The sequence below is a fragment of the Agelaius phoeniceus genome, chromosome Z, assembly GCF_051311805.1.
Source record: "Agelaius phoeniceus isolate bAgePho1 chromosome Z, bAgePho1.hap1, whole genome shotgun sequence".
NCBI lineage: Eukaryota > Metazoa > Chordata > Aves > Passeriformes > Icteridae > Agelaius > Agelaius phoeniceus.
The window spans coordinates 74664042-74782816 of NC_135303.1; the positions used below are offsets into that span (position 1 = coordinate 74664042).

The window sequence follows — 118775 nt, forward strand, 5'->3', positions numbered from 1 at the left end:
AGTTTGGCTTGATGATCCTGCAAGCTTCCTTCCATCTGGGAAACTCTGTGTTTCTCTGATTCTATGATTTAGCTGCCAAAGGCTCAAGATCACCTCTGGCTTCATGCAGCTCTGTGAGCTTGAGTCAGAGGTATGCCTAGAAAGGGTGGTTTGGGAAAAAGCTGTAGGTGGTGGGGTTCTGTCCACTTTTGCTGTACAGCAGCTTCTAAGCTCAGGCTCTTGCCCTCAGTCTCCATTTGTGCTTGGTCTTCCACCTTCCAGCCTCTTGGTTCTGATCCTGACCTGATCACTTCATATTCTGTCTTGGTCTTGGACTGTCTCGTTCCTACAGGCTTGCCTGGTGGTCTGGTCTGTGAGCAGAGCCTTGGTGCCATCATCAGCCTGCTCTGCTCTTCGTGCTCAGGCGCAGTGGGGCTGCACCCTTGGCAGTGCCTGCCCGCCTCACCCCGGCTCGCCTGCTCTCAGAGTGGCCTGTCCTCACTGCTTCCTGCTCACCGGGCCTGGCATCCTTTGCAGGGTACAGAATCAGTCCCAGAGCTCTTGAAAACCACGAGTCCAGCAAGGAACACCTCTACCTTTAAAAGCATAGCTGACCTCTTACACAGAATTTCTGTTACCAAGAGAGTCAGATGAGCATTTGAATCTGCTTCTCTTCTATACTTTAGAATGGAGAAACAATTGAGGGAAAAGCACCTGATTTTGTTCAGTTCTGTTCAGTTTTGTTTCAGTGAAACATCCTGACAGCAGCTTTTAGCTGTCTGAGCTTTGTAAACTACTCTGTTGAGCTAGTTCTAAACAAATCAGATATAAGCTACTGTATTTGGCAACAATCTAAGTTGTACAAATTTAGTTGGTTGTTTTTTCTTAGTGATGTTATTTTAAAAGTATACTCTATATGTTTGAAACTTAGGAGTGGACCTGGCATTGACAAGGACAGATAAGCTGACACCTATTCAAAATGATAAGTGTGTCATGAACAATTCAATTTCAAGAACATACATTTTTACATATGCAAAACTGACCACCGTTACGATGAAGGTAAATTTACATCCATGAGATTTCTCAGCTGTGAAGGCTCTTGTAAGAATGTTATTCCCTATAATCTGAGGAAGAAATAAATGAGTACAAATTCCATAGTGGAATTATGTAGTAAGTATTATATGTAGTGGAATTACTTTTCTGCTTTTCTTTTGAGCATGCAGTACAATTTAAACATGTGGTCCTGAGGTTGAGGTACTTGAGACAGCAAAATCAGCATGAAGACTGGCTGATGTTTAGATATTCTAATTGTGGTGATGCTTCTTCAGGTTTAATAATTCTTGTTTGCTAAGAATGAGCTGAAAAGCTTTTAGCTTTAGATATTTTAATTCTAGCATGAAAGCTAAGTAAAGGAACATACTAGAATTTTCGTTTTGTTTTGCTAAAGACTCCTTTGCTAACAAGCAGAAGGCAAGAGGGATGTACACATAATGCTACAGACTGTTAGAGCATTCCATTTCATAGAGCCAAGAATTCACACAAGGTACAGACTCCCAGTGCCACTGACAACAGCTTCTTGCCATCTAAGATAGAGCAGGAAGCAGCCAGCAATGCTGGCTGCCTTTCAGATCTGTGATTCATGCATACACTACTCTTCCAAAGTAAATTAATTTTGAAATGGGCCCTCATTATCAATACTGAAGATTTATACAGTGTCTTTCAGCAGCAGAGAGATCACAATACTTTATAAAAATTCAAACTTTATAAACACACATAAGCAAAAAAAAAAAAAAAAAAAAAAGATTCTGCCATGTTCAGATGGAAAATGACAGCTGTAAAACATACAGGAAAAAAAAATTACCATAAGGTCTATTTGCCCAAAAAGGAATAAGGAATTAGAATTAGCGTGCCTTACTATTACAGAAGTCCTGACTAATTTAAAGTATGTCCTATGATAGAGTCTCCAAATTCACTTTTACACTGGAATACCTGGTGCCCTGAAAAAAGGAAATCAAAACCACTGGAGGTGTGAAAAGGAATTTTGTTGAGGAAAATGTATTATTTGAAGTTGAATTTAACAAAGCCACAAGAAGAGCTGTGAGATGTACTCTATGTAATGAACACTTCAAATACTGAAACAATAAACAGTACAATTATTATTATTCCTGAAGTATCAGGAACTCATTTTTACGAAATACACAGATCATGATGATTCAAGAAAAGAGGTTGTTGCAGACACTACCCTGGGACATTTTTTCAACCCTAGTAAGGGACAGTGTGACCTGCAGAAAGCAGCTGTAACACTCAGTGAATCAATATTGTTACTTCTTACTGCTCTTGGAAAGAAACGATGAAAAGAGTAACTGTGTCCGGCTTTCCCATGATGAAATGTGGTGGTTACACGGAAGTGTGGCCTCTTGTTCTCAGTTCTCAGAACCTCCTTCTCTAGTTCTCAGAACATACAAAGGACTTATGTACACTCCAGGTGTTTTACCTTAGAGTGTACATCAGTCAAGTTAAAACAGGATGTCATTTAAGACTTAAATGTCAATTTCTCTTCTCAATTTTGTCTTGTCTGCTGAAGAAGCCACAAAAATTAACTCAGTTGTACACAGTTTTGAGATGTCTAGCTGCACACTAGAAATACCAACATCTATAAACAGGAATAGGGTAAAAACACAAATATAAGAAGTTTTAGAAGTGAAACCCTACTCCCTGAACTTGAAAAAATTGTATTTAAAACCCTTACTTGCACATAGCTTTGTAACAGACATAAGTTGCTTGTTAAACTCACGCTTCTACAAAATCAAGGAAAACCTGAATCCTAGAAGTTCAACTAATAGTCATGCTAACACTGCTTCTTTTATTCTAGAGCCTCAAAGTATTTTAAGAAGGTGAATAAATATTAGTACCTACTATACGTGGAGTTGATTCACTGGAAGATACACTGTTTGGTTTGTGTTTCTTGCACTTCAGTTTGGCATTTCACTGAGGTGTTTAATCCTTAGTCCTTAGGGCCCTCCATTGTCTGTGAGCATAAGCAGGCAGCTTCAGAGAATGACTTGCATTGTGGAGGGCCTGAATTACTGTTCAGACCTACCAATCTTTCTCCAGCGCTTTTCAACTTTGCTGAAATGGAGATGAGACTTTTGTGGAAGTGGCTAAAATTTTCCAAATCAGCCCAGGCCTAATGTCACAGCTGCTGTATTTTCCTGTATTCCCATTTCTTATCCTCCCTGCTACACTAAACTACCTCTGGGAAAAGATCCGAGGATTTATAAAGCTGTATCGATAATGATTTTTTTCCCTCTTCTTCCCTTTAATATAAACCACAATTCAAGAAATCAGTTAATACCTGCATCAGTCATGACCATAACAGAACACAGAAATGATCCAGGAGATGAAAAGATCCCTACCATTTGAACAGCTCCTTTTTCTATCTTGGATAATTCTTTTTCCTTTTTGAACTACAGTAACACCTACAACAGGAACAAATGAAGGCTAAAGTAAGGCATGATACGCTTGAGTTCTTCAGTTATATTTTTCATTACAACAGTAGTAAAAACAATGCCATTACATAAATAAGCCCACCTAGAGCACAGAAGCATTTGATCATTCTTTAATCAAATATTAGAGAAATGTACTTCTATGTTCTGTTACCCTCTTAAGATAAAAAAGCATGCAACGTATTAATCTTTGGGTCGTGCATTGTCCCAACATGTCCTGTCCTTGAATATATATAGAACAATTTATAAGGGTTGTTTGAAGTTAATTTAGTACAGCAGCAGTATTAATCATGATTTTCACCATTTTCATCTTGGACACTCAGACCTAACTGTTGGGAATGATAGCCAAACTACAAATATTTGGGGTTGATCATGCAATTTACAGAATAAAGATAGACTGCAAATCCACTTCAATGTGAAACACCAAAGTTCTTAAAGATTTATAGCAGAAAAAGAAACCTTAATCCCCAGTGCTGCAAAGGAGTTTTGTTGGCTTAAGTACAATTGTAAAAAACAGAATGTTTATTGGCTGGCACATACTGTGAATATCATACATGGTCAAAAAACTGCCAATAAAGCTTTCACAGCTTCACTGTTCAACAGGCTGGAGGAAAAAATAAACAGTCTTTTTACTTTACAAAACTCCTAAAAAACCCTACCATTGTGCAGTGGTACAAGAATTCCAATTAGCTCTTCTAGAAACAGATATCAGCAAGTGGACTAAGCCATGCCCAGCACATTAGTAAGTACACATAAGGATTACTGGAGAATTCATGCTCTATGTAGGAAAAAAACTAGCTTTAAGGAACTAGTTTATCCTCAGACTGTACAAGTGAAAGAAGAGTACAAATGAGAGAAGGGTAGCTAGAGGTTACATTGAGGGAAATTTTTAGCAGCTTCCTTATACAGAAAGATTCTGGACTACTGATACATGTCAACACATCTGAGTGAAATGAATACATTTACTCAAAGCTTGTACTTGAAGCTTGTACATGAAGTGTATGGGTACTTCACCACATATAACTAAATACTTCACAGACCCTTCACTCGCTGCTGGTGTGAGAAAGGCTTTGCTTTCATGTAAGTAACTCTCCCATTTTCTATGCCTGTATTGCATTCCCAGCATTGTGTCTTAATTTACTATTTCTGGATTTTTGGAGCGCTGTTTCCGTTTCCCTGCCCATTCCCTCATTGTGATCTTTGATCAGTGGATCCTTCCCCGAGAGATACAAAATTAATGACTGTCTTAAAATACACACAGGCACATACATACCTATAAATAACAGAACAGGGTCCTGTAAAGGAATTCTAGATTAGATGTAAAAGAAAGTGCAGATTTGCAAAGTAGCAGTTCAGTGGCAAAACTATGGTTAACATGAAACATGCTTAATGTGGTCTTCAAAAGTTCCCTAATGGTGTACTAAGGGTTGTGAAGTTTTGTGCCAGTTGTACTTAATTCTGAAATTTCTGTTCTCTCTTTGACTACCTAAGGTACAACAGCTGATGAATTCAGAAAAGCAAAAGAAGTATCCTGATCTACCACGGCCTCATGGTTGAATTATTCTGAATTTGGTAAAGTGCAAGGCACAAATGAAGACTCCTCATCTGATAGTATTCCCATAGTACCTCCTCATTCCTATTAAAGATGCACTGCAGCTTTCAGTCAAGGTGGTAGTCTGGGCTGGTTTTCACAGATCTTAAAAGAAGAAGAATTATTGTGTACAAGAAGCAAAATTATTATGTACAAGACTTCTACTGCTTTGCCAAAATAACCAGTGAATAGCTTCACAAACTGTTAGGAGGAGAAGGACAGCAGGAAAAGTAATTAAGTAAGATCTGTTTTCTAGGAAAAGTGAGTTAAGAATACCTGCCTTTTTTTTCTTCCCTGACACAATAAATCAGGTACTTCTCCTTTTTAAAGCAATAAGGCACAGAAAATATTGAAAGGCAGACAGATCAGGCAATTTTTATTATGCAAAAGACTGGAACGAGAAATTAATTTTGCAGCGGTTATATTAAAAAGCTTGTATATAGCTGCTGACTAAGTCAGTGCTTATTTTGGAAGATGTATCTAAATTTGACATTCAGACATCAGAAATGTAACTGTGTCCCCTCTAGGCAAATACGCAGTTTTACCAGAAATAGGATATACTTATGTAATACCCACCTACTTTTAACTTAGCTATACAGCCTGCAAAACCTTCTTCTCATGATAACATTAGATACAACATCTCAGAAACAGAACCGAAGATCCAATAAATTTATATTGTTATATTCTGCCAAGATTTACAAACTACAGACCAAACAGGGACCCATAACTTCTCTAGGAGTTTTAATGCTCACATAAATGGCTGAGTAACCCAAGTACAGAGATACATGCACAGATAGCTCCCAAAGATCTTGGTGTCCTTGGGGGTCCTGGACTGAAAGTTAGCAAATATTATTTCAATTTACAAAAAGGGCATGAGAGAAGATCCAGGAAGACCTGTTGGTACAATCTCATTACCTGGGAAAAATATGGAGAAGATCACACTGGCTGCAGTTGAAAGGCACTTGAAGAATAATGCAATCATCAGGCAGAGTCAACAAAGTTTCACAGAAGGAAAGTCCTGTTTGACAAGGTTACTGGCCTAGTGGTTGAAGGGAAGGACATGGATGCAGTTTTCCTAGATTTAGGAAGGAATAAGAATTCTTAAGTTTGGATTAAGCCCTTCTGATGCTGTCCCTGACAGCATCCTCCTGAACATGCTATCCAGCACTGGGTTCATGATGTGCTGGCTGAAGTGCAGAGCTCAGCAGGGTGCAGTCACTGGGGCTGTATCTGGCAGGTAACCAGCCACCAGCAGTGTTCCTCAGGGTGCAGTTCTTAACAGCGTGCTGCTGCTTTTGGTCAGCCCTGAAGCTGCCAGGCAGTTGTACCAGATAATAGTTGTACCTTTCAAAAGAACTATCCTATCCTATCCTATCCTATCCTATCCTATCCTATCCTATCCTATCCTATCCTATCCTATCCTATCCTATCCTATCCTATCCTATCCTATCCTACCCTGTCCTGTCCTGTCCTGCCCTGTCCCGTCCCGTCCTGTCCCGTCCCATCCTCAAAAGATACTACAAGAGGCTGAACACAACAGACATGTTTTTAATAAAAACACACAAATAATGCAATTTTCCTCATAGCAAAAAATTGCATTTGACATACTGAAACTGAAGCAATCTAGATTATTAGTCAGGTGTCTTGTCAATAACTCTTTAGCAAAACATGGTTTTATTTCGCTGTTTTCTTCCCTTGAAATAATATAAATATTCACGTAAAGAAAAGATATATGGAAGCAGATTGCTGTGGTAGCATTTGCTGGTATAGTACAGATAACTGATCCTGAATTGCTCGATATAATTAGAGATGTTGCAAGATCCTTTCATGTATTAACCTAATATCCTAACCTACACTTTTCCTTGCATTGGAAATATAACGAAGCTGTTATTCACATGTGCGTGTCTGTGCAAGGGGAGAAGGCTTGGTGCAACATACAAAGGCAAAACATGATTATTTTTTTAAATTTATTTTTCAGTATGAGCATATGGAAGGCTCAGAATACACGGCGATCAGCTGATTATTCTGGCTGAGGTCAGTCCAGTGGGGAGCAGCGCAATAGCCAGCGGCTCCTGCACGGCCATGTGTCCCCGAGCAGGGCCACGCTGCGCCCCCCCCGAGCGGCTCAGCAGTTCCAAAAGGCCCGGGACACACAGCTGGCATCGTGCCGAGGCACCGGCCAGGCACCCGCGGGCTGCTCCCGACCGCTCCCCGCGCCGAGCGGCCCCAGCACGGGCGAGCGCACGGAGACACCCCGGGGCTCCCGGCTCCGGTGCGAGCCGCGTTCCCGCTTCCAGAGGCCATCCCACCGCGCGAACGGCCCATCCGGGTACCTCGGGAACTCCTTGTCCGGCTCACAGCTTTCGCTGCCATTCCCGGCGCGGTCCCCGGCGGGCGGGGCCGCTCCAGCCCCGCGGCGGGCGGGCTCTGCTGGGGCGGGGCGGGCGCCTCCTTCCTGTTTCCGCTCGGGATCCCGGAGCGCGGCAGGGCCGCGGTACCGCGGGGCAGCGGCGGGCGGCCCCGGCAGCGCGGCTTGGGCGGGCGGCGGGACATCGCCGTCCCCTCACGGCGCCGTGTGTTCTCTCCGCAGGGAGCTCGGCTCGCCCTTCGCCGCTCGGCAGGCCCGGAGGTGCCCGGGGCCGCAGGTGAGGCGGTGCCGGCCGCGGCGGGGCGGGAGGCTCACAGAAGCGGTCGGGGCCGGGGCCGGCAGCGCTGCGGGGGTTTTGAGTGCCCTACGGCCGCCAGTTCAGTACCCAAAGCACTGCCGGGGCTCCCCCGCCTCCCTGGTGAAACCTGCAGAGAGAAACCAGCCGGGCTGGCTTTCCTTCACTTCCAGGAAGGAAGGTTCACAAACCGCACTCTTTCTCTATTTAGCAATACATTCTTGGTAGCGTTTGCAGCTCTGTTGGATTAAATACTAATTATTCTATAAACGCTGAACTTTAATATAGGGTCAGTGCTTTGTATTACACTTTCACATAGTATGCACTGCTTTAACTTCTAGCAAAAATGATCTTGCCCTTTAATAGTGAACAAGGACAACTTATGGTACTTAGTATCGTAGAATCGGTAGGGTTGGAGGGGACCTCTGGGATCATCCAGTCCAACCCCACTGTGAAGGCAGGGTCGCCTAGAGCAGGTGACACAGGAACCTGTCGACCTCAGCTTTGCGTATCTCCAGAAGGAGACCCCATGACTTCCCTGGGTTGCCTATTTCCGTGGTCAGCCACCCTCAATGTAAAGTTGTTCTTTCCCATGTGCAGGTGGAACTTCTTGTGTTTTGTTCTTTTGTATGTGTGCTTTTATTTTGCTGAGTACTAAGATTTTTTTTTTATATTCTACAGGGTTTCCTCAGTAGGAGAACAGAAAAGATGTTCGATATTAAGGCTTGGGCCGAGTACATTGTGGAGTGGGCTGCCAAGGACCCCTACGGCTTTCTCACCACCGTGATCTTGGCTCTGACGCCGCTGTTTGTCATCAGCGCGGCGCTGTCATGGAAGCTTGCAAAAATGATTGAGGCCCGAGAACGAGAGGTGAAGAAGAAACAGAAACGCCAGGAGAACATTGCAAAGGCCAAACGAACAAAGAAGGATTAAATGGGCAAAAATGGCCTTCCTTGTGCAAATAATCCACTTTTAAAATGAAATACTTGTACATTTTGTGTTGCAACTGTCCTTTGATACTTGATCCTGTTATTTCTTGAAGTATGAAATTTAATACTTCCAGTGTAATTTTTTCCTGCTGATTTGTGTTAAAATTTGCCCAAGTGACACTTGTTAGAGTAATTAAATTTACTACTTGTATTCTAGTGCAGGTTGCTTTTCTAAATTTGCATGTTAAATTAAAAAAATAACTTCTTGGATGGCTTTGGAGGTAGATTTTTTTTCCTCTTAGCTGAGCTATGACTTAACAAGTGTCTTAAAATTATCAAGTTTAGGGGAAAATTGAATAATAAACTGGATTACAGAAATGCAATTTTTGGCATACCTTGAGCAGGGCTGTAGAGACAAGCTATCTGTAGCATTAGACAGCAGACATGACTGATTTCATTTAAGGTCACTGCATATGGCTGCGTGTGCCCATAGTGGCTGCTGCAGTGTCTTTGATGGTGCTGCTTGTCTGCAGAAATAATCTACCTTAGCTTTTCCTTTTTCCTGAACTACAAGCCATCAACAGACTTTAACTTCAGCCCAAGTTCTAGGAAACTGATTGCTTGTTCTTAGTAGCTTCATTTCTCTTAAGGCACTCATGTTCTATAAAATACAGTACTGTTGTTTGATCTTCCCTAACAATCACCTGAATGCTCCACCTGTAACTAATTTGGTTTTGCCTTCATGAATTCTTTTTGCCTCAAAGAATAGCCATAAGTTGGGTGAGACCAAAGACCCAGGTGGCCTAGTGTTCTGCTATAGCAGATGGCTGTGCAAGGGTGTTGCATGAGCTGGTGACAGTAACCACCTACCTGGCTACCTTTCATCTAAGACTTGAGTTTAGGTAGGATTTTTGTTCTCACGGCCCTTGAAAAACTGCTGCCTTACAGGTTGCAAGATGCTGACATAGTCAAAAAAGTCAGATTTGTGTTGTAAATACATCAAAATGATTTAACCTTATTTCCAATTAATCTCTTCTTAATAGACTTGATTAATTTTTCAAAGCCTAATTTTTTAATAATAGTCTGTGGTGGCCTCTACATAGTCTAGTTCAGAAGAGCTTGTAGCAGTCATTAAGATTTTGCATTTTGCATCAGCACAGAGTTGTGCATTCTAGCAGCTACTCTTTGATCAGTTTTAAAAAAAAAACCTTAAAATAATACCATTGTTCAAATGAAGAGACCTATAGAGCTGGCTGACACCAAGGGGGATCAGAAGTGGGGAGTCTAACTGAAATTACTTCTAAGTAAATTTGAAGTTGATCCCCTTTCAATTTTGTTGGTGAAAGCAAGCATTATTAAAATATGACATTTGGGCATTTTTTAAGTATGTGAGATTAAGTCTCCATGTTTTGTATGAAGTGTTGTCAAATATGTATGTGTTCTGCCTTTGATACCTACATAGCTTGAAACACAGGGAGGAAAACTGATGAGGGATACACTCCATAAATAAATTTGATACTTTTTGAAAAAAAAATTGTGTGGTCTTCATTTTTATTTTAAGTTCTCAAACATCATCTCTAAGCAAATAATCTGCACATTTTATGTATCTAAACTATGGCCAAAATGATCTCATCATCTAGGGAAGTCCATGGATAGACAAGGAATAAAAACTAATTTTTTTTTTTTAATATTTATGACAGCCCCTTGTCTCAGACCTAGTGTTATTTTCCAGCAGCTTTATCAAGTACTTCTAGCTTCTATTATAGCAGTTATATTTAACTGGTTTTACCCTGCACAAATTTCTGTCTGCAAATCAAACACTCAAATATGTTGACTGTTTTAAAATCAAACATTCAAATATGCTGATTGTTTTAAGTTACAAGAAAGTCTCTACGATGAGTACAGTGCATAATCAGTGTAGTGTCATAGTGATTCCTATTAATGAAATCAACTTTTCTGTCTGCTTGCCAGCCGAAAGCATGCTGGCACTGCCAAGGGATTTATTCTGAAGAGATGTCTTGGCCAAGGCTTGGGAAAATGTAAGTGTACAGACAACAATTCTTACATCAAGAACAGTTTTAAAACTAAATTAGTCTTCAAAGAAAAAAGCAATTTAGACTTAAAGAAAATTTAGATAGTCTTTTAAGAATGAATTCAAGAGTAACTGATGAGCAGCAACTCTCAAAACCAAACTTAGTAACACACCGTTTTTCACAAAACCTAAACACCTCAACAATACTTTGTCATGATCAAGCCTATTTGAATAGTTCTGCAAAAGTAACTCAAACTGTTTTAATACTACTTTATTGTACTCTTGTATATAACAGCTGTGTATGTCGTCTCTTAAAATATTAATCTATTAACAGTACCTGTCCATTAAAGCTTATTTATTTTGACTGCTACCACTGCCTGGTGGCATCCAGGCACCTGGCTGGAAGGTATTTGCAGTGCTCGTGGGGTCTTGTGAGGGCTCCTTCTTTCCATAGTAAGGGGCAGATGCGTGGCCTTTAACCTGAGTATGACTTGGTTCAGCAACAAGTCCTTCCTCATACTCCTTGGCCTGAAGCAGCTTATCCTTTTCAGATACATCCTTGACTTTCTGCTTCATTTCTTCTCTATAACTTTCATTCCTAAGAATCTCCTGAAAACACAGTAGAAAGGCAATTAGGTCAAAAGCAAATGCAATATACAGTGTTTCAATAAAGCATTTTAAACAGTCGTTTATTTTCTTAATTTTATAACCCACATTTGCAAGTATTAAAGTAAAATAAAATGTGTCAAAATTGTTGGTTTTCCACAACTGCAAATTCAACCCTAACTGTATTGTGTCCACTTTACCGTTCTGTTGAAGCAAAAAGAAGAAATTAAGAAATTAAATACATCAACAAATGTGAAAGCACATTAAAACTAATTGCATTTTTTTCTATGTAGGAGTTGATACTTACAGATATTTGTCATTTGCATCTGTTCCTGTAATTTACTATGCCTGTGGTGTTAGGTTCCTGTGCCTCGGCATAGTTTTGGGAGAAACAGATGTGCAACCATTGGGGTCTTGCTTCTGCAAGACTACAAAAGAAATAACTAAAATCACAAAATCACGGATTGGTCAGGTTGGAAGATAGCACAGTGGGTCATTTGGTCCAAGTTCATTCAACCTCCATGCTCCAGCAGGGTCATCCCAGAGCATATGGCACAGGATTGTGTCCAGGTGCTGCTTGATTATTTCCCGTGAGGGAGACTCCTCAACCCCTCTAGTTAATCTGTTCCAGTGCTCAGTCAACCCCACAGTAACATTCATATAAAGGTGGAACTTCCTGGGCATAGGTGTCTGCCCATTGTCTCTTGTTCTATTGCTTGGCACCACTGAGCAGAGCCTGAATCCATCCTCCTGGCACCCTCCCATCGGACACTGATAGACATTGATCATGTCCTCTCTCAGTTCTCTCTCCTCAGCTTTTCCAGGTGGGAGGTGTGCTCCAGTCCCCCAATCAAGTTCATTGCCCTCTGCTAGATCTGCTCCAGCAGTTCCATGTCTCTGTTGTCCTGAGGAGCCCAGAACTGGACACAGCACTCCAGGTGAGGCCTCACCAGGGCTGAGTACAGGGGCAGGATCACCTCCCTCCACCTGCTGGCAATGCTCTTCCCAATGTCCCCAGGATACCATTGGCCTTCTCGGCCACCAGGACACGCTGCTGGCTCATGGAAGCTTCTTGTCCACCAGGACCCCCAGGTCCTTCTCCACAGAGCTGCTCCCCAGCAGAGCAGCCCCAGCCTATGCTGGTGCCTGGGGTTGTTCCCATGTGCAGGACCCTGCACTTGCCCTTACTGAATTTCACAAGGTTCCTCTCTGCCCATCTCTCCAAGCTGTCAAGGTCCTCTGAAGGGCTGCACGGCCCTCTGGGGCATCAGCCATTGCTCCCAGCTCAGCAAACTTGCTCAGGAGGCATCTGTCCCTTCACCTGAGTCACTGGTGAGTAACTTAAACAGTCCTGGGGCTGTACTGAACCCTGGGGAACAGCAGCAGTGACTGCATCCAGCCAGAGCCTGGGCCAGTGACTGCATCCAGCCAGAGCCTGGGCCAGTGACTGCATCCAGCCAGGCCAGAGCCTGGGCCAGTGACTGCATCCAGCCAGAGCCTGGGCCAGTGATTACAACCCTCTGGGTTTGGCCATTCAGCCGGTTCTCAATCCACCTCACTGTCCACTCATCCAGTCCACAACTCTTGAGTTTTCCTACAGGATGCTGTGAGAGACAGTATCAAGAGGTTCCACTGCTCTCCCTTCCACCATCCAGGTAGTTGTTTCATCATAAAAGTCAATCAGGTTGGTCAAGCATGATTTATCTGCAGTGAATCCATGGTGACTGACTATTCCTGATCACCTTCCAGCCATCCATGTGGATAGAGATGGCCTCCAGAATTAAGAAAAGGGCTGAATTCTTTTCTCTATACCAGTACACTCCTCTGTGAACAAGAGACCATTATATTATTTTAAGAATTTAGGTGCTAAAATACATGGGGTACTGCCAAGAGTGTAAATAGCAACTATGAACACCTAAGAATGCTTAAAAGAAAGTAATGAAAGAAAACTTTATGTAGGGGGTTGACCATGGCTGAATGCCAGATGCCCACCAGAGCTTGTCACTTCCCTCCACAGCTGGATGCGGGGAGAAAATATAGTGAAGAGTTCACAAGTTAAGGACTATAAGATATCATGCACCGAATGCCATCACAAGCATAACAGACTCAATCCTCTTGCAGGATGATGATAAATAAAATTAAATCTTAAAATCACCTCCCCCCTACCCCTCCCTCCTTTCCAGCTTTGTCTCCTCCCCGTAGCAAGTGCAGGGAGACAGGGAATGGGAGTATGGTCAGCTGGGACCTCCATGGCTGCAGGGCCACAGCTGCCTCACCATGGTCTGCACCAGGGGCTGCAGGGGGACCTCAGCTCTGGTGCCTGGAGCACCTCCTGTCCCTCCTTCTCCCCTGACCTGGGTGTCTGCAGGGCTGTTCCTCTCACATATTCTCAGCCTGCACAAAAACTCTACAAAAATGTTTTAAGTCTCTTAAATATGTAATCAGAGAGGCATTACCACCATTTCTGACGGGCCCAGCCTTGACCAGAGGCATGTCCATCCTGCAGCTGGCTGGGACTGTCTCTTCCAGACATGGAGGAAACTTCTGGCAGCTTCTCACAGAAGCCATCCCTGTAGCTGCCCTGCTACCAAAACCTGGCCTATACACCTTATCTTAGAGGTACCATGGAAAGCAACCCCTTTTCTTAGTTCTTAGTTGCTTCTGTATTTAAATTCATAGATACAGAGAGCAGAGGCAGAACCCTTTGCATACAAATAGAAATTGAATGGAAATACACAAGTAATACACAAATGACACAAACTGAGGATGGATGAAAAATCTGACATGCTCAAATAGAAATATTGTCAAACATTACAAGATCAAATTTTTAACAGTCAGTATAGCAAAACTTCTTTGTGGCATCTCTCAATTCTATTCTTGTTTACCACATGCCTATGTAAATCCACCACAACCTTACTGATTTCCACGGGATTACTCCTATGGTGCTTGTGATATACCCCTACTAAGAAACAAGTAAAGCAAACACCTTTATGATAACTGAAGGCTCCATCATTGTCTCTGGTAAAACCATAGGAAATGATTTATTAAAATACAAACACAACCTACTTATTATGAACAGCTATTAATTTAAAATCTCTTCAAATGATTACTTCAACATAAAGTTATCTTAATCAGGTAAGAGCAGCTGTAACTAAACACCAAATGCTCCAAGTCCATTTTAAATGTTGATATATAATTTTTCTCTGGTTTTCAGACTCAAATAAGGCTCTTTTAATCAGCTTTCTGTGGACAAAGTATAATTGTGATAGAGTAAAATGAAAAACTGGATCTCAAAAAAACCCATGAGAAATGATTCTTATTACCAATTGCAAAAAAATCCCTAAACTGAAGTGACTTATTCAGAATTTTCTATACAATTTACCAGGATAAATTTTTTCTACTACAAAATGTACATATCCAGTTTTGGCATTAAACTCATGCCACTAACACATACACTGAAATCACTGGGTTCCTGTGCTCAAGGTAAAGAAAATATGAATTAAAAATATTGGGTCAATTGGCAGGTTAGAAAAACTGGGTCAAATACATTCTCACTTTGAGATTCACTGCTAACCAATCCTTTACTGTCTGATTTGCTATAAAAAGTAACTGAGAGCTAAAAGTTAGTTTATTTGTGGGTTTTTCTTTTTTTGTTTAAGTTACATTGTCAAGTTCAGAACACTTATATTCTGTCCTTCAAGATAAATCACAGTATTTTATAAGATGGCTATCTTTACTAAAAACTGCCCCCCAGTAAGTTTTCTGCTAAAATATAAGTACACAAACACATAATGTGCTCTGACCATTAAGCAAAGTACAAAGTCTTTCTATCCAACTCAGAGAACACATAATCTATCAGATAGCTGCAGTTTTTAAAGGATTAGCTTGTTCTTCCAACACGGTCTTTTTGTACAAATAAATTATATAAGCTCTTTGAACCAGCAATTCTCAGGAAATACATGGCATCTCAAGACTACCAGAAATGTCCTTCACCAGTTTTACTAAAAGAAAATTCTAAGAGCTGGGACTATGCTGCAAAACAAAAAACAAAAAATGCCTTAAGATATCAAGCCACATTTTAAAGCAGTTGAAATCCCTACGTGCAGATGTTCACTTTGAAATGTATCAGCTCCCAGCATACAGAACAGGATACACATGATATGCCAAGAGCTACGTTCAACTACATGTTCTGCAGCTTATTTTTAGGTGGAAAGTAAAACAAGACATTTTATCACTGCAGGTTGTCCAGCTTTGGTGATTATTTTAAGTTGTATGAAGTTTTTAACACTTCTAACGTTTGGAGCTGCACTTTCTCCTTAGGTGGACAGAGTTTTTCTCCTTAGGTGGACAGAGTTTAAGAAAGTGCTGTCTAAGGTTTCCTTGAAGAACATTATTATTAAGGAAATACCAAAGTGGCCCTTTGTGGAGTTTGAGGCAGCTGTTTTTCATCCACAAAACTGCTGACTTCTGCATAATCTGACATCTTAGTATTGGTAACAGCTGCATGATCAAAGAATGAAAGATAGCATGCTCCTAGGAGCAACACAAGCTCAAGACATGTTGCTGTCTTCCAAGGGTGTTTCTGCAAAATGGATTGGGCTGTATTTCCTGCCACCAGCATGAAATTTTCACTTCTGTTGCAAACTATATTTTTTGAAGCTCTGACATAACTCCAGCAACTGAGTTGTATCACAAAGTATCCTCTGTGGTGTGGAAACTGTATTCACCTCCACTCCATACAAGGAGAAAAATCTAGACAAAGAATTTTGGATGCATACCTTACTGTACTGGAAGAGCTGCTTTGTAGGGTAAATATTTGCAATGCAGTGGTTTTTTGCTCTTAAAGACTCCCATATTGTCACTTCTTTCCCCTTCCTGAATAAACAAGTAGCTTTACAGAATGAATAAAATGAGTTGCTCTTGGAAGGAAGATGTCATGAATACAAAAGAAGGTTCTCTAGACACACTCACTCTTTCCAGTGGAGTCTGGCTCAGTAGTGACCAGTCTTTGCTGAACACTTCTTGCTATTCTTCTCCACAGGCAGATGGTGGTACTGAACCCTTTCTGTCCTGCAGCACCTGCTGAACCCCAAACCCTGAGGAACCAGTTCTCCCCCCTCTCTGTGTGTCCCTCAGCCCTTAAGCTAGTCATAGTCACATCAGCACCTGCCTCCCACAAAACATATTCCAACTCCTGGGCACAAAGTCTGAACAGAGCTCTAAGGATGCAGGTAAATGCAGATAGGCAGTACCAATGTACAGTCTCTAAGGGCCAGGGTTTAAGGGGTATTTTAACAGCTTGTCACTTTCCAGAAGTTTTTTTAAACACCTAACCCTTTAATTACAAGGGTTTTATTTATTATTAATTTTGAGAAAAATGTTACTTCTTTATTCAGATGCGTTTGTATTTTAATTATATTAGAAATAAATAGTTTCTTTATGTTGTCTTAGAAACTATTTCTACTTCCCAAGTTACCATAAGTTGAAATACTCCTGATTTCTCTTGATTTGCATCTTGTTGGCTAGTTACTATTTGATGCCAGAACTGAGAAACAGCTGGACAGATTTTCTAAACTGTAGACAGTATTCATAGAATACTCACATTTTGTGCCTAGTTTGAATATTTTATGTTTAATCATGAATTAACTTGAACTCAGAACTCTGCCTGTTAAAAATTCATACCTGTAGGTTGACAAAAATTTAAAAAATAACAAATGGGATGAAAAAATTGTTTTGGCAGAGTATGAAAGAAATTGATGTAAGACAATTTAACATGTCAGAATTTTTCTTCTTTATCAAATTAACTGAAACTCAGGCAAAATCCTAGAAGTTAAGCTGAATCACTATTTTTTAGAATATCACCAAACAATTAAACTAAACTACATTTTCCAGTTTGACAAGTTAAGTGGCAAGATGAGATAACTGGCTATTACATCATATTTCAAGAGTACGAGGCAGAGAGACGACCTCATCTTTGGGAAGCACTGAATGTTCTGATCCAGGGCAGGTCTTGATATCTCAGCAACTGAACATGAGCCCAGCTGTACCAGCTTGGGAATGAGAAATAATGTGGTAAATGAAAAGCTGTCACTACATGGCAAAAACAGAGGAGCAGTTTGAAATAGAAAAGCTTATCTGGATTAGCCAAAATAGTTATTTAAATCAAACAGTGACTCAACTGACTGCTAATTTTGTAAAGAACATATACTAAATATCCTTGATCCATCAACAAACAACATTATTCAAATCAATTTAAGATTTGTTTTATGCAGGTTCAGTTTTTGAGCAAATCTCTGATCAGTTACAATATTTAGTTTTACATGCAGAGCTAATACCACATTTACTACCATGCTAAGTCAGTTAAATATTAATCATAACTAGAGAATCTCTGGCATGAACTGACAGTTTGTAGGGCACCACAGTATAACACACTTGTGTTTGGCAAGAACATGTGGCAAGAGGCAAAAGGAAGAGACACCGGACTGTAAAGCATATCACCAACACATGGAGACAGTAGGGGTTTGTGCCTGAATTATTTTTACAGTTCTGCAAAAGTATTTGTCCAGAACTACACATATATTCAAGGTTACAGATGAGAGTTTGTAGAAGCAGCAAAAAACACAAATTAGCCTGGCACCACTGCATTCTGCCCTGAATAAAAGACAACACATAGCTCTGATCTCCACAGAGCAAACAAGGAACTGTAGCTGTGACTCAGTCACAGTTTGGTCCTTGCTTTCCCTAGTCTACAAATGATGTAATTTGTACCAGCCCTTTTCCTGGTACGCTTCCCTTTGCCCTGCACCCCCACTCAGCTGTGCTGTCACTGAATCAGGACACAGAGCCAGTGCTCCATGCACTCCTTCCCACATGGACAGGAGCAGAAAAGCAGCAGCAGCTCTTTCCTCTGCCGCATTGGAATCCGCAGCATGGGCAATCTAGAAGCAATGGGACAAACTGGTGCCCCAATACTCCTCTGTGGAGGTTGGGCAAGCAGTTATATTTCAAACTTGAAGAGAAAGTAAAAATGAACAAGAGGTAAAAATCCAAAAGATGATGGCTTCTGCAAATGCTCAATTTTTTTTAATTGACTTCTAAGACTACTCCCTTCTATTTAAGGTCTTCGTAGCTCATTCTTTATATTGTCAAATTTTATTGCCTGTGGGAACTCAGAACATCACTCCGGGTGTCCAGAGTTACTGAGAGAACCCTTGGGGGTCTTGGAAATCCTGGAATGTTGCCAGGAGCGTCTGGTGGCTTGACTTCAATCCCTCTAGGGATGTGCCACTGTTTGAGGTCATGAGAGTCACTTGGGAGTGAATGGTGCAGGAATGATGTATTTACAGGGTGAAATATAGATTTTAGGGTTTTGGTACAGGGGGGTTATGGAGACAAGATGGAGGGATCAGGGTGTGTCTTGTCCTTCTTCTTTCTTCTTCTTGTCATCCATTTTCTGTGGTGATGTTGGCACTTGGGGATTGGTCCATGGTGAAGGTGCACTTGCTAATAAGGGTGAAAGGTATTGGGAAATAAAGGTAAATCTGTACGTAGTTTTTAGTATAAAATGTAAAATGTAATATAAGATGTATGTAGTTTTTAGTATAAAAAGACACGACCGCCCCGTGGGTGGTGAGAGTGCCCTTGGCTGCCTTGCAGGTCAGACCTCTGCTGGGCAGAAAGAAAATTCTGTAGATAAGAAATAATAAACAATCTGAAGACTGAAAAACTGAAGAGTCCAGACTCGTCCTTTGAAGCGCGGGCAGCCCCAGAACCACCTTACCCGTGTCTGGGCAGAGACAGACAGCCGACCGGACAATTGCCCTTTTACACCAAATAATAATCCTCTCTGGAATCATGCATAATTTACTATGCAAAACACTATTTAGTGCAACCTAAGTTACTGAATATGGCCCAAATCCTGGTTGTGATTCTGGACAACAATGGTGGGAAATATTTTGCTCAGAGACATGTTTATCCCTGTGCTTTTAAAATATTTTTTCCTTGAACCTGTTAATCATACTACAGCTTTTGGTGGCTTCAGAAGTAAATTACTCATGTGCTAAGCCATAATCTCTATGTAAGAATGTACAATCTCCATATCAGTGTTCTCATTTTACAACTTCTCAACTGAAGCATCTGAAAGCAGAGAGGTAAAACTATAACATGCAATGCCAACAGTGTCAAACAAAGCATTTTTCTAAACTGCATTCCATTCTCCTTAAAGAAATGTAAATTCTGTGTGAACTACTCTACATGAATGAACCTGCTTTTGATCTTACCATCTCTCAAATAAGTAATACTTAATATCAAACAAATGGGAAGAGCGGATATATTGTGGGAACTAAATAGAATTTAATTTCAATATAATTATTTGGGTGTTGAGAGGAAGAAACCTTATGCTTATTACAACTCACTGGAGTATGTTTTTTCTGCACTTGACAAGGAGTTTGCCAAAATGGATAATTATGGATACCCTAGAAATAGTTTGAAAGAATACAGTCATCGTCACATTAGGTTTTTGTAGCATTTCACCTTCTATCCAACTGTGCAATTCAGAACTCACTGCATTTTATTACTGTGTAATGAGTACATACTGCATGAGAAAAGCTGCCGTTCATTGTGGTTTTCAATTTCAACCTATTTTCAGGATCTTGATACTAACTGAAGGAACATGCAATTCTACTTTACTTCCCATTAAAAACTAATGTAACACACACATACAGAGCAACAGAGAGGTCTCAGTTCAAACTGAGATTTGTGGCTGTGCAGCCCTGTGTGTGCTACAGAGGAAGCAGCTTCTATATCAACAGGGAAGTGTTATCTAGTACAAAGACCTGTGTACACAAAGATGTGTTACTATGGGTTCACACCTACCACTTTCAGGATACCATGCTGATGGGTTCAGAGATAAACCACATTTCCCTCCAGACCACTTTCTCTTGGCATTGCCATAATTGCAAGTTTCCTCATTAGTTTTCTTACACTGCAATGAAGTCTGTAACTTTATTTCTGTCTCCATTCTAGAGATATGGCCTTAAATAATGCCAGATTTCTCAGATATCCTTGAACTTCAGGACATTGTCAGAAGTAGTGTGTAACTAGAAGATCTGTTATGGGAAAAAATAAAGGTTAGATTTCTAAATATATATCTATATATATATCTAAATATATCTTGTGTAATAGATGGCAGAATTCTTCAAAAGCCTCTGATGCCCTCTGAAATAAGAAAAAAAAAATCAAATAGAAGTTAGGCACAGAAAGGTCTGAAGAGACGTTTTCTCCTTGTCTTCATGAGCATCTTTTCATGCCTTTCCAAACAAGATGTGAAAAATCCAAAATATAAAGATGCCAGGTTTAAATTTTTTTCTGTAGCTGGAAGGAAAAGTGGGGGGTAGGGGAATATGCAAGACAGCACATTTACATTTAATTTGGAAATTTTTGGATGAGCTATACAGAAGGTGGACTATGGCTCAAAGAGTGGAAGGGAATAGCCTCTTAAAGAAATAATTTCTATGGATGGAACATCCTTTCTATAAAACAACTGCTATATTTCAAAATGACTTTTGTTAATAAATTCTAACAACATTAAAGCTGAGCAGGTGAACTAATACACATGTAAAGTGATAAATTATTAAATCTGCTTCCACAAAATAGCCTTTGATTAAAATTATTTTAATATTAGTAGCCTTTAAAACATTCTCATTAATTTAAAACTTTAAGGTCCTTAGACAGTGACATATTTCCTATTTGCCAAAACACTACATACATCTAGTTTCCTATAAACACAATAAAGAAATGTATTAGTCAACTTAGTTATTAATAAATATTAATTATTTAATGATAAATAATTATAATTAAATTATATTTTAACCAGTTTAACTTAGTTAAACTAGTTAAAATACAATATAGAGCTGCACAGGAATCAAGGTAATAATTTTCCTCAGCCAACCATATATGATCATACTCAATACACATATAACAGGACAGATGACAGGATGCTACAGTACTGCAAAAATATTTGTATTCAAGCTCAAATTCTCACTGTTATTAAGAAGTATATATACACATACTGTACACATGCTCAAACAGGACAAAGGTGTGATCCAGAATTCTATATCAAGACAGATGCCCTGATTACCATAGGAACAGAGTATGTTTAAGCAGAACATCACAAACAATATGATCTGCCATAATTCATCAAGTTATCACCCTTATCATAACTAAGCTGAGACTTGGCATATTTCAAGCTGTAAAAAAATCAAAAGGCAACCAACTGTTAACCAGTATCCCAGAAAATTATTTTAAAACCCAAGGCTTCCAGCATTAACGCTCCTTATGTAAGTGGCCAGGTTAGAAATAATGAAGGTGATGAGCAGCATTCATGAATTATGTCTAGCCAGACACAGAAGGCCAAGTAATTTCCTTCAAAAATGGGGAAAAAGGGCTGGGCACAAAGGAGGAAAGAAACCATTAGGGATGTGATATATTTAACACTGCACAAGATGACTTGGAGTATTCGTCCATAAAAAAAAAAAAAACCACAAACCAGGAGAGAGAAACTAAAGAGAGAGGTAAAGCAACTTCTGAGCAAAAATGAAAACTTTATAATGGAAACAAGCAAACAAACAAACAAAAAAAATCAGGTGTTTGTGGAAAAAAGAACGTCTTGATTACAAAACATTATCAAGTCTCAAGAAAATCACCAGCAGACTTAGCTTGATGTCATGACCCAATTATTCTGACCACTGTCGGGGAGGAACAACTCACATATGTTCTCACTTAAATGACTGGCATGTCCTGATGATTATGAATGACATTTTGTTAGCCTACAGTATTTACCAAACCACTGGTTCCCAACATGGGGTCATCAGTGTGATCAGTAAGATCCAACTACTTTGTGAAGCTGTAACTCTGCAATATTTTCAATTAAAAATTCATCATGAAACCCGGTAACCTGAGTAGTTGAGCACCCTCTATCATCAATAGCCAAGAGCTAATAAAAGATAAGACAAATAAAAGAACCCCCATATATATGATTCAAAAGGGGGATGATAGGCTAACAGAAGTGCAACAGAAATTGTAATAAGTTTAACATATGTCATTTGATATTAGAAAGAAAAAAAATGAAGGGCAAAGGACAGGAAAGAGAGGAAAACCATTCAAAAAAGTATTTTTACAGACTGCAAAGGTAGGAACATAGGCACAGCTCCAGAAACTTACGCTTTAGGATCTTTAGGGCTGTTACAATAAGATGATGACAGCAAAATGTCAATAAAGCAAAAACATAAAATTTGTGGGCTTTACATCCTTTTTCAGAAATAGTCTGGCCTCATGAGAAATACACAAAAGAACAAAGATTTGTTATACAGGATTTCAACATGGAATATGCCACAAATATTCCCTTGCTTCATAGCTGTCAAACAGCAGTTTATCATATCACCTTTACTGTCAAAAGGGGAATATAATGTGGAATAGCAGCCAGTAAGGTTTATGTAGCTAAAACACTAAATCAAATCAGCCCTACAAATAGGGACCAAACAACATGCTATGTGTACGTCTTTCACTATTATAGTTATATTAAGATGTAAGGATTTGTGCCACTTTCAAATTAGGAGAAAAGTAGATCATATATAGCACCCCAAACTATACTCCATAATAGAGAAAAATTAGGCTTTACTATCACATATTAAAAGTATGACTGGACCACTCTTTTCAAAATATTAGGAAGAATTTTTAACATATGTATATTTGAACTACTTTTTCTTATACAGGAAAAAATACGTTTAGAGATTACTTGAAAAGTTAACTATTTTCAAATTCCTAGTTTATAATTTCTGCTCTGTGATACGGTCAATGCACAGCCCTGCAGGTGAAGTACCTAGCTGCTAAATTATTTCTCAGATCTATTACCCCATGAAACTAAAAATATAAGAAGTCCTGTAACTCTGAACGCACCATTAGTCACAGCAATCTTTCATTCTCCATAAATTGCTTTTTCTGGAAGGTAAAATATTTAGAACACTATTGTTCCACAATTCTCTCACCTGTGGAGACTTCTTGCTCCCTATTTCAAAAATGAACCAACATCTCTAGCACCAGGAGTTTTATTGCACCAAGTCCAGACCCAAGGCTGCCTGTCTTGGAGAAGATTTACCTCAGAGCAACTATCAGAGCAGCCTGGCTCACAGAAATGATAGAACAAAAGACACATAACACTTCCCATCTTCAAACATCACATTAAGTGGTAATTTCAACAATAAAAGTTGTTTGCATACAGTTGGTATAAGCCAGAAGTAATTAAAATTAGGTCTGTCCAAACTTAGATGGAGCAACTGTTGTAGTATCAGTTCCATGGCTCTACATAAATAACTAGATTGGGGAGGAAAGGGAAAAAAAAATTAAAATTGAAAAAAAAAAACAAAACACATTTACTACTTCCCTGAATAGGTTTAAGGAGAAATTTAACTTAAACTTCTTTCATTCATGGATGTATTATAGTCCTTACTGTCTCTATAGCCTCAGCAGCAAGTGTGAAAGAGGGGCAGAGCGAATTAGTTGAAAAGCTGTATGTTGTGTAGGAGCTTGTTTCAATGACAAGCTTCCCCAGGTCATCTTAACTCACAGGCAGTCAGGACAACTTTTCATAGGCCAGGATGTTCCAGAAGATCTCAGTGACCAAATGGCTGGATATGCCAACATATCTTCAGGGATCTGAACTTGACACAGTTACTCCTGATGCAAGTCAAGTATCTGCCTCCTTGGGTGTAATTTTGAATCTTCTGCAGCAAACTGTGTCTCCTCTCTCATTATTAGCTGGTGCTTAACAACTAATAACAGAAATGCTGGGCAAGTCATGTACCTGTGAGCATGCATCTGCATACACAGATCAGCAGTCAAACTTGTTTCTGAACTCCTTACAAACTCATCAGCATAAAAACACTAGGGGACATTTCTCTGCTTTCTGTTATGGAAAAAGACACAGCCCCCTGTAGCATTAACACTGTAAAATGCTAGTGGAATTGGTTTTCCTGTTTTGATGACTCCACTGCCAGCTGGGATTGAAACTCACATTTTAGTATCAACTACCATGAAAAACACCTTACATTAATTAAAAAGCCATAGCAGTAATTTAAGAATTTTTTTAATTGAAGAGACTCTTTAATGGTTATGATCATCTTAAAGAGCCTATGTATATCATCTTAAAAGAATTCATACAGAGAATGACTAAAGAATAATGGAGTTTATTTTACTTTTTGCTAAGTGTTAGATATCTAGTCAGTGTGCATTTTCATCAATTAGGCAAGGAACATACTAAATTCTCCCCTGTAAGTGGCAGATTACTGCACAGATGAGTCCACTATAAATTAATTCTGGTAGTTTCATTTCACCAATTGAAAATTGAAAGACATTTCATCTCACCTCAATTGTGGGTGGATCTTCTCTCTTTTTTCTTATCCATGCTGAAAAAAACAATAAAAATCAAATGGATTGCTTTGAAGATCATAAACAGTATTAAAACTCAAAATTATTATTAATTTGTAACAGAAAGCAAGTATTTATGAAAAATTACAATAGAATTCACCACAACCTGGCAAACCTGTAATTTCCCAAAATGTAGGCACAAGATGTTATTTCCTGTTTCAATACTTGGTCTTCAGAGAAGGGAGAGGTGGGGGATGGTGTCACCGTTACGTGGAGACATTGGGCACAGTTTACATACCACCTTGGCTGTCAAAACAGGGCTTAAAAAGCAGGGCTTAGGGCACAGGCTTATTGTTGAGCTTGCAATACAGAGTTGAGGTACACCCTAAGAAAATGACAATCTGATTGATGGAAAGAACAGCCTTAGACCACTTTGGTGAAAAAGGATTCCTGTACATGCTTCAGATATTCTTTAAGCTGAAAAATTTTTATGTTACTACCAGGTAGAATTCCTTTACAGGAGTGAAAGGTATAGCCCCAGACCTGACTGAGGGACTGCAGAGCCTGGACTGAACACAACATGTGGCTCTGTGGGATTGCTCACTGCCAGGAGGGGCGGGTACTGTGACTGGGGGAAAAATCCACTGGAAAAGACAGCAGAGGAATTGAGGAATGAAAGCAGTGGTGATGAAAGCTGTCCTGTGGCTCAGGTTTTCTGAATGAGATCCATGGATATTTGCCTACACCCATCACTATCACTGCTGTTAGCTGGGACTGTCAGGCAGCAACAATCCAGACACCAAATCACAGACGCTGACAGGTCTCACTTTGTCAATGAATTAAGAGAGAGAGCTCCAACTATTACAGACATTATTTAGAGGAATGACCTGACACCACTTTTTAGAAATACCACTACTGTAGCATTTTTTCATGGCTTTTTAATCTACACATTTGTCTTTTCTGCACATATTTTTCAAATTAATTAGTAGCAGAATGCAAGTAGCCAGTAATGAACAGAATTACAAACATAAGGAAAGCCACTTCCAAGTGCTAAGATGCAGAAAAATGTTATTTCATATGTTTGTTTAGGTAATTAAGATTTTTGTTACTATGCTTAAAAATAGAGCAAAAATAACATTTTGCTATAACACACTCAAGTTCCTGGCCTCACCTGTTACCATCTATAAAATACAGAAATGCTTTAAGAAGTAAATATTCCATATTTTAATTTTCTAATACCATCTGCGCTGTATTTTGAAGGGAACCAGGGAATGATTTAGACAAGCCTAAAACACTAAAACCTGCACAGTCATAACATCATCTCATTTCTGAAAATGCAATTACATAGAAGGTGAAACACTAACACCAGCAGCAGTATGCAACTGGTTTTAGGGAGAATAGGTTCCAATTAACATAAGAACAAAGGGAGATGAAATGGTAGAACAGCTTGGAATTTACCCAGGATGGCAAGGCCAACAGCCTTGGTTAATGGTAAAGTTTAATGGTAAAACACCTGCAATACTTTTGTTCTTGTCTATCAGATGCCACTTCCTGAAGATATGTACTTTTAAATGTCTTTCTCAGACTACTTTTCTTAAAAGCAGTCCCTGTCATCTCTTCTCAGCATTCCTAACAAAAAATAGATCCAAATCTATTGTCATTGTGGAGAAGTGACAGAGCTATGAAGAGTTAGCATCACACTTCCTGCAAGTTTTATGTCAGTGGAAAGAAAAACAGCCCAATAATGTAATTCAAAATACAACTAAGTGACTGTCTATTAAAACTATAGAACTATAGAACTTTTTGCATGTACCTGTAGTAGCACTTACAAACATTTAAATTCTACTAGGATTTCAAACTGCAAAATCTGGTAAGATGAAAGACTAAACTGAGACTGTCACTTCTCAGCTGGCAGCCTTGCATACACTCTGTAACAAAACCAACTATGCTATAGAAGAAAATCTTATCACATAAGCGTTTCCTCCTGAAGGAAGTTACCTTTGTCCATACTCAGCAACAGTTTCAGATTACTGAAATACTTGGCAACATCATTCAGAAAAAAGTAAAAAGCAGTAGAGATTTCAGATACAGCAAAGTGTGTATACTAGACACTAATCAATAAAAGATACAGCTGGAGAAAGGCAAAAATACTAGTTCAAAATGTCTCATAAAAAGTAAAGCATAAACCATCAAAACTTAACAGATTACTTTCAGTGAAATATCATCTTCTACCTTGCCATGCCTTGCTTCTGACCTGTGGAAGGATAGTACCACTGTTTTCAATCCCACAGCTCTCAATATGTAACAATTGCTTTACTTTATTTGAAATTGCCAGTATTTTCTTAAAACACCAGCTGCATTTTAATTTCAGATCATTATGATAACTGATCACTAAAGAAAAAATTTGAAATAAAAATTAAGCTGCAGCCAAAAAGTACTGCTGAAATATAAACAGTACAATAGATTTTCTTTCAAGACCACTTGTGACTTTTAGCAGTTTTTTGACTAATGATTTTCAGATGAATGGAATACTTCTAGCAAATGATTTTATAATTTAATTGTCTACCTCATTTTAAAAGCTGCAAACAAAACAGTGAAGGGTAACACAACCACATATGTCCTGTGAACAAAGTCCGTGAAATAAGGACCACTCTACAATACATTATCATTCATTAACTGAACTCAGTACCAACACTCAAAAGCAAAGAAGCAAACGTTAATTTAGGAAGAGTTTTTGTATCAGACATTCCATAATACAACTGCATCTATTTAAATACATAAATAATGCACACAGTTTTAACACTGTGCTCTTTTTCTTTCCAGATATAACAACACTTGAATACTTGGCTTTATTTGAGCTATTAACCTTTCTGTTTTCTAATAAATGTCAGGGGTACTAATCTTTTTCAGCTTAATGGTACAAAAAACTTGTTGGCACAAATATTGATACTATTTTCTGAATTACTACAAGTAAATTAATTTTAATATCTCTCGTGAACTGCACAAGAAAGTCATTATCAAATGAAAGATTTCTTCACTGCCATGTAGCTGAGGGAGGAATATAGTATGAAAACTTACTAAAATATTTGTAAATCCATAAGATGAAGTTAGTTAGACTTAACATTATCATACTCCTCTGTGCAAATCCACTTCTCAAATATTCTTCATAAAGCTCAAGAAGAAATATGAGCTTAAAAGCAAAGAAAACATTTCAGTATATTTTAGCACAATGCAGTTTAGCATACACTAGTTTTATCAGTCTTTCAAAAGAAACACATTTTACTAATATTTCACCTGACCACTTAATCTTTGGGGATAAGAATGGGAGGACACTTAATTCTCACCAGTTTTTATGTAGTTGTCTTTGAGACAGGAGAATTTTTAAAAGCCTTTCAAATCCTTGACTTTTAAGTTATCAATAAAATTTTGAGCACCCAACACACGGTTCAAAAAAAGCACCAACACCTCATAACTCAGGTGTAAGAGAAATTCATGGTAGCAAAGGGAGAATGAAGGTGTACAAAAATATAACCAATTTCCTACTGAGTTAGCACTATGTTTAACAAAATTCAAGTAAATAATATGTTGAAGTTTATATATTTTGCATTCTCTTTATATATCTGCATATATCCAGATACAAAATACATATATCTGTGTATACAGTTGAGTAAAGAAAAAGTTCTTGTACTTTTCTTTATGATCTGCATTAAACCTCACTGAATGCACTTTTAAATTACTCAACAGCTTTATACTATAGTCAAATATTTGTTCATGGAAACAAGGTAGGTAGGTAGGTGCTATATTACATTATATTTGAACAACATATGCACACATATATATACTTAATTAAAAGTTGAGAGTTATAGCTGGGAAAAAGTTTTTCATTACATTCCCATTCCCCAAGCTAACAAAACAAAATGCCTTTGCCATTGTCAGCCAAGATATTTTAAACCTGGCAGAGAAGATAACATGTATGTACTGAGTGCAACCAAAACATCCCCCCTGCATACCAAAGCTTTGGCAAAATGAATCATTGCCCCCATTTAAAACTGCTGCTTCTAATTTTATTTGGATGTACTCATGTTAACTCCACCTTTGTCTAAAAGGAATTTTGCAAGTAAGCTGGACATTTCCTACCTTGAGACATTCGCATTCTTTCATCAGCACTCATTTGCATTCTTATTAGTATGCATGAAATTTTCATTGAACTTTAAGTCTCCTACTGGCAGATAACACACTGCAATGGCCATAAAAGTGAACATGCAAATTAAGACTCCCATTAATCACTAAATGTTACCAAGAAAAAGAAAAGAGAGATTAGGAGTAGATGGCAATAAAATGCTGTATGAAGCACACCTTCTCCTGAATCTCTGTGGTATGTAAAATTTCAGATGTCCCCTCATGAGCACTACTGACATGTCTTGAGGAGGTAAATTACACATACTTAAGTAGGTGAAAATTCAGAACTAAAATACAGAAATGTTATCTGTTGTGTGCATCCATACTGCCTAAGGAAAAGTAGGCACTCACACTCTGAAGTAAAATATAAGAGGCTTCACTGAAACAAAACCAGGCAATATTTGTATTATTATTGTATACAAATATTCGTATATGGATTGCATTCTAAATTTAAAACTACAGCACAAGAGGAAATACACTTTTGGATTTTTAAAATTAAAATTCAAGATGTACAAAGAGCTATCACTGAGGATAACACAAGGGATTCTGTTTTAGCTTTACAGAAGCCTTAATGGACACTTCAGAACTTTTAATATTCAGAGGTCTGAGAATGTAGATAATTCAATCCTCCAGAGCACTGAAAACTAACATCTTTCGGATAAAATTTCCAGATGAGTCCTTCAGGAGTAAACCCTTGGCCTTGTATTCACTAAACTCCCAGGATCAGTACACAAACAACCTCTCCAGAGTCAAAGAAACAGCTTGCACAGGTTGAGTCTGTGATCTAGATGATGCTTTATAGCTTTTTACTTGGTCTCCTTTACTTTATTACACATTTAAAACTTGATAAACACAGTACCAGAATCAGTTCCTTATGTTACCAGTCCAAGTTGAATGTCTTAGGTACAGAATGAAATTTAACTTGTCCCCTCTTCCAATTTCTCTACAGCCTGTTCCCACTCCTTACACTAGCCTTTGTCCCTGGTTTCATGTAAGTTCTCCTCAGACAAGTGATGCCTGTAAGTATTTCCAGGGATGGTACTTTCATTAATTTTGGTCATAAGAGGTTTCTTTTTCTAGTCATACAGTCAGCCATACAGTTGTGCAGGGTAACAAAGAAAGGGAAAGGGTGCTGGGATGACTGCTTTTAAATGAGGTGGCCATTTAGAACTGTCTACAAATAAAAAACCCTGAGTCCTGGCAGAACAAAGACAGTACAGGTAAAAGCAGCTCTCTACAGGTCCTAAGAAAAGGAGATAAGGCAACAGACTCTTCAGCACAGTCCTAAAAGTGAAAAGCCTGAGAGGAATAGGAAGAAGAGCCAGCCAAAACTTAAGCAGAGGCCAGGGATGTCAAAGTACATACACAGGGTTTGGAGAGGAGGCACCTGGAGATGTAAGCATGTGCCCAGCAAAGTCCAAGAGCAAAGAGAAAACAAAATAGGAAATATTAAATAAGATTCTAACCTTATATTTATCTTTTACTGTTCAGAGGAAACAGCAAGTATTTTAGAACTCCTTCAGCAAAGTCTCAGGCTATTTGCTGGAATGATCAGCATCCATAATAGCACGAATTATAATGTGAACACCCACAGAAAGAATGTACTGGGATATTTCAAGCATCTGGACAGAAGAACACACAGTGAAAGTTCAGCACAGGTCCTGTGGGCCTGGGAAACTTCTTGACCAATGTTAAAGAAGAAAAAATTGGGACAGAAATGTAATGAGCATTTCAGCAAAGTGTCTAAAAATCTTGAATTAAACTTTTCTTACTAGATAACTGGCTTCTATAGTTGTATTTGAACTACTACTACACTTTCCATTCCTTCTCATTTTCAACTAATTCATAATTTCTTTTTTAGAGCAGGCAAAAAAGAAATAGTGATAAATGGAAATTCAGAGCATCCTAAATCCCTTACACCCCACAATATGTAGCTAAGACATAATAGGTCTTTCAACAGCTTCTCTACCCACAGCAGAAGTACCAGTTTTGGCTTGTTAAATTTCTACATCCATAAAACCGTTTGCAAAAGTTAGACTAGCATTGGACAAAAAAGTACAGGCTAGCCTTTTTTCCAGGATTCCCATCTTTATCTCTCAGAAGCATACACTACACACCCTTATGGTTAATAAACGCACTGGGGAAAAAAGCATGCATGTATCTCTTCTTTCTAGAGAAATTCAGTAGTGTTGTGGTTGAGGAATGGGACTCCCCAGTTTACTCCTCCCACAAAAGTTCCCCAAACCACACTGCCAACTGCTTGCTCCCTCTCCCCTCCTCTTCCACCCTTCCCCACTGAGGGTGGCCCGGGAGGAGGATGGGAGGCACAAAAGGGAAAGATCATGGGGTGAGATAACAATTTACTGGAAGCAGCAGTGAGATAAGAAAACAAACATAAATTAATACTCATAATAAAAGCATACAAAAGAGAGGGTAATTTACATGCAAAATGCTCACCAAGGATGATCTCAGATGACCACAGCCATGTTTTTTCCCAATCAGAAGCCACACCTTTTTTCTCAGAAGCCAGAGTCCCCTTCCCCTACTCCCAGCAATGACCTAAAGTAGTATTGTATAACATCTGGATTCTGGCCACAACCTGTTAGCCACACCCTCTCCTGGTGATTGCAAAAATTAACTCCATCCTTGGCCAAAATCAGGACAAGTACTTAAGAGGAAAAAACTATTACTCTATCTGCAAACTGCAAATTTTCTTTTCCTCTGTGAATTCCTTGCTGACAGTGTATTTGTATTTTCTGACAGTATCACAAAGAGAAAACCCCACAGTTACGAAGATGAGGAAGTTAAGCAATAAAATTGTAAACATAGCTCACAACAACAGGACTGGCCAGGTAATAGCTTCTTCTCTAAAACAAATCTGAACAGGATGCCTTGATTTGAAAAGTGTGTCTCAGGTCTGCCAGCTGCAGCTTTTTAGACAAGGCCCATATACCCTTGAGGGCACATGGTAATTGACTTTAAGGTCTTGTCACACACAACATCCCAAAAATCTGCAATTTTCAAGACACCACACTGTCAAATCCCATGGATTTGTGCTAAATTTCTGAAGAGAGATATAGCAGAGGCTTTTTAGTGCTACACTGATCCCAATAGCATGAAGCAATGGGTTTGTATAGCAATTTGTTTGAACACTGTAGTCTAACCCCATTTGGGAAAGGATGATTAGCCCACACCCGTCTGAGACAGTCTGACTGTCCGCGTTGTGTTCTTGAATTCCAGACAAGTGCAGACAGAGACTACCAAATTGTCCTGGATGAGAATTCCTTCACAAGAGAGCAGAGTTACCTGAAGCTTCATATATGCTTCTTGGTGTCTGTGGGGCAGTGTTTGCATGACAGTCACAGAGAACTAAGATGAGCTCTAACTGATAGCTAGAGAACTTCTGGATGAGGAAAACGACCTTCAGAAAGCTGGATGAATAGCATTCATCCATTCAAGCACCAGATGATTTAGTTAGGACCAGCCTATCAGGTTGCTGCTCTCCTTCAGCAGATGGCTCTCTTGGACTGACAAAGAAGCAGAAACAGCCAGAGCAAGACTTGCCAACCCCCTGTGGGTACTGCAGCAGTAGAAGACAGAAACTGTTGATACCATGGTTTCACCATAGCTGGCAAACACTGCCAATAGTGTTGAAACACTTTCAGAAGCTTTCTGCTCTTAATACTAGCCTCAGTTGATCACAACAAAAATCCTAGGAATTAGTGCAGTGACAATGATAAAAAACAAGGTAAGAATGTTTTCTATTTCTCTCCTGACTCCATTAAGGAATATAATGGGCCTGAAGTTTTCTTTTTGTTCAGTATCATCTCCCTCAGAGAAGAGCATCAAGCACAAAAGAAAGAGAATGAGGTAAAGCAAGTATAATAAGACATTTCCCAAATGTTGTAGACTCAATTCATTTGCAGCTCATTGACAAATTAAACCACAGTAATATCTGTGTATAAGAACAGTTTTTCTTCCACCAATACTTTTAACCTCTTACTAACTCGTGCAAACTTCCAGCAAGTAGAATAGTCCATGACAAGGAATTCCAGAGCTAAATTACATACTGCTTAAAATCTGTTTGCTTTAAACCTAATAATTTCAGGGAGATGTCAAGGTATTTTACTCTCCCAAAAGCATGTTGAGTAATGGGTAGCCTCTACATAGTATTTCAGGGATTCCTTGCTTATACTATTTCAGGGATTCCTTGCTTATATTGCAGAGTCCTAGATTTCAAGTCACGTTTAACCCCACACTTGGCTCAAGCACCTAACAACTTCAAAGACCAACATATACTCCTCTTGTTTTTCTCTAAGAGCTGATCAGCTAATCCTAAGGAAATGTGCTAACTTCCTTGAAATGTTCATTACATCCCAAATTTTCAGACAAGAATTTAATCAGTAGCACTTGGACAAGATGGTTACTTACTTACAGGTTCTCCAACTCTCTACTAGACTGCTCAAGAGAGAGTATAGGAAACCAAATACACCATAAAAAAAGCAGCCCCATCACTGGTGACACCAATATGTACATCAACTGACTTACATATTAACACTGCAGTGAAGGAATAATAAGGAAGTTTTGTTTAATGCACTTCATGCTGGTTATTCAATCAGATCCTCCACAGGCATAAATATTTTCACATTTAATAGGAGTAAGTCATCTCACATAGGCTTTACTTTCATTAAGTACTGACTTCTCAAACAAAATTTATCCTATTTTTAAAGAGGCTACTTTAAGAATTTATATTGTTATGCAGTTAAATAAAAGCCTGCCTTTCCAAAAATTAAAAAAACAAATGACTTGTTCACATATCAGGCTTTCCATTAAAAATACAGAGCCTACATTCAATGGCAAAATTTTCTTGAAATAAAACCAAAATATTTACCTTCCCATTCTGCTGGAAAGTCACCAATTTGATACTGATATGCTTCACGATTTACTGCTTCTACAAATCTTCTTTCCGGTATAATCTGCCCTAAAGCAGAAAAAAAAGAATGAAAAATACATACATTTCTATTAAATATTTTCTATATAATCTTATATAGTTATATATAAATATATTATATAAAATATTTAAATATACTTACATATTTTTATACAATAGGTATTTTGTATTATATATTTCTACATAAATTTATAATTGCTGATCACCTTATCATCTTGAAAGAATGTATTTATTCATGTGAGTGCAATGACATACAGGATGAAAATGAAAGATTAAAATACTGAGAAAATTATTACCATCTAGACGTCAATTTGAAATATTATATTTCAGTAACTTCAAGAAAAGCTTCCATGTTCTATTTTGAAGTTACTTGTATTATTGATTATGAAAAACAGGACTCAAAGATCACTGGTTAGGTTTGCAAAGCTATCAGGCCACATCATCTCCAACTACTGGCATCTGCCTTGTGCTTGTGAGACTTTTCACAACTGCCTATAAACTAAATATTTTCTTTGTTAAAAACCAAAAACCAGAAGGTGGGAATCCGACAGGGAACACTCAGTATATTGAAAGGGGAGACAGTGTGGGGAACCTGAGTCTACATCCCACATTCTGATTCTATTACTGCCAAAGAAGAATTAAAAACTTTGAACTGTAGGGTGATTGAACAGTCAGCAGATTGACTGTCAGATATTATGCTACTTTATGGAGAAAGAGTATTTTAAATTGCTTTTTAAATTAGCAGGTACTGGAAATATATGCAAGGTTCCCATCCCTCATAGGGGAAAAACCCAACAGTATTCCCTAGGCTCTTTCTACCAGCTTCTTCTCCTCCTGGGGTGCTGATATGCCGAAATTTGACATTTTGAGGAAATATTAAGTATATCTGCATGAAGTATTTTATTTCATAATGAAGTGATTAATGCAGTTCATTCCAGTATGCTTTCAACAAGTATTTCAACTGAAGTTATTTTAAAACTGATACCAGTTGGGACTTGGAACCATTAGTAGCTAAACTTCACACTATTATTCATAATTAAGTATTTAATAGAATAAAATAAGAACTTTTATATAATGTGAAATTCCTTTTTCAAGATTTTTCTTTAGCTTTATATTTTTTTTAAGCAATGCAACATTTTTATTTTTTCAAGATATGCAATCAGGCAAAGAATATTGTGTAGAATGCCTTCGTCTTCAAAATTAGATATTTTTAATCAATTTTGGAAGTTATAAAATTGATACTTATTTGTTTTATAAGTATACAATTCCTATAAGTTTATGAAATTATAGTTCATACCTAGCTGTAACACAATTTTTTTTCAACAACGCCATGGATAATTTAATTTCTTACACTGTTCATCTACAACAGTGATAAACTGTTGTTCATCAACAAAAAAACAAAAACAAAAACTACAGAATTACTTTCTTCCCATGCAGAAGATTTCCAGAAAAGCTGAAGAGGTATCTAATTAGGGCTGATCCTATACAAGTTTCAGAAAAAAACACTCTTCTCCAATCTTGTAAAGTTACTAGACTTTACTGTAAGAACAGCACCTTTAAAAAAACTGTTCTTAATTTGAGTATTACACTATCTGAATAAAGCACCATTAGAAAGAGTAGTGAAGAACTGTTTTTTTCTAACTGCCACCACAACTTGTGACTGATATTCTTAAACAAAATACTCCAGTTCTTATTCTGCTGCAAGCTTTCATAAAACTCACATAAAAACTCATCCTCCAGATCCCACAGTCAAATCACGCTGTAGAGCCAAACTCAGAAATTATTTCCCAAATGTGTTATTTTGAGTACTGCTGGTGGCTTTTAAGCCTCTCTGCATTTGTGATGCACACACATGACACTAATTAACTTCAACAGTCTGATTTGCCTTATCCCCTAGGATTTTTTTGGCAGACCACCACTGACAAATAATTTACATAGGCTTTTGTAGGCAAGATCACACTGAGGCCTCTTTAGATGTAATTAAAACATTTTACAGTTTACGAAAGTGTTTTTCATACTAAAGATTGACTTTATTGAATGTTCTGCTTCCTATTAATTCATCCCTGTATTGTCAAACAAATACTTGGGTCTTTGCTACAGCAATGCAAGAAACTTCACTTGTAAGAGCATACATATGAAACAATTAAAAATAGCACTATCAGAACAGTTTTAACTTTAAAATTAACCTCATTTTCATGTGACCACCGGATGTTAGAAGCACTGAAGAACCATAAATGCATCAAGTTGGGATTATATACATAACACAATATATCCAATTGCATCTTAAAAAAATAGCAGGTCACTTCAGAAAGAATTTAGCAGATATACAGAACAGTAACAGAATATCAGATACAACATCATTTTACACTGAACGCCAAAGTAGCCAAGATTTGCAGAAATTTTCAAGCCTGCAAAAGGCCAAGAAGACTATGTAATTGACAGATGTTTCAGCAAGTGATACAGTATTTACATATGTTACATTTATATATTTTCTCACTTCTCATATTTTCTCAAAACCTTTCAGTCCCAATCTATTGAAAAACCAATGCTTCATGACTGAAGTGAATTTGTATAAAAGTCCCAAAACAAAAGTGTTTAGCAGAAGTTTGTGGCCTGCTGGCATAAGAAGGGGATAGTCAAATCCAGCAAAGGAAATACTCAGTGAAACACAAAGGGGTAGCCAATGTATAATGAAGCAGTTTCTAAATTTCTACAGCCTTCTCTATACATTAAGGAGACCAGAAACCAGGTTATATTTTCACAAAAAATCCCATGGTTAACAGCAGATAAGCACAGATGTTTTAAAATTAATATTTTAATTTTTCAGTAACTTCTAAGGAAGAGTCTTTCTATGGCAAAATATCCCAGTTAATCCACGACAGTCATTAAATATTATATATGTGTATTTACATTTAGAAAAAGCCTTGAAGAAAATTGAAGAACCTTTCAAATGAAAATAATGAATCCCAAAATTGTAGTGTTCTATGAACAAATTATTACTATTCTGACATCAATTTTGGGGGAAAAAATGCATACACACTAAAGATCTTCAGGAGTCCTAGCTTGATTTTCGCTGTTTACAAAAGCATTATTTGAAAAAGATTTCCTGTTAACCCTCAAGTCTGTACAATGTGTACAGCTAAACAAACTATGGCACACATAATGAGTGAGAGCAGAAATGGGACCAGGAACAGGGAACTGGATGTTTCTGGTACCTGAACTGAGCTACCTGAACAAGAGCCCCTGCCAGATATAAAATATTGGCATGTTTTGCAGTCTGCAAATTGAAATAGGATCTCCCTCTCACACACTACTATGTGATAGTAACAATTCACATTCAAAATGAATGAACATCAGATGTTCATGAGAACTCAGAACCAGGACTCTTTTGGCTTGCTGATTTCAACAACTGCATGCTAAGAGTCCATGGAAGAAACACTCCACTAAGATGTTGGGGTTTTTTTAATGCACGGACTGAACTTGCAGCATTTGTGAGTTTAAGGCAAATGATTTTGCACAGCATCACTCTAAACTTCATGAAACATGCATTTCATGTTTATTACAATTTAATTTCATTACATTACAATTTAATCTCTTCAAATTACAGAGCACTTCAGTAAAAAGCATACCTTTTTACTGAAGTGCTCTGCAATTTGAAGAGATTAAATTGTACTTCATTCACTAACAGCCTATTATTGTCAGCAGCCCAACATAAACTTCACTTACTCAAAACAAAGGTTTCTAAATTTTTTTCAGCAGTATCTTACAACACTCAAGTAACAGGTCACCCATTTATTTTCTGTTTGGTGACCACCAAATAAACTGTAGTTTTTGCTAAATGTGACGTAGTACTTAAATTACCAAAGCACCTGAACTATGAGCAGTTCTTAATACCAAGCAAAGGAAGAACTACTTCTCTGAAAGTAACAAATGCATCTATAGGCTGCAGGCGCAGCCCATCAGTATGAGAACAGGATCAAGAGTTTTCATCTCCACTGAAGAACGGAAAAAAGCTTGTCATAAAAGACAACCCTTTTAAAGGTGAGTATTAGTTTGTGAAAGCCACTATCTTTTCTTTGCATAGATTTTTATCTGAGAGAGTCTGTTCACTGATGACTGTGTTTGTGTTACCTCATAATCATATTTCCAGTGTTTCTGCAATAATTATCTTTACTTTAGGAGAGATATAAATATTTTAAAATAATACCTTTTTCCCAAAGAATTATGGGGTTTTCCAAATTTAGACTGCTGTGAGGTTAATTAACTTTTGCTTAGTGACAAATTAATAACTTCCCAACAGTTCATTATATTCATTCATACAATAAATACAGTATCCTGAAATACAAAAAAATGAAGTATTTGAATTTAACATCTATCACTTACAGATGTAGTTACATTTTCCCCAATAAATAACACACTTGAAATCATATAAAATGCTTTATGCTTTATAAAATCATAACAGAAATACATTTGAACTTTTAAAAGCCAGCAAGGCCACAGATGTTCAATGGTTCCGATTTCCATTAACCTGAAATTAACCAGATCAGCGAATTCCAGTTTTACAGCAATGCAGGATCAAGCAACTCAGCAAGTCCACAAGAGCTGTAAACACCAGGCACTCACAGTCAAGAATTGTGTTTCAATTTTTGCTACTTATATTTACATTTTAACAGCAATATATTTGGCTTTCCAGAGTTGCCTGCAAGTACTAATTTCTTCCCAAAATAAGACACATTTCCTCAGACTTCTGAAAATTTGAAGCCAGGGAAATTTGGGAGCATGTACTGTCAAAGAAAAAGGCTGACATACACTACAAAAATCACACTCCCTTTTCACTTCCCAAGAGGATTGCCAGCTGACAAAGTCAGTAACTTCCTCTGGGATCAGTGCCCATGGAGTTCATGTATGTTCACACAAATCTTGTGTTTTGAAAACCTGCTGTATCTTAGACTGTGGCATTTAAAATAAGTAATATTTGTTCGAGAAACAATTTCCTTCAAGGGACAGAATATTCCTTCTGCTAAATATCCACTGCCATTGTAGCCCCTGGGCTCTCTTAATCTGGGTGCAGGATGCAGCACCACCAGAGCTGCTCCCTGCTCACTGGAAGGCCTTGTCTTCCTCATCTGTGAAGCCCATGTCTTTAAAAAGAAGCACTGTGTTGTAAATGAGACTACAATAAGCCTACTAGAATTACACAACATTACATTCTTTTGGGAACACAAGTGCAAATGATACTAATACAAATGACAGTTCCTTGGAAAGCTGATGGGAAGCTCAGTGCTCTGTCACAGAGAAGCATTCTTCCAACCGTTCTTTTGGTTTCTTTTGGTCCATCAGATTCAAGAAATGCTTTTCTACCAATTACTGTCAAAATGTGAATAAATCCAAGAATGAGGTGGTTAATTTATTCTATAAATGCATGGAAAATGGCTTAAAATGGGAACTTAGCATGTATAAAGGGAATTTAGCGGGTAGATAGAAAGTGCACAATAACTTGTACTTGTATAAATAAAAACATAAGGCAGGGAGATAAAAAGGCAGTGATACAGGGGAGAGAAACGGGTAAATGACAGGAAGAGTATGAATTGTAAATAAAATTAAAAGGAACTCACAGCTGTGAAGAACATCCATTCTGCAATATGACCCAACACAGCAGTGTTACGGACTGGTTTGGATGATTCATTACATTTCCATTAGAAATGAATTTTCAATGAATCTTTTGCAAAAACTCATTTACCATCTCCAGAATACTTTTTTACTTTTTCCAGAATAAATAGAACTATTACAACTAGCTGCACATACATTCTCAGGGTACTAATGCTACTTTTGGGGGTCAATATATTTTAATGAATTTTACAAAAGGATTACAAGTGTGAGATATGCAAAGAAAATTCAGTCTTATACAAGGTCTGAACACAATTACAGCTAATATTGTACTGCACTTGAAGGATTAAAGAATATTGGTACTTCTGTTTTACTGTGTTTGCTTTTCATTGTGGAGGTTAGGGAAGAATACACCTGTTTCAGCCACAGATGTTCAATGGTTCCAATTTCCATTCCGATTTCCATTCTGATTTCCATTCTGATTTCCAGTCAACCCAATAGTGAAACTTCTGAAGAAAAGTTAGCTAATGTCCTTGAGATGTATTACCCACTTCATGTATATGCATATCCTACAAACATTTAAAGAGCCTTAAACGTTATTCTTTTTTCTACAAAATGGCATTTTTAATTTACATAGAAATAAAAAATGTTTAGTTTATTTGGTTAGGGTTCTAAATTAAACAAGTATTTCAAAGGTTTTAAAACTTTTTAAAACAATGTTAAACAGCACATACTAGTAAGCAATATTTTAGTTGATTAATAGCAATATAAAATCATTTACCATTCAACAGGTTGTTGTTTTGGGGTTTTTTTATTACCCTCTAGCTTTACATTGTTAGGTTACTTTAAAAGCTCTCTTCAAAAGTTTGTTTCTTTAAGCTGGCCTTTGTGCACGCACCCATTAGTTAAGGTACTTTCCTGCAACACTGATCTGGAGGAAAAAAACCACATAGTTTAGCTGATTTTGGTGAGCTCAGAGTGGTGTAGGTGGTGAAGAAATAAAAAAAGCCTTCACATACTCAGGAATTGCAGCAATACTTGATCTGCTTTCAAACCTAATCTGAGCAGAAAAAAAAACTTAAAGTGCAACAGCTGACAACAAGGACTAACCACAAGTTGAAGCTTTTTACAACTGAGTCAACCCATTATTTTATTTTATTCTTCTACTCAACTCTCAGACTTTGTGTGGTCTCTTCTCAAGTTAGAATGAGCAAGTGCATACACAAAAAGCAACACAGAGTTGAGAGTTCTAATTCCACAGTCCCAGCTTAACTAAATTGTAGACTAAACAGAAAAAACTGTGGTTTATGTGCTTTTACAGAGTGTAAGTAGGTACCTAATCATCAAGTACTTCAATACCTATTTGAACACTCATTGATTTAAGAGTATTCCACCAGGGGCAACTATTGTAATAGCTGTCTATAAGTTGTGAAAGCCTGATGCCAGAGAAAGAAAAAAATGACCACTTTTGGATGGTGACCTTTAGAATTGTATAGCTTGTAATAACTGTAATACAAATGTTTGATTCGCAGAGTTTACAGCCACCAAAACCACAAACTGTGATACTTATAAACTCTATAACCAAATTTCATTTCTTTATACATTAAAGACTAGAAGATACCTAGTAGTACTACCTACTACTGGAAGTAAAGTTAAAAACAGTCACTCTATTATGCTTCATCAATTTAATCTCTAAAATGCAAACTCTTAGAAAAAAAGATACTTACAGAGATTTTCATTATTGCAAAGTTGCCAAATTAACCTAATTAGCATTCTAACTCATTTTTTGGTGTGAGCAGCTAAGGTATGTGATCCCTATGTATTTGTATTAAGATGTCACACAAGCACTTTAATTCTTAAGTATCAAAACCACATGACTTGCATCTCACCCTGCTAAACTCTGCATTGTCCAGCTGTGGAGAATTCCCTTTTTATATTCTGCAACAATTGAGTGCCTCCTTTGCAGTTAAGGAAGACCTTGTTGATCTTCCTTAACTGCAAAGGATGGCACCAATGCAGACTACAAACTATGAGGAAAAGGCTTCTGGACACAGCTTGGTGTGTGTAGCTGCATTGACAGCTACAGGCAGAAATCTCTAACATCAAGATTTTAGTAATCAACTCAACACTGAACTTCTCCACAGTCTCAAGATGCACAGATATTCAGAAACAAAGTTGTCAATGGATTGACAACAATGATCGTTTTACTGCTTTACTGCTTCTATTAAAAAAGAAGATACTTTAGAAATATTTGACCTTTTCCTTCTCCTGCCCTCTTTATTCCATAAAAAACAGAAAGGGATAGAAATATACAAAATACTGTAACCAAAGAAGCTAACATTTGTTATATTCTATCATAGTATTTGTCTCAATAGCATTTCTTACTAATTGTTTTGATAACATGAATTTGGTTTTTGTAACTGGATTTTTTTTTTGTAAATGATGAACATAATGAGACTTGTTACACAGACAAATAAACCCAAATCTTACACATTCTCTCCTATCTGTGTATGTGTATGAATGAGAGGGAACATGCCACAGATAAAATGAGATTTTTCACCCCTAAAAAGATAATCTATTTTAGTATATTTCAATACTGTTCATTTTCTATCCTGGGAATTTATTATACAATCAAATCACATGTGTGATAAGTCTTCTGCAATTATCAGTAAGAGTCTTTCAGTTTAAGGACACTTCTGATTTATATGCATTTTACATACTGTACAGATGACTGCATGTATATTTAAAGATCAAAATTCAAATATCTTTAGTTCAAACCAGTTAAACTGAAAAATCTTTCCTGGCTCCCTGTATTTCTCTTTAATGGTGGTCAGTATAGGACCTTATTACAAGCAATTTGTTACTATAGGACTGAGGAAAAAATGCTAGCCTCACAAGTTTTGTCATTTTCCCCCCACTTCCCCTGCAGGCTGCTATTGTTGATGGCCTTTATGGAAATATAAATTCAATCAGCAGCTGCAAATTTCATGAGACGTCCATCTTCATGCTGAATTTCTAACTGAGTGTCAAAACAATCTGTGGATTTCTCCCTGATGAAACACACTTTGAATTGTAAATTTCCGCAATTTTCCCATGTTAGAATTTGAGCTGCACTAAAATAGAGCCAGCCCAGATATAGTGCCTGCCAGATTGAGACAAGTAATTTTCCCCTTCATTATCTCAACTCTGACATTGAAAGGGTTAAAAATAACCTATAAAAATTTATCTGTTTTTTATTTTACATAAAAAATTAATTCCATTTTTCTTTTTAGAAGAAAAATAGAAAGGCGTTCAAAACACTCCAAATATTCTCAAATCAGTTCTTTGAACCTGCTATGCATTTTACAGTATTTTGAAGAGATAAACTGCCAGCAAGTAGCTGCAATAGAACCTAAAGAATTTCCTGTGGTGCCAAAATAGTTCATAGAGATAGTTTGTTTCTTCTAAGTCCCAGTTTACATTAAATGTTGATGGAAAACAGAAAATAGATGCATAAATTACAAAAATCAAAACTTTAGCGGAGTTTTGTACTGTTTACTGTATTCTGAACACAATAAAACAAAATAGTTTCTCATTCAATTACTGTTTCTTGTAGTAGCTTAGGAGGCACATGTAGCTTCCCAAGTACATTATAGCAGTTCAACTATTTTGCTTTAGATAAAGATTTGTTTCTCTCTTCTGTAGGCATTGACATGAAATCTATAAAACAGTACCACTTAACCAATTTGCAAGCAAACTAATTAGTCTGTTTATTATATAGAAAGGAAATAAGAAATATTCACAGAGAGAAATTCACTATTAATGATGATTCATCTATTCATGTAGTTGAGAACTAACTGACTTTCTGTTTATTTTCTTCTCTCTGGGATAAATATTGTGGTGGGATGGGTGAAAGGTTTACTGAACTGCACTTCACCATCACTGAAAAGAATGACACTGTATTGGATGTTTCTGTACTAATACACATTCTAAAACACAAGACTGTCTTTCAGTATAGAGAAAATTCAAATGGGTATCTTCTTCTGTATATACCAAACTTTCAGTTCACTATCAGAATGAGGAAAAAAACTAAAAGTGAGCTACAGAGTAATTCCATTGCAAAAGACTTTCAATGTACTACAGTTTTATCACTTTATCATTTCTACTTCTTTTATCACAACATCATTTCTTCAGCTGAGTCATTCCTCATTCCCTGCCCCCTCCTTCAGTTACCTGCCCTGCATTCTGGTTTATGTGAACTGGAATGACAAGAGAGTTGATCACAATTCTAAACCCTCAAAACTGATCTACACACTTTCCCTGACTGGTTTCTTAAACTTGAGTATAATTCACTGATTGTTAAAAACCAGTAAGTATGCAAGAGCCCTAGACCAAGTCAAAAGTAAGGTTAGTCTCCAAAAAATACCCAAGGAAAGAATGCTGGTATGCAGCTGGAGAAGGACTTGCACTAGTTAGGTGGAATCTTATGCTCTGGCAAACAGGTAGGTCAGAGGGACATGCTGCTCAGAGGAAAATTACTGGGCTTCCTACGCTTACTAAACTGACCCTTATAAACCTGCTATTCTTAGAATGTTTCCTACTCAGCATGACAAAAACACCCCTCAACTTTGCTGAAAATGTTATTTTGACAGAACTCTGATTTGGTTTCATTGAGTTAAAACATCCAGATCAAATAATCTTGATACTTTCACATTTAGCTGTCATACACTTACTAGCTTTAACAGCAAAACAAGGACACACACCAATCTCTCCTCTAATACAAGTAATTTTATATAGTGATGCAGGTGTTCTGTCCCACATGGTTTCCAGTCACAAGTTTTAGCTATAAATTCTGCTTGGGTAGGTAGCAAGAGTGGCAATTACCGAACGCACTATAATAGCTTTCATTAAAACAGATTCTTGAATATTATTTGGTTATTTTTATCTGTGGAGCCTACCAGAATCGAAGGTAGGCATAACAAGACAATCTAGTTCTATTTCTCAAAATATTGAGAGTACTACTTATAAGAGTTTGTAATAATGTCAAAGCACAGGAACAAAGAATCCTTCCTAACTGTATTAATCATTGCATAATAGCTGGCCTCCTTACGATTTAATTTTATTTTGTATTATTTCAAAACCTCACAATTTCTCAAAAACAATTACTTCTATTTTATCTGTATCTTTCAAGTTCTAGGCCATGATGCCTTATAAAGTGCAGGGTGTTGAAGTGCTTCCAAAGGAAGCTGATTAAACTTCCACTGAATCCATGAAAGTGCAGAATTTTCCAATTTATGTGTGCAGTCAGGTTTGCTAACCTCTAGGCATCCTACCAAAACTGAAAACACCAAAGTAATTCAAAACTTAGGGAAGTAAATGAGAACTGAAAACAGTTTTAATAAGCCACACAAAGCTACATAAAAGAAAACATGCATTAGTACAAACCCAACTGTGATCCTTTAAAAACCAGTATGTATTTCCCTAATGCCATCTTCTGCACTGCAAAGCCACTGAGGAACTGTGATTCCCTTTTTCCTTTCAATATAACCTAGGATGACACTAAACTTGTACTTTGGCAAGGTATCAGAAGTACCACAAATAAATAAAAATTGTAACTTTTATGGTATTAAGGTACATCACCTGCAGATTGCATTACTTTCCTTCCACATTAAAAGCTTTGCTCTTAATTTAATACCACCTCCTGCACACACATGCATAGAAGTTCACGAAGATTTCCTTTTTCTCACCTTCTTCCTAAGACTACTAGAAAAGTTTGTAAATGGCAAGACTGCTTAAAAAGATTGGGAGCACTACTACCTTATGAAGCTGATTTTTAAAATACAGCATAATCATTGCTAATACTGGAAGGAAGCAAAAGTGAAGGGAGTAATAATAAAAAAAACATTCCTTTACTTTCTCCATTACTTTCTCATCCAAAGTATTCTGTTGCAAGGCAACCCCTATGTAATCTAATCATTCCATTCAAAAAACCTTCAAAAATATCTTGTTGGAAATTGCTGTGAAGTTTAACCAAGTCTTATAAACCAAACAATAAATAGTTTCCAAAGCAGGCACATGCAGTGGTTAAAACTGAATTATTTGGAGGACAGCCAGTTGATTCACCATAGGCATAAAATACACACCCTTTCTGAAAACATGAACTCTCATATGTTCTACGTGGCCTTCACAGTTTATGGCACTTTGACAAGGAAGCAGGGATGTGACACACAGAGAATACTGCAACAGTGGCCAGCTGTTCAGTGCCATGACCTTGTACCTAAATTCTCTCAGAAAAAGCCTGTGGAAAAGCATTTGGACATCATCAAGAAGAGAAAAAAGAAATATTACAGTTGTTACCATTGAGAGAGAAGGAAACACAATCACAGTACTTCCATCAGCTGATGAATTCCTAGGGAAAAATTGTGATATTAACCCAGTAAAGTCCCAGAGAAATTAAAAAGTGAATGGAAATGTCATCTTATCCCTCAGCAAAACCTGATTCATTTCTAGAATTCTATAAGCATTGCTTAGATAATGGCATCTATAATAACACTGCATCATCCCTAATATACACAATGTTTATCTTTTAAAAGAAAAAATGGCTAATATCCAGCCTCCTCCCAAAAAATTCTCAGTATAATAGAAATCTGTATGCAGGTTTCCAGAAATGCTTGTGTTCCTGACCTTTGAACCATTAGCAAAACTGTAAGAATAATCATGTTGCTCAGTGATCTCCAGTATCACTATTTATGATAGCCTCAAAAGCCTCATCTGGAGTGATGCCATGCTAATTAATGCGTAATCAAGCAAACATTATCCTTTTTCTGTTATTCTATACATTAAGTGTAATTTTCAAATGTTTTCCATCAATGAGATGATCAACAAAAAGAATTTTGAATCATCAGAAGATCCTAAAGAGGTTGTGCACACAGTAAGACTTCTCTAAAGCTTGATGTAAAAGAAAAAATATAATCACTAAACAATTTCTAGGTATCTGCCATCAAATCCTAGCCTTCTATGTTCATTAATATTTACAACTGCATTCCTAGTCCCCACTAAAATTAGCACAAGTTTTTATATTTTTCTTTCACTTATACAAAGATTTGCTCAAACTGCTTTGTTATTTGCCTATTTTCTCTTGACAAAGGGAAAAAACCCAACTAACCAACTACCACAAAAAACTGTTTCACAGTTGTTTCCTATGACATTGCATCTCCTCTATGAAAACTTCCCTCCCACAAAGGCATGAGTCTTACAGAACTTAGCAGTCAACAATGCAGACAGAGACTCTAAAGTCTCTCTAAGTTTAATTCCTCTTGTAATGTGCATCACAAATAGCAGGTTCATAGTACTGTCCTACAGAGAAAGTATCAAAAGGAGAGCACTGAAAAGAAAAACAGAAGTGTGGACTTCTTTGTATGGATTCTCCCATCCAGGGCTTTCTACACCTTTGGAATAAAAAGGAGGCAAGCATAGGAGATCACCTTTTTTTCTGAAGGCAAACAGTGGAAGTCCTGTCTATGATACAGGGTATTATCCACCAGACTAATCCAACATCATATCCTATACATCCATCAGGCAAGTTGTCTTCTAACAATTTTTTTCACCATTTTATTTTCTTTAGCACCTATGAAGAATCTATTAGTTACACTATCTAAACACTTATTATACAAAAAAACTACCAATCAATTTCCTTTTAGTCCACTATTTTGTTGTTTTTCAGATGCAGACATGTTAGGTCTTTATTATACTTTAAAAAATATTTTAATGAATAATAGTTCTGTTGTCCATGTTAAACATATTTTGCATTCTGTCGTCCATTGGACGACAAGCTGCAGGTTCTTTTTCTCTACATAGAATTAAGTACTGTGTTCCAGTCCTCATTCATCTTCAGCAATTTTTTACTCATCACATTTACACAGATCTTCAGATGCATCCAATAGCATATTTTCTTTTGAGCCAGTTCTGTCACTTTTTATACCTTTTGGCCAACTTCCTTATGCTGTATGTTTTCCTAATTAGGAATTTCATAATTTTTTTAGTCAGCTCAATCTTCCTTCTAGTCTTCTCTTTTCTCTCAAGTTTAGATGATCTAATTGAAATAATTTCATTTAGTCCACCTAGATAAAATGGGTAGACATATATACTTACAGATCCAAATCCAGAGTCAATGCATTCTTGAACTTCATTGCACAGAAATAGCTCAGTAGTTTACAGAAACACCTTAGAACCTCTGCATCTGTGCCTGTTCACTTAAAAATGCATCAGAACCCCATTATCCCAATGTCAGTCCAAGAGTTTGCCATCTTATTCATGCAGACTATCCACTCTTGCCTAGAAATTACCTCCTATAAACTGTTTCAATTTCACAACCAGTTATGAGGTCTTCTATTACATATGATTTCATATGTAATAAAATGATGAAAACATCATTATTTTAAAACACTAAATAGATGATGAAAACATCATTATTTTAAAACACTAACACTTTAAAGTATTAAATAGTGATGACGTTACCTCCTGTGTGAACATCACAGTAACATAAAAGTTTCAATCTGCCAATAACTCTTAAAAAATAAATCTGAATGCCTTTTGAAAAGACTCAAAATAAAGCAATACTGAGTAAATTACAAACTGCCATCTGAGAACACAAAAATTTCCAAATTCACAGAAATATTACCTTCATCATCTGCAAGGTCTTTCAGTATGACAGAACTACAGAACTACAGAACTACAGAACACGCCTTGGGAAACAACCCTGAGAAAAAGAGGCATGTGCAGATATGCCAGAGATATGCCAGCTACAGACGAGCTAGGTAGTCAAAAGGGGTAAAATGTTATTGCTACTTGTGAATTGTAACTAAAATTATGCACAGTGGTTGCTATACTTTTCACAGCTTGAGGGTGTGAGGGGGTGTGGAGAGCTTTGTGGACAGTTGGCTAGCTGAGAAAGGTCACATCGACATAATACCATTGGTTAAGTTAGAAGGAGACAAGTCTAGGATTCAGCAGTGTCCAACCACTGACAAGGACATTGCACCCTTGGTGCAACAACTGGATAGAGGAGAGGATCTTTTGCCAAAAATATGAGAATAGTTTCAGCAGAATAACCACAAGAATGTAGAAGTAGTAACAAAATAACCATAAGAATATAGAAGTAGGCGTGGTTGGCCGAAAAGTAATTAACCAATAATGAGCTCAGCTTTGCAATATGTATAAGCTTCATTAACACCAATATAAATATGTGTGAACTATCAATAAAGTTTGAGACTTGCTGATCACTCATATTGAGTGCCACATTTCTTCCGCCAATTTCCCACAAGGGGGAGGTAGGTGAAAAAGAGAGAATGAATATTAGTGAATACTGCATACATATCATAATTTATGTGACCCCTGTAGGGCCATAGAACTGACAGGAAAAAAACCCTCACAATTTGAGATAGGTCAGTTTTAAATACAAAATCACTTCTTTCTGAATCAAAACTGTACCAAGAGTTACCTTAGTATAAATAAAACTTTAAAAGCCCAAAAAATGGATTATGCTGTCAGTTTTAGAAATTATAATGTGCTTCAGAGATTAAACGTTCTCCACAATTGAACAGACAGAATGTCTTATTGTTTGTTAACTGGACCAGTACTTAAAATATAGTTCAAATTAAACTGAAAGACACTGCCTTCTAAGAAGAGGTGCATAATCCCAAAAATAATGAGTGCTGCAGAGATTGAGCTGACATCATATCACATTATACGTTTATGCAATACTTAAACTAAATCTTAAAAACTAATAAACAGTGGTTTAATTTGAGGGAAAACACCCATATGTCATATTGGCAGTTGTCATCAATAAACGGTATTTTGTGTCTCTGTTTAGGAGGAGTCTGTAAGATTTAGCAATTTTGTATCTGGTAGTTATTTGATGTTATTTCTTGACTGTTGCTGCTCTGCTTGTTAGTAACTTTTTCATTTGTATGTATTCATATTCTTTCCTTATTGGTGGAATTGGTTGAACCAATTGGATTGGAAAGGGAGGGATTGGTTGAACCTATAAATGGAGGCAACATATTCTGGAGGGTTCACCTTTAGTGTCAAACCAAGACAGCAGAGGAAAAAAAAGAACAAAACACTGCAGCATGATACTCCTCTAACTCTCAAATGCTGATACATTTCTGCTCACTTTCCCCCTCTGAACTGTTTTACTTCCAAAATCAGTTATAAATGGACCGAATCACAAATATCAATCGCCATCCAACATTAATAAAGCTCCCACCAACGAGTGCTTTTAAAACTTTTCAGTCCTTTTAATTCCATTTGTTTTTTAACTATATTCATTATTAAGAAAATTTCTGATTTGATCCAATCCTTTTCCGCCTCTCACTTTATTGCCAATGCTTACTTACTTGGCCTTTCACGACATTTCCTCTATGAAGTCTGTCAACAATACTGCTTTCAAAAAAAAAAAAAAAAAACAAAACCAAAAAAACCAGCACCACACCCTTTCTCACTATAGCTGCATTTTCTCTCTATGCTACTTCATTGGCTTCCTGCTTTTTCTGTTTCATCGCCAAGATGAGCTAGAAAAGCTCCACTGTACTACTGCATTTACAGCAATTGTTCTAACAGTTACTCTCAGAAATACATAACTAATAATTATCCTGCAGTACTTACAGGGCAAGTGAAATGCCTCATGGCACTGCCTTCCTTCATCCCTGCTTGCCTTCCTGTGTTTCACCTCTGGAGACACTGCAATCTTTGCAACACAAACACCCTTCAGACAAGTATTTGTTGTACAGATACCACAACATAAATCAAATCACTTTTACTATTTCTTTCTGATTCAAATTACTGTTAAGCACCCTCCACAGTTCTGCAGAAATTCCTATCAATGTTCACCCATCTTATAAACAGAAACAAATTCTTCTCTACTAAGAGTTTAGTCCTGCCTTCTTCTGTCTCCTCTCTCTCACTGGCTTCTCCAAATACATGTGTAACTTTCCTGTAAAAAATTGCATTTCTAAACCAGGTCTTATTATCCTCCCTTTCCACATATTCATGATGAATGCCATCATTCTCCTTCCTTTCTGGTACTCAGGATTTCTCTCTAATGTATAGGTTCTTTCTGCATAGGGTATTTTCTGTGTGATCTTCCTGATTTTCCATGCTGCTAAATCTGCCATTCAGACAACAACTACAACAAGATAACTTTCCCATGTCAAGGCATATGCATCCCACTCTACTCACGAATTTGTAACACTGCAGCAAAGATTGGTTATCTAGTCAGGAACTGTGGGAACTCAGTTGTGTCTTTAGACCCTCTACAAGGTTTCTATTTTTCACTTCGACTACAGAGTACTTTGTTTTCAAACTCCTTTGCAAGGAGGAGTCTCCTTTGTACCTTTCTCCTCTTTCTATTGCCTGAGACATGCAGACTTCAATCACACATGGGTCTGTATCAATCAAGCAAAATTTATTTTCTGTTTCTATCCACTAAATGGAAGAACTCCATGAATATCCATGAAGTAATTTCAAAGTTTTCTTTTACCTTCTATTTGACGTGAAGTATAAAATTTCTGCCATGAGTGGGTTATAGTTTTACTAAAAAGGATAGCTATTACTATCCATATTTACCTACAGTATCTCTTAGGCATCAACTTTAAATACCTTGAATAAAGGCTATCCTTCCATCTCAATGACCAAGCAGGTACTAGAGATGCAAGACATTGCTGTGACTCACATGCAAAATAAAATTCTGAAAATAAACTTAAACAACACAGATGGGAAAAACAGTGCTGCAATATACAGGAAGATAAAAGCAGATATGGCTCTTGTTCTTTTCTCAGCAGCACAGAAAATTTTGAAGTAGTTCTACAGCAGATCTTTTCCTACTATAAGATCAAAAACTTGAAATAACTGTATATAAACAAATACATTTCACCAGCAGCAACTGAACTTCATTATTCTTCCAATTTATTTCTTTTTATTCTAGTTCCAGAAGAAGGTGCTTCTTTTCAAGGCTTTTGGATTTTTTTTTCTGTTTGGTAGAATATGGAAGATAGAAAACAGGCACCTACAGGTAATGAATTTGCAGTAAGGAGGAAGTTAAATATTTGAAATTTTCTAACTTACTTTTTTTGTTTGATTTTTTTTTAAAACACCTGAAGGGAGAAACAGATAGTAAGGGAGGCTGACAGAAAAATGACAATGAATCATCACTGCTATTGCATTACATTGAGCAATGTCAGTGTATGAGTCAAGATGCCTTTAATCCACTTAGTAGCCTTGTGCTGGTTTTGGCTGGAGTAAAGGCAATTTTCTTCACAGTGACTGGCATGGGGCTGTGTTTCAGATCTGTGCTGAATACAGGGTTGATAATACAGAGATGTTTTTGTTATTGCTGAGCAGAGCTCACACAGAGCCAAGGCCTTTTCTGCTTCTTGTACTGCCGTTGTGGTGAGGGGACTGGGGATGCATGGGAGGTTGGGAGGAGACACAGCCAGAAGAGGTGACCCCAGCTGAGCAAAGGGATATTCCAGACAAGGTGACATCACACTCATTATAGAAAGCAGGGGCAAAAAGGAGTAAGGGGGGGGGGCATTTGGAGTGACAGCACTTATCTTCCTCAGTACCCATTACACTGCTATCCTGAGATGGCTGATTTTCTTCTATATATGGCTTTCGCTTTCCCTATTGAACAGTCTTTATCTCACCCCTCAAGTTTTCCAGCTTTTACCCTTTCAACTCTTACCACGATCCTGCTGGTGAGGGAGGAAGCAAGCGCTGCATGGGACTTGGTGCCTAGCTGGGGTTAAACCACAAGCATCTATAAATTTACACTCGATAACATGCAGAACACATGATCTAGCATCAGTGATTTTATCATTAAGTAGTGCCTATTTTATCTAATATATCTATTACACCTGAAGAGCCAAAAAAGCTAGATGCTGAAGTCAGACCTGATCTCAGGACATGTTTGCCAACAGAAGAAAAAGAACCAAAACCAATTTTACAGAACAGCAGGTAAAATTTATTTCCTTCCCTCACCCATCTATAAAGAAGTCCCACATTTGCACTTTCCACATTTGAACAGGACACAGCACCACACCGAGTCTGTCTTTGGTTTCCACTGTGCTACTATAACAGATTATCAATTTCTTCTCTTCTAGCTCATGCAGTTTATTTCCACTTAATTGCCCATTTACATTTAGGTAGTTGTAGTCCTCCCTCATGTTATGCCACACCTTGGTACTAGAGAATGATTTCCTTCACGTGCTCTACATGAGGATAATACAGCTATAGGGACTCAAGAACACTTAGAAGGAACACAGTCCCTTCCAGCTAAAAAGAGGGACAGAGTCTGCAAGATAATGTATTTTAATCCCCAGTTCCTTTGTTTTGATTAACAGAAGTAATGTAACTTTGTACTGGCATGTCCATTACAACCCATTTTAAAGAGTACCAGCCATTCTGTAAACAGGCACCACAAACCAGATTACTGTATGCATTCAGTTTGCATGCTAAGTATATGGATGTTGGTAAACAGTCTGAAACTAAGTTTATATCTAAACTTCTTGCTGTTTTAGACCTTTGAGGACAATTCAAATGAAGTTTTTCAAGATGCAGAAGTCTTTGGAAACATTTCAAAGCACAAAAAGCATTCAACAAAACAGTTTTTCCAGCACAACAGATTCATAAATTTTAGCAAGGAATGGCTATTACACAAATGCTTGAAAGCCAGTTTCCATCTTCACCCATCACCTCATTCCTTCTTCTTATCCAAAAGAATGGCAAGGTGGGAACTACAGAAAGTGCACCTCTACTTTCCTACAGTTCTTCACGGTAAAGTCCAGGAACAATAGCAGTAAGATTTTCATAGCAGTAGCACCTCCCCCTCCATCCCCCATGAAAACTTATACCATCTTTTAGATTGGACAGCCAGCAGAACAGAATCTGAGATATCTCCATTTTCCCTTGGGTAGAACAAGATGAGTGTTTGCCCCTACTTTGTCACTCCCCCAGAACCACACTGGTTGTGATAAGGTGACTGACTCCCTCTCATGGCCAACTAAACAATACTTATACCCTAATCAATCCAGTGGTAAAATTCAACACAGTCTTTTTTGGGTCGTGAGATAGTAAATCATACTAAAAGATCTGATGTCTTATGTACTTCAATAACTTACAAATGTATTTCTACAAGATAGTTTGATGACTACCCTTCATTCTAAAGGTACAAGTTCAGAGATACAGTCATAATTTGTAAAAAACAGATAGTAAGAGACAGTGCCAAGCTGTCACTCAGGAGACAGGTTAGGATGTGTAACTAGCTGAAGCCCTCTTTCCTTTTTAGACGCAACTGTAAATGGCTGCAAGGTGCTTGGGTGCCACAAACCTATTTCTTTACTTCAATAGTCTGCTCACCAGCTGCTTCAATATTATTAAAGCAAATCTACTAACTTGTGACTTATAGAACAAGCATATTTTTTGCTGGTTTTCTGGTACATTGAAACTGTTTTGGTAGGCAGGTATACTTAAGCATTGAAGGCCTCTAACTCTTGATTTGGATCAGCCAACTTTCTTTTACTGAGGGGAAGATGTGAACAGCCAAAGGATATGGAAGAATCAGGCTTATGGACTGTACTGAACTGTCTTGTTGCACAGAAGCAAGAGCACAGCAGAAATCAGTTAACTGATTAATTACTCCAGAAACCAATTAATTACACCTCTTTGAGAATACCTATAGTCTGTTTCAGAGGATAGAGTTAGTCACATTTGGAAATATCATGCCTGTTGAAATAGTCTAAAATCTAACATGCCCTGCAGGAGACTGTGCCTTCCTAACTCCTCCCTGCTCTCAGAGGAAAGTCCTGGTGTGGAATGGACAAGGATCTCCTCAGAAGCATTACCTTACTATTGTACAGGATCTGCTCAGACCACACAAACCTTTTAGTAGACATTCCATTGGCAAAAAGTTTCTATAAAGCTTGTTAAAATACTCAATTTTATTTCTTCTCTTACAACAGGGTAAAATGGCTTCTTCCAAAACTGAAAAACAGTTTAGTATACCTGCCAAAACCTTCTGATCATAGCAACAAATCACAGTAACCTTCCTATTTCAGCAAAAGTTACCTTCTTTCTCATACAAGAGATTTGTTTTAATCTAAGACAAAACAAAAATCAAAATCTCATTAGTAATCCAATAGAAACACTATGGAGCAAGCCACATAAGGAGGCATGTGTTCCCCTGGCAGTCCTCTAGGTTCCTCCACCCAGAGTCACCAGTCTCCCACCCCACTTTAGCTCAAAGGTTACACCCTCTTTCTTTGTCCCATCTTCTTTACTCAGGGAACCACAAGCTCAACTTTTTCAACTGAATTAAACTAGCTCAGCAACAGTTCTCATGAATGCTACTTTCAGCTTGAAGAAAAGAAGATAAAGGATGAATGAGATCGCTCCCTTTCATCAATGACAAACTCATGTTAATCAACAGAGTCAACCTCATTTCACCTTCAGGTTCACAACAGACTCTGGCTCCAGTTCTTTGGACTTTTTCCCACGCTATTACATATCTGGGTCAGACACAAATCCAGAGCAGCCCATTTTCCAGCTCTGGCTCAGAAACTGCTTACACAGCATGTTTTTTCAATCCGAGATGATGAAAATGTCACAAAACCAGATGATTTCATAAACTACCTGTCATCTCCCACTTAATCATTTCAAGAACAACCTGGGAAGTTTTGGTACATTATGCTGAACCAATGTCATTGCTTATGGATACTGATTCTTGGTTCTTAAATCAGGGATAGACTAAGCAAAATTTCTCCCTGAAATTAGAAAATATCCAGATAGAAATATCAAGTGCATTTTAATAGCATAGAAAAATGTCTCCTTTTTGATCTGAAGAAACTCTTACAGAGGTACAGTTATTACACTGAGTAGTAAAAGAAAAATCCCAAACAGATAATAATCACAATTTATTTCTAAAACTACACTTTTGATTATTTTATAACCATTACATAGGTTTAATTTAGATTTTTGTATTGTATAAGACAACAGTGGCAAAGTTCTATTGCTATTACGAATGGGAACTAAGGAAAACAATACCAGTATTTGCAAATCTCCACAGACAGGTAAAAATGTAGCCTTTGACTCCTTAGAATTACTAGAATCACCTGGATTAGTAGTTCAACTAGCATTTCAAACTAGAGGAACCACAGAAAGTAGCCAACTGGGATTGATCTCATTTCTGGATTTGTTTTAGCTCTTTACACAGCTTGTGCCATGAACCAGACAAAGTAACTCCTCTTGCTGAAAAAAAAATCAGCACACTAGGTTAGACAGTCAACAGACTTAGCACAAGGCTGCACAAACACTTGCAATGAATATTACAAAGCAGACATGAGCAGCCAGAGGGAGGAACAGGACCACTGTTTTTTGTCAAAAATACTAGACTCTACTACCTCTCAGATAGAGATTTACTTTATCAAACAAATAAATACAGATAGTAATTTTACTATAGCCAAGTAGTTTTGCAGAAAATTGAAGTTTAATTAGTAAATTAGATGTTTAATTTTTTGGGTAATTTTAGAGTTCGGTGTTTCTATCATTTTGCCTAGACCAAGTATTTACAGTTTAAACACCAGAACACACCATGCATTAAATGAGCCATTTAAATACAGAACTGTCTCAATACATATTTTGCAAAAACGGCAAAAAGTGGCATTCTGGAAGATAAAAGACATTCTGTCATTGACTTCCAAAGAATAAGTTTTGTCTCATTTCTTATGGAAAACCATTCAAAGTCTGCATTTTAAAAACCTTATGTAGTAAAAGATAAAACATAAAGATGATTCTGACCATAATCAAGCCATCATATATTAACAAACATTTCCTAACTGACTAAAAATAGGAAAAGATACATGATAACTGCTTATGAAAGTTGTGTCACTATATCTGAAACATTCATAATTCCACAATTAGAGGTTGTTGGCACCATACCAAACTTTTTTTTACATTTCTGGAGGACCAGTCCATCTCAAGCTTTAGTTGTTTCAATACTGTGATGACTACACTAACCAGCACTGTAGCTAACATAAAGGGAAAAGCCACCACCTCTTAAAGTACAAGTATATAAGGTTAAGGTCTGATGGCTAATCATCAACTCTCGCAGTTTTCAGGCATATTTAAACAGGTTTTTCTTTTCCTTTGCAGTCTCCTGGTACTCTTGCTCTGCCTGAACCTTTCACAATTTTCACACAGCAATGAAGCTCTAGTGCATGAAGGAGGCTTATCTGTTTTTTAGTTTCTTTTAACACAAAATGAAGGCTTGTTGAAAGGAGAACAAGGAAAGCTGCTAGATACAAAAAAGTCAAGTTAACACGGAACTTGCTGTGCCTGGTTGGCCTTGGGCTTGTCTGAAAAAGTAGCAGCCAGCACCACTTGGAGTAAGAGTGCAGGACTAATGGCTAATCATCAACACTCGCAGTTTTCAGGCTTATTTAAACAGGTTTTTCTTTTCCTTTGCAGTCTCCTGGTACTCTTGCTCTGCCTGAACCTTTCACAATTTTCACACAGCAATGAAGCTCTAGTGCATGAAGGAGGCTTATCTGTTTTTTAGTTTCTTTTAACACAAAATGAAGGCTTGTTGAAAGGAGAACAAGGAAAGCTGCTAGATACAAAAAAGTCAAGTTAACACTGAACTTGCTGTGCCTGGTTGGCCTTGGGCTTGTCTGAAAAAGTAGCAGCCAGCACCACTTGGAGTGAGAGTGCAGGACCACCAAGTAGACAACACCTACCATCTTTAATTGCAAGGTCTTTTAGAATTGCCTAAGGTTTTGGAGGTGTTATGTCCTCCCCATCCCACATAACTGCTACTGTTAGTAACTGTTCTTCTTTAGAAATTAAATCATTCCTGATGTCTGGTCATGGGAGCAATTGTTCTTTTAGTACCCTGTTATCTGGATGCATCTGCTCCAGATAACAGCCACCAGTCTGGAAAACACAGATCTTGACATTCTGAGTGCCTGGGAACTTTATTTGCACCTTCCTCAATTCCTAATCAGTAGGTCTGCTTTACAGGAGAAAGAGCAGAAGCAGCCAGCAGTCTCCTTCGAGTATCAATTTATTGTACTGAAGATGCTGAATTAAAAGACACAACTTCTAATTCCTCTCTTATGCACTGTACATTATGAGAAACAGTATCAATATTCAGCTGATTTAAGTTTAAATATGCAGCAATAAATTTACTTACCAAACTCCATGACCAACCTTTATACAAATCAGATATGAACTATACTCCAGGATTAATTCTCCCCTGATTCAGGCAGAACCTTCACCTTGACTGCTATCAGTCCTTGGGGAGCACATTATAATCCAGAGAGCAAAACATGATATCAAAGACCTCAATTTGTTTATCTGAATTTCTTCATTACATTGTGTATCTTTCTATTACAACTGCTAAGTTGGGGTACTCTTGGCCATAATGAGTCATTGGTAAATAAATAAATAAATAAATAGGATTTGTGCGGCCAGGTTCTGTTAGTGGAGGGGATGCTTCTTCCCTGAGAAGCTGTGAGAAGCTCCCCCATGTCTGACAGAGGCAAGGCCAGACAGCTCCAGCACAGACCCGCCACTGGACAAGGGCAAGCCCGTCAGCAGCCCTAGTGGCACCTCTGGTATAACACACTTCACAGAATTCACAGAATGACTAGGTTGGAAGAGACCTTCAAGATCATCAAGTCCAACCCGTGCTCTGACACCTCAGCTAAACCACAGCACTAAATGCCACATCCAATCTTTTTTTAAACAGATCCAGGGATGGTGGATCCACCACCTCCCCAGGCAAACCATTCCAGTATTTTATCACCCTTTCCATGAAAAACTTTTTCCTTACATCCAACCTATATTTCCCTTGGTGCAGCTTGAGACTGTGTCCTCTGGTTCTGTCAGTTGCTGCCTGGTGAAAGAGACCAACCCCCACCTGACTGCAGCCACCTTTCAGGGAGTTGCAGAGAGCGATAAGGTCACCCCTGAGTCTCCTTTTCTCCAGGCTAAACACCCCCAGCTCCCTCAGTTGTTCCTCACAGGGTTTGTGTTCCAAGCCCCTCACCAGCCTCGTTGCCTCCTCTGGATCTGCTCAGGTGTCTCAAGGTCCTTCCCAAACTGAGGGGCCAGAACTGGACACAGCACTCAGGGTGCTGCCTCACCAGTGCCGAGTACAGGGAAGGGTGACCTCCCTGCTCCTGCTGGCCACACTGTTCCTGACACAGGCCAGGATGCCACTGGCCTGTATGGCCACCAGGGCACACTGCTGGCTCACGTTCAGCCGGCTGTTGAGCAGTACCCCCAGGTCCCTTTCTGCCTGGGCACTGTCCAGCCACACCATCCCCAGCCTGTAACCTTACTGGGGGTTATTGTGGCCAAAATGCAGGACTCAGCATTTGGACTTGTTAAACCTCATCCTGTTGGACTCTGCCCATCCATTCAATCATTCCAGGTCTCTCTGCAGAGCCCTCCCACCTTCCAACAGATCGACACACGATCCCACCTCAGTGTCATCTGCAAATTCACTACTGAAAGCCTCAATCCCCTCATCCATGTCATCAATAAAGATATTGAAGAGGACTGGCCCCAGCACAGACCCCTGAGGGACACCCCAGTGAGCAGCCCCCAGCTGGATGCAGCACCATTCACCATCACCCTCTGGGCCCGGCCATCCAGCCAGTTCCTAACCCAGCACAGAGTGCTCCTGTCCAAGCCATGGGCTGCAGCTTTTCCAGGAGTGTGCTGTGGGAGACAGTGCCAAGGCCTTGCTGAAGTCCAGGTACACAACATCCACAGCCTTTCCTGCATCCACCAGGCAGATCACCTGGTCATAAAAGGAGTCCAGGTTGGTCAAACACGACCTGCCCCCCTAAACCTGTGCTGGCAGGGTCTGACACCCTGGCCATCCTGTGAGTGCTGTGTGCTGACACTCATATAAACTGCTCCATAACCTTACCTGGTACAATCCGGCTAACTGGCCTATAATTGCCAGGATCCTCCTTCCCACCCTTTTTTTGAATGGCAGTCACACTGGCCAGCTTCCAGTCCCCTGGAACCTCACCAGTGAGCCAGGACTGCTGGTAAATGATGGAGAGTGGCTTTGCAAGCTCATCTGCCAGCCCCCTCATCTCCTGGAATGGATTCCATCTGGGCCCATGGATTTATGAACATCCAAGGGGCTCAGCAGTTCTCTGACTGCCTCTCCTGGATAACAGGGGGACCATTCTGCTCCCTGATACCATCAATAAAATAGTTACTGCACAGATGAAATTGCAACCAGAGAAGAATGAGAATGTGTGAGAGGTAAAACTCTGCAGACAACAAAGTAAAGCGAAGAACAAGGATAAGAAGATGTTCTAGATGTGAAAACAGAGATTTCCCTGTAGCCCAAACTTATTCAGATATGAGTCTTTTGAGGGTCTTCTTGTGGTCAGTTGGGAACATCCCATTCCTCAAAATTCACTTTTATGATCCCAGATCATCTGATGAATCTTCTTTCCTTGAGAGTATCTCAAATATGTGGTCAGGTCATGATGCACTTCTCTTATCATTCTTTACTCCAGCACTCTATGTGTTCTCAAAACTAAGACATCAACTAGTACATATTAATCACTAGTATAAATTAACATTGAAGCATTAGGTGTCACAAGACTTATTAGTCACAACAGGGAGTTAGCACAAGGCCACACTGACCTCTGGTATTTGTACTAAGCACTGTGTGGTACAAAACTAAGCACTAATGACAGGTCATTCACTACTGTGTGAGAGTTAAAAGAACTTTACAGCATCTTTCCCCACTGCTGCACAGACTTCTACTTGAAGAAATATCACCTGTTCAGTAACATCTGTAGTGGATGTTCTGTTCAGTGGACCTCCTGCTACATATTGCTATGTATCTTTCCATTCCATCTTTCTGTTTGTAGCTGGCTGCACTAACTTTTCTTCATCCTGGAGTTTGATATCCCTCTAACAGACAGAAAATATCAATCAGTACATGTGCTTAATCATTCCAAAGCCAGTGACATTTTCAATTCCTACTGCACTGACCAATGCCTGCAGAAGTCTGCCAGAATTCACCGTTTCTTTGACCTCTTCTAAAAATTTCATACTGACTGCAATTCCTGCTGATGGTGTCTCCAGTTCATCCAGTGTAAAGAGGCTAGTCAAATCACTCCTTCACTTCAAGACGGATGAAATAACATCGTTTTTTGTACACAGATTGCTATAAACAAGAGACATTTAGAATTTAAGATCTCGCCTCCTTATCTCATCACTTTCACTCCCTCAATCTGTCACATTCATTTCTCAACGTTCTTCCCTTCTGAACAACCCCTGTGCCCAGAGCCCGAGTAGGAAACTGACTCTACCTTTTCCTCAAAGCAAAGCAGTTCTTGTATCGGCAAACCTGATATTAAAGCCACTGGTGACAGAAACTTTGTTGTTTTAAAGATTTATAAAGAGCACAATAAACTTATTGCACAAAGCAGAAACCAGACCTAATTCTTTACCACCTTTTCTATTCTTCAGGAGAACCTTAAAAGGTTACAGTGGCCCATAGGGTAGCATGCCAACATTACTCAGCTATTTTTAATCTCATGTTTTCTCAATTGCAATATTTCATTAAGCTCTTTGTCATTTTATCTTTTTTAAAATTACACCACTGGTGGGTAGCCGCAGCACTTTCATTTAAATGCTTAATTTTGTTTGCACTCTTATTTAACAGTAACAAACAATTCCTAAAAAAAGATACACCAAATTAGGTACCAGCAAAAATGGACACTACAAATTTTCACATCCAAATCACAAGTAACAAAGCATGTATACAGTATTTAAAACCTTGTTTACCCAAATTCATGTAAATAATGTGCTGAAATTAATTATACACACACATAATAGGAAAAAAGTTCCCTGTACCTGCTACTGACTACTTGCACTCTCTTCTGTAAAATCTGTTCTTTCATTTCTCAATGTGATTTCAAACCCTAAAACTTTAAACATAGGTGATTTGTTCTTTTTATGCATATTAATGATGGATTGTTTTCCTCCTTTAGAACCAGAAAAGTAACTTGAATTCTCCTTGTATTTCAGAATAATGAAACTAAAAGGCATGGAAGTTAGTCAGAAAGCAGGCATGATGATTTACCAACCGTCCCGATTGATCTAATGATCCTGTTTGCAACACACTCAGCCCTATTACTCTCAGCTCTACAGGTGTTGGTTGTTCAATCACCATGATTAATATACTGTTAAGATTTTTCTACCTATTGAAAACATCTATATTTCTCGCACTACACCATCTTTTTCTCTCTATACACCATAGAAGAGAGTTACTAATACGTGAAAATTTAAATTTTTTTTTAACTATCTGATTTTTTGGCAACTGAAGAAACCTAAAAAAAAGATACCCTCTCAAGTACCTCTTCATACACCTCTACTGAAAGAATCAAAACAGCTTTTCAAGCTAAATACACAATAATTAACGTACAAGTGTACAGCATATGAATCTTAATAGCAGCATGCAGAATTCAAAAAAATCAGCATCTCAGTTTAATACCAATATACATGCTGAAGATCAAACCTGGCTGTAGCAATAGCCAGATAATATGCAAGTTATTACCTGTCCACATGACTACTTATTGCTATTCCTGGTTTTTCAAGTCAGAGAGATTAATACCATGCCCCTTGCCAGTTTGCTTCTGGCAACTAAAAGAAAAACATACGGAACAGATTATCATGAGTGCTCTCATGTGGCACATCCAGGAAAATGAGGAGATCAGGTCCAGCTAGCATGAGTTTAGGAAAGGCAGGTCTTGCTTGACAAGCCTGATCTCCTTTTATGACCAGGTGAGCTGCTTAGTGGATGAGAGAAAGGCTGTGGATGTCACCTACTCAGACTTCAGTAAAGCCTTCAACATGGTGTCTCATGGCAATCTTCTGAAAATGCTGGCACTGTTGCTTGAGCAGATGCACTTATCTCCCTAAAAACTGTCTGGATAGCTGAGCCCAGGGAGTGGTGGTGAATGGAGTTCAGCCCAGGGAACGGTGGTGAATCCAGCTGGTGGCTGGTCACCAGCAGAGTTCCCCAGGGCTCTGTATTGGGGCCAGCCCTGTTCAATTTCCTTACTGATGATCTCAATTGAGGGGATTCAATATGCTGTCAGTGAGTTAGCAGATGACACCAAGTTGGTGGGAGCATTTTCTCTTTGAGGGATCTGGGCAGGCTGGATCACGGGCTGAGGCCAATGGTGTGAGGTTCAACAAGGCCCAGTGCTGGATCCTGCCCTTGGGTCACAACAACCCCAGGCAGCTCCACAGGCTGGGGCAGAGTGGCTGGAAAGGACCTGGGGGTGCTGGTGACAGCAGCTGAACATGAGCCAGGCTGTGCCCAGGTGGCCAAGAAGGCCAATGGCATCCTGGCCTGGATCAGCAATGCTGTGGCCAGCAGGGCCAGGGCAGGGATTGTCCCCCTGTGCTGGGCACTGCTGAGGCCACACCTCCAGTGCTGGGTCCAGCTCTGGGCCCTCACTGCAGGAAAGGCACTGAGGGGCTGGAGAGAGTCCAGAGAAGGGCAATGGAGCTGGGGCAGGGGCTGGGGCACAAGTGCTGTGAGGAGCAGCTGAGGGAGCTGGGGGTGTCTATCCTGGAGAAGAGGAGGCTCAGGGGTGACCTTATCCCTCCACAACTGCCTGGCAGAAGGGTGTAGCCAGTGTAATGACACCACTAAAGGAAACAGCCCCAAGTTGCACCAGGGGAGGTTGAGGATGGACGACAGGAAGAATTTCTCCATAGAAAGCGCTGTTAAACATTGGAATGGCCTGTCCAGGGAAAGAGGTCATGTCACCATCCCTGAAACTTTACACAAAACCACTGGACACGGCAGTTACTGCCATGGTTTAGTTGACATGGTGGTGTTTGGTCATAGGTTATAAAAGTCTTTTACTGTACCTCTTTAAAAGTTTTAAAAGTCTTTTTCATACCTTTATGATTCTATATCCACAAAGAAAGATGGGTTTTTCAAATATTAATGCTTTCATAATCTGCAATGAGCTCTCCAAAGTGTAATTGCTTTGCTACATAATGAATCACCCAGATTGAAAAACTCTTTTGTCATTCCAGAATTACTGCCCTAGAAATTAGCAGTCAGCAGTGCAAGTTTTACTTCTTTACAAACATACATACACGCAATTATTTGAGAACTCTGTTTCTGCATTCTAAAATCTCTCCATAAAGGAATACTCAAGACAGCTGTCAGTACTTGCTGCTCTGTTTTTGAAACAATGTTGCCACCACCTGGACAAACCTCTAACTGACAGGCATTGCTGTGGTGAGTCTGTACATGGAAAGAAAAAACAAACAAACTCTCACTTTCTCCATAGAATTATTTCCATAACCAAGATAATTAAATAGTCTAAAATTTGTTTTTCTACTCATTAATGAATATTCAAATTCTGTGTTTCATTAGTATTTTAACATTAGACATGTAAAACTAAAATTTATTAGGTTTCCACCAACATTTGAAAAGCTAACTTGAGAAACTACTTTTTATGTTCAGTAATATGATGTAGAATTATCTGCAGTTCTCAATAATCAGCTTACAAATGCTTCATACAATCACAACAGTTTCTGTCTCTTCCTCAGACTTCATTCCTGTTAGCAAGGAAACTAACATTCAGACTCAGAAGAAAACCATAGCTTTTATCTCTGAAGATATGCTTTGGAGATTTGTTGCTTCTTCCAGTCTCTGCCATTCATCATAAAGCATTACAGGAAAGTTTCAGTCTAGCCTTCAATAAAAACCTGTATTTTAAAAGATTCTGAAAGAAAGTAGAAATTCTACTCTAAACTCCTGATGCAAAGGAAGGTGACAGGCCACTACCTAAAACAGAAAACAAGGAGCAACTAAAACTATCATGGAGGATTCCTTTAGTCTCAACAGAACCTTAAGTCTTTCTAACTTTCATTAAAAATGTACATACCTCTACTGAAGACTGGATTCAATCAGATATAGGACAATTTATACATATATATAATGCAACTGAATACTTAGTGCTTTTCCTTATATAGGTTCTTAATTATTTACACATTTTTGGTTTGTTGAGAATTTACTGCACAAGATACAGGCTTATGCAAATGTGAGTGGGCACTTCACATGAAGAAAATGTTTCCCACAGAAGTCAGCGCTTGTATTCAATTATTAGCAACAAAATTTACCACTGAAACTTGGTAATGCCACATGTATTTCTCAATGGTACTTGATAAGACTACTGAGAAACTTTAGCTCATAGCATCAGAAGCTTAGGCCACATATGGCCCCTAATTCAGAGCTTATGCAACATATAAAAACCTATGGAAAACAGAATGCTTCCTGCTTTTTCCAGCAATTCTGGTATGCTGATAGTCCAAATCAAAACAAACTTGAGTCTGCTGCTCCCACGAAGAGAACTTTTAACACTCCTACATCATCTATGAAATAAGCTGACTTCTTGACGATAACCCACTGTTCTTATAAAAATTTGCATATGGTGGTACTTTACAGTGCTCATTTTAACTCTTAATAATTACAATACATGAGTGCAAATGAAGATATTTAAAATGTGCAAATATAACCTGCTCAGCCTTTTGATGAAAAAATCATATACCAGATCTTGATGAAAAAATCATACCAGCCCCTTATCTTCCTGCATTTTTAAACTAAAATGGTTATTAAGAGTCTTTATAAATTATTTTCAATGGAAAATAGAATCAGCTATTTCCAGCAAGACATATTTGGTTGTAATAAATGCATAAATTGTATGAGGAATTTGTTTTTCAATTAAAAATATATGAACACTCTACGTCCCACTCCATGTTCTACTGCAAGAACAATTAATCATGTACCAAAGCTATGGCAATGGCCTGGCAGTATGTTATAAAAGAAAAACAAATTACTTACACTGATAAGTCTAGTCTGTTTAGTGAAGTACTTGTCCAAGATACTGAAATGAGTCATTGATCACTACTACTCAGTCATCTATTCCCATCTTTTATTATAACCAACTGAAGAGTCATCTCAGAGTTAATGAGTTATGCTGGATGTTCCTCTCATGACAAGCTTGGTAGAGTTGGATTTTATCACTGTCATCACTTTAGGATCATCCTGTAAAAACCCACCACTTACAGAACGTCATTAAATACAGAACCATCTTTACATTCACATAAGCCCATCTTACTATGTTGTTGAAGGTGTGACCTGGCTTTCAAGATGATAGGCTCTTCCCCATTTGAAAAAAAAAAGTTCTTGATAAACAGTAAACAGTGTACCTTGTCTCAAGTTTCATGCTTTCAGGAAATTAACTACTCTAATTTTGAATTCTCCCATATTCCTGTTGGCAGTAAGGTTACTTTTTTAGGATCTTTCCCCTCTATATTGGCACTCAAATTTTTCTTAACTCTTTTTCTATTTCTAACCATTATTTTCTTTACTGAATCTAATGACTTCTTACTCTTACAGTCTAGGGACTTTGAACATCCACTTTCTCTCTTTCAAGAGAAATAAGACAACCAGACTGAAACAGCATTACTTTACATCATTCTTCCCCTCTACTTCTGAAGGCCAATCCTTTCTATATTCACCCCAGAGAAATACAATACTCTTGCAAACTCATGTATTTTTGCTATTACTCATTAAAACATTTTTAACGAAGGCAAAACACATGTTAAATCAGTACTTGCACATCATTGACACTTCTTTAATCTCCACAATTATTCCCTTCATCCCAACAAAACCTATTCAAGTTGCTGGCTCATCTAAGAACCTAACTACTCACAGACAGGCAAAATCAGGAACTTGAGGTAACTTTCCAATGATGACAGAGGTAAAGGTGGTCTCAGGGTAAAGTTGCTACACCTTGAGTTTGACCTGGACATCCAAGACCTTAGGATATTGGTGAGACTACATCTACTGTAGGAACTTGAACCAAAGCAAGAGTAGTTTTGTTAATCCTGTGCTGCCTTTATTTACCACATGCTGACTTGGATTTCAAAGTAGTTTTTTGAGTGCATAACTTGCTTTTTTTTAAAGAAGACCCTCATTCATAAAACATTTCAAAAAATAACAGCGTTTTAGGTGCTGTGGCAATGTGAAAGCCATACTTGCAGCATATACCTAAAAATTTTGTACCCCTTTGACATCTCCGAAGTCTATATTGCAGATATTCAGTCCTGGAAAACAGACTAAATTTCAGAAGCAAACTCTCTTAATCACAGATGATGGAGGTATAAGGAAACACAACATCAACCACTTAGGAAACTCAACATCAACTACTTGTATACATTGACCTGCTCCTACTGTCCCCTACTACAGACAAGGACTCAGGTTCCAAAAGTGTTTTGGACCCTGAACTCAATGTAGAAGAGCACAATTCACAACAGACAGAAAGAAAACATTAATTCTTTGCATCACACTGTCTACTATTTCTGTTCCAAAACCCTGCCAAAGACCAGGGCAGGCCAAAAGAAAGATGTCAGATGGCTTTTGATCAAAGCAGGAGGTGGCACAAACACTACCTACTCTATTTACTCTCACCTCCAGCTTAAGGTGGGATGTTGGTCTGAAACAAAGCCCAGCCTGTCCTGATAGACCTACCCAGTCTAAGTGAAGAGAGAGAAAGCAAGACCTGCCTGTTTTGCACACTCTGCAATATATTGGATCAAAATCCAGTACAGTACAAAGTGATCAAGCACATCAGGCCTGGCACTGTGATAGACCTGCTCAGTCCTCCCTAAATCCATAGGGCAGAGAGCAAAGCACACTGCAGACACACTGCAGTGACCTTGCAGTGAAACCTGCACATAACAGCTCCCTGGTCTCATCTACAACTCGTTTTCTTTCTACTGTTGTTCCTATCCTGCACTGGTCTCTATATGGTTAGGACACTGGGTGAGCTATGAATTATATAAGCATTCATATATATGAATTATATAATGTACTACAAATAATGCTGCCCAACACTTGAAAAGAGAGCATTGCTTTCTCAGCACTTTTTAATTCCTAGTTTCTTTTAAAAAGAAACCGTCAGAAATTTTTGGTGTATATTTTAATTCTACTTTCTATAGACCTTCCTCAATCTCTATTACCTTTGCAATCCATATCCTTAAACTCCTTCACAAAGTTATTAAAGCCCACAAATACCAGGTGTGACGCTGTTTGTAGAGCACAGGATGCTGCTCAAAAATGTTGTGAGAGGCAGTTGGTTACCATCACCCACGGCAGTGGTTGCAACCATCTGTAATCACTTCACTAGTGTCAGAATGATTTTTCTCCTCAGCCACAAGCCTGAGGGAGAACTGGCATACTCTCCTGATCTGGAATAGATGAAACCTCTTATCTTTTCTATACTGGCACCACAAGGATGGCCATTCACAGAAGTAAAGGCATAAATTACAGTGGAAATGAGTCACCAGTGTGAGGGGAAATACAATCTCCTACACCCAAGTAACCCCAAACAACAAAGGTCAGGGAGCACTATATCTTAAAACAATAATGAACATTCACAAGGCAGTCCATTTTGTAGGGAAAGTGGATGACAGCCTGTCATTTCAACTGGAAATGGAGGAAGAAAATGGGTATCCAAAATAAGAGGTCACAGAAATGAAATTTGTAGCAGCACAATACTTTGTTACATGCTGTGCTACAGAAAAAGCAACATTTGAACACTTTCATTAAAAACAAAAATCACAGCAATTTCTTCTTTGTTAGCAGAAGGCATGCTTATTTCTTTCAGAATTCTGTCATTCTACTGATGCTGAATGCTTAAGATTTTTTAGAACAAGCTAAAGCAAGTGACAAATATACAGAACGAGTGACAAATATACAGAAAAAAAATCAGAATTTTCTGTAGTAAAAAGTAGTATTTTCACAAAATCACAGCAGTATTACTTCCCATACAAACTCTCCTATTCTCTATTTACATACAGAATAAGGGCATCCAAACTCCTGGAACACGGGCAGAAACCTAGAAAAGTATTTTCTACAGGAGTGGGATAAATGTACATGTAAGAATTAATTTCACAGAATTACATAACCAGTAAGGTTGGAAAAGATATCTGAGATCACCATGCACAACTTAAGACCAAACACCACCATGTCAACTAAACCATAGTACTAAGTGCCATGTCCAGTGGTTTTGTGAAGAATTTCAGGGATGGTGACACCACCTCTTCCCTGGACAGGACGTCTCAATATTTAACAGCCCTTTCCATGGAGGAATTCTTCCTGTTGGCCATCATGAACCTGCCCTGGTGCAATTTGAGGGAATTTCTTCTGGTTATGTCACGGGTTGCCTAAGACAGGCCAACTCCTGGCTACACCCTTCTGTCAGGCAGTGGTAGAGAGCGATAAGGTCTCCCCTGAGCCTTCTTTTCTCCAGGATAAACACCCCCAGCTCCCTCAGCTGCTCCTCACAGAAGGAGGTTGTGCTCCAGACCCCGCCCCTGCTCTACTGCCCACCTCTGGACTCTAGCTTTTAAAAGCTTATGCAGAAACGCTCCGAATTACCAAGAAGAGCAAATAATTGCTGCCTACCTACCTAGTACAGGCTGCGCTCTGAAACCCTCCAGTGAGTGGCTTTACAGTTTTTCTGGCATTAGAGCACCAGAAACCCGCACGTGTTTCCCGAAGCGCGGCACTTTCCTTCCCGCTACAGTTCAGCCGCTATAATTTTTTATCTGCCGCCGTCCAGCCGCCCCGCCGGCTGCGGACAGCGGCGGGTGGGTGAGGGGCCGCTCAGGGGCGCAGCGCACGGCTCCCCGCGGACCCGCCAGCCGCCGCCGCCCCGGTGCGTACCTGCGCGGCTCTCGTACTTGGGCACCCGGTAGTATTTGTTGCCAAACTGGTCGGTGCCCACCAGCTCCTTGGCAGGCCCCACGAGCCGCAACCGCAGAGCGCGGAGAGCCTGCCAGGCGCGGCTCATGCCGGGATCCCGACGGGAAGGCCGCGGCACCGCCGCCCACGGACACCGGGACACGGGAACACGGAGGGCGCGCTGCGCCCCGCCCCCGCCGCCTCGCGCCCGCCGCTGCGCAGCGCCGCCCCGCCCCGCGCGGCCGATCCCGCCTATGGGCGCCGGGCGCGCCAGCAACGCCGCTGGCCATTGGCGCGGGCCAGCCCGCCCCGAGCCAATCCCGGCTGCGCCCGCCACAAGATGGCGGCGCGGCGCAGAGCGGGTCGGGCGCTCCCGCCATGTTGGGGCTCATGGCTGCTCGCCAGGCCGGGCTGGACGACCCCGCGCGGCTGCGCCGGGCCGAGCGCACCCGGAGGTAGCGGGGCCGGGGCGGGTGTCCCTGCGTGGGGAGGCCCCGGAGCGGCAGCTCCTGGCTCCGCCCTGCCGCGGAGCCTCGCTTGGCCCGGCCCGCAGTGGGGCGGCCCGGGGCGGGGTGAGGGGCTGCGCTGCAGCAGCCCCCGTGTGCGCGGCGGCCGGGGCGGGGGAGCTGCCGCCGTGGGTCGGCAGGCCTGGTGTTTGTGTAGGGTGTGCTCAGCCCTGGGCGGAGTGTGCACAGCGCAGTAAGCTGTGCCTCGCTCCCCGCACCGCGGAGTTACCGCCCGTGCGGTCGGCGCGGCTCCTCCAGGGGCTCGAACTGCGTGCGGCTGTGCTCCGCTTGGAACAAACACATATTTGTGCCCTCCTCTGCTCGTCCTTCCTTTTCCCAAACCCGGCCTTTTGGCAGGTTGAAGAAGAATCAGGTGCAGGGGGTTTCTTAGCAGTTTTTGGGGGAAGTGGTGGCAGCATACACGGATTTGTTAATATTCGTGCTAGAGATTATAATGTAAGATTTTTTCAATACCGGAGAATCTACTTTGCAGATGTATTTCAAGATAAATCAAATAAAGCCTATCTTAGTTCAGTTCCACAACTTCTGCGTTTATGGTGGCGATTTATGGATTTATGACGCTGTATCATTGTAAAAAAGTATTTAAAATTGAAATTAATTTTGGTAGCTCAGGAAGCTTGTTTCTGGGTGCATTTTGACAACATAGTCATGTTCCTCTGTGCCCTCAGCCCTCATGTAGCATTCAGTGTTAAGAACAGTAACCCACCGGACGAACTTAACCTTTCTTGGACAATTGTCTGCGTAGCATTTCCCTTCCTGAACTTTTTTATTTTGACTTTAAAAAAAAAAAAAGGTAGTCTTAAATGGATTTTATTTATAGCTGCATTTTGAAGTCATATATTTCAACACATTTCCACAGGGGGATTTCTAGCTTCCTGAAATTCCATCTGGAACTCAAAAACTCAAAGGTTTTAAATTGGGTGTCTTGTATATGTCAGAATTCTTATTCTAGGTGAATTCTTGCATAACTATGTTTCACATAGTTTAAGAGAGCTTAAATGATTTGCTGCTTTTATAGCATGTCTACAGACATGATGATGGGGGCCTGCCTGTAGCAGCCTAAGGTTCTCACATCAGGATTTTTTGCCCCTTGAGCTGAAGCTGAGCAGGGGCACTCTGCCTTACAGCTTTTCACTTACTTACCTAGTTATATTTTTGTTGTGGTGGTGTTGAGCTTTGCTAAATGGTGCTGTAGAAGGCTCTGATTGTGTTGCAAGGTTAAATTTTCTATCAGGTAGTATGACTTAATGAAGCAGAATATCTCTTTTTTGACTATGCAATATTAACATATTCAAAAATACAAGCTAAGAATTGCAGGTCAGAAAATATTGTCATGGAAGCTTCATCACTGGGGGTTGCCTAGTTTTTATTTAGTATTTCAGAAAATGTTGCGTACAAACTTCATTTCATTAAAGGAAATACTCTAAACTTGGTAAACTAAATTACTTTGTCCACTAGGTGTCCGTAGTTTCAAGCAGGATGAAGCCTGAAAGGATGCTACATGATGAAGCTTGAAAGTAGCCAGTATGCGTGGTGATTACAAGCTTCTTAATGTTTCTTTGTGTTAGTGTTTTCAAATTACATTCCAGGTTTTGTTTAATATGTTGACCCAAAATGCAGTTTTGCCTTTTTTTTGAGCCCGTTTTATGTACTTATTTCTCTCTTACCTTCCAAACAACAAAGTATTTTTTTCTGCCAACTTCACAAGACTTATTTCTATCTCTGTATTGTGTAGTTTTGCAAAAATTGGCAAGAATAAATTAAATGCATTGAAGGAGCATGAAATTAGGTTCAGCTGTTCAGAGCTACATGATAACATTTTTTTTCCTAATAACATGTTTTTCATCTCTTTTTCTTCCTTTTTGTTGTGGGTAGGGTTTTAAGTTTGGAATTAAATAAAGATAGAGATGTGGAAAGAATACACGGAAGCGGTATCAACACCCTTGATATTGAGCCTGTTGAGGGAAGATAGTAAGTATATACTTTGGTTGGTAGAAATGTCCATAAGTAATTCATTGTGTTTGGGTACTATGGATTTGTTGTCTTGTTGAACACGTTCATTATATTGAGCATATTGCAATTATAAGTGTTTTAACTTCTGTGCTTCATTAACACTTTCAGCATGTTATCTGGTGGATCAGATGGCGTTATTGTACTTTATGACCTTGAAAACTTGAGCAGGAAGCCAAGTTACACATGTAAGGCACTTTTTTCAGTTGGAAGGTAAGTACTCTGAAAGTCTTTTAAAAGTACTAGTAGTTCTTGTGTGGCTAGAATTAAACTTGCAAATTAATGGCTGTTTTTATTTTTAGGATAAAAAGACTGTAGAAAATACTGCTAGAAATCTTTGAAGGCTAGTAGCAGGAGCTAATTGTTTTATTCTTGATTTGTCTACTCTAGTAGTTCCAATATAGATACAGTGACTCTGGTATTGTTTGAGCAAATCTCTAGCAATTTCAGAAGTTAAAATGAAGGATATCAGTTGTACTCACATGGAAACTAAAGTTAGACAGTCTTACATTGCTGTAGAGACCACAAAAAGAAGGCAGACCTGGGTATTCTAACCCCATATTTTAACTCTAGAAAAAGAAGACAGGGAAAAAAAAAAAGAAACCCAGACCTTCCTCTAACTCATAATTTCTGACCTGTGAGTTTTCTTAATGTTTTGAAATTTGATGCCTCTAAGCCAGCAACTGAGAAAGAACTTTTGGTACTGCTGTAGAAATACTCCCTGTATTCCTCAAATATATATAATACATATATTTGAGTAAATGCACTTTTAAGCAGGATTATTATGCAATTATTTGCATAATCCTTTTCATCTGTTTGGAGAAAAATCTAACACCTATTTGCAGTTCTTTGTTTTATTCCCCCTCTCTCTCTTTCCTGCTTTACTAGTTCATCAGGTGTTCAGCAGGTACAGAAGTGATTTGTACAAAACTTCTTAAGAACATGTTCGAATGGAGACAGGTGTGCTACTGAAAAAATGGGATGTATTTTTCCAAAGAACAGGGTACTACCATGCTGTGTGCAATCTTTATACAGAGCCTAAGCCTTTATTGATTTGTCAGGCTGTCCCTGCAGGCAGTACAAATTTTTCCATTACAGACATTAAGTCTTCTAGCAAAAGCTGTTTTTTCCTTTATTTGGATAAAGGCTTGTCTAGTAGGTTAGAACTTCACCTAAGACTCACAGTAAGAGATATTTTATTTCATAATAGATTGGTAGCTGCATTTTCCCCTTATTTTTTCCCAGTCTACAAATTATTTGAGGTCTAAGAGTCAGAGGCTTCATGAGTCAGCTATACAAGAACAGAACAGATTTGTAACAATAAAAGGCCTGAACAATATCTTGAATCATAGGAAAGAAAAAGGCTAACAGAACATAGCTAACAGAACAAGTCCTGATCGCTGGGCTTCTTGCACAAAATTATTTTAAATTGTGGTTAAGGACATATAATGACTATATATCTCTAAATTTCAAAACTGAGATGAAGTCTGAAACAGATGCAGCAAATTGAAGAAATTCATGCTAAGAAGGCACAATGTAAAAGCTATCAAATCTGTGTTAAAATCAGGCTATCATTAACTTCAGTTAGGTCAGTAGAAATAATCCATCCTTGAAGATTTTGTTTAGGAGTATGGTTAGTTGGTTATCTGTTTCTTGAGTAGGTGTTAATTTGCATAGCTGGGTCTTTTATTTCTTACCACTCAAGGCATGAATTTTGTTAGTAGATTTCAATTTTGTGTGGCACTGCTCTAAATAACAGGCTTATGATTATTATTCTTAAATAATCTTAGTAGATTTCTTTCCTCAATTATTTATTTGTGGTATTCATTAAGCTTCCTAGTATGTTTTAAATACTTGCTAACTAATTAGCTACTGTTTATATATATCTTCAGATATTTTGAATATTTTTCAGAGTTCTGATTTAATATATGAATTTATACTGCAGAAGCACCTTCCTCTGACTGTCTAGCTCCTATCTTTGAGGGATATAGTGCTGATGTCGTGTGAAAAGTTTCCCTGTTGTCTCCAAGATTGCAGGGCAGAACATAGGTCTGGTCTCAAAGTTGCTTAAAGAATATCCTGCTAAAGGCCCTTTAAAGCTGTTTCTTAATACCTGAACTGGGCTTCCTGAAGATCCAGTAGTATAGAACAACAAAAGAGGTAATTCCTGGTGGTAGGCTGTGATTTACCCTGTGTTTCAAGTCTGGAATATAAGGCTACTATTGCAAATACAAAAATAAAACTTTTCCTGGGAGTCAGCACAAAGAGCTTTACCTGGTTTCATATGATTCATGCTGACCGGGGACAAAAACTGGCGTTTGAGTGTAAACAAACAATACCATTTCTAGATAATATGCAGATAATGCTTATCTTAAAGGCAGTCTCTACTACTCAAAACTATGTCTAGGAAGAATGAATGACAGTGACCTATTATCCATAGAATTATTTGTATTTGTCTTTGGCAGAAAAGGCTGGGATATTTTGAGTAATGGATGAAATTACTTCATATGGAATGAACTGGGAATGATGTACATCCTGAAACATGAAACTAGGCTGAATGGCATGTAGCCACTACTAAGCTTAGCTAGTTCAAAGGTGGTTCCTGCAGAGCTACTCAAGAGTTTGTTAGTTCATTCCTCAGCCTTGTGGATTATGGGAGAATTGATTGTTCTTGTGCAGAGTTGATTACAGTCCAATGTTGTACACTTCTAGTTACTGTACCCAGATAATTAGTTCCATAGGTTTAAATTTTCCTGCACAGTGCATGGAAATGCTTCTCCAGAAGTAAGCTCACTCTGAGTCATGCTTGATTTCCTGGCTCTGCAGGTACTGAAGATTTTTTGCTTGCCATGGTTTAACTCCAGCCAGCAACCAAGTTCTGCATAGGTGCTTGCTCATTCCCCTACCAGTGGGATCCAAGGAGAGAATCGGAAGGGTAAAATCTAGAAAACTCCTGTGTTGAGATAGTTTTATAGAGCAAGCAAAAGCTGAAACACAAGCAGACCAAAGAATTAATTCACTTCTTCAGCCATCTCCAGGAAAGCAGAGCCCCATCAGGCATAATGGTTACTCGGGAAGACAAACGCCATCATTTCAAATGTGTCTCCTCCTCTTTCCTTGTTGCCCCCAGCTTTATATACTGAGCTTGATGTCACATGGTCTGGAATATCCCTTTGGTCAGCTGGGGTCACCTGTCCTGGCTCCTCCCAGGCACTCCCAGTTGCCTCACCAGCATGTCAGTATGAAAAGCAGAAAAGGCCTTGGCTCTCTGTAAGCCCTGCTCAGCAATAACAAAAGCATCCCTATGTACTAACTCTGTTCAGCACAAATCCAAAATGTATCCCATGCTAGGCACTGTGAAAAAAATTGATTCTACTCCAGCCAAAACCAGCACACCTCCCTGAAGAATAGAGGCAAAAAATTTGTTGACTTTTAGCACTGTGCCAGAGTGACAGGCCATTCTAGGATATGCGTCAGAGGTGGAGGAGCAATGCAGAAGTCATTAAACTAAGCTCAAAAGTTGCTCAATATCTCTTGCTTAGTATTGTCAGTGCTGGCTTCAGGCTAACTCTCCTTAAAGGTGTCTTTTTTGCTTTGTAGCAACCCAAGTGAGCAGGAAGTTTTATTAGCTCAGATGAAATCAGAACTATAAGATGTTGTGTGAAAAGGGAAGATTTCCTCAACCCCTAGTGTTAGATTAGTCTGTCACTGCCCTGGAAAAGCTGAGACCTTTGTGTCCAACCAGCCCCTCAGCACCCTCTTATAGGGACCCTTCACTGAATAGTCCTGCAGGATCAGAGGGTGGTTCAACTGACTTGTTCAGGGACACACACCAACAGCATAAGAGAGACCCCCTCAGCGGGGTTTCCCACTTTGTCCAAGTACATTACCCACTGCCAGTGTGTGCAGTGTCCATGAAGGACTCACTCTAACTATGGAATAACGTTATTTATTAATGAGAGAAAATTGTGACAGGTTAAGGTTTGAGGCCAGTGATAGTTTCTGACTGTGAACACACGTTCAGACCAATATACAGACAAGATTTAATCCCTAATAAAATGCATATAGAGTAGGGTTCTTACTAACAGGCATTCCTCTGGGGACGAAGACAGATTGCCTTGTTGGCTGATCCCAAAAGTTACAATGGAATCTTCCCTAACTTTGCAATTTTTGACTTACTTTTGTACTATTTCATTATGTTTATTTGGAGCTTGATGTATTGTACCTTTGTGACTAAATGGTGTAAAATTCTCTCCCTTTGCTCTTAAAGCTACAGTCAATAAAATGCAGAGCACATGCTCAGTGAAGGGTGATCTTACCCTGGAGGTGGGTAATTTGAGGTTAGCTCAGTTGATTAGATCATGGTGCTAGTAATGCCAGGGTTGTGGTTTTGGTTCCTGTATGGGCCATTCACTTAAGAGTTGGACTTGATCATCCTTGTGTCTGCCTTCCAACTGAGAATATTCCATGATTCTGAACTTTGGGTTGGGGGGTCTGTATTAGAATTACAGTTAGATTATAATGAACCAATTTCATCCAAGGAGAGCTATTTCACCACAGTTGCTGGTTCAAAGGAAAGACATCTACTACTCTCTCCCTTGGGGAACAGGTGATATGTGATTTATCAGATACAAAGTACCCCTCCCTGCAGGGATTTCAATGGTGCCTGGCCATGGTGTCTTGGCTCCACTCCCATTTCATCCCCCTTAGCAGGTGGTTGAGGTTGCAGGCTGTTTTGTATGGGGAATCATTGTGGAATAGCTTTCAGTCATGCTCACCACATTCCATCCAGAAGAAGCAACTGCACTTTACCCTATAATTCCTGTATCATTATAACTTCTGTTAGGATGTGAATATAGCTTCTCAGTTTCCTCCCATTTTACCCCCAGCCATCTTTCCACATAATCCACCCATGACTAGTCACTCAAACTTCACAATATCCAAATAGAATTTGAGGATGTTTCACACTTTTATACAGTGCAGATCATCTAATATATTTCTAGTGTGTGGTTATCTGGTATTACTGAGGGTAGCCAACAGGCTAATTGTTTCATAAATATCCAAATCTTAACATACAGTATGATTATAACAACAAAAAGCAAAAGAGTTGCTATCAACAACATGACAACAGGGTGAAGCACTGGTGAGAATTCTGGTAGCTTTTAGTGACCATCCTAAAAGGGTGTCCCACCACTTAATTCACATACTCCATCATGTGATTTGTTTCTTCCACATCATGATGGACAGTAAACAAAGTCTGTTGTCCATTTTTTTGCATTTGTTTTCAACAAGCAGCTCAGGTCTTCATGCTATAATTTCTTTAGCAGCCTGAGGTTCATACCAATGGGAGTAGGCTGCAATCTTGAATCAGAGTATAATTAGATTCTAATATTTTAACAGGATACAATAGGAGCTGAATAACTTTAATTACATACTTAAATTACATGTTGGCAAAGTTATAGCACAAATATGAGAGTGATTACTTGTATCTACAGTAATGTTGTCCAGAAATACAAAATCACAAGAGGGTGTCATAGAAAGCCCATCCTTTACCAATATAGACGGTTTCCAAGTTTTCATTAGGATGAATCTCAAAATGAGAAATATTTTGCTCAGTGTCACGACAAATGACTTAGGTTTTGATATTGTTACGTTCACAAATGTATCCTTGTTGCCCTCATTCAATGTTGGCATCAGTAGTCTTCCATTTATTTCTGTCTTTTCAGGCCCATGCTCTATATTCCAGAGGATGAGTATAGTTCTGTTGTGGTTTAATCCTAATGCAATGACTGGGTATATATCATATAGTGAAGCATTGTCTATTGTTAACACAAAAGGTGTGGCTGTACTGCCGATGGAATCATACGTAAAATTGACTAAGTACCAGCAGAGCTGGAATTCCTTTGAAATTCAGTTGTATTATCCCAAATTACCTCTCAAATTTCAATGAGTAATGGTTTCTTTGTCTTCCCTTGTGATTGTAGCTGTCATCAGTGCATCCATAGTTGAGCTTGCATAGAAGTAAGTGCTAAAGAAACGTTGGTTTGGACTATGCTAAGTGCATCTGTGATCATTGATGGTCTTTTTCATTAACATCCTCCCACTGAAGTAATATATCCATTTGAAACCATTGATTAGTTCTGAAAGCCAAAAGGGAAGATCATAGAGGATGCTTCAGCTTATTTAAGTCACTATTTATTGTGACTAGTTTTGTTTCTTAATAAGTCAGAGTCTTGCTGTTTAGAGCTCCCCATCCTGTTCCCAGGATACCAGTCACATCCTTCCTGGTTTGCCTAGAGGAAGTGAGGTTTGTTTATGCAGCCATTCTGTCCATCATGTGTAAGAGGCTTTCAGGAGCAGTGAGTGAGCTGATTGGATTGTGGAAACTTTATTCTGCATCAACAGTTCAACTTATTTGAGAGACTGTGTTGAGTTAAATAACATTTACTGTTGACCTGTATTCTTGACTGAGAAGGAACCAATGTTATAAGTGTGAGGAGGCAGTTTGATAAACAGCTGAGGCTGAGTTGTTAAAAATGGCACTTCAGCACTTTTGAGTTGAAGGCCCTCTTTCAGTCAAGAGTTTGGGTCTGTTCAAAGACAAATCACAAGTTGGATGGGATATTTTAAAGGTATGCCAACACTCATGTTTAGAAGAGCAAGTATGTATGGTTTTCTCCCTTCAGCATAATCCACTTTGACATACAGCTTACAACAGTGTGTAAGACTGTTGTCATGCATTTAGTTATTTTGAATTCAGCATATTGAGATGTCAGCAGCCTATTGAGAAGTTTAGTCCCCTTCTGAGGTGAAAGGTGATGATTTTCCTTTGTGATGATCCACTCCTGCCTTTAAAAGGTAGTGTTATGCAGTGCTGCTGTAGACAAATTTAGGCCAGGCATAGGTACACTGAGAAGTGCATACTCTTCTTTATGTGGCAGTATTGAAGATCTGCATCTCTGTTTGCATAATGATACCCCTGCAATACTTACTGCTTGTGGAGGCTATGACATTTGATAGAACAATGCAAAGATAAGAGCTGACATAATGAAATATCATGGAGCCTTTTCTAGCTGCAGTTTTGCCAGAAGTACTGCATTTAGCTGGGATGGATTTAATTTCCTTTGTCATAGTTTGTATAGTAGTATGCTTCAGACTTGTAACCAGTCTTGATAGCACACTGATGTTTTAGGGAGTGCTGACCAGTGCTTGGTAGTGTCAAGGCTATCACCATTCCTCACTGCCCCCATAGGGGGTGGACGGTAGGCTATGAGGAAACAGCTGGAAGACTTGACCTACATTGACCAGAGACATCCTGATATTCCGTACCGTAAAATGCCATGTGCAGCCATCTAAGCCTATGGTAAGGGGTTACTTTTGCATCACTTCACTGGTTGGGTGTTATAGTAGCTTCTTCAAGCCAGCTCTCATAAGCTCTTGGAGGTCTATAACACACCCAAGATAGCTTAGCTACCCTTGGAGGCCTAGAAATCAGCAGGATGGCTTCTGTTGCAGTGTTGGAAACAAAAAGGTTTAATAAAAGGCAAAATAACAAATAGAGAAAAACCGAGGCAGGTGCAAGAGGTTCTTGCTCTTGGTAAAACACCTCACAATAGTGATTAGCTTCTTTGTTCACTTCTTTTTTTAGTAAATTGCCCAGGTGGGACTTTTTGGCTTCTGTCCAATTAGCTATCCTTAAGTTTGAGATGATGTCCCCTAGGCCTATTAAGTAGCTTTTTCATCTAATCCAGGAGAGAAATTTCTAGGCGTCTTTCCTTTTGAGGGAACAAAAGACAGTTTTGTCACTCCATCAACAGGGGGCACATTCCTTCAGTGGGGGGTTTGTTTTGTTTGTTTGTTTTTTCCCTGGGTTCACAGAGTTTGTTTTGATTTGTTCCCTTTCACTTACTAAAATGTATTTTTCTCAATCCACAACTTTTCACACCTTCACCATTTGTATGCCCTCCCTCATCCCACTGCAGAGGGTAGAGTAAGCAAACAGCTAGTTTTGGGTCCCTGAAGCTGGATCCATGTGTACCCAGCTCAGATATGAGTCATCTACCAGGTATTTGAATGACATACATTATTCAGAGCCTGGTCAGTTGAGTCTGTATCTTGGAGCTGTCAAGATTGGCTCTGCTGTCCGTTCTTTCTGCCACAGTTAATTATTAATTGTATTGCAGTCTCTAAATATCCATAGTTTATTTGAAAGTTTCCTATTGTTCTTCCTCTTTGATTTCTGAATGCAAATATAAATGACTCAGTAATTTAGCTGACTGCTCTCTGGTGACTTTGTCAGACAGGAATTGCCAATAACTTTGTAGCTGTAATTATTCGTTAATACTAATGAATTTTTTGAATTGTATGTGTGATTGTATTTTTCAGTGGCTCCATTTCTAAGAAGCATAAATGGTTGGTAGTGTTAAGCCATCACATTTAACATAAGATTTGTAAACATTGCAACTTAAATACTTCAAAAGACAGTTTTTGTGCTTTATGAGTATCTTGAGATATGCTACAGTTACCATATTTTGAAAAGGTAATGATCTGTAGTTTCTTGAAATGAAGACTCTTCAAAGTAATGAATATTAGTTGAATGAAAATCAAGCCAACAAAAATACAGTTCTTCTTGAAAACCCCAGGACAAATTAAGAAAAATGTTTATGTTTTCAACTTGTCATCAAATGCCAAGACAACCACAAGATGATTATCAAAGCTCTTAACCATTTGGAATATTTTCCTTGATTTTAGGAGTCATCCTGATGTACATAAATTCAGTGTGGAGACAGTCCAGTGGTATCCTCATGACACTGGCATGTTTACATCGAGCTCATTTGATAAAACCTTGAAAATATGGGATACAAACACTTTACAAGTAAGAGAGTTTCTACAGATTGCAACCTTCTTTGTGTACATTATTTATTGTGTATCTGAAGTTCTCACAGAGGTGAACAGGACTATGCATCCTGAAGATGAAAAGCAGCTACCTGTTAGAACTGTGGGTGCAGCAGCAGGGTGGTGTGGTCCTGGCATTTGTGTACACCTTGATGTGTACCTGCCCATTTCTGAAGACCTGAATGTCTAAACTGTAGGAGAGCCTGGAACCCTTGGAACAGTTCCTTTCTGCTTTTGCAGTGAACAGGAATACAGCTAGTTGAATTTTTGCTGGGTAAACCTGTCCAGCAACGTCTAGTCTCCTGTTCATTCTTGGGGATTGTTGAGTCTAATGGCAGTGGCTACTTATTTTTAATAACCAGCATCTAATAACCAGTACTTTTGAAGGACTCGTGGTCTTGGCTTACAGGATGCAGGTCCAGAATTCTGCTGTTGTAAGCACTATTAACACCATTTCTAAAAATCAGTAGATAATGAGAGAAACCATTAAAACCATGCTAACCAATGTAACTGACATTAATAAGGTAAATGGATTATTTAGAAATTTATGTTGCTTTGATTCAGTAGTCCTGGCATCTTGTGTTGAACTATGAATTCATGGCTGTGGTTTGTCGTGTTCCCTATGAACATTTACATTGATTCATAGGATTTGAAATTGACATTGATACAATTTGACTGCATTTTCACGCATGGCAAAATATTTTTTTGAAAAGAGGTCTGTCATTCTAGGGACATAATAGGGAAAAATTAGCTTGTTTGGTTTGGTTTTCTTTCTTTTTCTTTTTTTTTTTAAGATATAAAGTTATGTTTGCAGTTGCTAAAGGTAAGAAATTAAGTTTCCAGATAGTTACATAGTTTTGTGACCATCTCTTGAAAGACACAGTGTACATATAAAAGTTATTGAATGACCTGTTCTGCCACTAAATGGTGTTTTTGAAAGTACAGACAACTCAGTTTTAAGAGATTTTTCATACACAGTTTTTTAGAATGAGACACAAAAAGCAGTTTACCTGGAAGAAATTGTACTTATTAAAGTAAATATTAAAGTTTATTAAAGTAAATATGTTCCATTGGTTTTAAAGAGTCATGAGGCAGATAATAGTTTTATATGGAACTATTTTATTTTTTTGGGAGTTGAAGATAGTGTGTGGTATTTGTGAATGAAAAGGGTCTTTAAACTTAGTCTGAAGTGCCTTCTTCCTGTTGACTCTATTTCCATATTATAACCTTTTTGTTTACTTACTAGCTTTATTAATTTTTGGTAACTGTAATAATTTCTATTCATGCTTCTCATTTGTCAGTTTTCCTGGTCTGTCTTTTGGGTCATCTCTGAGCTCTGGTGCTGTCCTGCTGTTGGAAACAGGCTTACTCTGTGATGTTTGTGTTATCTGGCTTCTAACCAGGAGAGTTATCATTACTATGTAAATAGTAATATTTGTATTAGTCTTACTTTTAGCTGTTACTTGAAAAATAATGGTGAGCATCTACATTCTGCTAATATATTTGCTTTGTAATTAATTTAATATTTTTATTATCAGCCTGCAGATATATTTCATTTTGAGGGAACAGTCTATAGCCATCATATGTCTCCAATTGCTACAAAGCACTGTTTAATAGCAGGTATGTATCTGTTTTTAAGAAACAGATATATATATAGAGATAGATAAGGTTTATAATAATAAGCAAGTAATATTTCAGTTGGGTTTTTTCCCCTATTCTGTCTTATTTTTACATAAATCAAGTCTTGATAAGATGTAAATTTACTAGTACAATAAAATACTGTCCATTAGTTGGATGATGTCAATGAGAGTATCATATTTGTTCTTCTGAAATAATGCATCAATCAGTTCTCCTTACTGATAAAATTCATAGCTGTAATTAGATTCTTTCATTAGATAAGTTATCTTTTAAAGGTTATTAGATCCAAATATAGTAAATTTTGAAAATAGATCTGTTTATTGCTTACATGTATACAATTTAACTATGTTTAGCAAAAAAATATTTGAGGAGATATTTTTAAGTTTCCGAAGTATGATCCTGTTTACTTCCAGTTTCTAAATTTTGTTTGTTACATGGTAAATTTGTTTGGACTAAAATTGTAAATCTATTATTAGAAGCATTAAGCATAAAGCATCTTATTAATAGAAGCATTGCTCTGACTGAATGAGCAGTTATGCAGCTCGCATTTTTCTTCTTTTTTTTTTTTTTTTGTCATTGCTAAGATTTTTTTGTTGTTGTTGTTTCAGATGCTGGGAGGTTTTTTAGCTGTCTTTGTTTCTCTTGTTACAGTTGGTACCAAAAGCCCCAAAGTACAGCTCTGTGACTTGAAGTCTGGATCCAGTTCTCACATTCTGCAGGGTACTTTTTAGTCTGAAACATAAATGTTAAACAATAACTACTTTGAGTAAAAACAAGTCCTGTAAAGAAACACTGTATACAATGTATTCTTTGTCAGTAACATGACTAATTTATTTGTAGCCGGTTGCGAAAGTTACACAGTGGCAAGAGGTTCTTCTGGGTGTTTTTCTAGAGCTACTGAATTGCAGAATACAAACATTAATCAATGAGCAGTTACTACCGATGTTAGGGCATTTTCATGGTCTAATCAATACTGATTACTATTTATGGTTAAATGTAGTCATTGATTTGGGGGGTTATGGGGTCAACAAGTTGTGTTTTACATGGTCTTTAAAAAAGAAAACCAAGTAAAACAAGAGAAGCTCCACACCACCCCCCAGAAAAGAAACAAAAAGAAAATTTCATTGCTTTTAAGAAAGTGTCCCATGGAGATGTTTGAATGGGTTTGTTTAGAAGTTTCTCATTTCTGTAGAACAACCTTTCTGTAGAAGGATATTACCAAATCATTTCTATTTTCCTAGTTCAGTTAAATGTAAGGTTTTATTGTTCCATAATTCATTACTTTTGTCACTCAGTGAGAATTTGCCTTTGGTGGCCCTTTTCTAATGTGTACTTTCTGGAGTGTCAGTATATATGCACATGCTCAAGAGAAGGCAATCATGAAGCAAATCTTCATGCTGCAACTGTAGAGAAACATTAACTCAGACACAGCAATGTGCAAATGCAGCTTTATTTCTTCACTGGTCAGCTAAGTCTCAAAGGAGCCTAGGTGATTTTTTTTGTGATGCAGAGCTTAAGCTGTTAAACTTCTATGAACAAGCATCTCATGTTCTGTTCCTAGAACCAAGAGCTCCAGACAGGGCAGTGACCAAAACAGTTCTCTAAAGATTCTGTTTGGTTTCGTTAGGGCTTCTTAATTTTTACACAAGAGTTAATGCTTTCCACGAACAAGCTCCGTTGTGTCTTTGTACACAGCCTGTAATAGCCTGTTACCTCAAGTGCAATATTGGAGGAATAAGTGAAAGGAGAATATGTTATTAATTAGAGATAATCTTCCTTACAGAACTGAAGCAATCTTGACCATACATACAGATATTTTCACATAGGCTAACTCTAGCAGCTGAAATGGAGGTATATGCATGGCTGTAATTTAATTAATGGATCCCAATAAATCTGTCTGCTCTGAGCCTTCTAAGTGTATCCTGTAATGCCTGTATCTTGGAGGTTTTTCTTATTATCCTGGTTATTACAGTGATTTGATTAATTCAGGTAATGGGAAAGCACCTACTAGAAGATGCACCAGGAACAAGGTGGTTCACACCACCTCTAAACTGCGTTAGCAAAAATGTATTTTATGATTTAGTTTATTTTTCAGTAATATGTTTCTGTTATGGTGTGAAGCATGATTGCAGTCTTTCCATTTAGGACATCTTATCCTTCCCATTTTCTGTACTTATTTAACATAACTTGCCAAGTTTTAAAGTGTGGGTGTGTGCATGTGTGTGTATAAAAAAACAAAACCAAAAAACATGTACATTCATATATATATACAAAAAGACCTTTCAGATCGTTGAGTCCAGCATTGCCAAATCCACCACTGAATTACATGTCTAAGTGGCACATCTATACATCTTTTGCATATCTCCACGGGTAGCGACTCAACCACTGCCCTGGGCAACCTGTTCCTGCCAGAATTTTATTTGTAAAGTATGGGAATTTTTCCTAACAGCCAGTCAAAACCTCCATTGTGCAACTTGAGGCCACTTCCTCTCCTGTTGTATGTTACTTGGGAGACTTACCCCCCACCTGGCTACAGCTTTTTTCAGGTGGTTTTTGAGAGCAGTAAGGTCCCCTCAAACCTCCTTTTCTCCAGACTGAAAACCCTCAGCTCCCTCAGCTTTCCTTGCAGGACCTGTGTTCAACACCCTTCACTAGCTTCATTGATACTTTAATAGTTAAGGGAAAAAAATACCACAAATTCAGGACAAAATTCTTAGAGGATAAAACGAGTAAAGTTTTAATTGTAAGTATGTATGGTAGGTATAGTTTAAATTTAACATTATTAAAGGATTTGAAGAAAAATAAATGGAAAGTTCCTTCCATGTATGAAAATACCAGTGCTGTACAAAAAGCTGTGACTGAGTTGTAATGTGTTTTGCATAGGTAAAACCATCTTTATTATCAAAAATTATACTCATGTAATACTATGTGTATCCCTTTCTACTCACTACAATCCCATTCAGGGAAGAAGAAGAGACAGAAATAACTTCTGTCCCAAAATAATATAGTTTCACAAAATTTAAATTGAATAATTCAATAATAATTGAATTATTATTCTGCCTTGGTGAATCCTATACAACTAAATATTTGCTTTTACTTTCAGTTATTTACACAAAATGGTGTGTATAATAAACTTTTTCATGTAATTCTTAGGTCACAGACAAGAAGTATTGGCAGTAGCTTGGTCCCCACGTCATGAATATGTTTTGGCAACAGGAAGGTAAGGATGTTGCTGAACTGTTACATGCACTGGAATATTGGTCAGTAAAAATTTTATACATTCTTTAGGCATACTTACTTCAATTCAAATGCACTTCTGGAGTTAATTTTCTTCATTTACTTTTACCTGTTCACAATTTTATAGCTTTTCCCTAGAAAAACAAAACCTGAAGAGCTGTCAACAAGTCATGCTTATTTTATAGCAAGTTTTGAAATACTACCTGTAACTACTGGTATAGGAAAATAGTAGAATATTAAGGATATACTCACTTCTTACTGTTTATTAGTGTGTACATTGCTAATCCATGTTGTAATAAAGTAAAACATGATTAGCTCAAATTACCATTCTGGTAATGACACTTAACTTATGTCAAAAAGAATAACTTGGGTAGCTTAGCTGATGTAACTTTCCAAGTGACTGTAATTCAGTGAATATGGATTGTATGTTGATATTCCTGGGCTTTTTTTTGTTTTCTGTCCAGATGTTTTTAATGTAAAAAATCCTCTTGGCTATTCTATAACTTTCACATGTTAGCTTTTGATTATTGTGTGACATTTTTCTTCTCACTTTTTAGATGCCATGGTTTTATTTTCTTTTGCAGAGAAGAACAGCTATTTCATAAGTTTAGTGGAATGGCAGTTTTATCAGTTCAGTGAAGTTACCAGATTCGCAAACTTTCGGTTTCTGAACTCAGGCTTCTGAAAGGCTTATCAAAGTTGGAAAATGTTTTAACAGTGTGTTGTTTAGGGATTGCTTTGTTTGTGTTTGTTTGTTTGTGGGGTTTTTGTTGTTTTTGTCTTGTTGTAGCAGATGAAAAATTGTTTGCTTGTAGACAGCTTTTGTACCAGTCATACAATAGATCTGTGATAACAAAACCCCAAATTCTCAGACCACTATTACAGACCGTGCTGGAGTCTGAAGTTACAGTTTAGGCAACAGAATATTTAGCAAGTTTATTCTCAGGCTATGTGTGTATGCAAGGGTGTTACATTGTAATCAAAGAGGTAAGTGTATTGTGTTACAGATCATGATTCACTCTTAGGTCCTGATAGTATACCAGCTGGAGTTATTAACACATGAAAATGAAAGTCTGAAGTCTGCCTTAAAATATTTCTAATGGAATTCTGTTGACTTGAGTGTGCCCACATGGTGAGTGGTTCAGAACAGTTGCTGGACCAAGGTGAATGCCAGGTGTGTTGACCAAAGACAGCTCCTGAACCGTAGTGCATTGTTTCCCTAATTTTAGCAAATCTGTTTTTCTTAGTGCTGATGGTAGAGTAAAATTATGGGATGTGAGGAGAGCTTCTGGATGTCTGAGTACACTTGATCAGTACAATGGAGAAAAGTCCAAAGCATCTTCTGAAGCAGGTAATACAAAATATAACTGGTGGTAATTCATATGTAACTAAAGTAATTCTTATATTTCATTAATGTTTTGAATACTAAGACCAGCAATGGGAGTAGTGATAATCCAGTTGTTACTTAGTACACAACAGAGGCCATTCAGCTTTGTTCAGTTACTTCTGTTATAGAGTCAGTTTTTGTTGTTTGGGACCTTGTTTAGAGAGATTGCCTAAATGATAGCAGTGTATCTATTCTTAATGGCTTTCCTCTAAAATGGAAAATTCTGTTATCTTTTTTGTGAGTGGAAGAATTCATTTATGCTGTGGATTAGCCTTTATGTAAATACAAAATTGATTGAAGTTGAAAAATTGAGAGGAAAACTTTCTAAAGAAAGCTAGTACTTGGTCAAAAAAGAAGAAATGCTGTTTAATGAAAACCAAAATTTGATGTATCTCCAAAGATAACTAGTGCCATTTCATACATTCCTTTGAAAAACATGTTGACTTTTTCGATCACAACATCTTTCTTTTCAACTTTATATTTGTCAGACAGGTTCAAGATGATTTTTTGGTTTTCAAATATCAATTGTATAGGCTAGGGTATTTAATTTATTGAAATGTATATGAACTAAACCAATAGCAGGTAATAATTATTTTCTAATAAAATCTTTAAAAAGCAGTCGTATTTCTACCTAGAAGGTATGTCTAAATTAAGTACTGCAGTATAGTACAGAGAGACCTTATCCTGACTGCTTCAGAGCTGGCCAAAAGCTACAGCATGTTGTTGAGGGTGTTGTCCAAATGCCTCTGGAACACTGACGGGTTGGGGGCATCAACAACTGGATGATAGATTGAACAGAACTGGCCCTTGCACTGCACCCCGAGGAGCACTGCTGGTGGCTGTAAGCAGGCCAGATGCTTTTATAAACAAAAAATTAAATTATTTTTAACTTAATGTTACCATTCAAACAGCACTGCCACTGCTCCACATTGAAGTAAAAATATATGCAAAGTAGTAACTTTTGTCTAGAGACCTGAGACAGCTCTTTTTCCCCGGCAGCAAACACTGCTCACAATGGGAGAGTTAATGGTTTATGCTATACAAATGATGGACTTCACCTGCTAACTGTTGGTACAGATGATCGGATGCGACTCTGGAATAGCTCCACTGGAGAAAACACCTTAGTAAGTTTTCAAGGCACTTCAGATGCATTTTTACTTTCATTTAATTTTAAGAGATTTATAATTTTTGCATTTGGCAGTAGAACTTGGATTTCACTTTCATAAAGGATGTAGCTGCTTAATTTCATCACTAGATCATTTGGTGAACATTGTTTTCTTTCAGACTTCTTCTCTTCTACTTATTGCAAAGAAAAAGAGTATGAAGAACCCTAATCTACTTAAAGATTTAATATGGTAACTCCAAGTTCATGAATTTGAGAGTATAGCTATAAATATTTCATACAGTAATAAAAACTTGAATAAGCCGTGACTGTTGGTAGAAAGTTTCGGGGTTTTTTAAACTATTAGTTGCCAATGTACTATCCATAGAGCAGTTGGCCATACCTGAGAGTTTCACTGGCTGCCTAGCTTTCTTGCAAATCTCTTTCTGTTTTTGTGGAATCTCTCCTGTGAAGTTGCATGACAGTATTAAAAATATCTATTCATCCATTCTTCCAGATTTGTGTTGGAATCACACAGCAGCAGGAATGAGGGGTGGGAAATGTGCTAAACCTCTACTGATATTGCAGTCTTTTCAATGGCTTTTGGATTTTTTTGTGGTGAAGGTTCTTGTTTTATTTTTCTGTTCAGTAAAGAAAATAGTTTTCTTTGTCAATTTTGAAAGACGAACAAACTAGGTAAGTCAGTGTCCATGGAATTTTAGTCAGCTGTAATTATGGTCTGTCATTGCTATCAGGAAAGAAATAAATTTTGCTATACCTCAGAAATCTTTTAATTGTGCTGCTTAGTTTCTGAAAAGAGCAAAAATAATTCTGTATAGATATTTAAATAAAAAGATTTCTCTCCATCCTACCCATATTCACCAGCTTGTTCTCAGCACCTCATACACAAACATCTTCCCGTCTTCAAATCACCACCACCAAAGTAGATAATGCAGTTTGTTCACTCTCCTCTTACCAGCTGGATCACTGGATTTTGGTTTTTCTGTGCCTGTTAGTTCATTTACTTGTTTCATAGGCTATTTTACAGTTTTCTAATCTGGTGTGGAATAGCTTGACCCTGCTTTGCATTTTAAAGTTCAGAGTTGTATTGTCCAGAGTACTGTATTTTCACACACTGCCCAGAGGTATTGTTTAAAATAATTTTAAGACATCAGCAAAGAAATGAATGCACGTACAAGTATTACAAGTTTACACCATAGTCCTTTTATTTCCCTGACTAGCCCACCCTTTTGACCTAAATCTTTCTTTTCTATATCTTTCAAAAAGCATAGAAACAAAGCCATACCTATGATTTTCTTTTAGCAATGTCACTGTTGTGTAAAATATTAGCAAAGCTCTCTGTGTTAATCTTAAATCTCCCCACCTAAAACTGAAGGCCTAGAGTTAAGAAGGAAAACAATTCCAATTGTGAAATCTTTTGACTATAAGCTAAGAAATTTGTGAAGTTCATAGTGTAAATATTCTAACACAATGCATTTTCGTCATGAAAAATTAGTTCAAATTGTAATGCTTTGTTTTAATTAACTTGTTTCGAGGAAGGCTATACTGTTTCCATGAATATATTTCTCTGTCACTTCATAAATATACTTCTGATGTTTGATAGAACCTAATTAAACTGATATAGCCAACTGGAATATTTCCAAACATGTTTGGAAACCTCACTTTCAATCTTTTATGAGATTTTTATCTGTACAAAACTTGTCAACAGCTTGAAACTATGAAACTGTAGTTTGAGACATTAGTACAGGTGTTAATAAGGTGCTTTTATACTATTTTAATTTGCAAGGCTTCCCTTACACTTCACCATTAAGCTCTTAGAAATTTTTCCTATCAAAGCTACCCTGGGAGAAAACAGTCCAGTACTTTTTTGTTGAACTTGTAAATAATTTCATTGTCTCATACCTTTTGTTACTAATACCTTTTGTTACTAATTGTTGCTCTTACTGTTTGGTTTTGTAATGCTATTTCTAGTAAATTGTTCTTATCTCAATCCATGATCTCTGCCTATTGTGTTTTGAACCCAAGGCAGGAGAGCGAGTGTACTGAATTGAAAATACCATTCCTAAACCACAACAGGTGGTAATTCCTAAACCATGTCTAATTTCAGTGAGGGTTTAGGCGCTTGATGCAGATCTGGCATGCAACAGCCTGTTGAAATCCTATTCCTTAGTGTGGAATTGCTAGTTTTTAGGCCTTTCTTTTCGTTCCTTCTTTTCGTTCCTTCTTTTCGTTCCTTCTTTTCGTTCCTTCTTTTCGTTCCTTCTTTTCGTTCCAAATTGATATTAAGAAGAGTAAACTTTATTGAACATAAAAATAATTATCTTGATAGACATCTGTACTTTGAAATATCACGAGATTTATTAACATAACCCAAAATTAATTTTATTGAGTATTAAACATGAAGTAAAATTGACCTTTTAATATAATTTCCTGGGGTTTTACTTAATAGCTGACTGTGTAATCTATGTGATCTTTCATTTTGCAGGTAAACTATGGGAAAGTCTGTAATGAAAGTAGGAAAGGACTCAAATTTACCATCTCTTGTGGCTGTAATCCAGAGTTTGCCTTTGTTCCATATGGAAGTACCATTGCTGTTTATACAGTTTTCACAGGAGAAATGATAACTATGCTTAGAGGGCACTATAGTACTGTCAACTGCTGTGTATTTCAACCTCATTTTCAGGTAAGTAAAATACAAGCAGTATTCCAGACAGGCAGGAATATTTATGCAGATTGACATACCATTTGCACTATAAAAGCATTCACTTTTCAGGGATATGCTTTAATCAAGGATCATAAGAGGGAGTGGCTTACGTGTCATCCAGGAAAAGTTTAGTCAAGCTTTTGGGATGACATTTTCTGGATTAGGTTCCTTCCACTGCTTGTTTCGTCTCACATATGTAACTTCTCAATATACCTTTAGTATTTTTTTGCCTGTGTAATCATTAATAAAGCACATGTGTGAAGACTTTTGTTTTCTGTAAGATGGAAGAGGTGTTATCTTTCTCAGAGATTAATCACATTAATCACATTAAGAAAGACTGTGAAGTGCATTAGTGCATTCTCAGTGAGTATTGAGAAGGCTCTCAAGTACTTTGCTAAGGGGATCTTGCTCAAGTGCCTGTAGTTACACTTTGGATAAAGTGCTGACAACATTGTGAGATTCTTAAATTTATCAGAGAATATTTCAGCTGAGAAATACCATAGCATTACAGGGACTCATGGTACTGACAGATTTTTTTTTTCTTCTCTGCCTTTTTTTCCTTTTCCTATCCCACTCTGGTGTATTTTTCTCTTGTAATAAAAGACTTAAGGATAACAAAAGTTAATTTGTTATGAGATACTTTAGAACAGATTGTTCATATGGCATGTATTGTGCCAAGAGCAGAATGTATGATAGTATGGATTTTCAGGCCATTACATAGTTGACCCCTGTATTAAGGATCATACTTCATGTCCCAGCTCTGCCTTCTTTTCCTGCTCTTTCTGAGTATCAGCAGAAATACTTGAGGCAGAATGGGGGTGTAGATACCATTTTATGACCTCTCATCATAGAAGTGACTCTGGTAGCTTCTGCTTTGTGTCCAGTAGCTTTGATTGAATCACTGAGACTGTATTACTGAGACAGACTTCACTGAAAATTACGGACACGTTATGGACATGAGTAGACCTCAAGCTAATAAACCTTGCTAGATCTGGAAGGCAGTCCTGGTATTAATAGTCAGTGAGATACATTGACTGCAATATTCACATTGTGGCTAAAGCACATCTTTTCCAGAATGTTCTTGAAAAGCTTTTTGTCTTTTCAAGAACAGTTTCCCAACAAAACTTCTAGTGTGTTTATATAAAGCTATCTTTGCTGCTCTTTTTGATAAACTGAAGAGGTGAGGCTAATTAGGTCTCTCTCTGTAAAACATGTTTTACTTGTTTTACTTGTGGTGTCTCTACCTTAGCATTTGAGATCCATGGTAAAGGATCACTTATGTGTGCATATGCACACAAGAACTACATCAGCCACTGTATCTAGAAGTTTGTGATGTCATCAACTTCATTTGCTTATCTGATGTGACTGATTCTCTTTCAGAAGCACCCTTTTCCAGAGTTCAGTTCTGTACTGTAGAAGTATGACTGGGTTTTCTTTTTTTGTAAATGCTGTACTTTCAGTTGTATTAAGTAGTTAGTCTGAGAAACAACATTGCTATATGTCATGATTTGGCACTGGTTTAATACCAGGCATCCACAAGAGTTGTTTGCTTACCCTCTCCTGCTACAGTTAGGCAGAGGAGAGAGAAAAAAAGAATTAACTAAGAGCTCATGAATTGAGGTAAGGATTGGGAGAAAAACATTCTAAGGGCAAAACAGGTTCAAATTTAAAGGTATAAAGTAAATTTATTATTATCAGAGTCATAGGAGGATAATGAGAAGTAAAATAAGCCTTTAAAACACCTTTTTTCCCCCCTCACCCCCTCCTTTCTTCCCAGCGACAGTGCAGGGAGGCAGGGCATGGGGATTTGGTCAGTTCATCACTGGAGATCACCTTCTGTTCACTCAGGAAGAGGAGGCTTTCCTCTGCCATGCTGTGGGATCCCTCCCATGGGCAAACAGTCTTCCCAAAAACTGGTGTGGTGTGGGTCACTCACCCACAGGGTGCAGTCCTCTAAGGATAGACTGCTTTGGAAGCAAGGGCTCTCTGTCTCTGGAAGCAGGGGCCCTTTTTTTCTGGACAGGTCTCCCACTAGATCACAGCTTTCTCTGCATCCACCCACTCCAGCATGAGCATTTTTCCCATGGTGGATCTCTGCATCCCCTGTGGACTTCAAGCATTACAGGGGAACAGCCTGTTTCACCATGGTCCTCACCATGGCTTGCAGAGGAATCTTGGCTGCAGTGCCTGGAGCACCTCCGCCCCCTCCTTCTCCACTGACCTTGGTGTCACCATGTTCTTTTCCCTCACATGTTCTCACCTCCTCCTCTTCTCTATCTAGAAGAAAAACTGCTGCTCATAGGTACCATTGCCAACAAGTTCCACAAATTCAGATTCCTGCAGGATCCCACAGGGCTGAGAAGTTGATCTCGTCTAGGTTCCATGCTGGGGAGTCGTTCACCATGTTTGTGCCATCAGCCACGTGGCCGGGCCGGCACCACGTGAGCAGTGGTGGCTGCCGCGGGCGGTGCCGGCGCTGTTTGACGCCTCACCTCCTGCGGGGTGCTGGAAGGGGAAGCTGCTGCTGCCCCTGCCCTCTCTGCCCGCAGCACGGCTGGCCAGGGGCAGGGGCCAGGCCAGGGGAAGCCATGGGCTGCGCCAAGATGGTGGCATCCATGGTGCCTCACTACCCCAGGGAAAAAAAGGTGCGCTGTTTTGATTTTCTTCTTAAATGTCATCACAGAGGCATTACCAACCTCTCTAATTGGGCCCACAGCATATCCATCTTCAGAGCCATCAGAGACTGGCTCTGTTGGACATGGTTGAAGCTCCTAGCTGCTTCTCACAGAAGCTACTCCTGTGGCCCTCCCCTGCTACCAATAAACCAGGCCATGCCTAATCCACACATCCTAATCAGGATGTGAACACCAAAGGTAGTGCTACTGTTATTTTCAGTGTTCACACATGTACTTCCAAGTATCTTATCCTATCTTGACACAACTAAGTGCATTCATCAGTCTTCATGTAATTCCGATAGAAATTACAATTTTGCCAGTAAAATTTCTTTCCTGAGAATGTAATACTGTTTGTAAAATTTATAGTCACCTCTTCTATTTTACTCTCTCAAGTATTATTAAATCAACATGCTGCAAAGTTATTCCCAACTGTACATTTGTATTTTGTTACTAGTTTTAAGTAAAATCACTTTTGCTTAACAAAACATGCTCTATTGCAAATTCTCTTGAGTGATATTTATATATCTATATTTTAACTCTACAATAACTTAATCATTCAATAATCTTTTCCATTGTCATGTTTAGGATTAAAAAATGTCAGTTCATTCTTGTCTATATTATTCTGCCTTTTTTTCTTTCTGCATGGCATATCAGCTCACTTTCAGCTTTGGAATTTTTAAATACATATCAAAACATAATTAAGCAAGCTGCAAGTTTTCCTTGATGGTTTTTCTGTATACATAGCTTACATCTGTGATGTATACAGTGGTGAAATGTGTAGCAGTGGCTTTGTAACCTTCTTGTTACTTGTTAGCACTTAATTGGACTTTATTATTCTGTGTTCATGAGAAACAAGATCTACATCTTTTCTGTAGTTCTGGCCATTTCCATGTAGTATTCTCTGTTGTTGTTAAGTGTTCTTCATATTAACAGTCTTATAAACCTTTCCTGCTGTCTTTAACCCTGGTGACTGATTTGTGTCCAACCCATCCTTAAATCTGGTCCTTAGGTTTTTCTCACTATTTTTTACTGTGTTCAGAATTCCTATTAGTATTGATTGCTGTCAGTCCCTCATGTCCTTCTTGTTCATTAACTCTATTTTAATTGCTGTCTTTGTTTCACCTCATAACTAGAATAGGCTCTAAGAAGAAACTTAAACTTTGCACCAATTATGTATTTGAATTTATATATGAATATGTATTTGAGATGAGAAGTGTCTCATGTTTGCTTGGAACCATATAATCAAACGTGATCACTGATAACCAAGCAGCTAGCTATTTGAAATTCAATTATACTACTCTTTATCTGTTCTTATCCAAATTAATTAGCATGTTTGTGTGAAATACCTTTTATGTTTGAGGTGCAGTACAGAGCTGTCTCCAGAGAGTGGTATGAGCTTTAGTTAATGTGTGTATATATGCCTTTTCTGATCCTAGGAACAGAGCCATAAAATCCACTATATTATTGTTTGCCTGTACTGTTCTTACGTAAATATCTCTATAAAGTTAATAAGATGTTAGACTGCTTGAGTAATAAGAACTGCAGAATTTAGCCCTTTAATAAGAAGCATTAATTTAATAGGAGGTCAGTAATTTCAAGGGTGGTGTGGAAGAGAAAATCTTCATTGTGCAATATCTTAGATGATGTTTACAGTTGGATCTAACATACTAGATACCAGTGTGCCTGCTTAGAATGATTTAAATAAACAAACAAGACCTATGTTTCCCTTTCAGAAAAAGAAATCGCATAAATCATCACGTATGAATAACATGTCATAAAATAGTAGGTGTGCAACAGGAAGCAATTTTTATTTAAATCATACTGCTGCTCATACTGCTCAAGAATGCTAGTGACATCTGCAAAGGTATTTGGCAAATCCAGTAGTAGGCTATTACATAAAGTTAACTGGAAGTTAAATTAGGTTTCATTTGCAGTCTTTCCATATATTGTACTATAAACATGCATAGAGCATGTTTGTAGTGCAATATATGTGTCTATCTTGTATTATGACATAATTCTACATAGAGGTCACTAGCTCTTCTTTTGACTGACTTATGGTGTGAGTCACCAGTTCAGGTAGTAATAATTAATTTTAAGTATTGCTAAATGCAGTGGATATTAGCTGAAGATCTTGCCATACCAGGATCAGAAAGTGAGACAAGTGGTAAGAAGGATTAAAATGGAAGAATGCAGATGTCACCGTGACGTTGCTCATAAGGAGATATTTTGGCATAGAAAGATCTTTTGAAGTTCTTAGTGATATTCTAGATTCTATCAAAGACAGAAGGCTCAAGTAGAGTACTGCTGACAGAATAAAGTAGAGTTTGACCTATACTTTGGTGTACCATATCTTCTTTTAAGCAAGGTAAGTAGGATGGTTATGTCTCTTAAAATTGCAGACTCTTATCTTGAATGTTCTTTATGCATGAACAACTTCATGCATAGTACCAGCTTTTGAAAAGTATGGCAACATAATTCATGCAGTTCTAATTATATATAAATTATATAGGAGACTTCCTGCAAAGACAGACCTGTGATAATATATTGAGCTTACATTGAATCAACATACTCATAAAGTGCACATATGCAGAGAGTTGCTAGTTTAAGTGTAAAAACCAGCATACGTAAAGTAAGGCTTTCGTTCTTCATACTGTGAGCGTGAATACTACAAAAAAACCCATATGTCTCACTCAGGAAGTTTAAATACATGACAATACTCAAGTGTTGTCAGACATAACATAAAATAAGCAGGAATATAATTCAGTATTGTAGCCATATGAGAATATCTTCATACCTGTTAATTTAAGCATGTCGGAAAATGCAAGTGTTATAGGTGCAAAACTTACTGCAAAGATGGTGTTAGTATTTCTCACCAGCAAAATTTTCTCATCTTAGAGTGACAGAGGAGTCTGTATTTCCTTTAGCACAGAACTACAGAACTGTTCTTTAGTAAGAACAGTAAGAAAATTAAGATATATTTGACCTAGGGCTATTTGATATAAGGACTGTTTGTTGCCATGTGTTGCAGGGCGCCTTGTGCAATGGGATCTCAGTCCTTAGTCATTACTATAACAACTTACAAAAGTTATTTATATTAAAATTAATAAATTAGTCTTTCTGATCCATGCCTTCCCAACAGGGTACAAGCCTCATACTCTACTTTTTTCTTTTCCTTCCCTAGGCATACTGAAACTTTATTTGCTTAATACTTGTTTGTTCCATACATATTCTCTTTTCTGATGTGTCTTACTAGATTCTTGATTCTTCTCAGTTTATTCCTGGGTTTTAATTATAAGAGAATATTTATCTTTTGTGTGGTTTTTTCAGGTTTTTTACTTGTCCATAAACAATCTCTTAAGGTGCCTAACTGTTAAAATAGGTATCTTTTCGGAAGATTAGAGAGAGGGAAGAAGAAAAATGTATTTAAGCAACACAGTTCATTTTAATGTGGTTTTGCTGTTTTGGTGAGCAGTCTGGGAAAAAATATAAAAACATATTAATTTTGTTTTGGCATATTATTTAAAATACTACTTATCCAGATTTATAATATAAATTAGAAATTTACTATTTGCCTTTATTTTTAAATAATATTCACTACCTTTTTTTCTGCCCAGTATGGTTATCTATGTCACTATTCACTAAATTTGTGTGAAAGTAACTTTCACTTGTTTTTTTACAGGAACTTTATAGTGGTAGCAAAGACTGCAATATCCTTGCATGGGTACCAGCTCCACGAGAGCCAGTTCCTGATGATACTTCTGAAAAGGTAGTGAATTTTTGAGTTTGAACTGTACTTTTTTGTGGCTGTTATACTTGGGCAGGTTGTGTGGAAAGTCAATATGAAGTATGTGATTCACTACCAATATTTTTAACAATTTCTAACTAAGAGGAGAATCACCTATTATTTCTCTACAATCTTTTGATTCTTGTAGGGTTTTGAAAAAGCATTTTCTCTTGTAGTCTAGCCAAATCTTTTGGAGGCTGCTACCTTCCTACTTAGTTAAAAGTAGTTCATGTCATTTGACTATGGGTCTTTCAAATTCTTCTTCTTTCATTTCCAAACTGCTTTCTGCAGTTTGTCCTGTTTTGGAATTGTAGAGGTTCTAGATTGTATTTTAAATTGTTAAGAATATACTGTGTATTAATTAGTAAGATTAGGGATACCACACTTCATACACAAATATTTCTGATGTGAATATCAAAGGCCCGGGACAAGACATTCAGGGTGATTGCAGGGAAGATCATATGTAAGACTATTTTCCAGTAGAGTACTTTCTCAGACAAGAAATATTTCAGTGAACAGCCTGAGTGCCAAAAAGTCTATATTTTAAGGAACTGAAACCATTCACACGATCAGAGTCTGGCAAACTGTACTGATGTTGAAAAATGAGGGTGTATTAATGTTTTGGCCCATAGCATGTGAAAATTCCAGTTTTTAAAATTTCAGCATCATTCCATTTTAGATGGAGAAATTATAAGAAACATAAAATTGTTGTAACATTTGCTTTTTGTAAGCTTTTGTATTTCAAAACTATCCTTCACTTAAGCAGAGAAGAAAAATACAGTTCCAAAGGTCTGATACCCTAAACCCAAATTGTGTGGACCTGAAACTAACATTTTTGCTGTGATAATTTTGATGTGAAGAAATTGGATTTTTCTTAGTCTGAAAAACAAACACCCACAGCAACAACATTATTTACTTAGCTCTGATTAGAATTGCTCCTTTAAATTTGACACAGTGGCAGTATGTAATATATGCCATTGTTTTGAAATCTGTTAAGCTACAGCTGCTGTTTGCAAATGCTGTAGATGAGATTTCTCTGTATGAAGCTGTTTTGCTGCCCACAGGCCATTAATTCATGTTTTGTCTCAGGTGCTAGAATAGGCATTTGAGTGCTTTTATGACCAGAATCTGAACCCAGAATAGAAGTAAACAAGAAAAATAATTTACCCTAAGTCACTGTGATTCACTGCACTGCATAGCTACAAACCCTTTAGTTGGACCCTAGTGGGGTTGAGGTGAGAAGTATTTCTTGGATGTGGATAGTGGCCAGGGCTGCCTCTATCTATGAAACTGAATGTTAAGTTATGATGGGCTGAGGATATTGTGATCTAAATTAAAGCAGTGGCACACAATAAACACCCTTACAACATTTGTTACATTTTGTACCAAATATTTGTAATACTTCCAGTCAGTCCTCCAGATATTTTATGCTGAAATTGAAATTAAATACAGTACTATTTCTTTTCATAATTTATTATGTCTCAAATCAGCAGAATTTCTAAAAAGGTAGTTTAAAATAATCCAGTACTGATGAAAGAATAGTTTGTCTACATGTAGTCATTTAAAAAGTGCATTTAGCTTTGCCCTTATTTGATTGTAGTATTTTTAATTAAGCAAAACACTGAGAATTTTTATTTTCCCTAGTTTCTGCCTCAACAACATGTAAATCCAGCATATGAAGATGCATGGAGCAGCAGCGATGATGAAGGCTGAATTTAAATTATGAGCTGATATAAAATTGACATTCAGGCACTGCATTCACAGGCTTTTACAGAATTGGACATTGTTGGATTTCTCACAACTGGATTTTAGGTACAGTTCTGTTAGAGCAAGGTCTTTCAGAAATAAGTTTCCACTGTTCTCTGTGTTTCTTTGTCACTGTAAAGTTAAATCCAAAGGATTACTTTTTCATACTTCCTGACTTTTGTACTTGTACATTGGCATTCTTTATTCAGTGTTGAACAGCTGATAAAGAAAAAATAAAAGCCCTTGGGACCAGTCAAAATTACATTGCTTCTGTTATCTTTAGTACATGAGGAGAAAATACATTCATTTCCAAGACACATGATACAGAGGATTTTCCATGAAAGAGGGGTAGCTCAGAAATACTTCCAACTTACTTTTATCAGTGTCTTGAAGGAGCAGATTGTATCCATTTTCAAGTGCTTATGTGCTGTGGGAGTCAACAGATGTTTGTGCCTGTTGTTCTTGCATTTTCAGTTTTGCATATTTTTCCATAAATGCGGTACTCTCTTCAGAAAGAGGTATAGCAGGAATCCTCTATTCAAGTATTTATATGGTGACCCTATTATCTAATATCTGACTCTGCCCCAGAAAGCTTAGAATAGAAGAATAGAAACTAGTTTAGAGTTTTTGTTGCTCCTGTTAGTAGTTTTTAAGATCGGCCTTCTGTGTATGAATCACACATCTTTAGCAAACATGAAGGATTCCTGGACAGAAGCAGGGTTGAGGTACAGTACAAGGCAGTGAATAGGTCACATTTCAAGTTAAAAATATTGAATGTAATCCTTCCAAACTGTTTTTATCTAAAACATTTTGTGGTCCTAATGCCTGCTCTGTTTTGAGAGGGAGGAGTTTTGTGGGGTTATTGTCTCATCTCAGTCGCTAGTTTGTGCTTCAGACATAGTGGAGTGTCTGTCACTACAGAGACTAAAGAACATTTTCAGACTATTTTTTGCTGGTGATGCTTTAAGCATCAGTAAAAACAGGTCCAGTATAAAAGCAACAGCAGGACAAGGTTTGTTGGCAAGGTTCAGTCTTAAGGGTACACTGAGGAAAAGCAAATGAAAACCTGGACTCAATCAGTCCAGTCTGAAATAAACCAAAAACTATACCACATAACTTATAACTGAAGTTAAATGATTTAGCAAAGGATTCATATAGGATTTACTATACCACAACAGTAACTTACTTACAGACCTAACTTACAAATCTAAAGTACTTAGAGAATCTAGGGGAGCAGCATTTCTTGTGCACTTGGTACAGAATATTCACACTTGCATGCACACAGGCACACAGAGCCTGTACAAGGTGACAAATTCCCCTCAAAGTAGTGAAATACCCACTTCAGATGCCTTTGTGAAGGGTGGAGCCTCAAGGAGTCGGGATCTTCCAAATACAGGAAACTTGGGAGTTCTCTGGCTCTGAGAGGCCCCACTCACAGGGGCTTTGCTGGTCACAGCTGCTGCTCCAGAGAGCTCAAAGGGTCCCACTTTGGAGCACTGTTTGTAGGGCTGCAAGAGAGGGGCTTTGGTCATAGCAATGTTCCATCCTGGCCACACTTTGGGTTGGAAACTTTCTTTGAAAGTGAGAGAAGAAAATATATTATTGCACTTGGGTTCTTATTCAGGCAAAAAAGTGTCCAAGGCTGATCCTTAAAACACAGGAGCTCGTTGGACATCACAAATTCCTGGGGACAGTGTTTTTACTGGTAAGTCAAGAGAGGCTCAGTCTGGTTGCTGTTCCTAAGGAGCATTTCTCAGATTACATTGGGAGAGAGATTTGATGCACTATTGTGGAATATACTTTTAGACATCCATTTTTGCCTAAGCTGCACCATGAAGGATTCAGCTCAAGAAGAGGTGGGCTGTGAATTATTTGTCCAAGTATCTTCTTAGCCAGATGCCTTTGGGTTTAGTGTCTCAAACAGTTGAAAATAGAAATTAGTTGCCTTGGGGGCATCTTGCACCTACTGGCAACTAATATCTTCTTCATAGGAGTCCTTCCAAATCCTCTTCTGATATCAGTTGTTGCTGGTATTATTCTTCTTCTTGACTATTGTCTTCTGCTGGAGGAGAGGTGTTTCTGACAAGGGAAATGAGAAACACTTGACTCTCCTGTGGCCAAGAATCCAGACACATTCTACAACCCAGCACCTGCAAGCCTTCTATATAATGGCAGTTGCTGACATGCGGTGTTTAGTTTCCAAGTTTTACAACCTCTTGGTACTAGCCAGCATCTCAAACACCAATTTCTGTGAAAATTCTGCTTTGAGGAATGACATTTTTGCTATTATTTTCTTTACTAGTTCTTTCTGTAGTTGTGTTTTTTATTTAAGCTTTTTTTTAGAAAAAAATTGTATTTTATATCTTCTGCATTCCTATGGCAGCTGTACTTAATTACTGAGTGTTGGTGTCTTCAGAATGAAAAATTTTAAAGAGCAGTAAAGGTATACTGTGTATGATTTTTCACTGCCAAGAACTAGGTATTAAGCCAACAGTATCAGTTGCAACTGCCATATCTTTCTTGTGTGTAAGTTAAATGTTAAAATTAAATCTGAGTTTTCCCCTTTGTTTATGCCTTTCTGCTTATATGCTTATGTCATGTATTTTAATAGTATCAAAATTCTTTCAGAACCCAAAGTGGAACAAGTAGAGTGGTATAGACTTAATCACACTTTCCATCCTTACCCATTGGTCAGGTAAAAATGAGACATCTAAAAATCCAGTCAGGTGTCAAAATGGGTGCTCTGTTCATACTGAAATAAAATTATTCACTTGAGAGTCAACTAGCTCATAGCTAGATTCTTGCTGTTAAGAACAGTAAAAGTTAAGAGTTTAAGGAGAGAGCTTAGGCTGCAATGAACTGCATCTTATCTCACTAGTGGTACTGGGATTTAGTCATACATATCAGAGAACATAGCGAATCTAATCTTAGATTCTAGAGAATTTAATCTCTTCAGGCTGTTCTGGGAATTGAATATTGCTTAGAAGACTTTCTTTGTCTGCCAAGGCAGAGATTTTTATTTGAACTTGATACAGTAAGTGTCAAAAGATAGAGAAGAATTTATTTGCTCTTACAAGAGATCAAAGAGTTTTCTTTTCCTTCTAGCCGAAGGAAACAATGAAGCTGGAGTCAGACTGAGCTAGTCCAACTGAAGAAATACAAAGAGCCTAAGACAAGTCTCCTTCAGCTTAAGTGGAAGTGAGTTCTGTGGAGGCAGTAAGATAGAACTCTGATAATTTATGCCTTGGTTATGATGCTCAAGTACCTGATATTAAGACCGCCAAGAAAAACCCTGTTCTTTTTTTGTTCCTGTACACAGATCTGGAAGAAAGCATTAGCACATGAGAATTTCTATATAACTATCTCTCCAGTAGAGGGAATAACAAGTTAACACCATATTCTTACCTCCCTTTGCCCTTTTTTCTGTGCCTGGTGTACTAGCTCTTGCACACAGACTGACAAATCTTGAAACTTAGGGATTTGTTTGCCACTTTTTTTGCATTCATTGGGTTTCTTGTCAGGCCAGACTTCTCACAAGACACCTGTTTTTTTGGTTTTTTTTAATTAAGAATGATTTCCTCTGTCAGCTTAGGATCCAAAATTTAAGAACCCCATCATAGTAAACCTGAAAAAAAATCTCAGACTTGCCAACATCAATAAGATTGATTGTTATGTTTTTCTTCCCTTTTTTTTAATACTTGTATTATAGTTCTTATCCTACCTTGAATGTATGCATGCACATATATCTATGCACAGAAGATATAAAAGTACTTGAAATACCACTGCTTTGGCACCACTGGAAGATAGTTCTTGGTTTTGGTCCTACCTCATTTTTACATGGAGGCAAGGGTCTGTTTCACATAGTTGAGAATTGTAGGCCCTTTAGTGCACATGGGCCTGGCATCTGCCATAGTGAATGGGTAAACTTACTGCTGGCTTAGTACACACCAAGTTTGCAATACCTAGTCACATTATGGGCGTATCAGTTAAACAACAACATCTGTACAAATAGAGGTTTTTTTAGCATGGTTAAAGTAGTCCTTAAAGAAAGAGTTTGAGTATTGGCTTTTAAGTGCTATGGTTATGCAGCTATTCTCACACTTAGCCACCAAGATGTGTGCTGAGGTTTTATGTCTTGAAAGCAGTATATTAGTTTCAGTGGTCAGCAGTTAGTGGTTATAATACCCAACTAAACAAAAGTATGTAAAACATATCAATAAAGTCCTTTTGTGTGGTTAAGACTGAGTTATGAAATGGACATGTCTTCTTCCATCCTCCACCATTTTTGGTTTGTTTTAGTCTATTTTATAATAATAATGGAAATGGAGGATAAAAAGGGATGACTGAGTGGCCAGGAATTCAGGCAGGTGCATAACTACCCCCACATCTTCATCCCTTCTAATCATGTCTGTGTGTGTAGTCAGCCTTACCCACCAGCCCACAGGCTCTGCCCAGATGACAGCTAACCAATGTCATCCGACATGCCGGCAACCCTTAACCACGCCCAGTCCTGCCAAATTCCACTGAGCCCAAAAGACTGGAAAAAAAAATATTTGGGGCTATTAAGGAGCATTTTATTTACACATGAAAGAATATTTTAATTGCATAGGCATACAGCATTGTTCCTAATTTTCATTTTATCACCATTTGCCTTCCAACTAAGTTAGAAAAAAAAGCAATGTATTTTTAGTGACATGTTTTAGCTTTGTGCTAAAGAGTCTTTCAGACACTCACTAAGATCTGTACACTGGGAACATTGCAAATCCACCCTTTTCTTACAGCTGTGAGGCAGAGATACATCTGCAGTCCTAAACAAGTTTTGTAATAAATTTCCTCATGTCAAAATTGAGATTATAATCAGCAGTTTAAATTGGTCCAACCAGTTATTTTTACAGCCATATGTAATCTAAAGTAACATGTTTAAGCAAGAACTGGGTAATGTATTCAGCAACAAAAATGATATGTGTATGCCTTTGTTTAATACAAAATGGGTTAATGTGGGAGGGAGAGAAGAGGGGATTATTAAAAGATTTTTTTGCTGTTCTCTTCACATTTGGAAAATACTGAGTGTTGTCCCTTTCTATTGTTTCTAATTGCAAGGCATTTATTGAATAGACTACTTTACATTAACTAAAGGTCTTAGCTCCCAACATAATTATTAAAACTTTCTAAGAAAATTTTGAATCATATTTTTAGAAAAGTTATCTCAAAATACATATCATTATAAATTAAGAAATATTATTTTGCTGGATATCAGTGACAAGAATTAACTTAAATTGGGTAGACAGCCAGTTCCATTTGTATATAGAATTTAAAGCTGATTCTTAATCTTCTGTGTTAGTAGTCCAGGATGGCCTCTAAAAGAAATATAGTTATTAATGCCTGCCTGCAGTATTTTAATTTTATCCACACAAATATATCTTGGTCTGTGTGATGGATCTTTAACACGTCATTGTCATTTTAAGAAAGGGGGCAACTCCTGTGAAGAAAACAGAGCAACAAGAGAAAAAAAGATAATCCTTTTGTTGGGCTTAGGGCACATCTGTTCTCCAGGCAGCCGCGTGACACAGAGCTGTGGAGTTCAGCAGATGTGAGCAGCCCCACCGTGCGCTGATCCACCTGCCTGGGGGCGCTGCATTGGTTCACCTCGACGGATGGGGCTTTGTTGATAGGCTTCTTTCCTATTTTCTGTAGGTACACTGTGTCAAAGGACACAATGAACGTGGCTGTTTGGGGAGCCCGTGTTTGCTGTGATAAAAGATATACCAGAGAGTAGGTGTTTGTTAAGAATATCAAGTTCTCATGTTTTGTGGCAGTTAGAAGGGAGTGTCTTGTGTTGCTCAACAGTTAATTACTGTTGCTATCACCTCCCACACTGTTCTGTAACACCACAGGAAATCAGCTGAGGATTATTCTCATGCTAGCAAAGATTAAAAAAAAGTGTTTGGGGACTTTATAAAATAATAGATTTTCCCCATCAGTAGTTCTTCCAGGTGGAATATATGGCCCAGAGAATATGTTTTTGTACCTGAATTATGCAGTATGGCCTCTGAGAGTTGAAGTTAAGCTAAGTATTCAAACAGTCGGATGTTCAGTGGTTTTGAACTGTCACTACTGCAACAGGAGCCTTAGACTGAGTGGTTCTCCTACACATCTGTGGGAAATGGTCACATTTGGCATGTGTTTGGAATGTATTGCATGTTCTCAGGTTAGTGCACAAATTGTTTCCCAAGAAAAAAAGCAGTCTAGTTTTAGAGTTGCATGGAACTTCGACATCTGAATACTATTCATCATTATTTATAAAGTAAGTTTCCAGAACACTTAATTGTTTTGCAGACAGCTAATATACCTGAGGGCCTAAATGAATGTTTGAAATAGCTGCTTCATCCTGTTCTGCCACTCTGGTTAACTATTGAAGTTTAGGTTGACTAATGAAGTATATCAAAGTAATTTAAATAACACTCTACAATGAGCTGCTGTATTAAATGTAGATACCTGTGATGATTACTGAACCTTGTAGTATAAGAATTATACTGCTGCTTAGCAGAATTCCCCTGTGTTGGACTGTAGGTTTCACTACTTAAGGAGGCTTGCTTTGTGTGGCCTAAACATGTAAAAGATCTTACTGGTACATCTCATTTCAGTAAGAAGGTTAATTATATAATCTGGTGGCCTTGAAAACTGTGCTAGCAAAGTTTTTTTCCTGCCAGAAAGAGGAAAAATTATGCAAGCCAAAAGGTAGTAGCTCAAGCACTAAGTGTGACAGGCACAAGAAAAATAAGAGTGTCATGGCTTAATCTCAGAGAGTGACTAAGCACCACACCACTGGTTGCTCACTAGCCCCAATCCCAGAAGGAGGGAGGGGGCAGGTAATGGAAGGGTAAAAGTAAGAAAACTCATGGGTTGAGATTAGAATTGTCTAATAATTGAAATAAAATATAATTACAATTGTAGTTATAAATTGTAATTAAAAGGAAAAAGAAAAAACAACATACATCAAAAAAAAAAAACCCACAACAACAAAAGAACAACCAAACAAAGAAAAAACCAAACCACAAAGAGATAGAAATAAAATTCAAGAAAGACGATTGAAGCTAATAAAAACAATTGCTAACACCTGACCAGTGCCCCTCCCCACTCTTCACTTTCCCTCAGCTTTATATGCTGAACATGATGCCATATGGTATGGAATATCCCTTTGGTCAGTTGTGGGCAGCTGTCCTAGTTGTGTCCCCTCCCAGCTACTTTTGTGCCCCCAGCCTCCTTGCTGGTGGGACACAATGAGGAGCTGGTGGGACACAACAGAGTGTGAGCACTGCTCAGCAACAGCTAAAACATCCCTGTGTTACCAACACTGCAGAGCAAATCCAAAACATAGCTCCATGGCAGATACTGTGGGGAAAATTAACTCTACCCCAGACAAAATGAACACATACATACAAGGAACAAAGGAGCCACTCTAGTTTACAGATGAAAAGGTAGAACCCTACTTGTGCCACAAGATGCACAGGGCTTGCGAATTCAACAATCCTCCATGGTACAGTGGTGCATCACCAGGGCTAATGCTCACTTCTGTGTTGCACTGATCTTCCAGACGTGAAGGTGAAAGTCCTGCTTCATGTGGACCAGGTCATGGGAGCTGTAAAAGCAATGCTTTTCACATTGCTCCATCTTCCCTCTATCTCCGTTGCTTTATCAAGGGTAAATTAAATACAGGTCCTTCATGGTTCCTAGCTCCTGTCTCCTCTCTCCCCAGCAGGCTGTTAAGAATCTTTTCTATTAATTTGCCTCTCCTTTCTCTGCTGCATACAGCCATGCCCACACAGCTCTCCAAGCCAGGACATAATCCTCGCCTCTCTGTACACCAAAGTCCTCAGTCCTTTTTACATCCATTGTAATTCATCAAGCTCGTCTTAAAATTGGTAGTTCTGTTTGCTTTTGGAGTATTACCCAGCCTCTCTGGGCAGTCCTTAGGCGTGTCCTCCCCTTTCTTCTCAGTTTCCATTTGGTTACCTGCTTAGGTGCATACAGAGGTTTGGTAATTCAAATAGCGTTTTGAGCAGAAGAACATGAGAACTTTGATCTGAAAGACCTTTGACTCTTAGAGTAGAAATGTACCACAGAGTAAGGAAAATGGGAGGGAGATTTCATTAGCTTTTTTATAACTTGGTATTAACATATACATGCAGTTTCTAGAATCACACTGGCTGCTTGTCAACTCACTTGGACCTGGTACAATATTTTTCTATGAGCTAGCAGCTCATTGGTTTTTACACGTGGAGCATTTATTCATTAAAGTCAGTCAAAAATGTTGTCTTGAAAACTTGGCATTTTAATTTTTTTTTCATTTTATAATTGATCTGTGTTCATTATTCTCCTCTGTCACCTGCAGCTTCTTAAAGTCTTGCAGTCATATACAAAAGTGATTACATAAATCAAGGTCTAGTTTGTCTGAAGAGACATAGTTAAATAAAAGTACAGTTGAGCTATTACAGAAATCTTTCTAAAAAATCATCACTTCTACCAACTGCTATATTAAAGTATTTCTCAGTTTTATAATAATTTTTGCAGTGTAAACCAACTGTCAGCTTTGTTATTCATGCTCATTTGTAGATGATCATTCTTTTTTTATCCAAATTAATATTACTGCCTTTCACATCAGGATTTGTTAAATGCAAATCCAATTTGTCAAATTTAAATCTAGTTTCACTAGTTCAAACTGAATTAATTTCTCTGAAAATGTTCTCATTGCCTTGTCTCTTTGTCACTATATCCAAGACAAAAGATTTGATGGTACTGAGCTGCAAGGCCTGCTCCATGCAGAATTGAGATTTTACTTTATAAGATGATTCTGCATTGTGCTTTCAGCAGCATCCCATTATTGTAGTGTCCCAGGCTAGTGTTAACCCAGAAAATGGACAACTGACCATAGCTGGCAAACATTAGACCTTGCTTCTTTTGCATGATCATATCACCCACTCATCTTCGTTTCTGGTATCCTAAAGCTTTAACCCCTTCAGTTGTCATACCACTGAATACTATTAGCAGAGGTACATTAAACATATGAATGATTTCATAAAGGATGTAAACCTTAATCTAACACTAACAGAAAAGCAGAAAAGCATTTTATTGCACCCAGAGATTATAAATATTATAAATTGTATTATAAATTATTATAAATTGTTATGGGATAATTAGCCAAGAAATAAAGGGGCTATCAAAGTAGCATTGCTTTACAGTGCCTTGACAGAGACACCTAGCTTTGGTAAAAGCTATTGTCAAAAATGTCTTGAGGAAAGTAAGAGTTCTTCCAAACCTCATAAAATCTGAGCTCATGCTACACAAACCAGAGAAGATTTCCTTGATTAGACTCTGCAGAAATCTGCCAGTAAGTGGTTACTCTATATTACTCCAAATCCACCAAATGTTATTCCAGACAGAGCTGTCACCTATTCAAGAAGACAAAGGTATTACCAGAGATGACAAAATCAGGAACAGCCAGCCCTGTTTACCACTCTGCCATCTCTGTCTGCCTGCAGTTTTTGAACCACAGTGTTTACAGGTTTTGAACCTCTCAGGGCTGTTAAAGACAGCACAGTTGGGTATAGGGATGTCCTTGGCAACTGGGTGATAGAGTTCAAAATTACTAAAATTTTTTGCATCACCTCTCCTCAAGTGGCAAGAAAGTGACCTCTGCTGCAAAATTGGATTGCTTCTTTGCTCTTCATGAATGAAAACCCTCTTATGTCTTGTTAGATTCTTTAAAATAAAATGCAGCATAATGAAAGGAATTTGTAGGGAGACTCTTCCACTACATCTTCTCTAGTTGCTTCTTTCCTTTTTTTCTGTTTTATCTATTTCTGTTTTTATATTACTTAGACTGTTCTCCTCCCCACCTTTCTTTGTAGCCTGTTTGAAAAAATAAGGTGTTTTCTCAGAAATTCTAATCTAAAAACCTTTTAACTGTTAAAGATTAACCAGTAAAGCATCTGTGAAAAAGCACGCACTTCCCTGACGTTTGACTCCATCCTGCCACGGTGAGAAACTCCGCTATTGTAATGCTTCAATAGCTTGTTCACACTTACCAGATTGACATGAAAGCAAGCTAATGTCATGCCACATAATGTCGGGAGCCTCAAAACCCCCTAACCGTTAAGGGGTTTAGGACCTGTCTTTCAGTGGCACAATCAATTGATGATTTTGATTGCAATTAAGTCTTCTACTGAGTTTTCCGAGAGTGGTTTGTGCTCTTTCAGAGTGGAACAGAGTTGCATGAGTGCCTGTGCACAGAGGGAGAGGGATGAATACAGCAAATCAGTCCTAGGTAGAGGACACAAAAAGGGCTTTTTAGTAGCTGGTATTTGGTTGACCCTGCTGGATGTCAGGTGCCCAGCAAAACTGCTCTGGCACTACTCTCCACAACTGAACAAGAGAGAGAAAATAAAAGGCTCATCAGTTGAGATAGGGATGGGGAAGGGATCACTTACAGGACACAAAACAGAGCGAACTTTGGGATATAAATTGAATGTATTAATAAAAACATCAGAGCTGTATAATGAGAAAATTAAAAACACCTTCCCCTACTCCTTCCTTCTTCCCAGCTCTGTCTCATTCCCCATAATAATGCAGGGAGACAGGGAGTGGGAGTTATAGTCAGTTCATCACACATTGTTCCTGTCATTGCTCAGGGAAAAGAGGCTTTCCCCTGCTCCACCATGGGGCGTCCTCCATGGGAGACAGTTCTCCAGCACAACTTCTTCCCACAGGCTACAGTTCTTCACCAACTGCTTCAGTGTGGATCCCTTTCCATAGGGTGCAGTCCTTCAAGAAAAGCCTGCTGCAGTGTGGGTCCCCCACAAGATCACAAGTCCTACCAGGAAACCTGCTCCAGCATGGGCTCCTCTCTCCATGGGTGGGCAGGTCCCTGCCAGCACCTGCTCCAGCCCAGGCCTCCCACAGGGTCACAGCCTTGTCTCAGGTATCCACCTGCTCTGGCCTGGGTCTCCTCCAGGGGCTGCAGGTGGATCTCTGCATCCCCTGGGACCTCCATGGCTGCAGGGGCACAGCTGCCTCACCATGGTCTCACCACAGCTGCAGGGGAACCTCAGCTCTGGTGCCTGGAGCACCTCCTGCACTGACCTTGCTGTCTCTGGAGCTGTTCCTCTCTCCTGTTCTCACTCTGCTCTTCTCTGCATGTATTAACATCTGTGCAACAACTTCCTGTTCCTTCTTGGTTTGGCCGTGGCCAGCAGTGGATCCATCTTGGAGCCAGCTGGGATTGAATCTGTGGAAGCTTCCTGCAGCTTCTCATAGAAGCCACTCCCGCTACCAGAACCTGGATTCACAAACCCTATACAATGATGTACTGTACAGCTGGAAAAGCAAAGCTTTAGAATTATTATTTTAAATCACATGGTATTACTTCAGAAAAGAAAAGTCAATGCCCTGGCGTTGATAGGTGTTTTCCAAAAGGTATCCACACATGTTGAATTTGGGGGCCAAATGTGGTTCAAATTTTCAAAACTTTACAACTTTTTCTGAATTTACAGGATTAACAGATATTTTGACCTTTCCTGTATACAAGTTGGTGAAAAGCAGTTTCCAATGTCATTGAGAAGTTTCCACTTGGCATTTTGCATAGTCCTCTTTTAGTGATATTAAAATATTTATTTATATCTCATAATAAAGTCATGGTAGAAACCATTTCACAATTTAGATTGAATTAGACTAGACTGCTAAATTTCTGGGTTTTTTTAGGAATTTCAGTAAAATTTTAAGTTGCTATTTGATTTTTGCCTTAAAAATAGAAGTAATTACTTTTGTTGTATTCTAATTTGTGATCTGGAAGCTTCTGAATCCCCTAGCAGAGACATAGACCAGATATCCAAGAACAAGAAGTAATCAAACTGATAATCAAAAAGAGAGTGGGAGAAAGGGAATGTTGTTTTTTTCTCATTTATGTATTTTTAATTTTTGTTGTCATTGTTGTGGTTGTTGTAACATTAACTTCTATATTTATGTAGGGTAACTTCCTTCAGTATTCTCTGCAATTTGCAGAATCTTAGACCAGAGGATTAGGGAGCATGTCCTGACAAAGGCCATTAATTCCTGTATGGCTTAATATATCAAAGTATTGCCACCAAAAAAAAAAAAAAGCAGAAGTGCTCGGGTGTAACTTCTTCTCCTCATCTTCAGTGTCTGACAGAGAGACAAGCTGCCTTAAGAATGAAAAGAGTGACTAGAAAGTAACAGTAAGTAGCAGTCCTTTTATTTTGGTTACAATTACATTATATCTACCAAGAAGCATTTCTGCTGCTTTCAAGAACATGAAATGTCTCTGATAATCTTGACCTAAGTTTTGAATTTCCATTTTGTTCTCTTACTGCATCTCTCAATAGAAAAGGTGAGCACAACAAATATAATAAATAGAATACCTCAATTGCAGTAACTCTCTCTATGAAACAATAGTTGTCAGGAAGGGAAACAATTAAAGAGAAGGCTTCAAAATATTAGAATCACAGAAATTACAAGTAGTGTCATGTATTAGTTTTCTGCTTTAGTTTAAGAGAAATTTTTAACTTCTAGAAGCACTGAATTTTTCCTATGCTTTGTCTAGAAATCATTGGTTTTGAGTTTGTAGGTGTCACATGCACAGAGAAAACAGTACCTCAGGTGCAGAACTGGTCTATGAATGCAGGACTTGCAAACTGCCCTGAAGATTTAGCCCCCAAAATGTCTCCATATGGAAAACATCAGACTATGTGTTATTCCATAACAGTCCATAGAATGATGCAGAGGTAACAATCAAGGAACTGCAGCTTTTTTGGAAATATAGAGATTTTAAAATAAGATTCAATTGCAAAAAGTTGCATTATGCTCATCCAATCTCTGTTTGAATGTTCTTACAGCCCATTGCTTTGCCTGTGGCTACTCTAGAGTGGGTGTAAAGGCATGTCAAAGTGGGTGGAGGTATGAAAACAAGCACCCTTAAAAGGATTTCACCAGAAGAAATTCTTTGTTGTGAGGCTGCTGAGGTACTGGAACAGGTTGCCCAGAGAAGTTCTGGATGCCCCATCCCTGGTAGTGTCAAGATCATGTTGGATGGAGCTCTGAGAAACCTGGTCTAGTGGGAGCTGTCCTGCACATGACAGGGGCATTGGAGCTAGATGAGCTTTATGGTCTCTCCAAACCCAAACCACTCTATGATTTTTTTTCTCAGCTCCCACCCTCACCTAAAAGTGAAGTAATTCTCTGCCATTTGATATGAAGCCATATTCCCACTTTCACATTTTACTTTATATCTATTTAACCATAGTAAAGAAGGAGTAGGAGGTGAGAAATAAATACAGCACTACTATGAAGCACACTGTAAGACATAATTGTGCCTTGTGCAGGTGCTTAACATGTTCCCAGATGCAGCTGTGAAAAATGCCAGAAGTCTGCCTGGGAAAAGGTTCTCAGCATCAATACAGGCCTGAGATATATGCCCTGATGCATTTTAAGTCTCTTGCTGACAAGTAGAATTGCTCAGCTAGAATAGAGAGATAGTGGTCTTTTTTTTTTTTGGGAGAAACCATTTGGTTTCCGAGACTGTATGTTTCACTAGGTTTTTGGTGGGTTTTCTTTTTCCAATACTGGATTTAGGCTCCAGATTCTCCAAGGCAGAATGTCTTTTTCTAGGCAGGTATCTATTGATATATTTAAGCCTAGAGCCTCACTGTTTGATAACTCTGCTTCCCTCATTTAAACAGATTAAGTAGCATTTTTATAATTGCAAAATTCATTGTTCTGAAATGTTCCAAGTGTCATTTATGGCAAGTAGAATGGAATAAAGGAACTTCAAGTACTTGGTAAAAAAAACAGACTACTTAGGCCATCTCTGCAAGCATGTCACATCTCTATCTGCTAGTAGTGTCTGCTTAAAAGATATTCTTGTAGCTGTCTGGAAGATCAAGGATAATAATGGCAATGTAAATGAATCTGTGTTGGCCTGCAAAGGTGTATGCAGGGTTTTTTGCTTGAGCCGATAATAAAGTTAGGCCAGTAAAATCCCCAAAGTGGATTGATGCACAGGCAAATAACAGCTTGGGCAACTCTTGATAACCTCATGGGACCTGCTCCTCTCCAGTCACCTCTCCTCCTGACATAGTGCTTATTAAGTACAGCTCAGCTTTGTCAGGCTAGTCTGACTGAAGAGAGTTTACTCTCTTGTAAGTCCTTGAGGAAAGCTTTAGTTCTTTGCTCTGGGTTTATTGTTGCTTGGTTACAGACACTTGAGCTGGGAAATGTAAAAGGAGTTCAGATATGTTTATGTGAACTCTCATGACATGCATAGGTAAATGTATGTCCTTTAGAAGGAGAACATTAATCACAATAGGAAGGCAGATGTGGATATGCTGGCTGCATTGTGCTGGATCAGTTTTTTCCTGTGAAAATATCAGATTTGATTGTAAAGGTTAAAGAAAAGAGGGATGCAACAAGAAATGCAGGAATAAAAGTTTCGGTAACACTGCCTTCTACTCCATGGAGGAAAAGATAGTGAGGTGTATGCATGGCTGCGTTAGCTAGTCAGGAGTGTGTAGACAGGATCAGTATATTTTGTTTAGAGAAGGCTAGAGGTAGTTTTATGTAAGTGAATGTTGAGTACATCTTAGCTATTTGAGCATGTGGTTTTATTTTCCCTTTGTTTTGTTGAGGTCTTAAAACTCTCTGCTACCCTTTGGAGAATGTTCAAAAGGCTCTAAAGAGAGAAGATGCAAGAAAGGACATTCTTGATGCCTATTTCCATGGCATGACCTTGTTGCCAAAGAGGAAGGAGAAGATCATGGGCAGAACAGAGCATGAAAGAGCTTTTCTTTGGGTAACAACAGTGTGAAGTGAAATCTTTGTCATCTCCTCCATCCAGAGTTTTGTTCTACTCATTTTCTATATTTGCTTCAGCTTATTACTTGAAGGGATTGAAGACTGTAACTTGTCCTAGCAAAAAAATCTCTCTAAGATGCTTCAGGTAAGTCCTTATAAGATCTTACCAGGCAGTTTATCTAACTGTTCTGATCAGTGTCTTCCTCAGTCCAAAGAGAAACATGAATGCCTTTCCCACTGAGGGAAAGTCCTCTCTCACTCTCCAGATTAAAACAGATCTATGACTCCTCCAGCATTTTCTTCATGACTGCCACTGCTACGTTGCAGCACACCTGCCATCTGAACATGCACTGGAAGATGGTGAGTTTTTGTGACTTTTTGAGTGTTGGTGACTCTTAATAAGTTGTGGATGTAACTGCAGGCTTGCACAGTGCATACTTTCATGAAGGAAGGCCATTGGGTGTCCACATTTCTGCATCATAAGAAAAGATATCCATTATGCCTTTTGCAACACTTCTAGAAAAACAAATACATGAGTGGAGAATTTTTTTGTTTGTTTGTTTTGTTTTGTTGGGGCTTGTTTGTTGGTTTTACTTTGTTGTTTATTCTTTCTGCCTAATTTCAAAAGCCTAATTTAAAATGCCTGATCTGTGGTAGTCATACACATATGGGACTCCACAGAAGTGTCATTAACTATGAAAAATAACAAAGATTTCCATTTGATTGATGAGTAATTAGCTTATGCAACTTCTTTTTCAGGAATCGTCTGACAGGCATGTTGCCAATGAAGATGCTCAGTTTCAATACCAACCTGTTTGTGTGTGGAACCCAGCTATGACAAGACAGTACAAACTATATGTTACACAATTAAAAATTTGTTGAAATTCCCAGTCTATTCTTCTTAGCATTTTCTCCAAAAATTAAACTAAATTAGCATGTTCTTACACTTGATAAACTAGTCACTTCTAAATTTATTGGAACAATAATTTAGAAAGAGGCAGTGCTTATTTTAATCCATTTGAAAAATATCTTTCCTATGGCTCTTTTTCTGAGTGTCTTGAACAGCATGTCTGTCTCACAACTATTTTCCCATGGTTTTTCCTTTCCTTGAGTATTAGTAGCTATATCTTCAGTTTCAAAGTAACTTCTTAATCTCTGGCCTGTTTACCAAGCATAGGCGACAAAATTGTCATGGGGAGAATGGGAACAAAAACAACCTGATTTGTCTAAAATCACATGGGAAGTCCTACCAGGCATAAGTGTACCATATTCCCAGAAATGTGTTGAATACCTCTTTCCCTTGATTATCCATTTATTTACTTTTATTTTCCTGCTTTTCTTCCCAATCCCATCTGCAGAATGCTTTTATAAAAATAAACAAATGAAAATCCATTAAAGGATTAGGTTTCCACGATGTATTGTTAGGTGCATGTAATGTGATCAAGAATCAATTTTAGAAAGTAACTTCTTGGTATGATTTTACTGTAGTTTTGCATTCCTTGAGTAATGTTGTATCTGTCAAGGCAGAATGGACCATGGATTTGTTCTAATTAATCATAAAGCTCCCTTTTCTAATCTTTCATTTTTCTTCATATCTCAGAGACTGGCAGAGAAAGGGAAGAAAAACTGCTTCACTGTTAGGAAGGTTATGCAATTTAGTGGCTTTTATGGGAGTCCTTGTGGACACTGGCATAAGAAATATGAGAAGGGACAGGAGAAAAAAGTAGATGGTTGGCTTTTGAACAGGGAGAGGTGAGCTTTCAATGGCTTCCTCCAAAGTTTTTTAGATTTCTCTTTCTCAATGTGACACTCAGTTGCCTTACAAGTTATGTCCTGAGCCTTGTTGGTCTGAGTGTGAAACAAGCAAAATAACTCAAGGGTTTTGATTTGATGGTTAGTTCTCATTCCTTCACCCAGGTGTACCATCTTTGTAATGTATTCTCACAACAAAATGTCTGCAATCTGGCAAAATTAGTAGAAGCTTTTGCATGGACACTGAACATAGCAGAGAGAGAGCTCTTTGTCAGCATCCCTGTCCCTCCAGTTCAAGGAACATGGCAGCCCATGAACTCCTAGAGTGCGATGATTCCCTAATGAAGAAATAGGAATATTATATGAAAGAGAGCTGTTTATACATCTGTGTCACCACATGCTGCTAGGATAAAGAGTCTGTCTCTTTCAGGTTCAAAGTGCAAACCAGCAGGTACTCAAGCCTACACCGAAGGTCTTATTTTTCTTACCCTTGCAGATGTTGTGCAGCACATGGCATGTGGAGGTGTCACAGACAGCTACATCTTCATTAGCACCAAAGAGTTTCCACAGGCTATATTGGTTTATCTTTGTTTGCCTCATTAACTTACTTGTTTATAAAAGCCCAAAACAAACTTTTAATCAGGTAAAATCCTTGTTGATTGTTCTGATTCAGAAATGGTGTAACATGTACTAGTAGCTTATTGTTATTGATCTTCCTACTGCTCTAAGCCCTTCTGGTGGATTGCACCACAGCATGCACCTGTCAGCTTGGCTAACAATAGCCTAACCAGCACTGTGCAGGTGTTCTGCAAAGTTAACATTCACTTCTTTTTTGACCTTTGGTTTTGGTGTGTTTTTTTTTTTTCTTAATGATACATGTTAGAATCCTTTTGTAGTCATGGAGTTCCTAGTCTCTAAAAGGGGCTTGTATTTCTAGACATGTTTATGCACCCAGTTCAAGGGTAAGGCTGTGATTAATTACAGCATGCTGTTCTTGCACAGGAACAGCAAACAGGTCCCATAGCCCTCCAGCATCCTACAAAGATTGACACTTCCTTTAGCTTTGTCTGTGTGAGTTCCTACAGGATAAAACTTTTACTCCCATCAGTGTTAGTAATGCATACAGGTAAAATTTGACTTACGAAAGATTTAAAACAGTTGGTAGATAGCATCTGAATTAGAATTCTCAGCTGTGCAAAGCTGAAAGATGTAGGCTCCAGAACAGCCACTGTCTGGCTCTTTTTTCCAGACACAGTTTTCAGACATGGGGCAGACTAAAATGAAAAATCTGCTGATGGAAGGTTATGATTTTTGGGAACAGGCTGGCCAGGTGTACCTTGGTTTTCTCATTATGTTCAGTCAAGCTTCTTTGGCTGACTGCAATGCACTTTTTGTGGGTGATTTAATTTTCCTTCCTGGTATAGATTGAGTTGCAATCAGCCTGCATTCAAGCAATGCACTCTGAGGAGGTGAGTCACTACCAGTATTCATTTAAGAAGCCCAGTGTGTATATAATAAAGTGCATTATATAATATGTGTTTGCATGCATTCTAAGTTTATTTGTATATACGGTATATTCTACATGTGTTGTGTTCACGAAGAAAGTTTAAAATATACACGTGTAGTAGAATATATATATTACATATGTATATTATAGATGTATAACACCATGACACTGCTTCTATTAAACATCCCCTTTAATGACATTTATCATACAATTAGGATTATTTCTTATACTTTTGCAGCAGTCATTATTCACCCTACTTTTGTGGCACCTTCTTCCTTCACTCCTGCCTAGCATCAATCTCAGAGGCAAAACAGCTTTCTATGGACATAATGGTTTTAATATTGTTACTTGAGATAGGTGGGTTTACATGGAAAATTCTCTATCTGAATAGCTTTGTCATATTTGCAAGAGTTCATCAAATTCACTATTGTTCAAATGTCTAAACTGGAACCCAACATGCAGGTCAATACGTAGCTATTGAAACAGGCAGACGCAACAGTAGTGGAGTACGCTGCGGTGTGTTTGTGGTGCCAAGAAGCCATGCAAACCCCGCAATGACTACTCACTTCTGTACAGTCACCTGCAATGACTGTGTCCCCAGACGGAGGGGGAAACCTCCCTGCAAAACTCAGCTCATCCAGAGAGATATGAGCAGGACTGAGTCATCTTCTCACCGTGTCCCACAGAAAAGTTGATGATACATGTCTGAGGAAGAATTCCTTTGTGGTGTGGAAACTGCTCCTGGAAAGTCACTACCAGCATTACACAAGGGGCCCTTCATGGTGCTCTAGAGGAGACCTGGGCAGAAAAATTATCAGAAAGCCTCAGCTAAATGAAAGGCACTATTCTGGCTCAGAGGATTAAGAGAAGAAGCAATATTTTCTGCAACAAGCAGTAAGAAAAGTCTAAAAATAACTCCAACTGGAAAATGAGAAGAGGCACAGAGGGCCCTTTTTTGCCAATCCAGCTGCTCAACACAGTGCTGTGATGGCTGTGGGAGACTGGCCACATGAAACAGAACCTGCCTCGGACAGGTTTGGCAGTTGTGACTCAGAGCACCAGTACAAGTGCACAGGCAAACCAGGTGCTCTCCAGAAAAGCAAAGCTTGCAAACAAAATCTGGGTTACCCTGTCATCTCTCTTCAAGATTGGTGTGCAGATATCTGTTGGTGTTCTTGGGATGACTACCTTGGACTGTGTCAGTAAAAGCAGCTAACACTGTTGCTGGAGTAGGGAGTGGTTCCTGTGGTTCTCCTGCTGATCAGCTGTTCAAGGCTTCAAATACACCCCTAGCAAGCACTTGTCTCTAAAAGACTCTTAAAGCATATAAGCTACTTGGATTCTAGTAAGATAAAAAAAATAAGGTAAAGCACTGGCTATCACTATTCATGGCAAGCACAGTTCTTCATTCATCATACACTAGTAGTTGTGTCTTTAGCATCTTGTAAAGTCTATTGGGCTGTCTCCAGAATCTATGTTTATCTCCTGTCCTATTCTTGGATGGGGCATGTAGTGAACTTAACAGATTACTTAAATTTACAGTAAATATCATGTGCAGCTCTCACATGCTAAGAACTGAGAAAACCTGTCTGCGACTAGCTCCTCT

General features: G+C 38.3%; 3 protein-coding genes across 3 annotated transcripts; 2 read left to right on the forward strand and 1 right to left on the reverse strand.

Moving 5' to 3' along the window:
- Positions 1-7536: 7536 nt before the first annotated feature.
- Positions 7537-8938, forward strand: SMIM15 (small integral membrane protein 15). The gene is made up of 2 exons (XM_054651875.2): positions 7537-7721; positions 8421-8938. The coding sequence occupies exon 2, from the start codon at positions 8448-8450 to the stop codon at positions 8670-8672; it is 225 nt and encodes a 74-aa protein (XP_054507850.1). The 5' UTR covers positions 7537-7721; positions 8421-8447; the 3' UTR covers positions 8673-8938.
- A 2018-nt stretch (positions 8939-10956) lies between these two features.
- Positions 10957-69542, reverse strand: NDUFAF2 (NADH:ubiquinone oxidoreductase complex assembly factor 2). Its single transcript, XM_054651874.2, has 4 exons — positions 69305-69542; positions 33799-33888; positions 24726-24766; positions 10957-11309 (listed from the first exon to the last, which is right to left on the reverse strand). Exons 1-4 carry the CDS (start codon positions 69429-69431, stop codon positions 11052-11054), a joined length of 516 nt encoding a protein of 171 aa, XP_054507849.1. The 5' UTR covers positions 69432-69542; the 3' UTR covers positions 10957-11051.
- Positions 69543-69623: 81 nt separating this feature from the next.
- On the forward strand, positions 69624-99310 carry ERCC8 (ERCC excision repair 8, CSA ubiquitin ligase complex subunit). The gene is made up of 12 exons (XM_054652395.2): positions 69624-69777; positions 71725-71820; positions 71971-72072; positions 80611-80734; positions 82293-82374; positions 83044-83112; positions 85546-85612; positions 86877-86980; positions 88016-88140; positions 90625-90822; positions 97198-97284; positions 98947-99310. Exons 1-12 carry the CDS (start codon positions 69701-69703, stop codon positions 99013-99015), a joined length of 1200 nt encoding a protein of 399 aa, XP_054508370.1. The 5' UTR covers positions 69624-69700; the 3' UTR covers positions 99016-99310.
- Positions 99311-118775: the final 19465 nt, after the last annotated feature.

Bases quoted from the DNA above. Each gene is read 5' to 3' on its own strand.
- NDUFAF2 (XM_054651874.2), bottom strand. From the start codon at position 69,431: ATGAGCCGCGCCTGGCAGGCTCTCCGCGCTCTGCGGTTGCGGCTCGTG. The intron at 33,889-69,304 runs GTACGCACCGGG...TTTCTGCTTTAG, and splicing joins CAAGTACGAGAGCCGCGCAG to GGCAGATTATACCGGAAAGA. The intron at 24,767-33,798 runs GTAAATATTTTG...TGTTTTTTTCAG, and splicing joins CTTTCCAGCAGAATGGGAAG to CATGGATAAGAAAAAAGAGA.
- SMIM15 (XM_054651875.2), top strand. From the start codon at position 8,448: ATGTTCGATATTAAGGCTTGGGCCGAGTACATTGTGGAGTGGGCTGCC.
- ERCC8 (XM_054652395.2), top strand. From the start codon at position 69,701: ATGTTGGGGCTCATGGCTGCTCGCCAGGCCGGGCTGGACGACCCCGCG. The intron at 80,735-82,292 runs GTAAGAGAGTTT...TTTTATTATCAG, and splicing joins GGGATACAAACACTTTACAA to CCTGCAGATATATTTCATTT. The intron at 86,981-88,015 runs GTAATACAAAAT...TTTCCCCGGCAG, and splicing joins CAAAGCATCTTCTGAAGCAG to CAAACACTGCTCACAATGGG.